Here is a 144,179-nt window from a genome sequence, read left to right on the forward strand (position 1 = left end):
ACCTATAAAATTTATAGCAATGTAAGATTTTCCTACTTTCCTACCCATCCTTTTGGTAACCGCCTAGATCATACCTTATTCATAGGACTTAATTCAAATTCAAAAGGAAACTAGCTACTCAAATTGAGAAGAAAACTAACTCAAATTTAGAAGAAAACTAACTCTTCTTATCCAAGTATGGGATTGTAACAGGGCCACACTGCAAGAAATAGTGGGGATGGAATACCCACCATCATAACCTTTTATAGTGAGGATGAAATGCACACCTTCAAAACCTGTTAGATGGACACACAATTTTTGGATGGGGCTAATATTTTGTGTTTTCAGTTCATCCCAATAAAAATAACGTCATGAATGGTTTGGGTGGCATATAAACATCATAATGGGCATTTCCATCCCCATTGTTTCCTGTAAGAGTGTAGTCCACTTAGGAGCCGTCTGATTTTTCTAATTTCCATGAGAAATATAAGGAAATAGGTAATAATTACCTTTTTCACTCTGTTTGCTTGAGATGGAAACTGACGATGATTTTTACCTTGAAATTTGGTTCGGAAATAAGCTTGCTGGTACTGTTTTAAATCTATGGGCCCCACCATAATGTATGTGACTTATCCTTCCCTCCATCTATTTTAGCAGCGCATTTTTAGAGCTATATATGAGTTGAGCTGAACCGAGTTTGACTTAAGTTTGGTTTGGTTTGTTTATGTGACACCTCATGTTTGAGTTTTACATGAGTATATGAGTTGAGCTGAACCAAGTTTGACTCAAGTTTGGTTTGGTTTGTTTATGTGACACCTCATGTTTGAGTTTTACATGAGTATATGAGTTGAGCTGAACCGAGTTTGACTCAAGTTTGGTTTGGTTTGTTTATGTGACACCTCATGTTTGAGTTTTACATGAGCCAAGCTTCGAGCTTGTCCCTACTGTTTGAGCTTGGTTTCATTCAGATTATACGAGCTTGGTTTGGTTTGGTCCAAATATCCGAGCGAAGCCAAGTTTGAACTGTGTGCATTCATGTATATGTATTATGTATTATCCATCTTGTCATGTATATGTATTATCCATGTCATCCATCCATTTTTCCATATCATTTTAGGACATAATTCCAAAATTGAATCATATCCAAAACTCGAGTGGATCACACCACAAAAAACAGTGTGCATACAATCTACAAGCCGAATCAAGTTGAATCAAACCGAGTTGAATTAAGCTAAGCTTCGAGCCGAGCCAATACTGCCCTGGTTTTAGTTTGGTTTGTTTTTTTTAAACGAGCTTAACTCTGAGGCTTGGTTTGGTTTGAAAATTTCAAACCAATTTGAGCCAAGCTTTCAAGGTAGCTTGGTTTGTGTCAAGCTCTACACATTTTAGGGCATGATCTAAAAAATGAGGCAAATCTAAAGCTCAAAAGACCACACCTTAAGAAATGGTGGTCTTCAAGGCATCCACAATTGAAAATTGTTTTCTCCCCAGGGTCCATGGTGATGTTTATTTGTCATCTAACCCGTTCATAAGGTCACACAACCATGGATAAAAGAAACCCAAAAATCAGCCTGATCTAAAACTTTTGGAGCCCCATAGAAGCTTTCAAAGGTACGCATTCAATTCTGACTTTTTCCTATGGTGTGGTCCACTTGAGCTTTGGATCTACCATATTTTTTAGATCATGCCCTAAAATGATCTGACCAAAGGGATGAACGGTGTAGATTGGACACAAATATCAAGGTGGGTCACACAATTCTAAACTTCTCTCATAGGGCCACATGACAAAAAGTTCTAAAAAAGGGTGGCTGTCAAGGTTCACTTTGGGAAGCAAGCTGGAATTACAATGGGAAATAACTATTTCCTATTTTCTCTAATTTAGAGTAGAATTAGAAAATCAAATAGCCCCTTGAGGCTTGTTTGGAATGTGGGTTTAGGTGATATGGAATTGCATTTGGTCCAATGTAAATTTTCCTAATGTTTGAAATTGATGGGAATGATTAGATTAATTTAGGTATCATATCATTCATTCTCAAACAAACACTACGGGATTTTTGGTGGAATCAAAATCCTACATCTATGGGCCCCATGTTGATGCATGGGTTTTATGCATGTTGTCCATCCATACGGGCCCTTTTATGCATGACGCTAGAGTTGCATATGCATATAAGTGATCAACATTAGTTGTGAAATCTAGCCTGTTGATTATAATTCTACAGTCCACTAAATGCTGGTTTCACTTAACACTATTTTTTCTAGGGAGAAGAATTTAGTGATCAAAATTCCATAATGTTTGTAATGTTATTCACTGTGCAATAATGATTTAAGGTGTAATTTTTTATGGACATTTTAGTGGCCTCACATGGTGCTCGACCAAGCCAAGAGTGCAGCCAACCAACTCGCCTTTATACAACTATAGAAGCTAATGGATGAATGATGTGATCAGGGAAGATGGGTAGGAAGCAATTCGAGTACAATTGGATTGTGTACATAGTAAACTCTATGGGGGCATACCATGATCAAGGCATGCATCTTATCCACGCCGTACATTTTCTTTTCCATATCATTTTAGGGCTTGAGCCCAAAATTGAAGCATATCCAAAGCACAAATGAACCATATCACTGGAAACAACAGGAATAATGATGTCAACTGTTGAAACCTTCCTAAGGCCTACAATTGTCATCGACTTTATTCATGAGATCATGTTAACGTAAACTTAAATGAAAAAAAAAAAAAAAAAAACAAATATCAACTTAAACCAATGGTATGGTCTGCTTGAGTTCTAAATATCCTTGGTCCCAGGGCCTGTTTGATTTTATGGCTCAACCGTAATTACCTTATAAATGAGTAATCATTATTTACCATGGTAGTTAGTGCATCTTTCCAAATACTGACTTGACCGGTTACTTTTTAAATACTTAAATTGAGAAATTTATAAAATAAACATGGGCCCACCATAATATGTGTGGTTTATCCACACCATCCATTAATTATGCCAACTGAATGTAAGGCATGAGCCCAAAAATTAGGCAGATCCAAAGCTCAAGTGGACCACACCACACGATATTGTGAGAATCGAGTGCCTACCATTAAAAACTTCTCGGAGCACTTAGAAGTTTTAGATCAAGCTTATATTTATGTGTTTCACTTATCCATATCTACATGACCCTATGAATGGGTTAGACGGTGAATAAACCGCAATGTAAGCCTAATAAAAGAATCAACTTTCAATGGTGGACAAATTAAGTCCACTATTTCCTTTCATGTGGGCCAATTAAGTAGGAGATCTTCTTCATTCTTGGGCTCATCCTTTTTGGACCAGTTTTCTACGTGGAATTACTCACTCATTTTTGAACAAGTGAAAAAGTAATAATTACTTCAAACAAGTTAAACAGTCAGTTTTCTTGGTGGAATTACTCACTCATATTCAAACAAGTGAAAAAGTAATTATAACTTCAAACAAGCCAAACTGGCCATTGAACTCATGCAAAGAAACTATCCAGGAAAATACACTCGCAGAGTGAATAAAGGCAAAAATAACAGTCTACCCCTATAGAGTTTACTCAGCCAGGCTAGCCTAATGAAATAGGCGTACTACTTATAACAAGTTGAGACTTGCTTGTACTTTACCCCTAAACCCTAATCCGTTTCCCGGTTTGGCTAGTGCCGCTGCCACTAGCCAGGTGGGTAGTGGTCGATGCTCTGTGAGCCCTACCATGATATATATGATTTATCCACGACGTCCATTCAATTTTAAATATCATTTTAAGGCTTGATACCAAAAACGAGGTAAATCTAAAACTCATATCGACCACACCATTGGAAAATAGTAGTGATTGAAAGTCCACCATTAAAAATCTTCTAGGGCCACTGTAATTTTTATTTGACATCCAACCTGTTGATTAGGTCGTATAGACCTGGATGAAGGGAAAAAAGAAACATCAGTTTGATCCAAAACTTTTGTGGCCCGCAAGAAGTTTCTAATGGTGAGCGTTTAATCAACACTGTGTGGTCCACTTGAGATTTGGATCTACCTCATTGTTGGGCTCATATCATAAAATGATCTTGTAAAATGAGCGGATGGCATGGATGAAACACATACATATGATGGGCCCACAGAGCACCGATCACTAGCCATTCGCCAGTGGCAAGGTCACTAGCTGAAACGGATTGGCTACTCCCCCTTCCACCAGCCAATGGCTGGTGGTCGGTGCTTTGTGAGACCCGCCATTATGTATGTGTTTCATCCATTCAATCCATCTAATTTTCTAGATCATTTTATGGTATGAGACCAAAAATGAGGTATATCCCAATCTCAAGTGGACTATATTACATGAAACAATGTTGAATGAACGTCAACCATTAAAAACTTTTTGGGGCTATAAAAGTTTTGGATCAAGCTGATCTTTGGTTTTTCCCTTCACCTGGGTCTTTATGACCTAATCAACAATTTGGATGTCAAATAAACAATACAGTGGGCCTTAGGAGGATTTTAATGGTGGATATCCAATCATTATTGCTTTCTTGTGGTGTGGTCCACCTGAGATTTATATCCCTCTCATTTTTAGGATCAAGCCCTAAAATGATATATAAAAATGGATGCATATAATGGATGAAACACATACATCATGGTGGGGCCCATAGAGCACTGACAACCAGCCACCAGACGAGCCACCGGCCTCCATCTTTGTCATTAAGAACAACTTAAGACTCTAACACTGTATCAAAGTCACCACTTTTATGAATTGCATGATTAAGAAACTTTTTATACTCATTTTGAAACATTTAAAATACTTCTGGAGTGTATGCTTTTGCTGTTTCCATCAACATCTCCACATCAACATACAATATTGGGGTACTTTGCCTCATTTTGAAATCAGCTTTCAATTCTCGATATCGTCGATCAAACTCGTTCATAATATGTGAAAAAACACAAAAGATTGTATTTGGAACTTAAACATTTCTTCAAAACATTATTCATGCTTTCACTCTGTTATATGCTCTTCATATCAGTGCGGAATGTATTTTTGTCATACACCAAAACTCATTTATTTCTTTCTTTAAACAACGCTTGTAACCATTTATTTTGCATCAAATCATATTTCTCAAGCATATTATTCCATACAATTAAAAACTTTTCCTCTTCTTCATAATCATACACGCACCTATTGGAGTCATATTCAAAACTTTTTGAACCATGAAATATATTACTAAGGTGCTTTGCAGCATTTTGGTATATACGCCAGATACATAAACGATGATATGTTTCCGGCATCACATCGACTATTGCACTACGCATTGCAGCACATTGATCTGTTAAGATTGTCCTTGGTTGCTTTCCAAACATTGCATTTAAGAAAGTTTCAAACAACCATTTAAAAGATTCAGTTGTTTCATCATATAACAAGGTTGCACCAAATATGACCGTTTGTTTATGATGATTTACCCCAATAAATGGGGCAAATGGACAACCATAACTGTTTATTTTGTATGTAGTATCAAAGCAAATCACGTCCCCAAAATAACTATAATCCATTATCGACTTCGCATTTGCCCAAAAAATATTGGCGATTTGATCATCTTCATTTACATGCATTGCATAAAAAAAAAAAAAAAAAAAGATGGATCTACTTGCATTTTTGTATAATATTCTAAAACAACTCCTGTATGTCCCATTTCCATCGCTTTCATTCACTTTTTTCGCAAGTAATTTTTGTAATCAAAGAATTGGTATTCCAAATTCTCTCGACCTCCGACTTGTCTGCTCACAAATGTCATAGTTGTTAATGGTGTTATGCCTGAATTGTTTGCCATATTTGCTACAACTAATTGAGCATAAGTTAAACCTCGTTGTGACCTTGACATGTATACTTTTGATGGTGTAATGACCTCATGGTTATACTCCGCAACAAATTTAGTGACACTGAATTTACCATTCATTTCAAGCCTAATGGTCATTTTTGCTTGACATCCTGTTCTTATATTCGGACGTTGATACTTGATCAATTCGTTTATCTTCCTATCTTCAACCTTCTTTATATATAAAAAAAAAATTTAAAAATGTTTTTTGAATCATGATACCATTATCTAATTTGTTACATGATGATCTTCGAACACTGAACCCTATCTTTCTAGGATATTTATTATAAAACTCATATGTACTCTCTTTAGAATTGAACTCCATTCCAAGGTTTGGTTCGTCTAATTCCCCACCCGTCCCAACCAATACTCCATGTACTGCTTCCTAAACATGATGTCCCTCTTCAACATTGAAGTCCAACCTTCAACATGATTGGGGAAAAACTTGGCTATCCAAGGCACCTATGTTATCCATTTACCTTTAGTACCAATATAAAATTGTCCAAACATACATGTAGATACACATACGCAATAGTGAAAAATCTAGAAAAAAAATTAGGCAATCAATTCTTACAATAGAAAAAGTAACAGTGTGCCATTAAAAAAAACCAAAATTGCCAGTGTGTTGAAAGTACATGACCAATAATAAAAATCATAAAATAATTCATTGAAGTAAAAAGTAAGCACACATTCTACATTTTTCTAAGGCAAATGCATATATACAAAATCCTTAGAGGGTTCACTTGCTTAGGGGTGGCAATGGGTCGGGTTCTGGTTAGATTAGGATCAACCCAAGCCTAACTCATTTATTAAACAAGCCACAAATTATTATCCAAACCTTGTTCCACAACGCATTACCCTATGGCTTGACCCCACTTGTACGTGTTGGATAGGGCCATCAATGGACTAAGCTTGAGCCAAGCAAAATGAGTATCTTGAATAAAGTCATTCTAAGAGGCTTGCCAGAGTGCCAAAATCTTGGCCCAAAAATCAAACCTGGCCCATTGATAGCCCTGATACTAATTTCACCCGAAGTTGGCACACACAGAATCCATAATATAAATCTAAAATATGGACTGGTCATAAACAACTAAAAAGAGGGTTGTTGTCTTCTTGGAAGGACCTACAGGTGGGGATGGCTTTGAACTAACCCATCTGAGGTGGAAGATAATCCATGGTACCACACAACATCCACCTGTCGTGTGGTAAATGTATGCACAGACTTTTCTACTTTAATGTCTCCGTATAGAATGAAAAAACAAAATCAAAATAAGGAAATCACATGCCCTAGATGTCCATTAGCAAATGATATTGAAAACTTATATTCCCTTAAACTACACAAAGCGAAAATAAAAATAAATTTTTTTACATTTTCAAATTCCAACATAAATTTTTTTTTTAAAAAAAAACCCTTTCAGGGGAGAAAACTCTAAATGGTTACACATTTAAATGGGAGAATGTGTGCAGGTCCTGCATCATCTCCTTGCCAAAGTGTCGTGTAACAAAATAAAAGCTTGGTGAGTGTTTTTGTTTTAGCTTCAGGTTTATAGAGGAATAAAGGGAGGGGGAGGAATAAGAATAAAAAGAAAAAGTAAAAAAGAAAATGAAGAGGTGCACGTGTACATGCTCGAGTCTCATGGGGTAAAGAGACTCGAGTTGGTGGCCTTTAAATCCTGCCGCGTCACCTACTTATAAAGGGTTTGTGTGCAAGGGTGCTGGGTGGGGGCACCAAGATGTTTGTGAAGAATTCATCCCGTTCTTTTGCTTTGAGAGCTCATTTTAAGACATTCAACTAAAAACAATGTGTATCCAAAACTTTAATGGGTTACACAAGAGGAAACAATGAGGATTTAATGTGAATTGTTGAAACATTTTTGGGGCCACATTATGCTTTTTCAGGCATTTATTTTGGTATTTTCACTTAATCTCAATGGTAATAACTTTATAAATGGTTTTGATGGCATATAAACATCAACATAGAGCTCGGGAAAGTTTAAGGGTAGAAATCTCTTTACTTACCTTATCCTCTCATGTGACTCATTTAAGTTTTAGATCCCCTTCATTTTATTTTTTTTAAATGAGCGTTAAATGAACAAGGTGTATTTCTCACGAACTTTTATTAGGCCCCACCTAAACATACTTGCGCAGGAAGTGCTTTCGCATGAAATCCGCGTCCCGTTTTTTCATTGCAACGCGTCATCTTCAGCAGGAACTTCCCGCGCGTTCCTTAGCAGGAAATCCGCGCCCAACGATTTGATCATACTTGACGCCGTTAATAGCCTGGTGAGGTTTGCTTGTACTGCATGCCGTTAATAACCTTTGGTAGACACTTGTCTGACGGTTTCCACTGCCCACACTCCCTCCCCCCACACGCAAAGGTTGCATGCGTCATGACGTGCCAGTATAAAAGCCTTACGGCAAAATATGACCATTTAAAAGGTGGATATACTGGCAAAGATGAAGTAAAAAATCAGCCTCGTCAAATGAAGCTATGTAGATCAAGCTTTTACAAAATTGTGGATGGTTTAAAAAGCTCAGTAACCGTTCACATTCGAAAAATGCATGTAGCATGAGTGTAATTACCCAAAAATTTCACCAGATCTTCTTCAAGATAGGGTCCACCTAATTCAACAGCTAGATCTGATAAGTGTACTGCGTGTAAGATGTGCATGTTGGGAGAGTGCATATGGGGCGTAGAAAGCTTCACATATTGGCTGTCCTTTGCACTTCGGACTGTTGAGAAATGAGAAAACGGTCTAGGTGACCGTGACCGCTCATCACCATTATGAATGTGGTGGCGACTCATCCTCCAACATGCCGGAACTCATATCCGGATATCAAGACCATTCAAGTTGCTGGGCAAATTGTTGATAGAGCATACAGCTAAATTCACACCGATAAAGTAATAATAACCGTCAATTGAAGGCTATGAAATAGATGGCTATTAGTTGGATTATATCAGATGGTTATATCATTATAATTATTGCGTCATGTTCCATCAACAGTCGGATTGATTTGGACGGTCTGGATTGCTGTGCAGCCGTGTCATGACTACCGCTGAAGAGCCTCCATCATTTATAAAATGTGACAAACTATTACGAGAGTCACCGCTTGCGAAGTACGGACACAGACTGCGTCTGCCCCTGCGAGGACGGACTCGGTCCTGGCTGGGGCTCCTTTGGGCCCACCTTGATGTACATGTTTTATCCATGCCGTCCATCAATTTTGAAAGATCATTTTAGTATATGAGACTAAAAAAGAGACAGACTCAAGGCTCAAGTGGACCACACCACAGGAAGCAGTGTTGATAGTAACAGACACCGTTGAAGCCTTCCTAAGCCCACCGTTATGTTTATTTGCCATTCAACCAGTTACTAAGGTAAGGTAGACCTGGTAAAAAGACAAATATTAGCTTGATCAAAACTTTTGCCACTCACAAGAATTTTTAACGGTGGTGTTTAAACTCCGTTGTCTGATCCACTTGAGCCTTAAATTTAACTTATTTTTCTGATCATAATCTAAAATGTTTTGAAAAATGGATGGACGGCATGGATAAAATAAATACATCACGGTGGACCCCACAGAGCCAAGCCTCTGTCATGGCAATGCCAAGTGCATTCTAAGTCTTCGAAATACCAAAGATAGGTTGTCACGCACACATGTATGAGATCTTCTGCCGTATTGAAAAGGCCAAGCTATATGTCCTAGAGGGGGGTGAATAGGACTATACCAAATTAGACTTTTAACAGTGGAAATTAAAGAATATGATAGCCAACAAAAGAAATGAAACAAATTACAATACAGAAATGTAAAGCAACCTCAAATTCAAGTCTTGAGATGCTGATGCAAATGTTGTGTTAAGAACAAACTTGCACCATAAAAATCAAAGGTTTATGGCAGAACAACCTTACTAGAACAATAAGTATCAATATCCCAAACTGAAGAGAAATAATAAAGAGAAATAGCAGAAAGTAAAGTCTAAACTATTAAAACATTCCCACAATGCTTGAAATGTAAATATTACAACATTCACATCCACACATACATCCCACAATTCTGAATGATAAAAGATAGGAAATATTAGACGAACATTCAAACCACAAGACACAAAAAATTATAGTGGTTCGCCTGTGTGTACACCAACTGTTAAACAATAGTCACACAGCTACTCCACTCCTAATATCCTCACACAAGGGATATCAACGTTCACTATCAAAATAGGTTTCACAGGTTTACCTAAAACCTTCACAATTGTGTCTTTTATATAGGCTTACACAATTCAAAAACCCCACTTTCTGAGTTTTCTAGCTTTCCTCAGATAACCAACATAATGAGATTTTTCTAGCTTAGCCTCAAACAAAACCAAAATAATTGAATTTACAATAAATGTAAAATACATGGATTTCTCCTTTTGTTATAGCCTGGAAGAACCAATCGGAGTAGAAGTTCAAATGTGAAGTTCAATGTCCAATACTCACTTTGATATAGTTCTAAGTTCTAATTAATTTTAAATTAAACCAGTTGGGCTAGCTATATTTGATTTTTATTCCAAGAAGAATGAATACAACAATTCATCTTTTCAATTTAGATTGGAATATAGAAACAAAATCAAATTAAATAAGCTAACAAAAGAAAATATTAAATAAGCACAATGTAGCTTAAAAATAAACACAAACTTATCTCAGAGTGATGCCTTGATTTTACTTGAATTGAGTTATCAACCTCTGAAATTCATCGTCTATTTATAGATGCAAAAATCACGCCTACGACTGGTCCTGAGTACTCCACGACTGGTCGTAGATGAAACGAATTTTTGAATTTTCAAGGGGGATTGAAACAGACGGTTACACGACCGGTCGTAGGGTGTCTATGACTAGTCGTAGGACCTCTACGACTGGTCATAGAAAACCCACGACTGGTCGTAAGACTCAAGGATTTGTTACTGTAATTTGAGTCTAAGAACTAGGACTGGTCGAATGACTAGTCGACACTGTTCACACGACCTGTCGAACAGAGTCCAGGACTAGTCGTAGATGAACAGAAAATTCCGAACAATTGCAACAAACTTAGGACTGGTCCTGGATTTTCTAGGACTTGTCGAACCAGTGTTAGGACTAGTCGAATAAGGTCCAGGACTAGACTTACAAACCAAATACTTATAAAGTTATTCAATATGAATTATATATTCAAAATGACCTACCCTAAGGTCAACTAAGGTTTATCATACCTGAGACATGAAGTATGAACATTGAAACTTCATTCAATCAGATGAAAGTTGACCTTTGAACCTTATGAAGCTTGAGATCTGTACTTGATGTAGCTTGATCTTGAGATCTTCTACAGCTTGGATTTGTCTTCTTAGAATGTACTTCATTTTTTAACATCATCTTTAGACTTGAACAAGCGCTCTTCTGATTGATGTAGTTCTGAACATTGAAGCTTACAGAAGAGGATCAAGTACGTGACCTTGCATTTCTTGAAGTAGGTCACCGTACTTGACTTGAAGCATTGATGCAGTGTCTTGAACATCCATACAACAACAAACTACACAAGACACATAGAGAGGTTCTGGCACCATAAAATTTGACAACTAAAGGAGCATGAGACCATAGCACTTACACATATACCAGCTGGGGATTAAAGTGACGTGTCCTGTCCAAGAGCTAGGCTGCTCCACTAATAAGATGGGCCTCACATAGAAGTTGAATACAGGCCCTCAGTGATTTTCTTTCTAACCATCAATTTTATTTCTAACCGTCCATTTCTTAGAGCGTGGCACACCTGAAGAGTCCAGGAGCTTCGTATGGGTGCGGCCTTATACATGGTGGGCCACCTTATGATTGGCCTAAAGCTCATATAAGAGTGTCATTTCGCTACGTGTTCTGCGATTCACCTCTCCAACCTATGCTCGCGCGACTCGCAACTCGCAGTCGTTTGCTGTAACTTCCGCAGTTGTTTTTGGATTCGTTAAAAAAATCTCAATTTCCAGAGTTAGAGTGCAGTTTGTCGCGATCCCCGCCCACAGTTCCTTCCTTTGGTTGGAACCTAATTACATGCCAAAAGGTGGCCCCACCTGATCATGGGATACACCCAAAAATGGCCACGGGTTATTTCTGCACATCTCTTCCAAGCACCCATGTTTGGGCCTTCACAAATACTTGTGCATGCATAATTAATGAGAATTGAATTTTAATTTTTAATGCATATACATAGAACTATCATATGGACATTTTTCTCCTTCGAAAGTGGGCCCCCAAAAGGAAACAGCCCGACAACAAGAGAGAGGGCACTAACACGCTAATCAACGGACCTTAACCATAGGGGCGACATTAAAAATCGACGAACCACTTCTAGGTTCGGACTATTACCTTTAGGTTGCCAATTATCGAACTTATGTCACAAATAATGATTGTGTAGTGAAAATTGTAAATTGTATGCTAACTAGTGACTAATCCTTATGCCTATTATCCTCCGTGAAGTAAAATTTTCGTTTATAGTTGCCGATTATCGATTACATGCTAGAATAAACCGGATACACTGAAATTTCATGTCCACATGTTCCATATTTTTCCCTGATACATGTGCCTAGCTGATTGTGGTAAATTGTGTAATAATTGAACAATGCACTTGCATGCCAATTTGTTTACCCATATTAGATAGAATATCCTGAAATACTTTTTAGTTGGTTACCTATTCCTGAATAGAATTGATTGAGGCATGTTGTAAAATATTAGTCTATTGGTAATTGGGTTGGCCAGCAAACCAAAAAAAATCACAAGGGCAATCCTACTAGATCGGCTGCCCTGAGCTAATCCGACCGATTCAAGCCGAAAACGGACAACCGACAGTAGTTGGACTACACGAGATGCTTGCACCCAGTGTCAGTTGTGTCGTAATTTGCTTAAGTCATCCAAATTAGTCCACTAGTTGGCCAACCATGTATGTTCATCATGTATGGTCATGCATGCTTAAATCTGAAGCACCTCATACCTTTGAGAGGCCTACTGATAACCGTTAGTGATACGATCCCACTAAAACTCATGAGTCAGGCATGATGAAATGAGACACCGTGTCCGAGCTGTCGACCTACGCTGGGGTGATGAGCCTCCTCGTAGTAACTAGTGAACAACCAAGTCTCAGGAGCGGGGCATGGTGAAATGAGACACCGTGTTCGTGCTATCAGCCTACGCTGGGGTGACGAGCCTCCTCTTAGTGAATAACGAGCATAGGAGGTGACAGGTTTTTGTTCGAACAGCCCCCATCAAATTACTCGGTCGATGGTTTCGTGCCAGAGAACTATTCGAACAACATGGACATGAATGAAATTGGGTGACGAGCCCCTACCTATAGTTATTTGGTTATGTGATAAGCCTGCACCTCGGAACTCAGTGATCATACTCAGTGTTTAGGTGACGACCTATACCGAGTTGATTCTCATACCTTTGGATATCATACCTTATCTTTGGAATTATTAATTTGTGAGACCGATGGATGATACCTAAATTTGGATCATGGATTGCGAGCTTAGAGCCGTTATGGCCGCCTTAGGCTAAGTGATTTGGATAAGGCCATTGATTAAATAGAGGTGTTTCAGCTTCTCCAATCTTACTGGATGAACAGACTTAATTAAATACTCGGCTAACATGAATATTCATGGCATTGCATTAGCATAGGTTGGCGACTCAGTAGTCGACGTCGTATTGAGAGAGTGTTGGTCATATGCGAATGTATAGATGGTGTCACTCGAGGGAGTGTTGGATGGTGATAGCATGCATCATATCATAATACCATGAATGTGCATTAACAAGAGTATTTAGGAACTGTATGCTTACTTTGCTTTTCATTAATTGTGCTTATGGATTTAATAGCTTGTGTAACTTAATGTTAATAGAACCACTGAGTTGATCACTCACTCTCACTCTAGGACGGTGTTTTAAAACACTAACCAGACGACATTATCGATGCAGATACTATCGAGATTTCAGACGGATAGGCTTAGATTGGCTTGCATTACCGATGTTGTGTTTTAGAGGATTGAACCAAACCGAAAACTTATACTTTAATCATTTTTTGGTATGTATATTATGTCTTATATAATCTTCATTTAGGCGGACATCATATTTTAATTGTATTGTTACTGTTAGCCCCATATTTATTTATTTTTGTTATCTCTACCTCGCTTTGGATCCACTAATTTGAATTGCGCTACTCCTATTGCTCACGTGAAAAGTGAGTGTGAATATGAACGAGGTCACATGTGCATTTTATTTGATTAACACCTGGAAACTCGGGATCGGGGTCTTTGTACTCGGGTGCCGATTTTCGGCATGTTATAACCCCACTTGCACGTGCTGGATAGGGCCATCAATGGACTAGGCTCGGGCTAAGCAAAATGAGTATCTTGAATAAAGCCATTCTAATAGGCTTGCCAGAGTGCCAAAATCTGTTAGGGATTAGACAGGGAATTGCACAGAGATGAATGTAGAATAGCAATCCAAGAGCACCAAGTAAACACAAGAGAACACAAAGATTTAATATGGAAAACTCTTTCGGGAAAAAACCACGGCACAAAGCCACAAATCTTCACTATTAAAGCAGAAATTACAAAGAGAAAGGACTTACCGGACTTGAGCAATCCTCAAATCTCACCTTGCACCACCCTTTTGATAACCCGAAAATCCTTATAGAAACCCTAGGAATAGTTTTTAAAGCCTTAGAATACCTCCCAGTCTCGTATACATCCCTTTATACAGGTTTAGAAAGAAACCTAAACAAAATCGGAAAGAAAAATCGCAGAATTTGCATTTCTACAAAAATCTACATAAACCTTTGATGACATTGAGCAACATTCGATGTCATCGAAGAATGACAAAATCTGTCCAATGACCAGAGGTGGAAATCCGAAAAATACTCGATGGCATCGAGTGGCTTCGATGACATCGAACAGTGAAAGATCAGATTTAAAACATTTGACGACAACAAAATCTTGGCCCAAAAGCAAAACCTGGCCCATTGATAGCCCTGATACTAATTTAGCCCGAAGTTTGCACACACGGAATCTATAATATCAATCTAAAATCTGGATTGGTCATAAACAACTAAAAAGAGGGTTGTTATCTTCTTGTAAGGACCTACAGGTGGGGACGGCTTTAAACTAACCTATCTTAGGTTGAAGACAATTTACGGCACCACACATCATCCACCCATGGTGTGGTAAATGTATGCACAGACTTTTCTACTTTAATGTGTTTGTGTAGAATGAAAAAAAATAAATCAAAATGAGGAAATCACATGCCCTAGATGTCAATCAGTGAATGAAATTGAAAACTTATATTCCCCTAAACTACACAAAGCGAAAAAAATAATAATAAATTCTTACATTTTCAGATTTCAACAGAAATTTTTTTTAAAAAAAAAACCCTAGATTTCAGGGAGAAAACTCTAAATAGTTACATATTCAAATGGGAGAATATGTGCAGGTCCTACATCATCTCCTTGCCAAAGTATCATGAACCAAAATAAAAGCTTGGTGAGTGTTTTTGTTTTAGCTTCCGATTTAAAGAGGAAGAAAGGGAGTGGGAGGAATAAGAAAAAAGGAAAATGAAGAGGTGCTCGCGTACATGCTCGAGTACATGCTCGAGTCTCACGGGGTAACAGAGATTCCATTGGTAGCCTTTAAATCTGGTCACGTCACTTACTTATACAGGGATGCAAAGTTCGTGTGCAAGGATGCTAGGTGGGGGGAACTGACAAAAAATGATGTGTATCCAAAACTTTAGTGGGTCACACGAGAGGAAACGATAGGGATTCAGTGTGAATCGTTGAAACATCCTTGGGGCCACATAATGTTTGTGTCAAGCATTATTATTATTATTATTATTATTGTTATTATTATTATTATTTGGTATTTTCCCATTATCTCAGTGGTAATGACCTTATAAACGGTTTTGATGGCATATAATAGGGAAGGGGAGGGGGAGGGATAAGAAACAAAAAAAGAAAAAAAAGAAAAAAGAAAATGAAGAAGTGCCAGCGTGCATGCTCATGTCTCACGGGGTAACAAAGACTCTGTTGGTAGCCTTTAAATCCTGTCATGTCACTTATACATGGATGCAAAGTTTGTGCGCAAGGATGCTGGGTGGAGGGAACCGACCAAAAATGATGTGTATCCAAAACTTTAGTGGGTCACACGAGAGGAAACAATATGGATTCAATGTGAATCGTTGAAACATTCTTGGAGCCACATAATGTTTGTGTCAGGAATTTTTATTTTTATTTTTGGTTTTTTTTCCCTTAATCTTAGTGGTAATGACCTTATAAACGGTTTTGATGGCATATAATGTTAATTTTTTTTTTGTTATTTTGAAAAAACCCAACATATAAACATCAATGTGGAGTCTTAAAAGGTTTCAATGCTGGAATCTCTTTCCCTAATTTATCCTCTCGCGTGACCCACTTAAGTTTTAGATCCACTGCATCTTTCATAATTTTTTAATGTGGTTCACTTAGCATACTTGCGAAAGAAGTGCTTTTGCGTGAAATCCGCATCGCTTATATAGCATTTTCATTGCAACACGTCATCCTTAGCATGATCTTCTTGGACGCAGATTGCATACTACCCCGCCCGTCCCTAGATCCGAACGGGCAGCTCTGTGGGCGGGCCCATTGTGATGTATCTGTACATCCAAGCCGTCAATCCCTTTTCTTAAATTATTTTAAGGCATGAACACAAAAATGAGACAAATCCAACTCTCAAGTGGACCACACGAAATAATAAGCTTGGTTGCATTAAAATGCACAAAACATTTAATGTTAGCTGCATTAAATGCAAGAGTCATCTGGTCCATTTGATCGTTGGATCTGCCTCATTTTTGTTTTGATGCCTTAAAATAATCTTATAAAAGGGATAGATGTCTTGGATGTAAAATTACATCACGGTGGACCTGTCCACAGAAATGCCCGTTCGGAGCTAGGGACGTGCGGGGGTAGTACGCAATCTGCGTCCGATCTTCCTGCACGTTCCTTATCAGGAAATCAGCGTACAAGGATTTGCTCGTACTTGATGTCGTTAATAGCCTGCCGAGGTTTGCTCGCACGACATGACATTACTAACCTTTGGCAGACACTCGCCCCGGGGTTTTCCACGGAAGCGGACTGCGTACTGAGTAACTCAGTATGGTAAGCGTATTGAGAAAACTCCGTGGGTGCCTGTGTCATTCATTCATTATATCCACTCCCTCCATCTCTTTTAGCACATAATTTTAAGGCTTTATTCCAAAAATGGAGTATATCAAAACCTCAAATGGACCACACCACCAGAAATTGTGTGAATTGAACATCTACCATTGAAAATTTCTTCGGGACAACAAAGGTTTTAGATTAAGCTGATATTTGTGTTTTCCCTTCATCCATGTCCTTCTGATCTTATGAACAGGTTAGATGACAAATAAACATCACTGGGGGCCTTAGAAAATTATCAACAGTTGAAATCAATAGTTCCACTTTTTCCAGTGGTATGGCTCACTTGAGCTTTTATATGTATCAATTTTGGGTTGAACCCATAAAATGATCTAGAAAAACGATTGGACGGCGTGGATAAACCACATGCATTCGAGGTGGGCCCAACTGAGTTTACTCAGTACGATAAGAGCGTACTGAGTAACTCAGTACACAATCCGATTTCGTTTTCCACTGCTTACACTCCCTCCCCCACACGCAAAGGTTACATGCGTCATGATGTGCCAACATAAAAGACTTTGCGGCAAAATATGACCATTTAAAAGGTGGATATACTAGTAAAGATGAAGTGAAGTAAAAATCAGCCTTGTCAAATGAAGATCATGTCGATTAAACTTTTACAAAAAATTGGACGGTTTAACAACCTCTATAACTGTTTACATTCGAAAAATGCGTGTAGCATGAGTGAAATTACCCAAAAATTTCACCAGATCTTCTTCAAGATGGGGTCCACCTAATTCAACAGCTAGATCTGATAAGTGTACTACGTGTAAGATGTGTATGTTGGGAGCGTGCATATGGCGTGTAGAAAGCTTCACATATTGGCTGTCCTTTGCACATCGGGCCAGTTGAGGAATGAGAAAACGGTCTAGGCTACTGTGACCGTTCATCACCATTTTGAATGTGGTGGCGACTCATCCTCTAACATGCTGGAACTCATATACGGATATCCAGACCATTCAAGTTGCTGGGCAAATTGTTGATAGAGCATATAGCTAAATTCACTACCATAAAGTAGTAATAACCGTCAATCGAAGGCTATGAAATAAATGGCTAATAGTTGGATTATATCACATGGTTATATCGTTATAATTATTGCGTCATGTTCCATCAACAATCGGATGGATTTGGACGGTCTGGATTGCTGTGCAGCCGTGTCAGGACTACCGCTGAAGAGCCTCCACCATTTATAGAATGTGACAAACTATTACGGGAGTCACCGCTTGCGATGTACGGACATAGATTGCGTCTGCCCCTGCGAGGATGGACTCGGTCCTGGTCGGGGCTCCTTTGGGCCCACCTTGATGTACGTGTTTTATCCATGCCGTCCATCAATTTTGAAAGATCATTTCAGTGTACGAGACTAAAAAGGAGACAGACTCCAGGCTTAAGTGGACCACACCACAGGAAGCAGTGTTGATAGTAATGGCCATCGTTGAAGCCTTCCTAAGCTCACCGTTATGTTTATTTTCCATTCAACCTGTTAATAAGGTAAGGTAGACCTGGTAAAAAGATAAATATCAGCTTCATCAAAACCTTTGCCACTCACAATAATTTTTAATGGTGGTGTTTAATCTCCGTTGTCTGATCTACTGAGCCTTAAATCTAACTTATTTTTTTTATCATAATTTAAAATGTTTTGAAAAACGGATGGATGGCGTGGATAAAATAAATACATCTCGGTGGACCCCACAGAGCCAAGCCTCCGTCATGGCAATGCTAGATGCATTCTAAGTCTTCGAAATACTAAAGCTAGGTGGTCATGCACACGTGTATGAGATCTTCTGCCATATACCAGCTGGAGATTAAAGTGACATGTCCTGTCCAGGAGCTAGGCTGCTCCACTCATAAGATGGGCCTCGCATAGAAGTTGAATACAGGCCCTCGGTGATTTTCTTCCTAACCATCAATTTTATTTCTAACCATCCATTTCTAGGAGTGTGGCACACCTGAAGAGTCCAGGAGCTTCGTATGGGTGCGGCCTTATACATGGTGGGCCACCTTACGATTGGTCTAAAGCTTGTATAAGAGTGTCATTTTTGTTACGTGTTCTGCGATTCACCTCTCCTACCTATGCTCACGCGACTCGCAACTCGCAGTCGTTTGCAGTGACTTCCGCAGTCATTTTTGGATTCGTCGGAAAAATCTCAATTTCCAGAGTTAAAGTGCAGTTTGCCGCGACCCCCGCCCATAGTTCCTTTCTTCGACTGGAACCTGATTGCATGCCAAAAGGTGGTCCCACCTGATCGTGGGATATGCCCAAAAATGGCCACGGGTTATTTCTGCATAGTTTTTCTGCACATCTCTTCCAAGCACCCATGTTTTGGCCTTCACAAATACTTGTGCATGCATGATTAATGAGAATTGAATTTTAATTTTTAATGCATATACATAGAACTATCATATGAACATTTTTCTTCCTCCGAAGTGGGCCCCTAAAAGGAAACAGCCCGACAACAAGAGAGAGGGCACCGACGCTAATCAACAGACCCTAACCATAGGGGCGACATTAAAAATTGACGAACCACTTCTAGGTGCGGACCATTACCTCTAGGTTGTCAATTATCGAACTTATGTCACAAATAATTATTGTGTAATGAAAATTGTAAATTGCATGGTAACTAGTGACTAATCCTTATGCCTATTATCCTCTGTGAAGTGAAATTTTCGTTTATGGTTGCCGATTATTGATCGCATGCTAGAATAGACCGGATACACTGAATTTCATGCCCACATGTTCCATATTTTCCCTGATACATGTGCCTAATTAGCTGATTGTGGTAAATTGTGCGATGATTGAATAATGCACTTGCATGCCAATTTATTTGCCCATATTAAATAGAATATTTTGAAATACTTTTTAGTTAGTTGCCTATTCTGAATAGAATTAATTGTGGCATGTTGTAAAATATTAGTCTATTGGTAATTGGGTTGGCCAGCAAACCTAAAAAATTCACAAGGGCAACCCTACTGGATTGGCTGCCGTGGGCTAATCCGACCGATTCAGGCTGAAGACGGACAACCGACAGAAGTTGGACTACACATGATGCTTGCACCCAGTGTTGGTTGCACCGTAGTTCGCTTAAGTCAGACGAATTAGTCCACTAGTTGGCCAACCATGTATGTTCACCATGTATGGTCATGCATGCCTGAATCTGAAGCACCTCATACCTTTGAGAGGCCTACTGATAACTGTTAGTGATATGATCCCATTAAGACTCATGAGCAGGGCATGATGGAATGAGACACAGTGTCTGAGCTGTTGGCCTACGCTGGGGTGATGAGCCTCCTCGTAGTGATCATGAGCAACCAAGTATCGAGAGCCGGGCACGGTGGAATGGGACACCGTATTCGTGTTATTGGCCTACGTTGGGGTGACGAGCCTCCTCGTAGTGACTAGCGAGCATAGGAGGTGACAGGTCTTTGTTCGAATGGCCCCCGTCAAATTACTTGGCAGATAGTTTCGTGCCAGAGTACTGTTCGAACAACATGGGCATGAATGGAATTGGGTGACGAGCGCTTACCTATAGTGATTTGGTTATGTGATAAGCCCGCACCTCAGAACTCGGTGATCATACTCGGTGTTTGGGTGACGACTCATACCGAGTTGATCCTCATACCTTTGGATATCATGCCTTATCTTTGAAATTATTAATTTGTGAGACCGATAAATGATACCTAAATTCGAATAATGGATTATAAGCTTAGAGCCACTATGTCCGCCTTGGGCCAAGTGATTTGGATAAGGCCATTGATTAAATGGAGGTGTTTCAGCTTCCCCAATCTTGCTGGATGAACAGACTTAATTAAATACTCGATTAACATGAATATTCATGGCATTGCATTAGCATAGGTTGGCGACTCGGCAGTCAACGTCGCAATGAGGGAGTGTTGGTCATATGCGAACTTATAGATGGTGTCACTCGAGGGAGTGTTGGATCGTGAGGGCATGCATCAATCATAATACCATGCATGTGCATTAACAAGAGTGTCTAGGAACTGTATGCTTACTTTGCTTTCCATTAATTGTGCACGTGGATTTGATAGCTTGTGTAACATAATGTTAATAGAACCACTGAGTTGATCACTCACTCTCACTCTAAAACGGTGTTTTAAAATACCAACCAGACGATATTATCGATGCAGGTACTATCGAGATTTCAGATGGATAGGCTTAGATTAGCTTGCACCACCGACGTTGTGTTTTAGAGGATTGAACCAAACCGAAAACTTTCACTTTAATCATTTTTTGTATGTATATTTTGTCTTATATAATCTTCATTTGGGCGGATATCATATTTTAATTGTATTGTTACTGTTAGCCCCATATTTATTTATTTTTGTTATCTCTACCTCGCTTTAGGTCCGCTAATTTGAATTGCGCTTTTCTTATTGCTCATGTGAAAAGTGAGTGTGAATATGAACGAGGTCACATGTCCATTTTATTTAGTTAACACTTGGAAACTCGGGATCAGGGTCTTTGTACTTGGGTGCCAATTTTCGGCGTGTTACAACCCCACTTGCACATGCTGGATAGGGCCATCAATGAACTAGGCTCGGGCCAAGCACAATGAGTATCTTGAATAAAGCCATTCTAATAGGCTTGCCAGAGTGCCAAAATTTGTTGGGGATTAGACAGAGAATTGCACAGAGATGAATCTAGAATAGCAATCCAAGAGCACCAAGCAAATACAAGAGAATACAAAGATTTAACGTGGAAAACTCTTTCGAGAAAAAACCATGGCACAAAGCGACAAATCTTCACTATGATAGCAGAATTACAAAGAGAATGGACTTATCGGACTTGAGCAATCCTCAAATCTCACCTTGCATTACCTTTTTGATAACCCCAGAACCCCTTTAGAAACCTTAGGAATAGTTTCTAAAGCCTTAGAATACCTCCCAGTCCCGTATACATCCCTTTATACAGGTTTAGAAAGAAACCTAAACAAAATCAGAAAGAAAAATCGCAGAATTCGCATTTCTACAAAAAATCTGCATAAACCTTTGATGGCATTGAGCAACCTTCGATGTCATCGAAGAATGACAAAATATGTCCAGTGACCAGAGGTGGAAATCCGAAAAATACTCGATGGCATCGAGTGGCTTCGATGACATCGAACAGTGAAAGATCAGATTTAAAACATTTGACGACAACAAAATCTTGGCCCAAAAGCACAACCTGGCCCATTGATAGCCTTGATACTAATTTAACCCGAAGTTTGCACACACGGAATCTATAATATCAATCTAAAATCTGGATTGGTCATAAACAACTAAAATGAGGGTTGTTATCTTCTTGCAAGGACCTACAGGCGGGGATGACTTTAAACTAACCCATCTTAGGCTGAAGACAATCTACGGTACCACACATCATCCACCCATGGTGTGGTAAATGTATGCACAAACTTTTCTACTTTAATGTCTTTGTGTAGAATATTAAAAAAAAAAAATCAAAATCAAAACGAGGAAATCACATGCCCCAGATGTCAATCAACGAATGAAATTGAAAACTTATATTCCCCTAAACTACACAAAGCGAAAAAAATAATAATAAATTCTTACATTTTCAGATTCCAACAAAAATACTTAAAAAAAAAAAAAAACCCTAGATTTTAGGGGAGAAAACTCTAAATAGTTACATATTCAAATGAAAGAATGTGTGCAGATCCTACATCATCTCCTTGCCAAAGTATCATGAACCAAAATAAAAGCTTGGTGAGGGTTTTTGTTTTAGCTTCCGATTTAGAGAGGAAGAAAGGGAGGGCGAGGAATAAGAAAAACAGAAAATGAAGAGGTGCCAGCGTACATGCTCGAGTCTTACGGGGTAACAAAGACTCCATTGGTAGCCTTTAAATCCGGTCACGTCACTTACTTCTACAGGGATGCAAAGTTCGTGTGCAAGGATGTTGGGTGGGGGGAACTGACAAAAAATGATGTGTATCCAAAACTTTAGTGGGTCACACGAGAGGAAACAACAGGGATTCAGTGTGAATCGTTGAAACATCCTTGGGGCCACATAATGTTTGTGTCAAGCATTATTATTATTATTATTTGGTATTTTCCATTTATCTCAGTGGTAATGACCTTACAAAGGGTTTTGATGGCATATAATAAGGAAGGGGAGGGGGAGGGATAAGAAACAAAAAAGAAAAAGAAAATGAAGAGGTGCTCGCGTACATGCACGAGTCTCACGGGGTAACAAAGACTCCGTTGGTAGCCTTTAAATCCTGTCATGTCACTTATACATGGATGCAAAGTTTGTGCGCAAGGATGTCGGGTGGGGAGAACCGACCAAAAATGATGTGTATCCAAAACTTTAGTGGGTCACACGAGAGGAAATAATATGGATTCAATGTGAATCGTTGAAACATTCTTGGGGCCACATAATGTTTGTGTTAGGCATTTTTTTTTCCCTTAATCTTAGTGGTAATGACCTTATAAATGGTTTTGATGGCATATAATGTTAATTTTTCTTTCTTATTTTGAAAAAACCCAACATATAAACATCAATGTGGAGTCTTTAAAGGTTTCAATGCTAGAATCTCTTTCCTTAATTTATCCTCTCGTGTGACCTACTTAAGTTTTGGATCCATTTCATTTTTTACAATTTTTTATATGGCTCACCTAGCATATTTGCGAAAGAAGTGCTTTTGCGTGAAATCTGCGTCCCTTACATAGCGTGATGATCTCCTTGGACGCAGATTGCATACTACACTCGCCCGTCCCTAGCTCCGAATAGGCAGTTCCGTGGGCAGGCCCACTGTGATGTATCTATACATCCAAGCCGTCAATCTCCTTTCTTAGATTATTTTAAGACATCAACACAAAAATGAGGCAAATCCAACGCTCAAGTGGACCCCACCAAATAATAAGCTTGGTTGCATTAAAATGCACAAAGCATTAAATGTTAGTTGCATTAAATGCAAAAGTCATCTGTGGTGTGGTCCATTTGACCGTTGGATCTATCTCAAATTTGTTTTAATGCCTTACAATAATATGAGAAAAGGGATAGACGTCTTCGATGTACAGATACATCATGGTGGACCCGCCCACAGAACTGTACGTTTGGAGCTAGGGACGGGCGGAGGTAGCACGCAATCCGCGTCCGATCTTCCTGCGCGTTACTTATCAGGAAATCAGCGTCCAGGGATTTGCTTGTACTTGATGCCGTTAATAGCCTGTAGAGGTTTGCTCGCACAACGTGCCGTTAATAACCTTTGGTAGGCACTTGCCCGGGGTTTTCCACCGCCTACACTCCCTCCCCCACACGCAAAGGTTACACGCGTCATAACTTGCCAGCATAAAAGACTTTGTGGCAAAATATGACCATTTAAAAGGTGGATATACTGATAAAGATGAAGTGAAGTAAAAATCAGCCTTGTCAAATGAAGTTCATGCCGATCAAACTTTTACAAAAATTTGGACGGTTTAAAAAGCTCTATAACTATTTACATTAAAAAAATGCGTGTAGCATGAGTGAAATTACCCAAAACTTTCACCAGATCTTCTTCAAGATGGGGTCCACCTAATTCAATAGCTAGATCTAATAAGTGTACTACGTGTAAGATGTGCATGTTGGGAGCGTGCACATGGGGTGTAGAAAGCTTCACAAATTGGCTGTCCTTTGCACTTCGGCCGGTTGAGAAATGAGAAAACGGTCTAGGCTACTGTGACCGTTCATCACCATTTTAAATGTGGTGGCGACTCATCCTCTAACATGCTGGAACTCATATCCAGATATCCAGACCATTCAAGTTGCTGGGCAAATTGTTGATAGAGCATATAGCTAAATTCACTACCATAAAGTAATAATAGCCGTCAATCGAAGGCTATGAAATAAATGGCTAATAGTTGGATTATATCACATGGTTATATCGTTATAATTATTGCGTCATGTTCCATCAACAGCCGGATGGATTTGGACGGTCTGGATTACTATGCAGCCGTGTCAGGACTACCGCTGAAGAGCCTCCACCATTTATAGAATGTGACAAACTATTACGGGAGCCCCGCTTGCGATGTACGGACACAGATCGTGTCTGCCCCTGCGAGGACGGACTCGGTCCTGGCCGGGGCTCCTTTGGGCCCACCTTGATGTACGTATTTTATCCATGCCGTCCATCAATTTTGAAAGATCATTTTAGTGTAGGAGGCCAAAAAGGAGTCAGACTCAAGGCTCAAGTGGACCACACCACAGGAAGCAGTGTTGATAGTAATGGCCACCGTTGAAGCCTTCCTAAGCTCACCGTTATGCTTATTTGCCATTCAACCTGTTAATAAGGTAAGGTAGACCTAATAAAAAGACAAATATCAGCTTAATCAAAACCTCTGCCACTCTCAAAATTTTTTAACTGTAGTGTTTAATCTCTGTTGTCTGATCCACTTGAGCCTTAAATCTAACTTATTTTTCTGATCATAATCTAAAATGTTTTGAAAAACGGATGGACGGCATGGATAAAATAAATACATCACAGTGGACCCCACAGAGCCAGCCTCCGTCATGGCAACGCCAGGTGCATTCTTAGTCTTCGAAATACTAGGTGGTCACGCACACGTGTATAAGATCTTCTGCCATATATCAGCTGGAGATTAAAGCGACGTGTCCTGTCCAAGAGCTAGGCTGCTCCACTCATAAGATGGGCCTCGCATAGAAGTTGAATACAGGCCCTCAGTGATTTTCTTTCTAACCATCAATTTTATTTCTAACCGTCCATTTCCAGGAGCGTGGCACACCTGAAGAGTCCAGGAGCTTCGTAGGGTGCGGCCTTGTACATGGTGGGCCACCTTATGATTGGTCTAAAGCTCGTATAAGACAGTCATTTCGTTACGTGTCCTGCGATTCACCTCTCCAACCTATGCTCGCGCGACTCGCAGCTCAAAGTCGTTTGCAGTGACTTCCGCAGTCCTTTTCGGATTCGCCGGAAAAATCTCAATTTCGAGTAAGAACGCAGTTTGCCGGGACCCCCGCCCACAGTTCCTTCCTTTGGAAGCTACTTGGGGCCCACCGAGATGTCCATGAAAAATCCACCCCGTCCATCATTTTCGTCAGAACATATTTATACACGATTCCAAAACTGATCTAGATCCAAGACTCAAGTGAAACACACTACAGGAAACAGTAGAGATGCAACACCCACCGTCAAATCGTTTATAGGGTACAGAAGTTTTGATCCGGCTAATATTTGTACTTTCAGTTCATCCCAGTTAGAATGACCTTATGAACGGTTTGATGGCATATAAACATCGTGGTTGGCCCCCTGACAGTTTCAACGGCCGGCATCTTCATCTCCACTTCCTCTGGTGTGGTCCACTTCAGTTTTGGATCCGGCTCATTTTTGGGATCCTGTCTTAACATGAGCTGGATAAACTGATGATGGACGGCGCGGAATTCTCACAGACATCTCAGTGGGCCCCACGTACCTTCCGTGCATTTGAAAACCTGAAAGTGGTTTCTATTTTTCATTTGTTTCTTTTTTCTCAGTAGAAATTCTCTTCCAGCTGTGAGCTGTTTATAAGCATCCAAACGACCCGTCTGCTCCCTCTGTGCTAATTTTTCGTCCTGACATCAATTTCTCGCTTTTTATTTTTTAAAAGTTGGAAAATCTCAGGAAGTTCTTCCATGGCGGCAGCAGCAGGAGGACATGGCGGTTGGAAGCTGGAGCAGAAGCATGGGAAGTCGAGAGTTAGGGTTTCCAGGGTTTGGAGAAGAAGAGAAGGCGGGCGAGACTTCATTGTCGAATGGAATGTCTCTGTAAGCCTTCTCTCCGATTGTATCCCCTCCTATGTGGACAGCGATAATTCCAGCATTGTTGCCACCGACACCATGAAAAACACGGTAAGCCGCGACCGTCCGTTCGCCCTCTCATCATCTCCCTTTTCATTTGTTTGATCGATCTCTCTCTGTTCGTGCGCTTTCCATTGCCTTTTGTGTTGTGTGGCTGAGAATAGACACTTTGGGTTTGGTGTTTTTAGTTCCTTGTGCGGTCCATGGTTTGATGACATCTAACGGATGGGGGATGCCTCGTGATTCTCATTGACTGGATGATCATAATAGCTCGGCCTTTGGCATGTGTTCTGTTGAATCTGGACCGTTGCTGTGTTCTACTCAACTGCCTTTTGGTTGATTTTTGGGGCATGATCCATTCATTGAGGGGCCAATCAGATCAATGGTTTGGATCATCCTGTCGTTGATGTCTTAAATCTGTCAATAACATAGCATCAACAGACCACTCGATTCCATTGACAGATGCTCGATCCCATTGGAAAAATCCAGAAAATCTACGTTGTTTGCGGGAACGTTTTAGGTGTTGCTACTCAATGACATCGAAGGAGTTTGATGCCATTGACAGATCCTCGATGGGGGTGTTGATGGCATCGAAGGTCCCATCGAGCGGGCGCGCAGAGTTGCGTAAATGCGGTTAATATATATTGGGTGTAATTGGGATTTGGAAAAGAAGAGGGTGTATTAGGGCTTTCTAAATTGTTCCTAAGGGTTTAAGGGCATAGCTAGGGCTTGTGTAATAGATTTGAGGCTTGTTTGAATCGGTAAGACTCTATCTCTTGTAATTTCTGCTTTCATTGTGGATTACTCGTCACTTTGTGCTGTTGTTTTTTCTCGTAATTTTTTTTTCCACGTAAAATTCAGATTGTTCTTGTTTGGACTTGGTTGTGCGAGTGTGTATACTTTGCTTGATTCGTCTCTGTGTGCTTCTGTGGTTCCCCAACAAATGGTATCAGAGCTAACGTCGGGAAGCATATCGAATCTGAAAGCAAGGTATCAATGACGTCTAATATAAAGTTTGATGTAGAAAAATATTTTGGTAAAAACAATTTTGAACTATGGAAAGTTATTATGAACGGTATCCTAGTTCAACAAGGATTGGATGAAGCTTTCCTTGGAAAGCGACCAGAATCTATAACAAAAGAAGAATGGAACAAGTTAGATAAGAAACCTAATATATCTATCCAGTCGTGTCTAACGGATGAGGTTCTCTATAATGTTATGAGAGAGAAGATTGCAACGGATACATGGGTGAAGTTAGAGAACATCTATGAGAAGAAGTCTCTTAAAAATCGTTTGTATTTGAAGCTACAGTTGTTCAATATGAAGATGGTGGAAGGGGTTGATGTTGAGGCCCGCATCAGTAACTTCAATAGGCTTGTTTGTAGGCTATTAGATGTGGAGGAAATAATGAAAGATGCAGATCAGACATTTATACTACTGAACTCTCTTCCAGCATCGTATGAGTCGTTTAAAGACTCTTTGTGCACCGGTAGAATGACCATTAGCGTTGAGACAATTATCTCAGATATTCAGTTAAAGGCGATGAGAAAGAAAAATGGTGACGTATGTGCTTCAACAAATACATTGGTTATGAGGGGGAGCAATTTTGAGCGAGGTAGTGGATCTTCATGATCGAGGTCCAAATCCAAGGGCAAGGGCAAAGGAAAGTTGATGTGCTGGAATTGTGGCATGACCGGACACATGAAGAAGATAGTCATAATCCTAAGTCGAGAAAGGAGAATTCAGAGAGTTCTTCTAGGGAGGTCAACACTGTGGAATCCACTGAGGAGGCGAGTGGTAGTGATGTGTTGATCGCTTCAAAATCCTGGTACTTCTACGGAGAATGAATTTTGGATACTGGGGCTTCGTATCACATGACCCCTCATAGGAGTTGGTTCACCAGTTATAGTGAGTGCGATGGTGGCCAAGTGTTTATCGGCAATGGCATTTGCCTGTAATGTGATTGGTGTTGGATCGATGCATATCGAGATGTTTGATGGCATTGAGCATATATTGACTGAAGTGAGATACGTTCTTGAGTTGAGGAAGAGCTTGATATCTATGGGTGCACTCGAGGCACTGGGGTACAAATTCACCGGGTTTGATCGTGTCTGTAAAGTTTCAAAGGAGGCACTCATAGTCATGAAGGCGTAGAGGAATGGAAACTTTTACAGGTTGATCGTGAGTATTCATCTGGTGGAGCTGTAGTTCATGTAGCGGATTCCATGTTTGCACAGATGTGGCATGCACACTTAGGTCACATGATTGAGCGGGGCATGAAGGTACTTTCTGATCGTTGTTTAATTCTAGCTTTTAAATATATTGATTTTAGTATATGGGAGCATTGCATATATGGTGAACAGTTGAGGTTGTCTTTTAAATCCGAGACACATGTTTGTAAGGGGGTTTTAGATTATATGCATTATGATATATGGGGGCCGTCGCCCGTGGTTTCTAGTGGAAGGTCGTTATGGTTTGTCACGTTCATTGACGACTATTTTAGAAAAGTGTTGGTGTATTTTATGAAAAATAAATCCGAGGTTTTCACTAATTTCAAACAGTGGAAGGCAATGATGGGAAAACAATTAGGGTGAAAGGTAAGAGTGTTGAGGACAGATAATAGTGGATAATTCACTTATGGGGAATTCAATTGGTATTGTGAGGATGAAGGGATCATACGGCACAATATAGTGTGCTACGCATCTGAGTAAAATGGTGTGGCCGAGCGAATGAATCAGACTCTCTTAGAGAGGGCCCGATGCATGATCAGTAATGTTGGGTTGGGCAAGGAGTTGTGGACCGAGGGCGTTAACATGCCTTGTTATTTAGTGAATTGATCCCATTCTTCGACCATTGAATGTAAAATTCAAGAGGAAGTGTGAAGTGGTTAGCATGTAGATTACTCAGAACTGCGAGTATTTGGTTACGATGCTTACTCTCATGTATCATTAGTTGATAGAGATAAGTTAGACCAAAGGGTTAAAAAGTACATCTTTGTCGGCAATGGTAATGGTGTAAAGTGGTGTAGGCTATATGATTGAGTCACACGGAAAATTATCTTTAGTTGCGATGTCAAATTTGATAAAGGATCCTTATTCTATAAGGATGAGCACAAGGAAGTGGAAAAGTCAGTTGTGGACGTTCAGATAGATAAAGATGAAACACAGGCTGATATAAAGACGCAGATAGGCATAGGAGCAGGTGGAGCAGCTACCTGTGAGAAGGAATCCACCAAGGGATCATAGGTTACCGGCGAGATACAGAAATGACTCGAATGTCGCATTTGCCCTCATTACAGATCAGGGAAATCCGTCTACTTTTCAAGAGGCTCTTGATGATGTAGACGCCGAAAAGTGGAAAACAACAATGCATGATGAGATAGACTTCCTGTACAGGAATGAGACGCGAGAGCTGGTGGATTTTCCCGTCGGTCAGAAAGCGATCGGGTGCAAGTGGATCTTCAAGAAGAAACATGATAGGTATAAGGCAAGGTTGATAGCGAAGGGATATGCTCAGAGAGAAGGTGTTGACTTCACAGAGATATTTACGCCTGTGGTGAAGCAAGTATCTATCGGATTCATACTGGCGCTGGTTAGCCAATATGATCTCAAGCTGGAACAAATAGATGTGAAGACTGCTTTCTTGCATGGGGAATTAGAAGATCGGATTTACATGAAGTAACCAGAAGGCTTCGAAACATAAAGGGCAAAGAACAATGTTTGCAAGTTAAAGAGGTCGTTGTATGGCCTGAAACAATCGTTTAGGCAGTGATACAAGAAATTTGATTCTCTCATGGTGAGTAAGAAGTTTATGAGGAGTGAGTATGATCACTGTGTCTATTACAAGACACTGAGTGATGGGAAGTTCGTTATTTTGGTATTGTATGTTGATGACATGCTTATCGCTAGTTATAACATGTCTGAGATCGACATACTGAAGACTCAACTATCAGGGATATTCGAAATGAAATATCTGGGGGCGGCTAAGGGGGTTCTCGACATTGACATACACATGGACAGGAAGAGGAGCAGGATATGGTTATCTCAGGCGGAATACCTTGAGAAGGTATTGATGAAGTATCAGATGGACAACAAATATGGTCAACGTTTCCCACGCGGTTCATTTTAAGCTTTCTTCTGAATAGTATCCTAAAACAGATGAAGAAAAGCAAGTTATGTCTCGTGTGCATTATTCAAGCGTAATTGGTAGCTTAATGTATGCCATGGTCTATACAAGACTGGATATTTCACATGCGGTGGGTGTTGTTAGTAGATATATGTCTAACCCCGGCAAGCAATAATGGAAGGCAGTGAAATGACTACTTCGATATATTCAAGGTACACTAGACTGTCTTATCATTTGAAAAATCATGAGCCAATCTAGTAGGCTATCTGGATTCAGATTACGCGGGCAGTGTGGATAATAGAAGTTCGACTTCTAGTTACTCATTTGTGCTAGTGAGTGGAGTGATTAGTTGAATGTCAAAGATTCAGTCTATGGCTACTCTTTCCATGACCGAAGCTAAGTATATGGCAGTGACAGAAGCATTCAAGAAAGGTGTTTGGTTGAGAGGAATGATAAATCAGTTGGGGCTTCAGCAGGAGGCCATACAGTCAATCGTGACAGCGAAAGCCGTGATCACTTTGGTTAAGAATTCTATTTATCACTCACTAAACATATTGATGTGCGTCACCATTTTATCATATAGATGCTTGAGGAAGGAGGCATGATTCTAGAGAAGATTCACACAAATGTGAATTTGGCTTACATGCTTACGACGGTGATTCCCACAGAGAAGTTTAAGTTTTGTGCAACTTCTCTGGGCTTGACGAAGGTGTAAATGGAAGACGGAGTGTGCACGAGAAGTGATAGTGGAGTTATGATGGAAGGCAAAATTAGAGATGATGATTGATAAGAAGCTATACAGAATGAAGATTGAAAACATGGTGGAGATTGTTGTTGATGTCTTAAATCTGTCAGTAATAGGGGTCTGTCGCGATGTCATCGAGTATATGTCGATACCATCGACAGATGATCGATCTCATTGGAAAAATCAGGAAAATCGATGTTGGTTGATGGAACGTTTTAGGTGTTGCTACTCGATGACATTGAAGGAGTTTAATGCCATCGATAGATCCTCGATGGGGTGTCGATGCCATCAAAGGTCCCACCGAGCATATATTCAGAGTTGCGTAAGTGCGGGATTTGTTTCCTATTCCGGTATATATATATATATATATATATATATATATATATATATATATATGTATATATATATATATATATATATATCGATGTACGGCTATTAGCGGTGTGAATCCTGTACTGCTATTAGCGCATATATATATATATATATATATATATATATGTATATATATATCAGATGTAATCGGGATTTGGAAAAGGAGGGTGTATTAGGGCTTTGTAAATCGTTCTTAAGGGTTCAAGGGCATAGTTAGGGCTTGTGAAATAGATTCGAGGCTTGTTCGAATCAGTAAGACTCTTATCTCTTATAATTTCTGCTTTCATAGTGCATTACTCGTCACTTTGTGCCATGGTTTTTTCTCGTAAGGGTTTTTCAACGTAAAATTCGGATTGTTCTTGTTTGGACCTGGTTGTGTGATTGCGTGTACTTTGCTTGATTCATCTCTGTGTGCTTTCGCGGTTCCCCAACACATCCAACTACGAGCTATGGATGTGTAGAATTGCATGCTCATCAACCTATTACATTTAGTAAGGTCAGAACTAGCAATGCCTCATTTGCAGTCATGCACCTCATTTTGGATGGTGTGTAAGTCACATTGATGGATCAATCTTAACCATCTGATTTCGCTCATTGAGTTTAAGCCATTGACCATTTTCTATTGTGCCTGTCCATTTAGTAGCCTATCGTTAACAACAATGGTATGGGAAATATTCAAACTAGAATAAATCAGTGAAATATATAATGACACACCTATTTAGACGATTGCGGTAGCAGTAATCCTAGTCGATGAAGAAGTTGTCTTCTTGTTGGATGAGGTGCGGAGTCAGTCATTCTCTTTGAGATAATTCGTGCCCCTCAGTAGAATTTGTTTGGTGCAATAGGTTTGTAGCATGCTATCCCCATGGTACAATCGCTCAACATACGGTTTCGATAGTGTGCACATGTTGTGGACTTGAAAAGATGTCTATCAGTAGAGTTTTTATCCATTTTGCCTTCTCACTAGCTGCTCGCAAAGCAACCAATTCTAATTCTATAGTGGAATGAGCTACATAAGTTTCTTCTTTGATTTCCATGAGATAGCTGCACCTACCATGGTGAGAATATAACTGCTAGTATATTTGAACTTGTTAGTACCTGAATTCTAGTAAGTATCACTGTAACCTTCAATTATAGTAGGGGACCTATGGTAATGAAGATCAAAATCCCAAGTCCCTTTTAGATACCTTAGGGCGTGTTTGGGCGGTGGGATTGGAAGGGATTAGGTGGGATGGGATTCAAAAAACATAATTATTACCCATGGCAGGGATTGTCCCCTGTTGCCATGGGATAAGATTAATTCCATGCTTTGTTGGTAATATGGTGGTGTACATTGAATGGATATACCCACCATCATTTGAAATTACTGAGAATAACGCACGTATTATATCTAAACCGTTCATTTGTTTTGTAACTCATTTTATGGCCTAAAAATGAGGTAGATCCAAAACTTATGTGGCCCCAAAGAAGTTTTTAACGGTAAGTATTCAATCCCCGTTGCTTGCTATGGTGGGGTCCACTTGAGCTTTAGATTTACCTGATTTTTTGGCCCATGCTCTAAAATAATCTCGAAAAATGGGTGGACGGTGTGGATATAGCCCACACATCATGGTGGGACCTACATAACTTGCTAACATTGAGTGAAATTGGCATGGGACCCAGTGCAATTCCATCTAATCTAATTCCAAGCTTTTCCATTCTTCCCAAACATGGAGTGGAATTGGCACAGGACCAGATGAATCCCATCCCACCTAATCCCTTCTAATCCCACTGCCCAAACACGCCCTTAAGACCCTATGAATAGCATTCCAGTGTTCATTACTCAAGTTGTTAGAATATCTACTCAGTTTGCCCACAACAAATGATATTAGGCCTAGTGCAATTCATAGCATAAATCAGACTGTTAATAATACTCGCATATTCTAACTGAGATACACTCACCAAAATTTCGTTCCAGCTTGTTACTGGGGTTATAAGTTGTACATGCAAGTTTACATTCAAAGTAATTGTATTTTCTCAATATCTTCTCCATGTAATGGGATTAAATTTGCAGAAATAGTCATAGTCCCTAGAGGTGTATTCTCCAGCTCTACCACTTCTAAGGGCTTTGATTTTTTTGTTTAATTGATTTTCAACTTCAATCTTGAAAATTATGACCTTAGAAAATGCTTTATTTTCAAGTTTCAATAGATAAATATATACGTATATGGAATAATCGTCAATGGAGGTAATAAAGTATTTAATACCTCTTGTATGAGTCTCTTTAATATACCATGTCTGAGTGGATTAGTCCAAGTAATTCGGATTTCCTTTCCACATCAGGAAAGGGCTTTTTGGTTACTTTGGATTGCGAACAGGATTCACTTTTTTTGATTCATTATTTTTCTGAACTAGAAATCATATCACATGCGGTCATATGTTTGATCAATTTAATGTTCACATGTCCAAGTCTACCATCCCATAAGGAAACAGTGCGCGCTATTAAGTAAAAGAAGAAACTTTATTTGACTCGATATTGAGTTTAAGCATCCCTTTGATTATGATCAACATAATCTTTGCCAACAAAAGAATCATTTTTAGCTATCACAATTTGGTTAGACTCAACAACATCTCTTCAACCCGCCTTGTTCAAAAGATAGCACAAAACTGGATTTTTCCGCATGTCTGGAAGGTGAAGAACATTGACAAGAACGATGATGCCCTTCTCAAAGCTGAACATGATGTCAACTTTCCCTTGTCCAATCATGCCTGCAATGACAACATTGCCCATTTGAACCTTCTTACCGGTTGCAACCTCTTCGTAGCTCTTAAACCAATGACGATCATAACACCCGTGTGCGTTAGCACCCATGTTGACCCACCATGTATTACATACTTCCACACGGACCATGTTGGTATTTGTAATCACGACCATAATTTGAGGCTTTTCAGTTAGGTTTGCTTGAGGTGTTGGAGTCTTTTCTTGCGATGATGACACTATCTCGCAAAGTGACCAACCTTTCCACCGACCAAGCAACTTGCTGATTTGTCTTGTTGCCAGATTCTGGTTCTTAGGCTTGGATTTGGACTTCTTTTGAACTGGGCTTTCTAGTTTGGTTTCAGGTTATAGGCCTTCTAGATGATTGATAAGGGTTGATTTTTGTTGTTCACCATATGCACTTTAGAGATTTCTTCCCTCTTATCTTTATTCTGATCCTGTAGCCTAGCCTCTTCTTTGATCCTTGGGCGTATAGTAAGTTGTTCCATCGATAACTTTATAGTTTTATATCAAAGGGTTGAAGGGCATTTTTAAAGTCTTTCCCAGATGGCGGTAATTTTTCAATTACTACTGCCACTTGGAAAAGCTTGTCCATCTTGATTCTCTTGGATATAATTTCATAAGCAGTTAGATTAAACTCGTTTACCTGTTGCATAACTGATTTATTATCTATCATCTGGAATTTGAAATATCTGTTGACTACATACTTTTTTACGCTTGCCTTTTCGGTTTTGTATTTTCTCTCCAAGGCATTCCAGTTTTCACTGATGTGACAAAGTCAAAGAAAACATCATATAATTGATTTGACATTGCACTGAGAATGTAGTTTTTGCAGAGGTAATCATCCTCATCCTTCTTTCAACAGACAATTGACAATGGCAATTTTGAAGATTAGTGGGTTTTGGCAGATTTAAGATGTAGGGCACTTAAAGAGTTGTCAGGTAGACGTGCATCTTCTGCTTCTATCGCCTTAAGTGTTGGCTGTTGAAATTCTCAGGGCAAACTGATTTATTCTCTTTCGATGGGTTTTCCGAAGCCATGGGGCAATATCTCAAAAATTGTTGAAAACAATGGTATGGGAAATATTCAAACTATATTAAATTCGTGAAATATATAATGGCACAAATGTTTAAATGATTGCGAAAGCAGTAATCCCAATCGATGAAGAAGTTTTCTTGTTGAATGAGGCATAGAACTGTCCCTCTCGTTGAGATAGTAACAAGTTGAGCATGACCAACATCTATGCTCTAGCTTATGGGGGAATGTTAAACACTAAGTTTTGTGATAAGTTGAATAGGTCTTGTAACAGAGTTGAATACATTTATAGGAGTTGAATAAGATGGACAATTGATTGGGCTTGAGCCCTACCTAAAGGCCCTATAATGTCCACATGTTTTTTACACGGTTAGAGGTAATATAAAAGGTGCATAGGGTTTTCAAACCCCAAGCCTTATGTTCTCTACAACTCTCTCTCTCTCTCACCTTCTCTCATATCTTCTTCTTCGTCTCATATCTTCCTCATCTTCTTCAATATCTTCCCCTTCTTTTCAATATGATTGCTCATCATCTCTAGTTGTTTTTGTTTTTTTTTGTTTTTTTTTGTTTTGCTTCTTTGAGCTCTCATTTAATAAATTTTGTTGCTGCAATATATGTGTGTGCGCGCACGCGCGTGCATGTGCGTGTGCGTGTGTGCGCACATTTGCGTGTGCGTGTGTGTGTTAGTTATAAAATAACATAATGTAATATAAATATTGCTTCTTTGATGTTATTTATCTTGCATTGGTAAATTGACTATGAGGGCTTTTTAGATTAGGTTCATAATGCTTAAAAGCAAAGAGGTCGAGTGGTACCTATGGAAGACTAATGATACTATGCAAACATGTGTGGAATCGAAGAGAACCTATAATTTTGAATTGGTACTAATGTCACCTATAGTTAATTGATGGTGTCCAACACCACAGCTATTGATCTATTTAGAGAAGAAAACTCATCGACTATAATTTTGATGACTGGTTTAGTAAAGTGAGATACATGCTTGATTAGTTGGATGTCACATGCCCTTCATACTATTTAAAGGCCACAACATAGATATTGGTACCATCGTTGTGATGGAAACCTATGGAAAATGGAGGAAGGCTAACCATATTACTCAGAATATGACGTTGAGCTACATGCATTGAAGAGAATGTGTGTGCCAACGCCTCATTTTTGCTCGCCTCCCACTGCCTCTGCTGATCCATGTTCCACTGATCCCGTATGGACTCCTTAATTGCACATCTGTAATTAGGATCACCCTCATCCAGATCCACTATATCCTCACCCACATATGGTGTCCGCCCTAACTCCTCCCTAATCTCTCTCTCCTGTACATTTTAGTCACTCTTATCTTCACATTTTTTTTAACAAAGACTTCATTTCTGCTTTCACATCCTGTGGGCACTTAGGGTAGTCCACAACATTGTGATATTTTCCGGCTAAATGTTCCTTCAAGCAAGTTACCTCTCCACTCTTTGATGCGTGGCCACACAAATTACAACTACTCCCGAATCGATTATCAGAAATAGGCTGGCTATATCTCCATCCAATATATCAGGTTGTCTTCTACCTCTTCCTCTTGACATGTTTTACTTGCAAAAGAATATTGTGTTAGCTAATGCAAGTCACTACATCCATAAATTTTAACATGTATTAATTATTTTTAAAATAAATTTATAATTATATTATCTGGTGTTTTAAATATCGACGATATCGGCCGATATATCCCACAATATATCTTGTATCGCACCCGTGCGATACAAAATGTACAAGTAGTGCGATATATCCGACATGTTTGATTCGGTGAGCATTTTCAATTTTCAATCATTTTTTTTCTATAAATCATGTTAAATTAGTGTTAAATTGTTATAAATCCATGATTTTTTTTTTAAATTTTTGTTTTTTTTTTTTTTTTTAATATTTTGTATGAAAAATCATAGATTCGGAGCTTTGATTTAGAGATTTGGAGGAGATGGGCCGAGTTGCGGAAAACTGAAAAAAACAAAACAAAATCTCTCAATTTCTCACAAATCGGTTGCAATCTTTGTGTCCAAACATAAATTCAAACATGTATGTAACCTATTCTAGTGATTTATCTTTCGTTTTTGAATGTATTGCTTGTGTTTCCACACATTTTCTTATATTTATAAATTAAATGAATATACTTTGAATATACTTGCATCAATTCAGTTAGACAGCGCATAAATTAGGACTCCGTATAAAGAAAACCTATTGTGTGCCCTTGTTTTTTTTTTTTTTTTTTAAATTTTAAATTATTATTATTATTATTTATAAGTGTATTGATGTCTTTTTTTAACAATCACTGAAGTTTCATCAAAAAATTCAACCAATTTCCCAATGTTTCCAACAACATTGATACATTACGCTTTACAACCGATATATCCCATGAGATAATCGATACATATCCGTATCCCAAGAATGCGATACGTATCGTGATGCTGATATTTCAAACACTGATATTATCCAAAAAATCATCAACTACCTTTACATGCTAAAAAAATGCAGCCAATTGACCGCTGATTTAAAAGAAATTTAGGCCAAAAAAAAAGTGTTTTCACTTAAGCAACAAGTTCTTCTCATTTCATTGTACACTAGACAAGTTGGATGTAGGATATTTATGCTCCATCTTAAGGGGGAGTGTAGGCAAAACATGTGTGTGTGTGTGTGCGCGGGCGCTTCCTCAGAGTGCTATACTTATTTTGGGTTAATATAAATAGTAAGTTTAGAGGGGAGAGAACAACATTCTCTCACTTGCCTTTCTCTTCTTCTCTTTTCTTCCCTTTCAAATGCCATTGATTTAAACATGCATTACATGCATAACGATATAGTTCATATGTTGGAGATTCATGTGACAATGAAGGCAATGTGGAAGTAATGTTTTAGGCTTACACTGGGACTCCGCGTATAGGAGGGAGCCTTGTCATTGATTATTGGAAGTAAGGTCTGTATCCGTTATGATGTGTCCGTAAAGGTTGATACATATAGGTAACGGCCATGACTGTTACACGATACAGGGGTGAAACGGGGCAGTTGGTTTTTTGGGATCGTATCAGCTGTTACAGTGGTCGTAAAGGCCGTTATGGGGCATAACAATTGTTACCCCCGTAACGGTCGAAAAACGGCCACTTCTTTTTCTATTTAAATCAATTTTCTTCTCATTTTTTCACTTTTCTCATTCTAAAAACTCTCCTAGAACATTTTACAACAGATTTCGTCCACTCTTACTATAGTTTTTAAGATTAAAATCATATAAGATTGAAGTAATTTGAGTGAATAGAAGCTCCGAGGGCATTTTTTTTTTTTCAAAAAATTGAAAAGTAGTATTTATGTTTTTTTTTTTTTCCTATTTTCTAGTTCTAATGCTTGATTGTGATGTGTAAACATTAAATGCATATAATCATGTTCACAAATTCACTAAACAACCCAATACAACACTCTCACCAAAGAGTGGACCGTTACACTACCATAAACATGTTCAAAACAAAAAATGAATACATATTTGGAATATTTACATTATTTTGAATTTTCTAGATAGTTTTTCAGATTTTTTCAGGCAAAAGAAAATTTTCAACCGTTATGGGAGTCGTAACAATCATTACGCCTTGTATCGGCTGTTACAACCAATATCCATATCGGTAATAGTGGTGATTGTTACAGCCACCATTACTGATATGGAATACCTTGGTTGGAAGGTAGTTGCAGTCTCTCAATACTTAGCTTCCTTAAAGAGGGAAGGAGGCAAGGTGCCTTGTCGTTGAGTATTGGAAGATGGTTGTAGTCTCTCACTCAATCCTTCTTAGCTTCCTAAAAAACCATTAAGCATATTCAGACCACAATTGATAAGATCCTTTGAGATAGGGCTGTGGCATATGCAATGCTACTAGAGGTTCAAGGACCCAATGACTCAACATGATAAACAGGAAGCAATTAGTGAAAATAAACTCCTCTTCCTTTAAATCTAGTGATTTAGAACTAGAAGAGAAAGGATTGAACTCCATTTGACAAGCTAAAGCTATTTTGCTTCCAATATGCGAATGGTTGCCTGCTTTATCCCTGTTTGTTGTTTAGGAGCACTTGTTGAGATTATTTTTTCGCTTGATTGGATTGTTGACCTTCTGGGAGCTTTGTATGATAGGGTGCTCACAACATGTTCATGGGGAAAAGTGCTTCCATCTGATTGCAATATCGGTATTATCGTATTTGGTTCGTTACCTAGGACTACTAATGCAATTTTACATTTAATGTTGTCTTTTTCTTTAAATCTTGGTCTAAAACCAATACAAAAGAGGGATGCATGGCCAAATAGATTATTCTTTTGGACTAAAATTTCCATTGAGACTTTGGTTGTGTTTGGGGCATTTGTTCTCTCTTTCATGCTAAATTTGGACACGGGCTCATGGCCAATTCGGATCTAATAATTCAATCAGCGGGGTTTTCCCCTTTTGAAGGGTATTATATTGGTGTTACATCTTTGATTTTCTAATCTTGGACTGTGGATTGTGATACCATATTATTCGTCTTTCTCTTTGATCACATAAATATTGTGTTTAATTGTGTTCTTCTAGTCATGAATTTAATCATGTCAACAGGTATATGCGAAAGCAAAAGAGTGCTCAGAAGTTATTTCTGTGGAGAACTTCGCAATTTTACTTGGGAGGCACTTCACATCATTGTATCCACAGGTATAGACCAGTCTGAAATGAGTTCCTATTACTAGTTGATTTCTTAACTGTCTTTTAGTAATTTTACAAAGTGGAAGATTTCAATGGGTCTCTTTTTAGGTTTTCTTTACACCATTTTACTTTGTGTCCATCTACAACTTTAATTTCTATACCTATAAATCATTGATACTTCTATTGGCCTTGATTCATTTGGATGTTTATGGGGTAAACAATTTTAACCTTGCTACACTCTCAACTGCAGATTGAGACAAATCTTAGTGGATCCCAATGCATTGTGGATTGTTTACTATTTGGTTGCCTTGTGGCCCAAGATGGTTGTTGTATCAACAGTAGTGCATCTCTTTTTAGGAACACAACGAGTGTGGACCATGTGGTCCTCCATTTCCCTTTTTTATAGAGGTTTGCTGGTGGCGGCTTAGCCAATTCACAACGGTGGGGGCCATGCTAGGGTTGATTGTGGGCCTAGTAGAGGCATAGGGTTTTGATTAAAGGTAACATGGAAGGATCTTATGGAGATTGTGCTTCCTATATGCAATTTGGTAAAACATGAAGATTGTAGCCATCCATTATTTCGTTATTTGGGACACGGTCAATCTATGATGAGATCCACCAAAATAACCGTCTATATTGCTCTTATAATGTGGAGTTGTTATAATCTTTTAAAATGACATCAACTACCCCTTAAAAAAAGCTCTTATTTAAATGTTTTACTAAACGTGCTTATTTCAAATCAATGCTTTTTTGTTTGTTTGTTTTGAAAACGTGATTTTACCAAACGAGCTTATTTAAAACAAGAGCTAGAACAAAAAGAGCTTATTATAGTAGCGCTTATTTGAAAAGCTCTTATTAGATTAGAGTAGAGATGCCAAGCGAGCCCTAATTCTTTTTCCTCTCCTCCCAACTTTCTATTCTCTTCTCTTCTCCTCCTCTCTTCAACCTATAATTCTGCATGGTATCAAAGCATCCTTGTTCCTAATCTAATTGATCTTTCTCCATTCTGCCTTATAATTCTTTTTCCTTCATTTATTTTTTTTTTCTTTTTCATCCCTCTTGTGTTGAAATTCTTTTAAGAAACACAGGGTTTCTTTTCTTTTTGTTGTGTTGGGCCTTTGTAATGGTTAAAGGGGGTGAAGTGTTCGTGATCATCGCATCTCGTGTATGGGACGTGTGGGCTAATTGCCATCGTTGGATACCATGTTTGTGGTTGTCGACCCTTGTGATTGGTTGGAACACGTGGATATGGGCTGGTTATTCTCTTCAAGTGTGGTGTGCATGCCATGTGAAGCGTGTACAAATTGGGTGTTCGGTGGTCGCAAAAGGTCAGCCCATGTTCATATAAGCTTGCGATATATATTCTAGCCTCTTGTCCCAAATGGAAGAGAGTGATTCGAGAATTGGATTCATAAATCCATTTGATTTTTTTTTTTGGGTCCAAATCACCTATTAAATTAAATAGAATGAACTATCTTCAATGTTCCAAATCCATCATAGTGTTTTTAACTGCTAAAAGAAAATTAAAATACTTGGCCACTAAAAAGCCTGATGAGAATGCTAGTAGGCATGATCAATGGATCAAAGAGAATGTTGAGATTATGACGTGGTTGTGGAATAATATGGAACCTTCCATTAGTGTGAATGTAATGTGTTTGGATACTGCAAAAGAAGCATCAATTGCATTATGAGAGATGTATTCATCCGAAAAAATCTTTCGGATGTATCAATTTTTTGGGGAAATATTTGAGCTTCAACAAGGAGAAATCACCAGCTGAATATTAATCAAAAAAATAAAATAAAATGCATGAGGAGTCGAATGCTCCTTACCACTGTTTTGGAGAAGAAACGTCGGTAATAAGAGGATTTTCACGTGGTCATGTTTTTCTCTGGCTTAAAACGTGAATATGAATCAATTTGTTCACAAATTTTGGGTGGCAAGGAAGTACTATCTTTAAATGAAGTGTATGCTCGCCTCCAACATGTTCTTGGCTCTACAGGTAGAGCCAATGACAACTCTCTTTTGACATATTTTTACCGATCAAGGTCAAAGTGGTGGTCATTATGCTGGAGGCAATCAAGGTGGTCGTGGACCTAAGAAGTGTACCCATTGTGAGCTTACAAATCATTCCATTGAAAAATGCTGGGATTTTCATAAAAAGTCAGCATGGGCTAAAGGGCGAGCTCCAAGTCCTTAAAGCAACCTCAAATGCACAAGTATTGAGAGGTTGATACAAAAGTTGTTCTAAGGACAACCTTACACTAAAAACCAATGGCTTATGGTAGGATAAACTAATTTCTAGAACGTTGGTAAGTATCAAAAACTCAAACCAATACAGAGGTAAAAGAAATAAACCTAGCTATTACAACATTCACCACAAAAGCATAAAATAGATTATAACATTCACACACATAATCAAATACAATCATCCACCACAACTCCAAGAATTATAGTGGTTCGTGTGTGTACACCAATTGTTCGCAAACAGCCACACAACTACTCCACTGCTAATACCCACACCCATGGGATATTGGCTTTCACTAAGAAAGAAGGTTTTCCAAGGTTCACCTTAAAACCTTTACGGATGTGTTTTTCAATGGGCTTACACAATAAAAAACCCCACGCTGAGATTTTCCTGGCTGATCTCAGTCAAAACCACAAATAGAGATTTTCCTGGCTGAATCTCACAAACCAAAAATATAGAAAATTGAAATACAATACTTATCTGAAGAATGTTCTTCAATGTAGCCGGTAGCATTGTTTCTTTGTAGATGAAGATGTTCAAAGTTCAATCTCATAAATGAAGGGGTTCTAGGTCTAGATGAATTTTAAATTAAATCCAACCTTACGCTACTTGGATTTAATTTCTTGGATCTCAAAAAGGGTTAAAGCAAAATCCCCTTTTATATCAAATAGAATGGAATCAAGAGATCAAGAAATTAAGAAACCAAAAAGCTATTTAAAATAAATCTTAAATACCTCACAATAGCTTCACAGTAGTGGGACTTATCTCTAAGAGTGGTGGCTTGAATTGGCTTGGAATGAATGAAAAAATCTGAGAAATGTCCTCTATTTAGAGTTTGCAATTTAGTTCTCTCGACTGGTCTAAGGTTCAGCTCGACTAGTCCTGGCAGTAACCATTTTTCAAATTTTCTGGCGTGATCGGATAAAACAGACCCTTGACTGGTTGAGTGAATAAAATGCGCGTTGCTGGAGTTTGAGTCGAGTCCTGCTCGACTGGTCAAGCCAGACTCCACGACCGGTCGAGCAGGGTACTCGACTGGTCGAAGACCAAACAACCTTATCCGATTTTTTGAGTAAAATCCTGGACTGGTTGAGAAAGACCCTGGACTAGTCGAACCAAGACTAGGACTAGTCGAAGCAAAGTCTAAAATAAGTACTATGACTCAAATTAAACATGCAATGTTAATGACCTAATCTTAAGGTCTTTATAGGGTCATGAATACCTTAAATGTGAGTATTGAAATTGAAACATCAGTCGCTTCGGTAGATATAACACTTTGAAGCACATGAAGCTTGACCTCGTATACTTGAGCTTGTGTCTCGAACTTGTGACTTGAGACTTAAGCTTGATCAAATGTATTTGAGCTTGAACTTGAGCTTGAACATGTGATACACTCGAACTTGAGCTTGAGATAGTGCACTTGGACTTGAGTACTTGGACTTGGTGAGCTTCAACTTGTTCTCGTAGTTGAACATGCATAATTGTAGCACACTAATTGTCGATGTAGATAACATGAAGCTCATCTTCGAATGAAGGTGAACTTTCCATCTATTTGAACTTAAAGGTGAACATTCCATCTATCAAAACAAGTCAAACATTCCGAAGTGTTTTGGCACAACAAAATTTGACAATACAGGGTGCTAGATTTTCAACATAGCACTTACAGTTCTACATTTACAACTCAACAACCACATATGTCTGGAGAGATGCTTACGCTTACTCAAAAAGAGTATTCCAAGATGCTGAAAAATCTATAGAATCATTACGTTCCTGCTACTTTTGTAGCTACTTCAACTCCTGCGAATACAATTGTGACCTTAGGTATGGCGCATTTAAGATCTAAGTTCCTTGCTCCATGGATCATTGATTACAGAGCATTTGACCATATGACAGGTGGGTCTAGTGCGTAGTTTAGTTCCTTTTTCTTTAGTCCATTCAGACGTGGGGACTAGTTAAAATTTCTATAATGTTAGGGTATAAGTAGTTGTTACATTTATTGATGATTTTTCGCGATTGATTAGAATTTATGTAATGAAAGACGATTCCGAATTATTCTCTATTTTAAAGATCTTTCAAATGTAAGTACAAAATAAATTTAACTCAAAAGTGTTTGTGTTTTGTTCCGATAATGCCAAGGAACATTTCCCAACCCGTATCCTATGTTAATGATCATGTGTCAACACCCCACAGTAAAACAATGTTGCAAAATGAAAAAAAAATGTTACTTGTTTGAGGTGTTTCATGCCTATATTAACCCATGAATATTCTCAAAAGTTTTTTGAGTGATGTAGTACTCATCGTGTGTTTTTTGATAAATCGAATGCCCTCGACTGTTTTAATGGGTCAACACCTCGTGAAGTTTTACTTCTAGATACTTCGATGTTTTCTTTGCTTCTCAAAGTTTTCGGATATGTATTTGTTGTTCATGAATTGGAGTCGAGCTACAATCAGTTAGATCCGAGAGTCTTTAAATGTATTTTCTTGGTACTCCTGGGCACAAAGAGGTTATCGTTGTTACAAGCTTTACATACGAAATAATATGTGTGTAGATGTTACATTTTTCAAGTCAACTCCGCTCTTCTCAAAAGATGGTAAATATCTTGATGTGGAAGCTGTGCTTGTTCTTATTGTTGTTAAAGATGACGTCATCCAAGCTCCTCTCCTCCATTCTCATTGTGCCTCGGTTGAAAGTCTACTTGTGATGAAAACGGAAAGATAGATCACAATGTGAAGCACTTGTGAGTTGTGGCCTTTCTTCATGGTGATCTCACCAAGGAGGTTTATCTGGAGCAATCACCTATATTTGTTGCTCAAGGGGAGTTAGACAAGGTGTGTAAATTGCTCAAGGCGTTTTATGAGTTGAAGCAATCACCACATATATGGTTTGACAAATTTAGTGGAGTCATATTGAACTATGGCTTTGTTCGAAGTTATGTTGATCATTCCATCTTTATACGTAGAGGTACTTAGGTTTTATTGTGTTAGTAGTATATGTTGATGATGGTGTGCCGTAAAGGTTGTTACGTAAAGGTAACGGTGGCAACCGTTACATGTTACGGGGTTGTAACGGCCGTAACAACCGTTATGGAAAAAAATGACCCGTAATTGCCGTTAACGGCACATTACATCCCCTATAAAGGCCATAATAGCCCCGTAATGGTCTATTACTGGACATATATAGGTTTTTCATACTTTTTAATCAACATTACGAGGCAAATATATGTTTTTCGGGAGTTTTTTCAATAAATAAAAAATAAAAAAGAGAGACCGTAACGGCCGTAATAGCCGTTATGCCCTGTATCGTAAAGGTAATAGTGGTGGCCGTTACAGCCACCGTTACCGTTACGGAACACCTTGATGTTGATGATATTATTGTTATAGAAAGTAACAATAGGGGAATTGAGGATCTTAAGAACTATCTTTATTGACTTTTTCTCACAAAATATATTGGACGTCTTCGATACTTGGTATACAAGTTACCTGATCCAATGAAGGAATTAATTTGTGTCAACAAAAATACATTTTGGATTTGCTCACATAGACATGTCTGCTTGGTACTAAGGCAGTTGATACGCCAATGGATCCGAATCGCAAACTTGTTGGTGATTAAGGAGATATAGTTGAAGATCCATGGGGATGTGGGTTGTATAGTTGTACGACCCACCTAATGGATTTGGATGTAGGCCGTACAGCTGTATGACCCACCTAATGAATGTGGACGTGGGGTGTCCCACCGTATGACCCATCTAGCTTCTCTCTTTTATATTTTGTGTTTATATAGGATTAGGGCGTTTTTTTTTTTTTTTGGAGTATGAACATTATTAGTGAGGGTATTTTTGTACTTTTTAGTTTTATTATTGATATAAAGTGGAAGAGTGGGGACGTCCTCTCTTTTCCCAACTTTATCTTCTCTCTTTTCTTTTCTTCTGTTCTTCTCTCTTTAATATATGATTCTACAGTATCGTATCGTGAATTGTATCGTAGATTGTAATTTTTTTTTTTCAATTTTCTTTAAAATATTATAAAAATTTTAGAAAATGTAAATAAATCAGAAAAGACCGCATCAATCATCCATTTTCTCATGAATATGCATAAAAAAGTCAATGCTAATCATGATATTATCATGTGATCAATTGTATACGGTGTATCTATAAATGGATAAATGTGTCATTGTGTGATAATGAAGTTCAGTACATTAACCCTTTGCCCTTGTACATGTATTCATCTGTATAATTCAAAAAGAAAAAACTGTTTGCTCATTTGCACGTATTCATTTTTATAATTTAGAAAGAAAACAAAATTTCCAAAAAATGTCAAATACATCTATTTTTGGCCCTTGCTTTTGCTATCCTTGTTAGTGTCATCATCCTCATTGTCACTAATATTAATATCAATGTTAGCAATAACGTCATCTTCTTCGTCAGAATTTGATGTCGAAATAAATTCATGCTCCCCATCTTCTCTGATTTTTGCTTCTCCTTTCGCTTTATTTGTGATTGAAAGTTTTCTAGGATTTACAAAATAGTTTAGGTTTATTAGTGGGGCATAACTAAATGACACTATCAAGTGTAAGTTTATAAGAGTACAAGACTATATTACAACATGGAATCATATCACGTTGCTTGTTTGGTCGTGAGATATAGCGTATTCCATCCTTTAACGCCTTGACAAAATGTTCACCATATTAATCTAGTTGTTATCTGAAGTAAGGTTAGGATTCTCCTTCTTGGTGATCCACTCATCATCGGATTCCATATCTGATAAGCAAATTGGATTGAGCCATTGATCTTTCTTTCTTTTTGCATGACCCACTTCAAGTTGAAGATTGTATTTTACAAACACGAGGGCATTTAATCTTTATTGCTCGAGTTTATTTTTTTTTAATTTTTTTTAAGGATGAGTTTATTTTCTTTTTAGACCCTGCAGTCTACAGTAACCCAAAACTTGTTTATGGGAACTTTCTTAACGTATGGTTAATATAGTGGTTCACCATATTATAATTATGAATCAAATAGAAAAGATGTCAAGAACTACAAATAGTTGGAATGCAATACGATATAGAATATTAGTCACTTCGCCATTTATGTTTTAGTCATTTTTTTTTTACAAATATAACATATAATATATCATATTTATTAAATAGTGTCAATATTTGTAGTGGGTGGAAACTGTATCGTGTACTTGTTTTTGAATTGTGCCACTTGACTATAGATGCCGGAGGCCTGTATAGGTATGTGGGTTGCATAGCCTACATGGCTACGTGCCATGATGTAACCAAATATAATCATCCTTGGTTCATGCCTGAATATATATTGACTATAAATGATAGTAATGATATCATGTCTTGTAAATTATATTTGATTTAATTATTGCATTTGATATTCATGTATTGAAGTTCAGAGATCCAAAGGGATTTGTTATGTTCTTTTGGGATACCATTTATTTGATTTACATAGACTTCAGGCATGTGATGTCCATTGACATGCACATTTACGTCTTCATAAGATTCTTTTAGTTTGGCTTTTTGGTAGATGAAGGGTAGTAAAAGGCATGCTATTCAAGAAACATTACATTGTCATTTTTATTTTGGTGAAGCACTTGTGAGTTGTGGCCTCTCATATTTGTCTAATACCCTTTTTTGCTTCATTTGTATTCCTTTGTTGAAATTTAATCCTTATTCTTGTCGTGTAGGTCACAACTGCAATAATAAAAGTAGTGGAGAAGCCATGGGAACGTGTTGTTATAGATGGTCAACCTCATGATCATGGTTAGCATGTTCAACTATTTTCAGAGAAACATATTTATATTTGTTGTATGATGTAGGTAGGGATAATAGGAATTTGATCACTAGACACCTAAAATCTTTTCACAACATTTTTTTGAAGGGTAATGATTATTTTTATTAAAAGAAGAAAAAGGAAGAAATAATACAACAAAAATCCTTATCTTTGAGTCAATTTTGCTAGGATATCAGCTCTACTATTAGGTGCTCTGTTAATCCTTGAGAAGGCCACAAAATCAAATAATATTGCTATTTGATGCAAACAATGAAATAAACAACTCAATGATAGACAAATAAAAAAATATTCGTAGATCAAGTTGTCAAGAATAAAGCATGGAAAGAAAGAAAAAAAAAAAAGTAAACTCGTGAAACAAAATCTAAGGGGTTGTTTGGCATGACGGATGTTTGGGCACCATAAAGTAACTGGGGGTTTCAAATCCCCTTGAAGAGGGGGTTTTGAAATCCAAGGTGAAAGCTTGGATTAGATCTAAAATCCTTCCAAGAGTTACATGTGTGTCACTTGGCTATTAGTCTATTGGGCACATGGCCCACTGATGATATCCTAAAACAATCAGATTATCAATTGCATCACTATAATTACTTTAATATGATGATCTGCGCTGTCCAAACATTGTCCATGTAAATCAATGGTTAAAAATCATTGGTTAGCCACTCGAATGTGATCTTGTGCTTGCGGCCCATCCAAGACTTGGAGTTTCATCATTTTTAGGCAAAATATATATTTCAACGGGCTTATTACAACCATTGTGCCAAACATTACATATGTACACTAATTAGAGATATTAAAGTTGATTTAGTAATTAAATTCAAATCCCTGTAAATATACTATACATAGCTACTTTTGGATTAGAGGGGATTTTGAACCCAGGGTGCCAAACATAATAAACCCAAAGTGCTGCATATCCATAATATCCAGTGCAAGAGGGAAATACTAGGTCAACGAAACTAGAGGAAGATTGATCTTGACCAGGCAATGACTTCGATCTTGAGTAAGGGTATCCTCCAATGCCAGTCGAATAGCTATACTGTTGGTCGTACTTGTACTGCTGAGAGTGAGATTGTGTCTGTGATGAATAACTTGGATTTGGATCTAGATATCTGTATCTATATGGAACATGTGAATTAGGACTACTCCAACATGAATGTGACGGAAAATGCTCCATATATTGCGATTGGCCGTAAGAATATCCATAATGTCTGTGACTGTAAGACTGTCGATGTCCCAGTGCTCCACTGGTGCCAGCCACCCCATGATGCTCCTCTTTCCCCCTACTAGCTGTTTTGTGACTCGGTAGACTCATAAGTCCGGTCTTGTGTACCCCGTTGAAGCTCATCAACCTCGCGATCTGTAGAGGGCTGTATGGTGTGTCAAGCAAAACTGGAAGTGGGACCAACACTAGGTGCACCATCATCCCCATCGCCATGATCAGCTGTCTCGATCTCGCTGTTGTTAGTGCTTGTACTCTTTTGCCGAGCTAGGCTTTGGATGAAATTTGTCCCTATTTGTGGGTCCAAGACAACTGCACGACTCTCTTGTTGTGCTGGGCATACCACTTGGTCATCCACTTCTTATTCCTCACTGTTATCTTTCATATGTTTCTGATGCAGGACATGACAATTAAATATGATATACAAGATTTCAGGCTTTAGATCATACTAATTTAGAACAATCACAAAAATTACACATCCTGCATAAAAATAAGCATTCAACAAGGGGAATCTACAAGGGTCCAAGCCTACACATGTTAGGGTTGGATCAATTAAAAATTATATACCAAACAATGCTCAAAGGAGAGTAGATTCATCCACACATGCAAAGGATTATTCCCCAATCCAAGGGATTCATATATTTCAATTCGGGAAAACCTAGGGTTGTAAAAGTGGAATAGAACTTGGGATTTAGGATTATCTAGGATTAGGGTTTAGGAAATAAGGCGAGAGGGGTGAAATAGAGGAGAGACGAACCTGAGATGTTCCACACATGTGGACAGCTGCTGGGTCCAGACGCACGTGCGTGGAATCCTGCCCGCACGTTTGTGGGGTCCATGAACCCAAAAAAGGAAAGCTTGGGTCTAGTCGGCCAGGGGTGGGCCACCCACGCACCAAATCTCAGGCTGATCGGACGTCCAGTCTGTGCACGGTGTTCCGCCGAAGTTTTAGCCCTCCTGCAGGGCCTGATTCTGCAAATCTACTGTAGAGGAAGGATTTGCTGCAAAAGGGGGTGGATTTGGAGAGTGGATGGCTGTGGGAGATGATGAATATAGAAGGTAGGAGGTGGGGGCGATTTGGGATGGGTGTGGCTTCGCACCACGGTAGTTAGCCCTTCGAAGAAGGGAGGGTTTTGCACCTAATTAGATTTCCACAACTCAGAGAATTAGAGAAGCACGAAAATGCAGAATTTTATTCATAATATTCAATGAGAAAAAACCTACAAAGGGTTGCCTATTTATAAGAAAACCCTATACCCCAAAAGCCATGCCATGTGTGCAAACTATTACTTAGAGACGAAGTAACAAAAATAACAACTAATCAAAGCAATCTAAACCGTTCATGATGTTCCTAATAACAATAATAAGGAAAACTCAAAGTCCTAGATCATCTAGGGTAGTGGGATACAATCATGAGATCCAATGGTGGGATCCACACAGTGTTCTTAATATCGATACTATCAGCCGATATTATCGTTATCGCTACCCATCGAGATGAAACCCATCCGATACCCTCGGAAATTAAAGAAAAAACCTAAATTCTTTTTATCGTGTGATATGTCACATAATATCGCACGATTTTTTTTGCGAAATCGCCGATATTAGCGATACTATCGTGTTGCATCCGCAGATTTATCGGAAAATCAGGAAAAAAATAGGGAAAATCTTTTATAAGAGGGGATTTCGGTACCTAAGTGATTGGAACCATGGGGCCACTCGATCAAGAGCTAGTAGTCTGCTAAAACTCCGGGGATTTGGGAGATTTTTTTAGAAAAGTTTCAGTATTTCAGGGTTCTGGGATGATCGGAACCCTATCTCTGTTGAGGACGCCATCTTCAGAAGCTGGGAACGACCTGCAGCTTTGAGGAAGCGGATTGGCTGGTGTACCACACACCAGCTATATAGCTGGCGTATTGACGTCAACAAGTTCTGCGGGTCCAATCAGGAGGTGTTGTTATATCCTAACCGTCCATCCATTTGGCGAGCTCGTCTTAAGGCTTGAGCCGAAAAATAAGATAGATCTAAAGATCAGTTGGACCACACTGCAAAAAGAAGGGGGTGATTGAATGTCTACCATTGAAACCCTTTTGGGGGTCACAGAAGTTTCGTATCAATATGAAATTTGTTTTTCCTCTTCATCCATGTATTTGTGACCTTATTAACAGATTGGATGGAAAATAAACGTTATGGTGGGCCCTACGAATTTTTTAACGGTGAAAATCATTATCCTCGCTGCTATTTTTGGTGTGATCCATTTGAGCTTTGGATATGATTCATTTTTTGTGTAATGCTCTAAAATGATCTCTAAAAATGGATGAACTGTGAATATAATAAATACATCATTGTGGGGCCATGTAACTTTGATCTCCTTTGAACCGTTCGTACAACTCGGAGCGTTGGCGCTCGTCTTCGCATGACACTTATCTACACCAGCTATATAGTCGATGTGTGGTACAGCCAGCCAATCACTTCCCAGCTTTGAGTGGCCACGTGATGTATGGGTCTTATCCACACTGTCCTTCCATTTTTTCATATCATTTTAGGATATAAACCCAAAAATAGGCAGATCCAAGATCAAGTGGACTACACAATGGGGATTAAACTCTTACCGTTGAAAACTTCTTGGGGCCATAGAAGTTTTGGATGGAGCTGATATTTGTGTTTTATATTCATCTAGATCTACGTAACTTCATGAATAGGTTGGATGGAAAATAAACATCACGGTGGGCCCTAGAAAAGTTTCAACGGTGAGAATCATTATCACCGCTGCTTCCTGTGGTGTGGTCCACTTGGGCCTTGGATCTTCCTCATTTTTGGGCTTATACCCTAAAATGATGCCAAAAAATGGATGGATTGTGTGGATAAGACCCATACATCACGGTGGCCAATCAAAGCTGCTGCCCATTCGAAGCTGGAGACGGGCTGTGTAGGACGCAATTTGGATACTTTTTTAATGCATGCGCAGATATGGACAAACGTCTGTCATGGGCTCTGTGGGGTCCACATTGATGTATATGTTTTATCAGGCCGTCCATCCGTCTTTTCATATAATTTAAGGACGTTGCACGAAAAACTAAGCAAATCAAGATCTCAGGTGGACCACACCAGAAAAATTGGTGAATGACCATTAAAAGTAGGCACAAGTTTTGGTTTACACTAATCTTTATATATTTCCTTCATTCAGCTTTGATTGACCTTATCAACCATTTGGATGACAAATAATCATTAAGGATCTACTTAAAATAGGCCTTGATATATTTTTAACGGTGAACTTTCAATAATCACTGTTTCATGTGATGGCTTACTAACGCTCTGTACCAGTAGCCAATAATGTATGTGTTTTATCTGCGCCATCAATCCATTTTTTCAAATCATTTAGGACATTAGCCCAAAAATGAGGTTGATCGAAATCCCATGTGGACCACACTAAAAGAAACAGTGGTGATTGAAGGTTTCATGGTGGGTCCTAGGAAGGTTTCAATGGTGGGTGTCATTGTCCTCACCATTTTTTGTGGTGGGGTCCACTTAGTTGTGTTTTCATACATGTTTTGATACGTTTATAAATGTTATACATTATATTTGAATATAGTTGACTTAGTTCAATCAGACAGTGCATGGCTCATGACCCTATATAAAGGAAACCTATTGTTTGCACTTTTTTTAAAAAGATGTTATGATTTAAAAGTGTGTATTAAAGTCATTTTTAACCATCTTTGAAGTTTCATTGAAAAATTCAACCATTTTCCCAATGTTTCCCCATGTTTCCCAAAAAGTGCGATACAAACGATATTTCCCGTGCGATAACCGATATGTATCTGTATCCCAAGGGTGCGATACATTGTGCGATACCGATATTTTGAACACTGGATCCACATGATGATCAGGTCCACTCCAAGGAACCATAGCACAACCCTCTAACTAGGAGGCCCTCCATAGATGTCATCATCGATCCAGGTTGATGGTGGGGCCTTCCTCCTTGCGCATGTGCGTATGGGGGGCATGCGTATGCACGTGATGTCACCATTAGTTTCTTCCCTTCAACGAAGGTAGAAGCGGGTCGTCCTCATCATAAATATTGTCAAAGTCTATTGGACAGTCGTCAGTGTCACTGTCGGCTACTGTAATGCCCTTATGATGTCACCACATTCTTAGCCTCATGTTGTTGTGCATGAAGATAAGTCGTCTAACGTCCTAGTCTGCAATATATTCTTATTCTTTGAATGGATAAATGCAAAACAACTTCAATTCCTCTCGCAGCAAGAGGAAGTTGTTTGGCTCAAAACTTTCACTGCTAGTTTTTGGAGAGCTTTCGCACACTCTCTAAAATTCATCCACCATTCAGCCAGTTGCAACCTAGATACTGTATGTTGTGCAAGAGCATTTCCATAGCTGCCCTGGCAATTTCGAAATGTATTCAATTCATTCAATGCCCTTATTTGCACATATGAGTCAAGCTCTAATCTCTTTATCACATTCTTTAGCCCGACACGAACCTTATTATACACAACAAATGATTGGGCATGTCTATACCTAGGATTTAGATAGTAACCCGTTGCATGAAGATCGTGATGTAGTTGTTGAGTTCATCTCTTATCGATCATCTTCCAGTAGATAATGTGATTTTGATAATCAAAATGAATTGTTGTCTTGGCCTTATATCCATGACATTGTAGAGGAAGCCCATGGTAGGTGCTTCGTCGATTTCAACAAGACGGAGTACCCTTATTAGTGACTCCATCACTTGATGATATTTGCAACCTTCTTGCAATATTTCTTGTCCCTTATGGTCTTGATAACCTTAACCGGTGTCCTTGATGTCTTCTTCTCATGTTTTGTGTTGAGCCAATTCTAAGAAGCAAACATCTCACTTAACACTTCCCTACGCTGGTATAAATTCTCCAGGGCTATAAAGTAAGTTGCAAATCTAGTCGCTGCAGGCCTAAATAGCTCTTTCCCCTTCATGAACCTCCTCATTATGGCTACTCCTTTATTATGGTTGTAAATGAATGTCATCACTTCTCTGGCTCTTTTGACCAATTGCGCAACACTTTTCTTCCTCCTAATATCTTTCAATATAAGATTTATGTAGTGTGTAATACATGGTGACCAGATGTGTGGTCTTGTCAACATCAACATCTTTCCTGTAACATTATATGTTGCTTCATTATTGATCACAACATACACCACATACTCCTTTCCAATCTCATCCACCACTTTATCCATTAGAGAATATAATCAGCATTTTTTGTTTCATCTGATGCATCGATGAACTTATGGCACACTGTTCCTAAGTGGTAGTACGCCATGAAGTTGATCATGTTGCGTTTGGTTAGGCCAGTTTAGCCATCGCACATGATCATATACCCTCTGGCCTGCCATACGGGTTTAAAGGTAGCCATGTGTGCCTTCACACATCCGCATACTCTGCATCTTTTCATTTCCTCCTAATCTCATTAGTTGTGGGTGCCTTAATTCCTCCGCCTGCTTGTGCCACTACACCGATTACCACTTGCTAGTACAAAGAATTAGCTGCATTTGGGGGTATGTTGGCATGTTCTTGGCTGCCGCCCTACCCAACTTCTCAACGGAAGTTTTAATCCACATTTGTTTGATCTTTTTTTATTTAGTTAACTCATTCCTAAATAGGATCGAATTAATGGAGGGTCTCCTGGGCTCCCATCCACATCCATTGGGCATCACAGGAAGATGTCTCCCTTTGGTTGCCAAACATAGGTCATAATCACTAAACCTACCCCACTTGCAGTTATCCCCCCCCCCTCCCTCAAATCACTTACGGACCCCCTCCAGTGAAACATGTGTCGACGTTCTCATCTTCAAGAGCAGTGTTTACACTCTCCTCGCCATAGTCACGTCCCGATCTGAATCTCCCACCCTCAAATCACTTACGGACCCCCTCCAGTGAAACATGTGTCGACGTTGTTCATCTTCAAGAGCAGTGTTTACACTCTCCTAGCCATAGTCACCTCCCGATCTGAATCTTTATCAGATTCAACAGTCTCATCATCATGAATGCCCATATAATCAGGACCAAACACCTCCTATCGGGCTGCTTCCACAACCTCACTTTTCTTCTTTTACATGAAAACTCGTTTCCACTTCGACTCATCCAAACTAACTTGCGTCAAGATTATTATCTCTCTTGGCCCTTTCAATGTGCCAAATGTTGTTTAAGTCGTATGATTCCACCTGTTATTAGTCTTTCACAATAATTGCACTTCATTTGGTGCCTACTGCCACCTACCCTTTGACAATATCGCCATCCAATATCCTCCCTTGTTGGCCAACCATTTTCTTAACTAGTAACACAGGGATGAACGTGATGAGATCGATCACTGTCTTCCTCAAGGATAACTACTCTGAATCCACAGAGCTTCTCTGGACTCGGAGATTTCTCGAATCCACGAGGAAAAAAGCAAGAAAAATAGAAATAAATTTTATAAATTCATAATTTGATTGATGAATGAAATAAACGAGTTCACAACCCTTTAAATAGGGATACTAAGCAATGAGAGAAATTTCAGAATCAAACTACAACTAAAACTCCTAGAATTCGCAACTTACTATAAATAGTAAATGTACTATTTATAGTGAGTGTCCTATGTGGCTTAACCACGTTATTATCCTAATTTTTCTAAACACTTTTCATGTTGGACACAACTCCTAAAGCTCAACGGATGAAGAGTTATATTCAAACTAAAACTTACTAAAAATGATAAAAATGGAAATAAACATGGAATTCGACCGTCGATATGATGGAATCTTGCAAATTCGGCGTGGGCAACCCGGCTATGCCGGTTTGGTGGGCAAAAGTAGCTCGTCCTACCCCAAAATCATATATGGTACATCGAGTAACTTATTCCGGTTTGCGAGATATGCCTATTTTAAGGTTCTGACAGTCTTGATGACTTCCGCCTCCGATCGGGTCTTCTCTGCTTCATCTTGGACATGAACTGGACAGGGCTTGCCCCCCTACAGTCGCTTGTCACTGATATCATCCCTAGTAATATGCTTTCTCTGAAGGTTCAACAATTCTTAGGCCCGAATGGCCCCCTTCCTCCCTCTACGGTCTTCGACTTCCTCCCTCAGGAGGTAGTTGATCACATATTTCAGGCTGGTTTTTGTTTATCCGATGGTCCAGATTCCCCTATCTGGCCTTATACCCCCTCGGGTTTATTTTCTATGAAATCAGCTTGGGCCAGAAGTAGGTCTACCTCCCTTAGGAAGAGTTGGGCGAGATGGGTGTGGCACAGTAAGCTGCCCCCAAAGGTTTCTCTGTTGGTCTGGAAGATCCTTCTCAAAGCGATGCCGGTTGATGATGCTATCCAAGCTAGAGGAATCCAAATTGTGTCAAAATGCGTTTGCTGCAGTGATAATTCTATCCAGGGCCCTGCTGGAGAATCAATTGCTCATTTATTTCTTGAAAGTGAACTAGCCATGGCAACCTGGAACAAATTCGGTATGGTTTTTGGGATCAACGTGAAGCGGGCTACATCGGTGGAATCCAGACTATCCCAATGGTGGAGGTCCTCTTCGGCCGGGACCAGGCATCCCATCACCCAATATCTGGCACCAAGCTCAATCTGTTGGGAGTTGTGGAAGTCGAGAAACAAAGCTATTTTCGAGGGGAAGTCCCCATCTACTTCTTTCGTAATTGCTCGTGTCTCCTGGTGGTTATCTACCATCAGAAGCTCGGTGGGTGCGGCGTCCTCACCTTCAGTTTTTGGGGTGTCTGGAGTTTTGAACAGGGTAAGGCCTAGCCTGCACCGTGTGGTTAAATGGCTGCACCCACCTACAAACTGGGTGAAAGTTAATGTCGATGGGTCCTCAAGAGGCAATCCAGGTATGGCAGGGGGCAGAGGAGTTTGTAGGGGAGATAAGGGTGAGTTTATTTTCGATTTTTCAGCTGGTTATGGGGTAATCTCTAACTTTGGTGCTGAAGTTCGTGCGGTATATAATGGCCTCTCCCACTCTCTCCAATGGCTATTCTAGAGTGGTGGTAGAATCCGACTCTCATTTGCTAGTTAAGATCTTAAACGAGGGCACCAACCTGGGCTGGAAATGAAAATATTGGCTCTCCAGAATTGTGATGCTTCACCTTCAAGGGCAAGTGGCGTTCATGCATATCTTTAGGGAAGGAAACGCTGCAGTCGATGCTTTACCCCGCATGGGGAGTAACTCCCAATCAGCCTTTTTTGGCTCTCGTTTGGTGGATCTCCCTCGGCGGGTAAGAGGGTTTCTTTTCCTTGATCAGGTGGGGTTGGGTGCTATTAGGGAGATGTAAATTTGTTTGTCTTGGTTTGTAGGGCTGGGTTATGATAGGCGCTCCTAGGCCCTTTTTTCCTAGTAGGCCTGAAATGTAAATTTTGTCCAGTTTTTTCAATCGAAAAAAGCTTTTCAAAAAAAAGTGTTCATGACCCGCTCTACATCAACTAGTTATGGCCTATGGGATTGTCTAAACCGAGTATTTATGGGAGAATGAATTAATTAAGTAAATTCCTAAACTTTTGATCAAATCCAAATAGATTTATTAATTAAAGTTCTAATCAATAAAGAATGAAATAAAGTATTAAACTCTACTAAGCTCCAAAACCTGCCCAAAATAACAAAATATGAAACATAAAGTCACTAATCCAAATAGAAAAAATTACAAAAAAAACTATAAAATTGCATCAATTATCTCAAAGAAGCACATGAATATGATCTTATATGAATGACACATTAGATCGGACCATAAAAAAACAATTATTTTTCATATTTTAAAAAATGGCATATATTTACAAAAAATATATAAAATTGCATCAATAATCACAAAGAAGCACATGTTTATGATCTGATATGAATGACACATAAGATTGAAGCTTCAAACCAAAAAAGAAAAAGAAAAAATAATTATTTTTCGTATTTTAAAAATGGCACATATATTTTTTTCAAACACATACTCACAGCGACACACCACAATGGGTACTTGAACCCATGACCTTGTTGAAACTCTTGTGAGTCTACCACTGAACCATGAGTGAGGACAGAGAAAAATGGCATATATTTATTCGAAAGTAAAACATTACAAAAAATAGAAAATTGTCTCAATAATCACAAAGAAGCACATGGATATGATCTTATATGAATGACACATCAGATTGAAGCACAAACTAGAAAAAAAAAAAAAAAAAATTTATTTTTCATATTTTCAACCTATATTTATCCGAGAATTAAATTACAAAAAAAAATACAAATTACATCAATAATCACAAAGAAGCACATGAATATTATCTTATATGAATGACACATCGGATTGAAGCATTAAATTAGGAAAAAGAAAAGAGAGAATAATAATTTTTCATATTTAAAAAAAAATGGTATATATTTGTTAGAAAATAACAAATTAAAAAAAAAAATACAAAATTGCATGAATAATCACAAAGAAGCACATGAATATGATCTTATATGAATAATAGATCGGACTAAAGCATCTAACCAGAAAAAACAATTATTTTCATATTTTTAATAAATGTGCATATATTTATCCAAAAATAAAAAATTTCAAAATTGCATCAATAATCACAAAGAAGCATATGAATATGATCTTATATTAATGACACATCAGATTAAAGCATCAAACCAGAAAAAAAAAAAAAACCATTTATTTTTCCTATTAAGAAAACAGAAAATACTCTGTAAATACAAAAATTTTAAAAAATAAAAATAGAAAATCGCATAAAAAATCTCAATGAAGCACATGGCTATGATCTTATATAAATGGCACATTAGATTGAAGCATTAAATCAGAAAAAAACAGAGAAAAAAATGCTTTTTCCTATTTAGAAAAAACAGAAAAAACTGTGTAAATACAAAAAAGAAAATCACATCAATAATTTCAACAAAGCACATGGCTATGATCTTCTATGAATGGCACAACAGATTGAACCATCAAAACAGTGAATCACGAAGAAAAATGGGTTTAAATATCTATTTTTGATTTATTTTTATTTTTTTCTGAAAAATGGCCCACAGAGCGTCAATTGGCCTAAATTGCTTTTATGTAATGTTTTGATCCAAAAAAAAAAACAAAAACTAGTAGTTATCAAAACCAGTAGTAGAATGGTGTATGAGCGACTTGGCTAGCTGAAAAATGGAAAAAATGCAACATAAATAGGCAGAAAACAAGCCGTTTTCTGACTGTCACATCTAAGAACGTTATGCTTTTCAAGGACCCCTGTTTCAGTTCCGTACGATGTAACAGTAACTATCATTACCGTTATGTATTGGTTGATATGTAACCAATTTTGTACACATTGGCTGTAATGTCCCTGTAACGGTCTGTTACTAGGGCAGATATTGTTTTTTTTTTCTCAGAGAGAGATTTTATACAATATTGGACAAATCTCAAAGTGCAAGTCCAGAAATCTATTTTTACAAGAAAAAAAAAAAACATTGGGTCTAGTTTCAGAAGTAACCCAAACAACACTCTGGTGGGAAAGACATAGCCAATGCAGCAAAATCATCAACTATCCTGTCCAAAACGGATAATAATTATCTACTAGCCGATGCATAACGTTAATTGTCTAATTGAATCTTCTAGGAATGGATCCCTACATTATGCCTAAGAGGAAGACAACTCCTTTAAATGTTTGGAGGTGCTCCAGTGGTACCAAGGCCAAGCAGAGTGGGAGCCAAGGCGGGTTGGACGCGTTAGCTCCAAAAGCCCCTAGCATACAAAACTCAGCCTGATCCAAAGTTAAGGCGGACCATAACAAAGGGAAAGAGCTAGGAGGGAATGTCTACCCTTGAATTTCACATGGGCCCACTTGAGTTGTAAAATAGCCTGATCCTTCATCTGGATTGGATGAAGGGTCTGAATGGCCTTCATTATACACAAACAACACAGTGAATCCCCCACGCGAATCGACAGTGGGCATTCCCTCTCAATGGGTTCCCTGTTCCGTGGCCCATCTGAGTTTTGGACCAGGATGGTTTTTGGGTTCTGGTGGTTTTTTGAGGTGATGCATTTTAAAGATAGGTTGGATTCCGAGAACACATCACAGGGTCCCACATCTACTCGGTACCACCATAACTTAACATGGTACGGGCAATGTTTTAAATATCGACGATATCAGCCGATATATCCCATGATATATCTTTTATCCCACCTGTGCGATACAAAACACACAAGTAGTGCTGATATATCCTACATGTTCGATCCGGTGAGCATTTTCAATTTCCGATCCTTTTTTTGTTTTTTTGAAATTATGTTAAATCGGTGTCAAATGGTTATAAATCCATTGGTTCTTCATGTTTTGCATGAAAAATCATGGAGTTGGAGCTTCGATTTTGATATCCATTGGTTCTTCATGTTCTTCATGTTTCTTTTTTTCGAATTTTTCCTTCAACCAACTATCAATTAAGACCAATTTCGAAGCATTTAGAAGTATTTGATGAAATGATCATCACATACACTATAATTTCGACATTTGAGTGTAGGTGGTTTGATTTGGGGAAAATTCAAATTTTCCCCAATTTCTCCCAAATTGCTTGCAATGTTGCACTCCAAACATGAAATCAAGCATGTATGAGGGCTGATCTACTGATTTGTCAAGTCCTTGTCAATTTTCAGAAAATAAAATTCATTTTTTAAAGTAAAAAGTAATAAAATTTTATGTTTTTTCAAAATTTCCCTTGACCCAACTGTCAATTGAGACTAATTTCGAAGTATTTAGGAGCGTTTGATGAAATGATCATCACATACACTCTAAATGTTATGTATTCAATATGGATATAGTTGCATTAGTTAAGTCAGAAAGCACATAGCTTAGGACACTATACGAAGGAAACTTATTATGTGCACTTCTTTTTTTTTAGATGTTATGATTTAGAAGTGTGTATTAAGGTCTTTTTTAACCATCCCTGAAGTTTCATTGAAAAATTGAACAATTTTCTCAATGTTTCCCAAAAAGTGCGATAAATTACCTGATAGAAACGATATATCCTATACGATAACCAATACGTATCTGTATCCCAAGGATGCAATACGTAACGCGATACCGATATTTCAAACACTGGGTACGGGTACCACTGGAGCTCACCCCATACATGTTAGCTCATAGAACCATTTGGATTAAATATAGTTGTGAAGTGAGAAAAGGAACTGCTCTTTCGAATGATTTCTGATTGATATAACATTTGGAGATTTCCCTTAGTGTTCAAAGCTTCTCAAGAAAATCCATTATTTTTTGCAATTACTCTAGTTTGAGAAGTTATCCTTTTGCTATTTAATGTTTTTTATGTTGCAATATCTTAGGCTTTAAACTTGGATCTGAGAGACACACTACTGAAGTAACCGTGATGAAGGGGGGTGATTTGCTGGTAACTTCTGGTATTGAAGGGTTGGCTTTGCTAAAAACAACCAAGGTTAGTTTCTATTGCTTTATTGAATCTGTTGTCTTAGAGATATGTGCATTCTACACCATTCATATAGGTTAGCATTTTACAAGGCTTATTTACTGGATAAATGGGCTCCCTGTAGATGCATGGCAGAATTCCTGGACTTCTCTCCTTGCTCTATAAATTTGTTCTCAATTAGCAGAGATCCATTTACCCCTTCCCCCTGCAATGCTGATCATTGATTACGTGCCTTAGAAGAATGTTTTCAAATGCTGTTTATGAACAAAAGAAAAAATAATTGATTACTGATATGGCCATTTAGGATACTAGGTTGAAGGTGTGGACTTCAGTACATGATATACTCTACATGACTTTCTCCCTACAGATGGGTCACATTGTTTGATAGACAGGCGAAATTTTTTCCTTGATGGTCAGAAGTTTTCAAAAGAAAAATAAAAAAAACCCTTCTTTCCTAATGATTAAATTCACCCACGAGCTTAGAAATGAAGAAGGTATCTTCAAGCACAATTTGAACAAAACGTCATCATCAAAATTTTAGAAAACATGTGCTGAAATTGTTTTCCATTCCTCTTGCATATAGGTTGCAAGAATTACAAAAGGGGAGAGACTTGAAATAAGGAAAACTTAAGGTGGAAAGCTTCCGTCTTCAATGGAACTCAACCTTGCTATCATTCTCTTGATTAAAAAATGATTTCCAATCCTTGGATTCCCGAATGACATGATGAGGAACAAAAAACTAAATAAGATTCAAATAAAAAGAAATGAATATGAGCTTCCTAAAATGCATTGACACATGAAACATGGATACGTTGCAGTGCATATCCAATGCACACCTCTTTCTAATCAAGAATTACAATAGGAGAGAGAATTAAATGAAATAAGGAAAACTTAAGGTGGAAAGCTTCCATCTTGAATGGAACTCAACCTTGCTATCATTCTCTTGATTAAAAAATGATTTCCAATCCTTGGATTCCCTAATGACATGATGAGGAACAAAAAACTAAATGACATTCAAATCAAAATAAATGAATATGAGCTTCCTAAAATGCATTGACACATGAAACATGGATATGTTGCAATGCATATCCAATGCACACCTCTTTCTAATGGGAGGCAATCTTCTGAATATCGGTATTGGAGGGTGTATTATACACGCCTCAAAACAATATGTTACAGGGCGTATCAGACCTGTATTGGACACTACAGGTCCACATCGGCCAGGTTTTTTTTTTTCCTGTTACCCAAAAAATGTTGAAATTTTATCAGAAAAAATAGGAAAGTATAAGACTCTAGAGTCCATGTTCTTTCTTCCTTTCTTGTTTCTTCTCTTTCTTGTTCTCTTTTGCTCCTAATCTCAAGCCATCACTTGTTTCTACTCACCTGACCCTCAAACTGTTGGATGCTTACTTAGTCGAGCCATATGTGCTTGGGATTGCGAACGACATTGCTAATTTCTTGTGGCAACAGTTATCCTGGTTATTTTGACTGGATTTCTTGGAAACTTAGTCAAATTGGAGAGTTTTGTATCCTTAGTGAAACCTTGACCTGGAGCATCATAGTTGTCGTAGTTCTTCAAAGTTCCTTCCAAAGTCCTTCCTTCATCTCTTCAAATGATGGGTGTTTCAAAGAGAAATAGGAAACTCATAAAAAACACAATCAGTTCCTAAAAATTTTTCTTCAAGCTATTGGTTCTTTTGAAACCCTATTCTAAGTGTGATTTAATATGATATACCTCAGTTTTTTCTTCCAGAAAAAAACCATCCCCGTATACCTAAAAGTCATATAGTAAGCATGAAATTTTCTCTAATAATACCGGGAAAGTCATCCATGGATCTATAACTTCATGTCACTTTGCTTGCAAACGACTGCTTGGGGTGCTCCAAAATAGGTGCCATACTCATGTCTAACACTTAAATACTGGGTATGAAAGCTGGCTCGGACCACATTAGGCCTTAACGATGTTGTACGTTGGCAAAATTGCATACATGTGCCTTTTTTTCTTTGTCGTGTATGCTGAAATAGGAAAAATATAGTTAGAAGGAAATTTCTCAAGATGAACGTCATGGAGGCCAAGTATAGAAATTGTTGCCCAAAAAAAAAGGCATTTTATTCCAAAATGAAACTCTTGTGAAATTGTTGCCCCCAAAAAAAAGCGTTTTATTCCAAAATGAAACTCTTGTATACTCCTACAATAAGAAGATGTTTTTTCTCTTCAAATTACTCCCTAATTAAGTTCTTTTGTTAAATTTCAAATTCAAAATGTCGAGCACTAATGATGCAGGGACATGTGATAACATAACCCTAGATGCATGTATAATCAGGTTAAAGAATATTCAAATAAATACACCAATTAACTAACTGTTTCCAAACAAAGGGATTAGGTAAATCTCAACACAAAGATGAGGTTATTCCGTCAGGATCATGCACCTTAGCATAAGATCACGTAAACAGTAAAAATGGATGACCTTGGGATATGAGGATATCTCAGATCTAGCATAAGTCAGTCCACGAGTAAGCTTTGATCTGATTCTACTGACTAATCATCCCTCTTTTCCGTTCAAACTAGAAAGGGGTATCCAGAGAGAAACGAAAGGGGTGAAGGATGAGGGGTTCAAGATGAAGAAGGTATAGGTCCTTTGTTGTCAAAAGAAAAGGAGGAGGATGATTCTTACCTTTTCCTACACCTCGAAGATCTTAGAAAGAGGAAAACCTGAAATCGGGGTGGAATCCTCAACACCCAAGGGCCAATCCTGAAATCCTAATCTCTTGAATAAAGAGGAAGAAAATAGACGAATTTTTATTCATTCAATAATAATGAAAATATGGTTCCTCACAACGTATATATAAGCTATGGAAAAAGTAAAAGTGCACTAAAGCCCCTTGAAACAAGAAAAATAACAAAAAGACGAAAAATAAAGAAAGTTGCAATAAAGCCCTTGAAACAAGAAAAATAATAATAATAAAAAAGAGTCCAAAACTAAAACACTCATGTGGTAGGGTGTGAAATTTGGCCCATAAATCTATGGTCGGAGTGAACACCTGTGTGGTAGGGTGTGAAATCCGACCTATGGATCTATGGTAGGGGTGCGGTCATGCCACTCTTGCACTCGTAGCTCATCAGAAAGTGGGTCCGATGGACCTGTCATCCATCCACATCAACTCCTCCGCTCTGGTACTCCGTCGGCGACGCCTCCTCTGGTACACTCTAAAGGGCGTACCACTGATGTCCGCATCAACTAACTTCTCTACAAAAGAACAAAAAGAAGCATTATTGGAATCAATGTTTGAAATATCAGTATTGTGTTATATATCAGTTATTGCATGGGATATATCGTTTGTATTGGGTAATTTATTGCACTTTTTGAGAAACATGGGGAAACATTGGGAAATTGGTTGAATTTTTCAATGAAACTTCAGGGATTGTTATAAAAAAACCTTAATACACACTTTTAAATCATAACATCGTAAAAAAAGAAGTGTACATAATAGGTTTCCTTTGTATAGGGTCTTAAGCTATGTGTTGGTCTGACTAAACTAATGCAACTATATTCAAATTGAATGCATAACATTTAGAGTATATGTGATAATCATTTCATCAAACACTCTTAAATACTTTGAAATTACTCTCAATTAACAGTTGGTTAAAGGGAAATTTCGGAAAAAATAATATTTTAATATTTTTAAACTTTAATTTTAATTTAAAAAATTATTTTTATTTTCTGAAAATTGACAAGGACTTAACAAATCAGTAGACTAACTCTCATACATGCTTGATTTCATGTTTGGAGTGCAACATTGCAAGCAATTTGGGAGAAATTGGAAAAAATTTGAATTTTCTCCAATTTTCCCCAAATTGGACCACCTACACCCAAATTTCGAAATAGGAGTGTATGTTATGATTGTTTCATGAAATACTCCTAAATATTTAGAAATTAGTCTCAACTGATAGCTGGTTGAAGGAAATTTTCAAAAAAGAAAAACATGGAGAACATGAAGAACCAATGGATATCGAAATCAAAACTCTAACTCCATGATTTTTCATGCAAAATATGAGGAACAAATGGATTTATAACCATTTGACATTGATTTAACATAATTTCAACAAAAAAAGGGGGATTGAAATTGAAAATGCTCACCGGATCGAACATGTGGGATATATTGGCACTACCTATGCTTTTTATATTGCGCAGTTGGGATACATGATATATCGTGGGATATATCCGGCCGATATCGTTGATATTTAAAACATTGACTGGAATCACTTGAAAACAGATATATCATTGAGGTTCTATTTTCCTCTCTTAAAGCTCTTATTCCATGGAAACGTTGTTGGAGGTTGCTTCAGAAGATCAATACCTCTGTATTCTATCATGTCATTTGCTAGAAGAAAATGGAATTGCTCAACATTCTCAGTTCCCTATAGAACTGTGGAAGATCATTTCTCCTACAAAATATCCCTCAAATGTTAGCAAATACTGAAGAAGCCTTCCTGCTAATGATATCAATCTTTAGATTTAAAACATAAATTATAAATTTCTCTTTCCATACAAGTTTGTATTGAGGTGCTTAATGTTTCGCATTTATGTTGACATGTCTTTTGCTTAGGCATGCAAGTCACTAAACCACATTTTCTTGTTGATGGGTTATTGTTTCATTTCTTTTCCAAATAGTCGGGCTTTGAAGGATATATCAAGGACCAATTCACGCTTCTCCCAGAAACAAGGGAGAGGATATTAGCTACAGAGGTCTCTGCTTCATGGAGGTAGAACTGCATTTCTGTTCAGTAATTAATTTCCATCTCGAACATATCACAGTTAAATTTGTTCTCTCTCTACTTGTAGATTTTTCACTCAAAATGTTCATGAATATGAGAAATGCAATCAATGTTCAAAATGGCACACATTTGTGACTCAACCTTGGTAGCTTAATTTCTTGTATAAAATTTGATTGTAGAACTTTTGAAATGAAATCTATCATATCTGTTAGCTTGAGAGGCTGATGTGACATATTCAATGTTTTGAAAGTTGAATAGGATTGTAAATCGGAAGAGGATTGAAATCGTAGATCTTTAATTGCAAATTGTAAAATCTTAGGTTTTATAACCTTTTACCCAGAATATATAATAAGATCTAAAAAATTTCATAAAGTCTTAAAAAGATGGATGTAATAAAATATTCATTATTCTATCATTTCAGTTTCCCCATCATAATTTGTACATATGTTACTACTACACATTGTTTGGCATTATTTTAATAAAAGGCTAGCTAAATGTGGTCATTTAATTACATCAAAGGTTTTGATAGTCATCATGTAAACTTTAAGTTGAAAAACTTCAAATTAAATAGTAACATTATTAGGAGATTTATGTGTTAGAAGTCTAAAAAGATTTTCCAAAAAGTCTATATACTCGGAGGACTAAAAAATTGCTTTACAAAGTTGTGCCAATTCATCATTTTCATGTCTCATATGGATATATTATATAATTGACATATCAAATTAAAATGAAAAAAGAAAAACATTGCCACCAAATTGACTTTTTAAAGTTGAAGTCATAAAGCATAAGTTTGTAATAAGGCCTTCAGAAACAAATCTTTTAACAAGTTTTCGTTATCATATAGAGAATCAAGTAAATCTTTAAATTTAAAATCACATAATGAAACGCTAGAAAAATACAACTTGAATTCTAGATACGTGATAAACAAAGAAGGGTTTTTGTCATATAAGGGCATGTCTTTTGGTTAAATTCCATAAAAACCCTCCCCTTTCTAGTATTCTCAACTAAGGGCCTAATTTTTCCACCATGGTCAAATTGTCAAAAAATGCTATTTTAAGTCGGCATACGATCCATTACTGTACTCTTGTAATTCCAAAAATGCCCTCACCCTGTACTCCCCCTTTTAATGCCTTTACCCAGCCAAGCTCCAACCCGAACGTAACCTTAAATTGCCAAAAATACCAAAAGAAAAAAGAAAAAAAAGAAAAGGAGCTAAAAAACATTGATTTAGTGCATGCTTGTGTAAATCTAAATTCCATACATGTAGTTCAACAATCTAAACACCAAACATTTTACATAAATTAGTTTTTGAAAATTGCGGAAAATATATAAAAGCCAACAAAAATAAAAATAGAAAATAGAAAAACATGGACAAATCGAACAAACAACTAGCAAGATTTGGTTGATTTGGTAATATCATGTTGACTCAATACTTCTACAGGAGAGAGAGAGAGAGAGAGAGAGAGAGAGAGAGAGAGAGAGAGAGAGAGAGAGAGAGAGAGAGAGAGAGAGAGAGATTAGTCCCATTTTCCCCAAATCCAGCTTTGGATCTTCAATTCATCAAACATTGCTTAAATATTGTGTTTTGATCTTTAAAAATTGCACGAATCTGGTCGAATTGGCTTGAAAACAATGATAAGAAGGGAAAATGTGGAAAAGAGGGGGAAATGAGGGAAAAGTAAAAAAAACCTCCATTTGGAGGTTTATACATGCATAACGGCCCTCTGCCATTTTGATGTTACCATAATGTTCCATTAAGGGCCCGTAAGGGCTGGTACTGTCCCATTATGGATTTAAAAAATAAAAAATAAAAAAAAATTCAAAATGGACCGTTACGACGCCGTTACATTACTGTTTTTTAATACCTTGTTCCCATTTCAACTAACAATGCAAATAAATAAACACCAAAAATGTCTAGTGCACTACCACAATCACTCAAAAATCTCATGGGACAAAACTCGCAAGATGTGGAATGACAAGACCAGAAAAGCACCCACATGACTACTCGGATGATGCAAGAGGATACCCAAGGGAGCAAGACTGTGATAAGCAAAGCACAACCAGGGGATGTGAAAACATGAGCACTTGGAATTTCTATTTAAGTCAACCCTATTCTCTTGTTCCTACCTGTTCATCTTTTCATATATGAAGACACGGGGTCAAGTAAAAGGCAAACTTACTATCTATTTCAACTCGAAGTAGAAAATCGTATAGGTAAAGCCAGCTATGCATATAACTTGACTAATTCTAAACAAACTCTAACTAATAACCAACTCTTACAACAGCGCAACTCATTAACCAAGGTCAAATATGCCAAAAGAAAACTGAACCAGCTATCTTACTAATTTTAAAAGTCCAAAATGACCATCTGCTGTGAAGCATGGAGGAGAGTCACATGGGAAAAGATAAGAAAAGAGAAGGAGAGATGGAAGAAAGTGAGAGAGACGATAAAGTTAGGGTCAGACACCCAGATCTCTCTCTTCTTTTATTAAGACTAAAGCAAATAAATACATATGGTGCTCCACTATACTACTGAACTAATTTCTCTACAAGCTGACATCCTCTGATGCATTTGTGTCACCAATATACCTGGATTCTCACAATATAGCATTACACGTGCAGGTACTCTTTTGAATGCCTTTCTAGGATTCCTGTTAAGCCACTTTATTTCACAGAAAGACACCTGGATGTGAAGAAAGTTTTAATGGAAACGTTTTTCGGCCCACCAAAAGAGGGTGTCTACAGTCCATCCGTGCAAAACACTCTCTATCTTATGGCGAATGCTGTTCTCCACAGGTTCTCTTTTTCTCAGAAACCACATCAATCTTCAGTTATAATGGTTTGGTTGGCAGCTTATGGTGTTTGATCTTTTCAGGTTCCCAGATATAGAGTGTATCCAACTTAAAATGCCAAACCTCCATTTCTTACCAGTCAATATGTCAAGCAAGGATAATCCAACCATGGTTAAGGTAGGAGCCATCATCTCTTACTGGCTTTAAGTTTGATGTTGTGAAGTTTGCCCTGGAAATTCAAGGAAGAAAATAGTCGTAACGTGTGAAGAGGAGGAAGTCATAGAAATTCTGATTTCAGTGTTTGGTAATCTCCTGATTGAAATAAGCAAAATGTCCATTTATTTTTTTTTGGAAGGTAACACTACCAGGGAGGGAGGGAGGGCCCCACCTTTCCCACCCTGTTACTGTAGTCATTTATTGTCATCATCATTTGAGGTCAGCTTTTCTAATCATGTTTCGCCAAATTCATATCTAATGCCATATCTTCGGTAAGTAGGCAAGCCTTCATATCCCCTCTCACTATGTTGATCCTAGTCCTTTTAGGTCTTCCTCTCATCCTTTTATCATATCCTGCAACGTTAGTTAATGTTCCCAAACTTAATGGAGCCATATACTGTCTTAATTGAACATGAGCAAACCATCTCAATCTGCTGCCCATTATATTGGCTCTTGTTAGGACTGCTCCCAGATTGCTATTAACAACATCATTCTTAAGTCTGTCCTTTTCTTCCCAAACTCTGCAACATCCTCATCTCTGCAATGCCCACCCTCTGTTCACGTTGCTTCTTAATCACCTAACACTCTGCCCTATATACTGTAGTCAATCTAATGGCTGCCTGACAAAACTTTTCTTCTCATTCCTTTGGCATGCCATAATCAAATAACACTTTAGAGCCACATTTCCACTTCATCCATCCGGACTAATTCTATTGGAAACATTCTCCTTGGTCTCTCTATTGTTTTGAATCATTGAACCAAGATAAAAAGGAATGGATCACTTTGAGGATCTCGTGGACATCAGTTAACTAAAGTCTCGCATCTATGACTGTCCCTAGTAAAATTGCACTCCATAGTTGATGCCTTAAAGATGCTTCATCATTCCTGATCTACAAGGCCCACTAGGAAGACAAGAAAATAACCAACATCATCCCAATGGACCCAACCATCTTTTTTCTTTGGATGGGTTTAACTGCATGGCGCCAATCATTGCACATACACGTCCAATACATGCTATATATACCACAATTTTGGGGCATGAATAGTACCGGGTCATTCCTCCTGTACTGGGCTTAAATTCGGGAACTTTAAATATGTGAATGAGATTTTTGGGAGTGCATGGAATGAAATTTCTAAATTACTTTCAAGTGCTCTGAGGGTGTGCAACTGAGTATATGATGTTTGCACACCCTACTAGAAGCATTTAGATGAACACTTCTATTACCTGCTTACAAGGATCATATTTTTTGAAATTTGCAGTTTGATCATGATGTCTATACACCAACGGACGAGCCACATGGAACAATCGAAGCAACCTTGAGCCGTGCACAATGCAAATTGTAGAGTCTCTTGCCATATATTTCTGGATACACAAATAAAGTTCTGGTCATAAGCAGGCCTCGTCAATGAATAACTGCTATGCTCTGGAGTTTGTCCATACAGCAGCCCATCAATGCCGCGAGGAAATTGCTTCGGTCTGTTTGTTTATCTTTCTTTTCAAATATGATCCAAATAACATTTCAAGTGACCAAGTGAGTAAAAGGAAACATGGTATTTCAGTATAAGGTATCTAATAATATCAAATAAAGCATTTTTCTTCTTTGGTTATCTACTAAGGGCTACAGTCATTGAAAATCCTCTGTTTTTTCTCTTGTTTTCAAGGGGGTTTGAGTGAGTGTTGATGATCCTCCATGTTCAATTACTTAAAACCATTTCCAAACATCTCATCATTCTTAGGCATATGATGATTTGTTCTTATGGAGGTGTTTCCTCATCAACTACCCCTTGTGATGAGCTTTGAAGGTACAAATCAGTACTTTCTATGTCCAATCCCACCGCAACAAGAACTTGTGTGTATATTACCAACCCCACAGCTTCATCATCCCAAGAGTACATGCCGTGGTACCCGTTCTTCTGAAGAATGAAGACCCTCCCAGCAGGCATATCAGGCTGTTGGTGATATTTCTAATGGATTTTGATTGTGGTCATGAACTCAAACAGGGGACATTTGACTCCAATTCATGGCTCTGGCTCACAGCATAAAATTGTGCTGTTTTTTAAGACACGGTGGTTGGTATGAAATTTATGTTCACAGCTATGTCGTCTGCATTTTCTGCTTTGGGCTTGTTTGGTAATCTCCGGTTTGTTGATTCTAGCATTTTCTAATCACATGACTGGAGCTGATACTATTCTTCTTCCAAACTGTAATAAACAGGTTCTGATAGATCATAAACGAAATTGGTATTTCATGATGGGGTAATGTAATACTAAATCTCTTACTATTGATTTTTAATGCGACTTGCTAATATATTTCGTACCAGCTATTTGATGTGGATATGCCCATGGATTAAGAAACAATCATAGAGATGTTTAACAAGTAATGGGAGTTTTACTGTAAAATTCCTGAGGAATCTATGTAATGCCTCCACAATTAGAAATTACGTGGAGGTGCTTTTTGAGGGATGAAATTACCAATTTGAAAAAAAAAAGAAAAAAAGAAGGCCTTGTTATTATCTTAAAAAAGTGGTGAAACTCAAGACTTGGGTGGCCCATGTGGTATGTGTATAATAATATCTAACCCGTTAAACACGTATGGACATGCACTACATGATGGTGATAGTATCATAGAACAAAAGATCAGGTCAATCAAATCATCAGATGGGCTACACTTGAATTGAAATATTTTGAATGGTGTACATTATTTTTATGGTTTGGATTTGCTGTATTTTTGGTTCTCATCAAAAGAATGTTGGTTGCATCACTTGGACGGTTTGATGTGACATACGTGCCATGTGGGCTCCACTACTTTTGATTTTCTACTTTCTTGTAAAGAATAAGCACATGGCAGTAATGTAATTTCCCCTTTTTATAAACTCTGATCCAATTAGTTGTGGAATTTTGAGGGAAAAAATAAAATAAAATCCCTAATAATAATAATACATGGGTGTTTTATTATTGGAGATTTTACCCAAAAATTCCCGCAAGTATAAGATATTCCAAAAAACAGCTTTTGACCCTGTGTATTTACCAAAACGTTCCTCTGATGATAATTAGTGAAAAGTATATTTTATCTTTCACAAGACCCAATAAACCGGAAGCTGGTAACGCCTGTGAAAAAGGAAAGCTATGTGGAACTCATTAGTGTTGTTTTCCGAAATCTAATTTCATCGCTAGTTGCGTGATCTAATTTTAAGTGCTGGTATGAAAAAACTAGCTCTATCAATAATTTAGGTGGACCATACCATTAGAAACAGTGTACAAGGTGATGCCCACCCTCCAAACTGCTTCCTTGGTGTGGTCTACTTTAATCACGAATTGTCTTGATTTTCGGGCCATAGCTTAAATGATTGTTTTTTTTTTTGGTATCTAATGGTTCGAGTGGATTTCACATAATTGTTACAGTGGGCCTTATAAAAAATCAATGTTATACATCTCTCTCAACTTTTTCCTTTATTGTAACTTATTTGAATCATTAGTTAGCCTGGTTTCTTCTCTTTTTTTTTTGCCTTGTACCTAACACGGGATTACACATCATATGGCTGGAGTGGATTTCGTATAGACATTAGTGTGCTACAGCCAAAAATTGGCAGCAGCTAACTGTTTGAAAGCTTTAGTATATTAAAAAACAGATTATGCTAATGCACACCAAAATTCATGATGTGTATGTGAAATCCACTTCGATCATTAAATGTGTAATCCAACCTTAGATATAAGATTAAAAATTTAGGCTAACCCGTAATTTAAATGGACCATACTAAAGAAAAAATTTTGAGAGAGAGTGGTTCACCGTTGACTTTTTACACAGCCCACCATAATGATTGTGTGAAATCCACTAAGCCCAGGGTTTAAAAATCAGGACAATCTATGATTCAGGTGAGCCACATGGAGGGAAATACTTTGGATAGTGGGTATCATCCTATATACTATTTTCAATCGTATGGTCCACCTGAATCACGAATAGGACTGGTTTTATATGTTAATGCCTAAAAATTAGTCACACACCACCTGATGATCGGAGTGGATTTAAGAAACATATCAGGGTGATTCCCACCCCATATGGCCGACTAGCTGGCATGGGAAATTATTTTCAGGTTCTCTGGCTGGAGATGAGAGCTGATTGGGCCGGGTTCGCTTGGGATAACATCGAGTTCGGTTAGGCTGCGACCGTAGGCCCACCTTAGCGTATATGTTGTATACACACTCCGTCCATCCATTTTGCTGGCTCATGTTAGGGCATGGACCCAAGAATGCAGCAGATCTATTTCAGGTGGACCACACTACACGAAACAGTGGTGAATGAATGCCCACCCTAATGTTTATTTACCATCCAACCTTTGGACAAGGCCCCACAGATATGATGAAGTGAAAACACACATATCACATTGATCCAAAACTTGTGACCCATAAGAAGTTTTTAATGGTGGGCATTTCTTCACCATTGCATCATGTGGTGTAGTCTGCCTGAGATTTAGGGCCTGTTTGTTTTAATAATTACTGCAGCAATGTGCTATATGTTATGTAAATGGGTAATGATTATCACTACTACAGTCATCCGAAGTAAAGCCGTATGTAATACCAATATCACTCCAGCAGTATTTAATGGCAGGCGTTTAACCTCGACTCCTTCCCACTGTGGGGTCAATTTCTGCTTTGGATGTACCTCATTTTTTGTCTCTTTTTTATAAAATGAACTTGCAAGATGGATGGATAGTGTAGATATAACACATACATCATGGGCCTAAGAAACTATGAAATGTCAACGCACCTCTATCAGTCAGAATCCTTACTCATGCCTCAGTGGTATACCAACAAAGAAAATTAATTAATAAACAGAAAGAGATCATTTTGTGCCATGTAGGGGTCAGTATTTGATGTTAGTACATTACAAGGGTCGTTGTTCTTTTTTGGTACATTATGGGGATTTAGGCTCCTTGTCAGTGCACTGCGAGGGTCTTCGTTTGTTGCTGGTACAATACAGGAGTCATTGTTATCTGTTGGTACACTGTGGAGGTCACTGTTCTCTGTTGGTACATTGCGCGGTTGTTCAATGTTGGTACACTACAAAAGTCATTGTTCTGTATTTGTACACTGAGTCCTTGTACAATGTTGGTACACTGCGGGGGGCCATAGTTCTCTGTTGGTACATTGCGGAGGTTGTTCTCTATTGGTATATTATGGGTCGTTGTTCTTTATTGACATATTGCGAGGTTGTTGTTCTTCGTCAATACATTAAGGACTTGTTCTTCGTCAATGGATTAAGAATATTTTTCTACTTATTAGTTAAAATTTTAATTTATTTGTCAATTTTTTTATATAAAAATGAGGAAGACCATAAAAAGGAAGAAGACATTAAAAGTATATTTTTCTCATTTATTTGTCTTTTTTAATTTCTTTTGGAAAATAAAAGGGAAGAGAGAAAAAGAATAATCATAAAGGCAATTTTTGTCTAAAGCTTTTTTCAAAAGTAGTAAAGAGATCTTTTTTTCAAAAGTAGTTAAGAGTTCTTTTTTAAAAAATCAAAAATTGTTTAAAGTCTCTCTCTCTGTCTCTCTCTCTCTCTCTCTCTCTCTTATTTGGTAATAAACCTCTCTCTCTGTCTCTCTCTCTCTTTCTTTCATTTCATGAACAACAACAACAACAAAGCACAAGATATGCCAACCATCTTGTGAAGAAGAACAGCAATCCACCATCAAATTCTCCTAACCTACGCTTTCGATTTCTCCTGATCTGCTTCTTTCCCGTCCACCCATAAAAACAACAACAACAACAAGAAGACGGCCAAAGCACAAAATATGCCCACCGTCACAGCAACAACAACAACAACAAACCACTATCAATTTCTCCTGATCTGCTTCTCTCTCCTCAACCCACAACAGTAACAATAACCGTTATGCCGTCTTATTCACAGCAACAACAAGACTCAAATCCCAAGAGAAGCACACCATCACAACAGCGACAACGACAACGACAACGACAACGACAACAGACTCAAAAGTACCCATCCTTTGCATTATGGGTATCAGCTCTTCTCATTCTATTTCTAGCCCTTTTCTTCTCTTTCAAATTCCCCAACATGACAACTACAATCACAACATCCTATCACAGGTTTCTCAAACCAAGCTTTCCATCATCAAAACCAGCAAGAATCCTACGTATGCTCATTCAAACCTTCACAAAAACAAAAACAACAACCATTCAACTACAAGAAAAAAAAATTGAAAAACCCAATTCCATGCCTTCTCCCATCTGCCTTCTTTGGATGGCCCCTTTCCTCTCTGGAGGCGGCTACTCTTCCGAAGCCTGGTCTTATATCACCGCTTTATCGGATTTAGCAAGAAAGAAAGAATCATCATACCCAAGAATTAGATTGAGGATTGAGCATCATGGGGATCAGGAATCCTTGGATTTCTGGATTGGGTTGCCTCAAAAACTCAGGGGTCTGGCCCAGAAGCTTTACGCAGCTGAATGCGATTTGGATGAAACAGTTGTCATCTGCCACAGTGAGCCTGGAGCCTGGTACCCACCTCTCTTTGAAACTTTTCCATGCCCACCACCTACCTACGGTGAGGAGATGCCATTGTTTGTTGTTGGTCGGACCATGTTCGAGACTGACCGGGTTAGCCCTGAACATGTGAAACGTTGTAACCGGATGGATTCCGTGTGGGTCCCTACTGATTTTCATGTGTCCAGTTTTGTACGGAGCGGGGTTGATCCATCCAAGGTTGTGAAGATGGTCCAACCAGTTGATGTGGGGTTCTTCAATCCATCGAAACACAAGGCGTTGGATCTTCCCTCTGGGGGGCTGATCTTAGGCTCTCATGTGCAGAATTCAGAGAAGAAAGAGTTTGTGTTTCTTAGTATTTTTAAGTGGGAGTATAGGAAGGGATGGGATGTGTTATTGAGATCTTACTTGACAGAATTCTGCAAACATGATGGGGTTGTTTTGTATTTGTTGACAAATCCTTATCACTCCGATAAGGAATTTGGAAGCAAGATTTTGAAGTTTGTTGAGGATTCTAATGTAGTGGAGCCTCTTGATGGGTGGGCCCCGGTTTATGTGGTTGACACCCATGTACCTCAGATTGATCTGCCTAAACTCTACAAGGCTGCCAATGCGTTTGTTCTTCCATCGAGGGGAGAAGGTTGGGGTCGGCCTCTTGTGGAGGCCATGTCAATGGCTCTTCCAGTGATTGCGACCAACTGGTCGGGGCCAACTGAATTTTTGACAGAGGAGAATGCGTATCCGCTACCTTTCGACCATATGAGTGAAGTGACGGAAGGACCGTTCCAGGGTCATCTTTGGGCTGAGCCATCTGTTGATAAGCTGAGAGTTCTGATGAGGCATGTGATTAGCAATCCTGAGGAAGCTAGAAGGAAAGGAATTCAGGCTCGGGAGGACATGATCAGGAGATTCTCACCTGAGGTTGTCGCAGGCCTTGTTGTCGATCAGATATTGAAGATTTCTAAGAAGAATGTTTAGACAGTAAGCTGTGATTTGAGTCTTCTCCATACAATTTTGTAATGCTTTTAGAATGAAAATAGATGCTGATCCTTCTCATTGTTGTTTGCTTCTTTTTTTTTCTTTTTTTTCCATAGGTGTGGTAACCCATAGAATTCCAAAATGTTATAAGCAACTAAAAGCATTTTGTGTCTAAAGATTTCTAAAACTAAGGCTGTGTTTTGGATGCTAAATGAATTGAATATCAATAATCCCAATATTGAGGAAATGACCAAACTGGGGTGAGCTCCAATTCGAGCCCATTTCAATGCACACTCCAAAGCAGTGTCTGAGGAGTAAACCCCCTTTTGAGCCAATCCAGGCTTTTTTTATTTGCGTTTGGATGCACTTTGCAAACCCCTGTTTCACCATCCCTCGCAACAAAATAGGCACTAAAATACCAACCCAATGAAAACCAATCTGATTGGTTTGTGTCAAGTCAACTGAATTGAAACCCCCATTTGTGGAAACCACCTTCTGCACAAGTGTCCAAATGGGCCCTTGAATTGTAACAGTGATCGCCCTGATTGCAGTTTCATTTGTCAGTTTGAACTTTTGTTGCAGTATGCTTCTTAGTAGGTGCCACTCCCACTTTCAATCGCACTTCATCCTGCTCCCACTACCGATTCATATTTCATACCTATTTATACTTGTTTACATTTTCATACAGGCACTTCCCTGCTCCCACACCCAAATCTATTGCTGCTTCGCTTCACGCTTTGTGCAACTATAGGTTGGACCTGAACTGTAGTTTTTATTTTGGGGCGTCTTCTTCTTCTTTTTTGGGTAGGTAAGCTGGCATCAAACCTGAGACCTCAGTATTGGAATGCAGGTTGTCTACCATTGAGCTATCGGCTCAAACCCAAATGCGGTGAAGTCCAAGGTTTTGGGGCTAGCCCCTTATTATGAATGGAATTTTGCTGGCCATGCTTTGTTCATTTCCACTCTATCAAACTGAAATGTTGCAATTGCTTCAATTAAGCATCCATACGCAGCCTAAAGGTTGTCAGTACAAGGTTAGATTTATCTTGGTCGTTTTAGGAAAATTATCATCGCTTTATGATTGTATAACTACCTTTCATGGACAGATGTGTGCTCCTTACGCTTTTTGATTTTTTTAGTTATTTCCACAGCGAACCATGGGACCTGTCAAGCATACTCGACCGCCAATGTTGACATATGCTTCAATTCCACTACAACAAGGATTACCTATGTTTTAAATAGCTTATGCCATGTAGCGTGTAGCTTACGCTACATAGCGTAGCTTACTCTTATGTGGCTCATGAAAATATTTTTAAGTTGCACATAGCCTATGCCACATGATAATTTGCATATGCTACACGATACATAGGCTACCACTACACGCTTCATAGTTCACATTACAAGTTAGTTTTCACTACAACATTAAAAAAAAAATTCTATTTTCAATTTTTTAAAAAATAGTTAATCTTTTTCAACGCTTTTAGTAAAATAACATAAGTAACGGTATTAAATCAGTTCCATTGCTCTTTCTTTACCTTTAAACTTAATCATTGCCCTTTCCTATTATTTTAAGTTGTGTTGGTTGCACCAAATAATATGAAATTTCATTATTAATCTGTCTAGTTTGGTGCAAAATATTATGCAATTGGTGCAACCATGCGCAATATTGATTATAATCGAAGTAGCGTATAGCTTACGCTAACCACTATGTAGCTTACGCCTCATGCTTCAGAGAAGTGAACTCTACGCTATACACTATTCGCTATTTAAAACAATGGACGACCAATGCATCCTGCATGGACTTTCTAAACTCTTGGTTTGGGGGTAATAGAAGCTCCAAAGGGCATGTTTGGGTGCCACTTGAAAATTAGTCGCTTCATTTTATTTACTCGAAATTATGAATTAGAGATCTTTTTATTTATTTATTTTAAAAAGGGAATAGTAGTATCACTAATGTTTTTTATAAACTACAATCTCTAACACGTAATTAATATTAACTAAAGTGAGATGGATTCAATTTTAAGTGGCACCCAAACATTCCCAGGGGGTGCATTTGGATGTCCATAGATAGGCAGGCAGGTAGGATATTTTCTGCCCAAAATAATATCCAATGCGTTTAGCAGCATATGTACATATGTTGGAAAGATGCATTCCTTTTAGTGCAGTTCCAGTTGTCCACGCCACCTCAGAGCTTGGCACAATGGATAGGATGGTTTCCATTCTCCATATCACATGAATATGCACGCTGATCTTTCCTCCTGGTTTTCTTTTTGATTCCTGTATTTTTTCCTGCTTTCACGGTCTTCAATAAATATTTTTTGTTCTCTAAAAAAGAAAACACATGAATAGACCTTCAAGCACTTTATTATATCTGGAAGATGGCTGCCCATTTGGCACTGTGGAACACATACAATGTAAGATAACCCAATGTGAAGGAGAAGGATCTAGTTGTGCAGTTCACTCCAAAGAAATATCATGAAAGCTTTCCATCTTAATGTTTGTTCATGTCAAGGTATTCAATAATGATAATGGTGGCTGTAACAGCCACCACTCTAACCGTTACGATAAGGGCTGTAATGGCCTTTTCTTGTCTTTTTTCTTTTTTGAAAAAAAAAAAACACTGTATCAGCCCCATAACTGGCTGTTACAGGTTATTTTGCCATAATGGCTGTTACATAACTGTTTTTGAAAACCTTGGTTCATGCAGCATAATTGTAATAGACTATTTGAAGATATGCTTAAGCTTCATTTGTAAATTGGACACTGTTCCATGTTACTTAAACCAGTTTACGGTCCTTCCAACAGTAGACACTGAGCTGACTGCAGTAAACGGTTGTCTATTAAACTTATAGTACTATGTTGTCCATTAAACTTATAGTAATTAATAGTTTAAAATGCATTCATTTTCTTGTGAGATTTGATTCAAAGCTGACATTCTTCAGTAAAGAGAAAGGAGACCAACCCATCTGACGTTTGTGATTTTATGTTGGTAAATCTCCTTGAAAGTATAAAAGATGATAACTTGACTCATTTTCTACCATGAAACAAGCACTCTATGCCTCCTCAACCCCAATACCATCCTTTGCATGTGGACAGGGCATGATCTGGATAATTGATTCATTGAGCGATGTTATGGATGGTCCATAGTCAGAAAATCACACTATCAGTGTTCCAACATCCAATGAGTGTGACTTTTGTCCAATGAATTTGACCATGACATTTTTTGCTACTCTTTTAACGATCCATTTGTCTAACATAATCCATCAGGCTATGGGTCATCCAGGTGGATGTTTATCTAACCAGGGGTCCAAATCATCATACCCAAGTTCGACATTTAAAGGAGAGGAGATTGTATTTCACCAAACTCCATTTAAATAATAATAATAAATAAATAAAAATAGTAGCACTCGCGATTTTATGTTGATGATTAAGAGAAGTTTACTTAAACCATTTTTTAATCATGAGACGGCATGCAATCACATGTGCATCAAGTTTTTTTGGTAAGTGCTCTTTTTTCTTTTTTCCTTTTTTTTTTTCCATTTACATAAGAGTTCATCTATGAAGTACCAAGATCAGGGTTGAAGTCTTACTCAGCTGAAAACCCTGAACGAACTGATCTCTGATCATATTGAACCAATGTTGCTTATGGAGGAGCAGGAGTTTCTATTGACATGCAAGAGTCGGCCTCTTAGGACCAACCTCAAGAGGTATTGACTTTCATGATCTATTCTTGTCTTCTTCTTCTTTTGTCCTTCCAATTGCAACTCATGTTAGGATAGCATGGAAGTAGTTTTATTTGACAAGTTAAAGGGTTTTTTTTTTCCCTTTTCCATATTCTCCCTGATAGATTCTTTTGCGCCCAATTTCAGAGGTTCTCAAGTTGCATGAAGTTTGAGTTTATTGCAAGAACTAGAGTCCCCCCCCCCCCCTCCCAACTCTTTATCATGGTTAATGCTGGATTTTATAGAAAGCAAAATAAAAGAACGCTAAGACAATAATCCCAAACAGCAACAGCAAAACTAACACGAAAATCACCCAAAGAAAGAAGAAAAGGAACAATTCTAATCTCATAAAAGCAATGCGGATTGATTATTTTGCCAATAAATCCACCAAAAAGTTGCTTCCCTTAGAATGTGAAAGAAAGAAACCTTGATACTCTTGCAGAGATCTCTAGCCTCAACAAAATTTGCAATCTTCCATAGGCATCTACCAGATTTGATCCAGCCAATGGCATTGCTGGAATCATCTTCAATAATGGTTGCGCTGTGATTATGACTGACTGCTAATTTAATTATTTGCAATAACACCCTTTGCAGCTTCCGCTGGATTAGAACTGCCAACACCCAACAGACCACTGAACTCCATTGTCGATTCATCCCCACAAAGACATGGATGAAGGAAAAACACAAATAATAGATTGATCCAGATTTTCTTAGGCCTCATGGAATTTTAGATGTTATAATTTCAATTCACACTGTTTCTGTGGTGAGGTCCACTTGAGATTTGGATATAATTGGTTTTTGAGCTAAAGCCTTCAAATTATTTGTTAAAATGGATGGACGGAGTGGATAAAATATGTAAATCATGGTGGACCCCACTGAGTTACTCAGTACGCAGACCCGTTCCGGCACACAAATCAGATTGCGTACTGAGTTAAAACTCTTTATCATGGTTAATGCTGGATTTTATAGAAAGCAAAATAAAAGAACGCTAAGACAATAATCCCAAACAGCAACAGCAAAACTAACACGAAAATCACCCAAAGAAAGAAGAAAAGGAACAATTCTGATCTCATAAAAGCAATGTGGATTGATTATTTTGCCAATAAATCCACCAAAAAGTACAACTCGGAGCTCGAGGAGCGTTAGTGCTCGTCTGCGCACGCCACGTACCTATAGCAGCTATACAGCTACTGTGTGTACACCACCCATTCCACTTCCCTTTTTTTGATGAACCGACCCCGACGATGGCGATTTCGATGGGTTTTTGTTAAAGCTCCCAAAAATCTCTCCCCAAATTCTGATATTTTTTCAAATCCCAAATCAAATCCCCGTAAGCCTAGGTAGAATCCAGTTTCCTTTCAAAGCTATTCCATTCGAAGGAAAAAGGGGATTTTAGGTTTTTCGTTCTTCTGAAAGATCCGGCGCTGTTGAGGGTCGTCGCCTAATGTCGCCGAAAACACGGCATTTGTTTTGCCTATTTGGCCAGTGATCCGAAAATATCGCCGATAATATCGAACATATCGGCGACATCTAGAAGAGAAACGAAATATTGGGGTTTCGGTATCGCAGGTCTGGCGACACCGATAATATCGGCGATATTATCGATTTCTCGCCGATAACTCAAACACTGCATCTACCAGATTTGATCCAGCCAATGGCATTGCTGGAATCATCTTCAATAATGGTTGCGCTGTGATTATGACTGACTGCTAATTTAATTATTTGCAATAACACCCTTCGCAGCTTCCGCTGGATTAGAACTACCAACACCCAACAGACCACTGAACTCCATTGTCGATTCATCCCCACAATTCCTGACAACTCCACCTACACCAGCTAGCCCTGAGGGCATCACCGCCGATCTTTGGACTTGGACGTATACCTTTCACAACTTGTCAACTCTGCTCCAATCCATAACCAGCCCACTGATTTTCCTCATAATAGAAGCAATTGAAACATTTTTTTTTTTTCTGTGGGAAATTCTTTTTCTCCAGCCACTAGCTCCAAAGAGTAACCTTGACCAATTACCGCCGTTGCAACCAACCTATTGGACCAACAGCAGGATTATGCCACCTGGAAATCAGGCCTTTCACTGGCTTCGCCATCACCACTCAACTCCGAAACAGTCAATAAGCAATCCAGGCTTTCCTGGCAAAGACTCAGTGAGTGAAAAGATGAGACACTGATTCATCTGAAACATAATACATCGAGCACCTGTTTGGAATAGTGTGACCTCTGCTCCATAAATGATCTATTGTGACTGTTCTGTCTAACAATGCTGACAGGCATTCCATAACCTAACTACTCCCACCAAATACTACCTTGAAGAATGAGCAAATAGAAAAAATAACCATTGGGTACCATAGCCTACAATTTTCTATCCTCACCAGAGTGAGGGATATAAACTTTCTCTGACTGATAAAGCATATCGGTCAACAGCATGATCTCTTCTTCACTCAGGCTTCAACGGAATTACAGAAGCCAAACCAGTTTCCAACAACTCTTTGAAAGAAAACCTGAACAGTTAACCTTTATTTGAAGCTATCGTATACAGATCTTCATATTTCATGCAAAGAGGCGTGTTGCTGCACCACCAGTCGTCCCAAACGGATATGTTCCCAGAACCCACTTTATATCTGATATGTGTGATGAAGCTGTAATAGACTGATGATATGTCTCTCCAAATATCAGAAAATTTCTGCGATTCACTACCTTGATGTCTTGGCCGTTCTCTGAAAAACCATGTTCAGCAATGAGGACCCTTTTCGGAAGGGTTTCCTCTATTAATCTAATTTTCCAGCACTAATTACCAAGTTACATGTCTCGAAAACCCGATCCCTAATCCTTCTAGCTCTTTTTGCTTACATACATTTCCTGTACAACCAAGCGGTATCTTCATTTGTCCCCATTATCATTTCAAATAAACTTCTTCTTTCTTTCTTTCTTTTTCTTTTTCCTTTTGGATAAATTCCACCTTATTAACAATCATGCACGGATATTTAAAAATGTATAGGACATACACCAGTATGTTAATAGAACTGCCTGAATCTCAATTGGCGTCCCTCCTAATGATAATAGCTTTCTTTTCCACCACTAGCTTCTGCCGAACTCTTTCGACAATGTCAACCCAGACCTGATTTGAGGGTCTGCTCAGACAGCAAGAAATACCCAGGTGATTCATTGGAGACTTAGAAACTGTACAACTGATAACCTGAGCCAGCCCAAGAACTTAATAATCTTCGATATTCACACGAACAATGTTACATTTTGCCATGTTCTTCTTTTGCCCTGGGACAATTTCATGGCATTGGAGAATTTCTTTGAAAGCCTGAACTTCTCTGAGAGTCTCCCCAAAAAGTAGAATGTTAGTCAGCATATTTAAACATGGGCAACCTTCACCTCTTCGTTATCCATCCCCATTCCCTGAATGAGACCTTCCTGCAATTCCTGATTCGTCAGTTTGCTCAAGGAATCAGCTATGATAGATAAAAGAGAAGGGGACAAAGGATCTCCCTGCCAAATTCCACAGCTAGATTTGAAAAGTCCCACTGGGTTTCAAAAACGAGGATTAAGATCCAAAATGAAGAAATGCAAGCATTCATCCATCTTTGCCATATGTGTCGAACCCCACATTCAACTGAAGATATAATTTAGGAACTTCCAATTAACATAATTGATACCCTTTTCCATATTGTCTTTGAGGATGAATCCTCTACCGCCTTTCTCTTTATTTCATGCACTGTGAAAGGTCCTTCCTCAATATTTCTACCTGCCACACACACTTGAGAAGGAAAAATGATGCTTCTGAGCAACTTTTGAAGTCTTGTGGCAAGAATTGCAATAATTTTGTAAAGGGTTCCCACTAAGCTGATAGGTAATAATCATGGACTTCCTTGGCACCTTGGGAATAAGAGCAGCAAAGATGTGTTCATCTCCTAATTTATGATGTCTCTTTCTTAAAATTCCTTAAATACAACTACTATATCATCTTGAATAAATCCCAACATGCTTAACAGAAAGTCAAAGAAAAGCCGTCTAGCCAGGTACCCAGTCCCCTCTAGCATCAAAGGCCTCTTGTTTCATTTCTTTGGACATGCCCGCATCCATATTGGTTATGTGCCTTTGAAATCCAACTTTGTTTTAGTGATGAATGGAACTTTGTAATTAATAACCTTTTTCTGCTTACCTTCTTCTTTTATGTGATGATACAATTGTGCATGGAAGCATTCTTCTTATGGGTTGCAGTTGATCCTTTTGAAGGTTGGCTTCATGGTGAAAGAGTAGGGGACACATCGGCCGGGTCTTGTTCATAGGAGACTCATGTCCTGCGGTTCTCAAGTATCCTAAAGTCCATAACCACTCTAGGATATTGGACCATCTAGATCTTGTTTCTGGTTATCCCGTGTGTTTCAGCAAACCGATGACAGACCAGGATGGTTTAATTTCCACCATCGGGTCATTTGTTGTCTCTTTATTTCAGGCCCTTCATCACACATTAGTACGGATATTCGTTTGTTTTGCGGGTCTAGTATCAGGCCCGATTGGGTATTCATATTGGAGGATCATATCAAGTCTCCTAACCAAGAGGCCGATCATGCTCAAATTAGATTGACTTGATCGTGTTCTTGCTTGGACTTATCCTTTGACTTGAGGATGCTAGAGGTGATCTTTGTCTTGATTTGATGACTTTGTTGAGACTTCTAATGATGCAACACTACATGGTTGACATACATATGTTATTGGGTACATGCATAGAGGTTACAAAACCCCCATGAGTAACATCCTTCTCAATCACTCCGATCTCTTGAATTATTGATCCAAGATATCGAAAATAGTCAGTTTCGAGCAATGTTTTAAATATCGACGATATCGGCTGATATATCCCATGGTATATCTTGTATCTCACCTGTGCGATACGAAATGCACAAGTAGTGCCAATATATCCCAACTATTTGATCTAGAGAGCATTTTCAATTTTTGACCCATTTTTTATTTTTTTTTTTGCTATAAATCACGTTAAATCAGTGTCAAATGGTTACAAATTTATGATGATTCATGTTTTCAATGAAAAATCACGGATTTGGAGCTTCAATTTTGAGATTTGGGGGAGATGGGGCAAGTTGCGGAAAATTGGAAAATTTTGAAATTTCTCAATTTCTTGCAAATCAATTGCAAATCTTTGTATCCAAACACAAAATCAAACATATATGTAAACTGATCTAGTGATTCTTCTTTTGCTTTTGAATGTATTGCTTGTGTTTCCATACATGTATTTTTACATTTGTAAATTATACCAATAGACTTTAAATATACTTGCATCAGTTCAGTTGGATAGTGCATGTATTAGGAGCCCATACAAAGAAAACCTCTATTATGTGCACTTTTTTTTTTGTTGTAATATTTTGATTTATATGTATTGATGTCTTTTTCAATAATCCTTGAAGTTTCCATGAAAAATTCGACTAATTTCTCAATGTTCCCATGTTTCCCAACAACAACGATACATTACGCGATACAACCGATATATCCCATGTGATAACCGATATGTATTCGTATCCCAAGGGTGTGATACATTACGCGATAATGATATTTAAAACATTGGTTTGGTGTACTCCTTAGTCCCTATCAGTCCCCTTTTCCTTCATTAAAATCGTGGTTCCAAGGATATCCCTGGACGGTTCCCTTGTGTCATACCTTTATAGGGAAGATGCATTTGCATTCTTGGAGGACAAATCCACCGAGAAAGTGCCATCCATCTGCAAGGCGGAACACAATAGGTTCCATCAGAGGCTTTCACCAAGTGATTTTGATTTGGATTTTTGGGTGTTCAGGCCACATGGCTAGTCAGAATTGGTTCTAGTTGATATCAGAGCGTGCTTTGGCAAGGTGCTGGACATTGACGGTCCGACATTAGACAAGTTCCTGGGTTAGGGTCCTTCTAGATGCAACAACAAATTTTGGGCCAGGTGCTTGTTTTGAAGTTGGGGGATTGTTCTTCTCCATCTTTGTCGTTCTTGAAGTTCTAGGTATGCCTCAACTAAAGATTGCCAGTTGTTTGGTGTGTGAACATTAGGCGATTATTGCCAGAATCGGTGGGATCCCTCGTGTTTTCAACCAGACCTCATGTTTGGTGGCAGGAGACGGGGGCTTGCGTGCAATGGGGATACTTCCTTGGTACCAACCAAAAATTATATGGCATACATTTAGACCCTTCTTCACTGCTGGCCCCTGAGTCAATCAGCAACAATCAGGATTTGCAAATTTGTAATGTTTCAAATCAGATGCCTTGAACAGGTCATAAATGGAATATGCCGTGGTGTCTAATCAGCAGTTTTGACATTATTAACTGTGCACATGAGAAGAATGGAGCTTATAGATAACATCAAGCATTAGGGAATCCACATACCTTGTTGTTAGTTGGGAGTTAATTGACCTCCCCCTTTGAAGGTACCGAATAGACCCGGTTAAATAGCTAGGATAATCTTGCAATGAACCAGCTAGACAGATTTCTAGTCAATGCAAATTGGGAGGATACATTCCTGGAAGTTGATCACAAAGTGTTGCTGAGGCCCGCATCTCATCAGAAACCAATTTTCCTAAATGTGTCCCTAAAATCTTGGGGTCCAAAACCATTTGGATTCGGAATATGTTGTTGGAGAATCCCAATTTTCTCAAATCAGCTTGGGAATGATGGTCTTCATATTAAATGGACGGCAGAGTTGACTAAAGATTTACAGCAAAACCTAAATTTCTGAAAGGTGAAGTACAAAGTTTGTCATGTCCCTAAATCTAGTGTCAATAATCCGTGATTACTATACATCAAATTTTGGTTGACAGCCTCCCTAGAACTCCGATTTTGGGGCTTCCAACTATCGCGTACTAAGTCCCATAAGTAGAACTCCACAAGGAGGATTTCTGAAAGTAAAGACGACAAACACGTATTATTTCTCAAAATTTCATCATATTCAACATGTACTACTCTGTACAACTGATCACATTAAGGCAAAACCAAAACATAAACCATGTCATATTTACTATACCTGATGTACATATATAGGGTACTATAAAAAAATATATACACTGATATGTACAAAACAAAAAGGACAACTGGAATCTGTTACCTCTACTCTTGCAGCTCCCTACTCGCATCTGAAAAAAAAGAAAAAGAAAAAAAAAAAGGAAACCTTGAGCTACTAAGCCCAGTGAGTGCGTGTGTAGTGAAAATGCATGTTTCATATCATGCTCATATCATGCACAGGTCTATTGGGCCGATAACAATAACATAAAGATACAATGCATTATGCCACTTTTCATATTCTAAATCATTTTTTTCACATTTCCCAATTGGATTACCAAGGTTTGAAACAGAGGTGGGACTTGCATATGATTGCTACCCACTTGCACAGGTTTTTCCACCGTGGTCCACTACAGATGTGGGACTACATAATTCTTGGGCCGAACTAGTCTAACCCAATTGTGTTGAACCTCACTATCTACCTAACAGCGAGAAGTTATAAGTCGCCTGACAAAACGATAGCGGACAATTTATGAGCTCGTCACCACAACCTATCTTTGCTTACCCATAAGCAAGTCAGGTCAAACATTTCAACCAATCGACACGCGTTGATGGGAGTCGCCGCTTACTTTGGTATTTCAACATTCCAGCGCTCCGTTCTTCCACCCGGTCTAGGTATTGGTTACTCCCAATGGTACCAATCGGGGTTTAAGGACTTTCACCCACGGACCCTCTAATCATGTCATGTTGAATTACACATGTTCAACGTGATGTCCAACTCAAGTCATAACAAAGTATGTTTCATCGTATTTACAATCACCGTATGCATGAGTCCACACACAATCACAATATATCCTGTTTTTCAGGACAAGCATAGGATAACTTTCATCAAGTGGTCTCCTCATGAATTTTAAGTTTCTCATAGGGGTCTTCATGAATTTTAAGTTTCTCATAGGGGTCTCATGTAATGCATCATGTATTTAGACGGTTTACATATTAATCATAGACACATCGTCTGTCGCAACACAACCCACTATGATCACCATACCATGATATGAATTATTCACTCTCAATCATACAATGATACAGCAACTATGAACCATGCATATGATATGCACATGACATAGCCAATCTAAATCCAATCCGGGATTCATTCCGCTATAAGACTGCATGCTACAAGTATGCTTTTTCTTAAGAACTACTACATCAAAAGGCGGAAGGATAACTCTTTCAAACGTTTTGTCAAACAGGTAGCGGGCGGACTTTATAAAGGACAAAGAGAGAAACCGATGGAAATACGTATGAATTTAAACAAAACTAAATCATCTCTATCATCTAATCTTCCATAAAAAACCTAACCAACTACGTCAGAAAATCCAGAAATAACCTAACCCTAAATAATAAAAAATCTATTCTTCTATAGGGCTTTCAAGTAATCTAACGCACATATATACGTGCTCCTAATATATGCAGTCACCTGTAATAATCAGAGGATTGGATTTCAAACTCGACTTCTGCTTCCTTTTCTTCTTCTTCTTCTTCTCAACTTCAAACTCAATGAGGGAGTGTTGAAAATGGGTTGTTAAAAGAGGGTTTTTAAGTTTTTGGATTTGAAAATAGTTTTAAAATTGGCTTTTGTCTAAAAAGAAGGGTTTTGAGAAGTTTAAGCTTATAGTCACAATAGAAAAAATGTTATTTAAGTAATTTAAAATGAAGCATTCCAAGGATTTTAAAAAAAGTTGAGGTCATTTGAGTTATTATATCTAAATATATGTGTGCATATCTATTCATAACTTACAATCCAGGTGTCATATTGACATGCCGTTTTTGCCAGTAATTTCGTAACTCGACTATGGTCACAATGGTTAGGCTCTCGGACCTAATGGATTTTGAAAACTCGATGATGGGGCACCTCCAGATAAAATAAGGACATGGTTGTTATTTCCGAGGTTGTTTAATTTTAAGTCCGTATATTAAAATTCGGACATCGAGTTGAAATGCGGCTTGCGGCTTGATAACAGAACAATAATATGATCAAATCAAAATATTCTCGGGGCCAATGGACCTACAGTCAACGGCCATCCAGTGTACAAACCAGATTTCAGGGCCTCGGGTCTTACAACTCTCTCCTTAAAAAAATTTCATCCTCGAAATTTCAAAACATATTCGATTATAACAGTACAATATAACAATAACCATATCATACTTATATGTACATATGAATCAAATAGATGAGGGTAACGACCGCGTATCTCTGCTTCTCGTTCCCAGGTTGCTTCTTCTATAGAATGATAACCCCATTGGACTTTAACTAAGGGGATGACTTTAGTACGAAGAACTTGTTCTTTTCTATCCACGATATAGATTGGCTGCTCGATATAGGATGCATCTTCCCGAACTGCTAAGGATTGTAAGTCAATAACATGTGTTATTATCTTAGGATCACATTTACGAAGCATCGAGACATGAAAAACATTATGAACTCCAGACAATTGGGGTGGCAAATTGAGACAATAAGCTACAGTGTCAACTCGTTCAACAATATCAAAGGCCCCTATAAACCTCAGGGCTAACTTTCCCTTAACACCAAATCGTACTACACCTTTGACTGGTGAAACTCAGAGATATACACGGTCTCCCTTGACAAACTCTAAGAGTCTGCGCCGGCGATCTACAAAACTCTTCTGCCAACTCTTAGCTATAAGCATACGTTGTCGAATTAGATCAATCTTTTCAGACGTTTTCCATATAACATCAGGACCTAAAAGACATCGCTCACCAATCTCAGTCTAACAACTTGGGGACCTACAAGGTCTACCATATAATGCCTCATAGGGAGCCATGCTAATAGTAGCCTGAAAACTATTATTATAGGCAAATTCTGCTAACGGCAAGTGGTCATCCCAACTACCAGAGAAATCTATCGCACATGATCTGAGCATGTCCTCGAGAATCTGGTTAACTTTTTCGGACTGCCCATCTGTTTGTAGATGATATGTTGTGCTAAATCTTAAAGTCGTCTCCATTTCTTTTTTAAAACTCTTCCAAAACTTTGATGTAAATCTCGGATCTCGGTCAGATACAATCGAAACAGATACACCATGTAATCTAACAATTTCGTTTATAAACAAACTTGCGAGCCAATCTTTAGACCAAGAAATACAAATAGGAAGAAAGTGGGCTATCTTTGTCTACGGTGTACAATAACCCATATAGCATCATGTCGATGTAAGGTTCTCGGTAAATCCACAATGAAATCCATAGTCACATGTTCCCACTTTCATATTGGTATATCTAAAGGTTGCAATTCCCCTGCAGGCTTTTGGTGCTATGCCTTTACTCGTTTGCAAACGTCACACTCTGACACATGCCTAACAACTTCACGTTTCATTCTAGTCCACCAAAATTGCCTTTTCATGTTCTTATACATCTTCGTAGATCCTGGGTGGATAGTAAATTTAATGCGATGTGCCTCATCCATAAGGGTCTTCTTCAATTCTGAGATATCTGGAACATATAATCTGCCCTGAAACCGAAATCCACCATCCAAACCTATCTGTCACTCCGGTTGACTTTTCCCTATTATCACATCTTTACAAAACAACGCCCATTGATCAAACCGTTGGACTTCTATTACTTAGGATATCAAAGAGGGCCGAATCGTCAAGTTTGCTAATTGAACAACTAAGGACTGTAGAGTCATCTCAAAATCAAATTTAATTATATCTTCTACCATTTTCCACTCTCGCATCATCCATTGTGCCACTTGGGCCTTTGGCTGACGACTTAAAGCATCCGCCACTACATTAGCTTTTCCTGGGTGGTACTGAAGATCACAATTATAGTCTTTCATCAATTTCATCTAACGTATCTGCCTTATATTCAACTCAGCTTGTGAAAAAAGGTATTTCAGACTCTAATGATCCGAAAAGAGTTCGAATCTAACCCCTTACAAGTAATGCCTTTATACTTTTATGGCAAAAACTACCGCTGCTAACTCTAGGTCGTGTGTAGGATTATTCTGCTCATGAGGCCTAAGTTGGCGAGATGCATATGCTATTACCTTACCCTGATGCATTAAGACACACCCCAAACCTCTAAGCGAGGCATTTGTATAAACAATGAATCCCTCACTCCCAGATGGAAGAGTGAGAATCGGTGCCGTCGTAAGACGAGTTTTTAATTCCACGAATGCCTGCTCATAGGCTTCACTCCAAATAAACATTGCATCCTTTCGAGTCAATCAAGTCAGTGGGGCAGCTATACAAGAAAATCCTTTAACAAAACGTCGGTATTACCCTGCTAGACCTAAGAAACTCCGAATCTCAGATGCATTCTTCGACTGTTTCCATTGCAAAACTGCTTCAACCTTAGCTGGATCAACTGAAACTCCATTCTTCGAAACTGTGTGCCCCAAAAATTTTACTTCTTACTGCCAAAACTCACATTTTTCCAACTTAGCATATAACTGATGGGCATGAAGGGTTTGCAACATCATCTTTAAATGACACTCATGATCTTCCCTTGTCTTTGAATACATTAAAATATCATCAATAAAAACAACAAGAAACTGGTCCAAATAAGGATGGAATACCTCATTCATCAACTGCATAAATATTGCAGCTATATTAGTCAGACCAAATGACATAACCTGAAATTCAAACTGTTCATAACGAGTCACAAAAGTTGTCTTCGGAATATCCTCATCCCGAACCTGAATCTAATGATACCCAGACCGTAAATCTATCTTCGAGAAATACTGCGTATCACTCAACTAATCGAATAAATCATCTATTCTTGGGAGCAGATACTTGTTTCTAATTGTAACCTTATTAAGCCCTCTATAATTGACACACAACCGTAAAGAACCATCCTTCTTTTTTCCTCAAGCGAATAAACTCCAAACGACGTAATTCATCTATCTGTCTTTACAACTCATGCAACTCTAACGGTGCCTTATGATAAGGGGTTCTAAATATAGGGGCAGTGCCGAGGATAAGATCTATTTAAAACTCTGTATGTCTAATAGGTGGCAAACCTGGAATTTCCTGAAAAACATCTGAAAAAGCACATACTACCAGTAACTGTTCAATACATACACCTTTGGACTCTTTAGGAATATAAGACATCAAAGTCTCTATAAATTTATCTTTTGGATCAGCCACAAACTGAAATCGGGGCTGGTTAGGTATAGAAAAGGTGACTGTCTTAGTTGTACAGTCCAACACTGTATGGTACTTGGATAACCAATCCATTCCTAAAATCGCATCATACTCTAACAACACCAAAACATAAAAATTGATTGGAAGGGCATATTCTTCTATGTAAACAAGACAGTCCTAACATATAGCTCAACACCATTCTTTTCCCTAAAGGAGTCGAGAGCTCTAATCCCTTGGTCATCGATGTTCTCGGTAAATCCAATGACTGAAAAAAATTATCTGCTATAAATGAATGTGATGCACCATAATAAAAAATGATGGGTGCTAAAAGGGATGATACTACAAGTATACCTTCTATGACTCCTCCCTTAGTCTGAGAATTTCTTTGCTGGATTGCATAAACACTAGGTTGCGTCTGAAAGGGTAAGGGTTGTCTACCTTGCTGCCGCTGTGACTACTGCTGAGACTTTTGTTGTTGGGACCTATACTATGACCTATATGGTGGTCTTTGCTGCTGGGGCTGCTGATGTCTAGGTGGTTGATATGGTTGTTGTTTCTGCGAATTGGGACAATCCTTTTTATGGTGCCCTACACCACCACAATTATAACAGGCTCTGAAAAACTGTTGTTGAGAAACAGACAGTGATACTGGGGATCTGACATCAAGTCTGGCTAAAAATTATCGTTGAGGAATAGACGGTGATACTGGGGATCTGACATCAGGTCTCATTGCATTATCATATCTAATTGCAAGCCTCTTTAGGGATGAAAAGGGCTGAAAACTACTATCACTCTTTGAAATAAATCTCCTCTTCTTTTGTTGATTAGAAGTAGATGGATGAGTACTTTGTTGTTGGTTCCAATCAGACTCAAAAATCTGTGCCTTTGCTACTACTCCCTCAAGGGTTGGCAACTCAAACCCTAACTCGAGATCGCAAACTAGGACATAAACCATCCTCAAATTTCCTCGCCTTCAAATCATCATTGGCTATTAAATGTGGAGTAAAACGAGATAATTCTATAAAACGATCCTCATAGTTAGCAACAGACATCTCACCCTGAACTAAAGAATCAAATTCAATGACGAACAGCTACGGGAAAAAACTTACGATCGAATTGGTCTTTAAATACTTCCCATGTCCACACAAATTTTGGATCTATTGAATGAACCACTGACTTCCACCATTGTTCTAACTCTCCTTGCAACTGATACATTGCTAAGGTAACACATTGTTTGGAAGTACAACGCATAACTTGAAAAAGTTTCTCTAATTTTGACTTCCATAACTCGGCTGCCATAGGGTCTGGCTTGTCAGAAAAACAAGGTGGATTTAGACATTTAAAATCCATAAAAAGATCACTGGCCCGCTCCTGCGCTGACGTCTTAGGAGTATAACTAGATCACTTCTTTTGATTAGTCGTTATAGTTGACATAGTCTGCAGCATTGTTGAAGTTGTGCTGAAGGAACAGGTATAACTGGGTCTGGAACAGATTTTGACGTAGATTTTGACTTAGACTTGGGTTGCACTGGAGGAGTTTGAATAGAATTCTTTTTAGGCGGCATCCTATAGACAAAACACCGAATTAGCCTAAAAAGAACAAATAAACCTATACAATATACACAATACTAAATAACTTTACAACTCCTCTACTTCGCAAAGCATGAACCTAACAACTCTAACGTAACAACGTATAGTAAATACAATATATGATTTATGCAGATATTTCTCAGATTATGCTCTGATACCATCTTCTGTCACGTCCCTAAATCTAGTGTCGGTAATCCGTGATTACTATACACCAAATTTTGGTTGAAAGCCTCCGTAGAACTCTAATTTTGGTGCTTCCAACTATCACATACTAAGTCCCATAAGCGGAGCTCCACAAGGAGGATTTTTGAAAGTAAAGACGACAAAAACGTATGATTTCTCAAAATTTTATCATATTCAACATGTACTACTGTGTACAACTGATCACATCAAGGCAAAACCAAAACATAAACCATGTCATATTTACTATACCTGATATACATATACATCATACTATAAAAAATATATATACACTGATATGTACAAAATAAAAAGGACAACTGGAGTCTGTAACCTCTACTCCTGCAGCTCCCTACTCAACACTTATAAAAAAAAATAGAAAGGAAACCTTGAGCTACTAAGCCCAGTGAGTGCGTGTGTGCAGTGAAAATGCATGTTTCATATCATGCTCATATCATGCACAGACTTACTGGGCCGATAAGAATAAAATAAAGATACAATGCATTATGCCACTTTTCATATTCCAAATCATTTTTTCAACATTTCCCAATTGGATTATCAATGTCTGAAACAGAGGTGGGACTTGCATATGATTGCTACCCACTTGCACAGGCTTTTCCACCGTGGTCCACTACAGAGGTGGGACTATATAATTCTTAAACCGAACTAGTCTAACCCACTTGTGTTGAACCTCACTCTTTGCCTAACAGCGAGAAGTCATAAGTCGCTTGACAAAACGATAGTGGACAATTTATGAGCTCGTCACACACAACTTATCTTTGCTTGCCTATAAGCAGGTCAGGTCAAACCTCTCAACCAATCGACATGCGTTGGTGGGAGTCGCCGCTTACTTTGGTGTTTCGGCATTCCAACGCTCTGTTCTTCCACCCAGTCTAGGCATTGGTTGTTCCCAATGGTACCAATCGGGGTTTAAGGACTTTCACCCACGGACCCTCTAATCATGTCATGTTGAATTACACATGTTCGGTGTGGTGTCCAACTCAAGTCATAACAAAGTATGTTTCATCGCATTTACAATTACCGTATGCATGAGTCCACACACAATCACAACATATCATGTTTTTTAAGACCAGTATTGGATGACCTTCCTCATGTGGTCTCCTCATGAATTTTAAGTTTCTCATAGGAGTCTCATGTAATGCATCCTGTATTTAGACGGTTCACATACTAATCATAGACACATCGTCTGTCGCAACACAACCCACTATGATCACCATATCATGATATGAATTATTTACTCTCAATCGTACAATGATACAACAACTATGAACCATGCATATGATATGCATATGACATAGCCAATCTAAATCCAATCCGGGATTCATTCCGCTATAAGACTTCATGTCACAAGCATGCTTTTTCTCAAGAACTAACTACATCAAAAGGAGGAAGGATAACTCTTTCAAACATTTTATCAAACAGGTAGCAGGCGGACTTTTTAAGGGACAAAGAGAGAAACCGATGGAAATACGTATGAATTCAAACAAAACTAAATCATTTCTATCATCCAATCTTTCATAAAAAAACCTAACCAACTACATCAAAAAATCCAACAATAACTTAACCCTAAAATAAAAAGAAAAATCTATTCTTCTATAGGGCTTTCAAGTAATCTAACGCACATATATGCATGCTCCTAATATATGCATTCACCTGTAACAATCAGAGGATTGGATTTCAAACTCGGCTTCTGCTTCCTTTTCTTCTTCTTCATCTCAACTTCAAACTCAAGGAGAGAGTGCTGAAAATGGGTTGTTAAAAGAGGGTTTTTATGTTTATGGACTTGAAAATGGTTTTAAAATTGGCTTTTGTCTAAAAAGAAGGGTTTTGAGAAGTTTAAGCTTATGGTAATAATAGAAAAAAATGTTATTTAAGTAATTTAAAATAAAGCATTCTAAGGATTTTTAAAAAAAAATTGAGGTCATTTGAGTTATTATATCAAAATATACATGTACATATCTATTCATGACTTACAATTCGGGTGTCATATTGACATGCCATTTTCGCTAGCAATTTCGTTACTCAACTACGGTCACAACGGTTATGCTCTCGGACCTAACATATTTTGAAAACTCAAAAATAGGGCACCTCCAAATAAAATAAGGACATAGTTATCATTTCTAAGGTTGTTTAATTTTAAGTTCATATATTAAAATTCGGACATCAGGATGAAATGCGGCCTGTGGCTTGATAACAGAACAACATTATGATCAAGTCAAAATATTCTCAGGGCTAATGGACCTACAGTCAACGGCCATCCAGTAAACGAACCAGATTTCGGGGCCTCGGGTCTTACGAAGTTGGGCTTTTCAGGATATTAATACTGCTAAATAAATACTAGCTGAAGGAAGAAATTTCTACCCTTGACAAATTAGAGGATGAATCAGTGCTTTTTTCCTGAAATAAATCCAAAGAGGAGAGTTGTCAGGTGCACTGAAGGAGTTCCCGATGGGAGAAGAAATTTGTTGGAGTTGAAAATCCCATGCAAAATGGATCATAGAAGGCGATAAGAATACAATTTACTTTCATAGGATGTCAGGTGATAGAAGACAAAAATATATATCAACTAATCAGGATGGTTACAACTAAAAAGATCTATTCCATAAAAAAAAGGTCTGTCATTGCATTACCAACCATTTCAAAAGGTTTTTTCTAAAGATTTTATCAGTAGAACAACCATTGTGGATTGCATTTCAACTCATTGTCGCCTGAGGAATAATAGAGTTTTGGAAAGACAAACCGAAGCAAAGATGGATCCTTTGTTAGATCACTAAAATCAAAGCTGGGTGGATGAAGTTGAGGCTTTGGAGTTTTATGCGATCGCTGCATTAGCAATGAAACTGAAGGGGAAAGTTGATAGGATAGCTACATGAACAACCATGCTTTATGGGACAGAATGTCAGGAGTGAGAGGAAAAAAGAAGAAGAAGAAGAAGAAGAAGAGGATGTTGAGATGGATGAGTAGCAAGACGAGGAAGGATAGAATTAGAAATAAATACCACTTGAGAGAACTTAGAAGCAACACCAGTAGGTAATAAGATGACATGTGGTTTAGCTATGTGCGATGGAGACCAAGAACTACATCGGTTGGGAGTGATTTGGTTTAAGTTGTAGGCTCTAAAAGGTCAAGGGAAAGGCCCATAAGGTTGTGGGTGGAGTTAGTAAGAAGACTTGATGACTAATGATGGTACGAGGATATGGTCCTCAATAGAGTGGAATGGCAGAACTGGATTCTTGTAGCTAACCCAGATTACTTAGCATAATGCAATGATGATGATGATGAAAATGGGCATTGAAAAAGACCCTTGTCCAACGAGCGCAGATGTGAGCTCTCTACATCTTCAAACGATAGTATCATGAACTCTAATCACCGTATCACCACTTGAACATCTGTGAAGGATCCCGAATATTTTGGCTTGCAGCGTAGCTCTTGGAATGCATCTTCCTTAGCTTTGGACAAATTAGGTAGCCTGACTGCTGGGATCTAACAGAACACATTGGGGCCTTTCTTAGGGACAGGATTATTGCTCCTTTCCAGCAATCATCTTCATCCTTCTACTCACAGACATGGATTACTTTGCCATCCATGTTCCTCCCGTCATGTCTGGATAGCTTCATCGCATTCGCATTGTCTTGGTAGCAAAACCTGACAAATGCTAAGACCCTTCCCCTAACTGTCTTCCTATCCATAAGAATAAATACATTGGTGATATTCCTAAGTGCTCGAAAGAAAGTAAATAAATAAATAAACCTTTAGCAACATCTCAGGGGTTGAGTAGAAAGAAATGTTGTGGACAAATTAATGCAAAGGTATTTTCACACAGGGCTCGAGTGGGGTTGCCTGTGGGATGCAAGGGCACACTCAGGGTGGGCGGCCCATGTGAAGCGGGTGGCTCATGTGAGGCGGGCGTCATCCGTGTGAAGCAGAACTCATGTGAAGTTGGGCCCATGAGGAGGTTCAGCCAAGGTCATAACCCATGCGATGTAAGGTTTGGGCTATGAGATAAATGGATTGATTCGCCATATTCTATTAGTTCAAGCTTTTAGAGCAAACGGTTAATTGTCCTACATCAACACCGGGCTCGCCTCGTGTGAGGCGGGCCCCATCCGTGTGAAGTGGAACCCATGGGAAGTGGGGCCCATGAGGGGAGTTCGGCTAAGGTCCTAACCCATGTGATGCAAGGCTTGGACAATGAGATAAATGGATTGATTCGTCATGCTCGATTAGTTTGAGCTTTGAGAGCAAGTGGTTAATTATCTTGTATTACAAATACGCTGAATTTTATGGATATATTGAAGAAGGCATTCATATTCTAAATCTTCTTAGGAAATTTTTCGTTCATTTGAGTTGTAATCCATTCTCTGTTTCGAAAGCATATCTCAACTTTTATCATATGCATACCTCCTTATGTTGCATGAAATCAGTCCTATTTTTGAAACCAGAGACTAACTTGCAGAACCAGACAAGCTCTTTTCCTTTTTTGAATTTGATTCATCATGAACATACAATATAAAATAAAATAAAAACCCTTGACTGCAGATGGGAAAACACATACAAGTTCTGATTTGAATGATCATTTTGCCAATCTCTCCCGGATAATCCTGAACAAGAAGGGTAGCTATATATAATAAATTATCATCTGGTCTCAGGGCAATATGATTTACCCTTATAGCTTAAGGTATGACAGCTATGACAGGTGATTGGTTTTGATGGCTTGATTTTCCCCATATGAATGTGCATCTCTTCATTACACATTTGTGTATTAATTTCTAGTTGGAGGATCGTCAACGGTTGTCTGGTTGCTTAACCGATAAATTGAATCTAGTTCAGCATAGAAAGCTCTCCATCACAGCCGTTCATCTTATAGGCCCATCATGGGATGGCTAACTTGCAAGATCCAATTAGATGATCGTTGCAGTTTCATTAGTAGTTTCCAAAATACCTCATCATCGGTTGGTTTTCTGATCTCAGATGCAACAGATATCAATTGCTGAATGTATAGAAAATTAAATTTTATCGGGTAGTCACGATCATCTGCTCAATGAGATTTATGAGGAATGGCCAATCGAAGAAGAAATAGCCATTTAGGGCTTGTTTGTATGCTATTACTTTTTAACTTGGGTTAAGTCAGTTTACTTTTTTCACTTAAGCTAGTTTGGTCAACAGGATTGCAAAAATAACTTATGTGCTTAAACCTACGTATTATTGTCATTTTTTTTTAATAGCTTTTTTATTTTTCACTTTTCCACCTCTCTCTATCACACTGTCCGTATCAAAGGAGGCCTCATATGATATACTGTCCACATCGAAGGTGGGGCCCACATGATGGACAATCAACATCAAAGGTGGGCCCTACATGATGGATCACCCATAGCTGGATGGTCCCCATCAAAGGTCGGCCCTAATGATAATAACTCACATTAAAAATGGGTGGGTATGATCGACGACTCACTTCAAAAGTGGGGCCCACGTGATGGACAATCCATGTCAAAGGTGAGCTCCACATGGTGGGCAATGGACATTGAAGCTAGACCTCACATGATGGATGGCCTACATCCAAGGTGAGCCCCACATGATGGGCAATTAATAATGGTGGGCCCAACATGATGGATGGTCCACATCAAAGGTCGGCCCTAACGATGAGTGGTCATCTAAGGTAGGCCTTGCATGATGAATAGCCCACATCAGAGGTGGGGCCCACATGATAGATGGTCTAATCAAAGGTCAGCTCCACATGATGGGCAGTGCATATTGAAGGTAGGCTCCACATGATGGATGACCAACATCAATGGTGAGCCCTACATAATGGATGGTACACATTAAAGGCCGGCTCCTAATGATGAATGGTCCACATCCAAGGTGCTCCTGCATGATGGACGGCCCACATCTAAGGTGGGCCCACACAATGAAGGTCCAGATTAATGGTTGGCCCATATGATGGATGGTGGATGTAAGGGTAACCAAACAGACTTAAGAGATAAATATTTATGATAGTTGGAAATCAAATGTGATTTTCTACTGAAAAAGTATAAATCAAAATAAGTTACTTGTGAGCAGGTAGCACAAGTAACTTATCTTAGTTAACTTACGATCCAAGCACAGCGCCCCTTTATTAACCGGTCTAGATAAGTAAGCACATGCACCTTTTACTGAACGGTCTAGATGAGTAAGCACATGCACCATTTACTGAACGGTGGTGGATCTTCGAACATTCCCGGCTGATTTTTATCTGCTTATATCACCCTGTATGAAGGGAGGCTGGGGAGCCAGTTTGGTGTGGCACTGCCTCACCAAACATTGTTGGCCCAGACTGTGGGACCCACCTTGATGCACGTACTGTATATTCCATCCGTTTAGCCAGCTCATTTTAGGGATGAACCTAATCCAAATCACAGGACCATGCCATCGGAAACAGGGGTGATTGAAGGGCCCAATGTAATGTTTATTTGCCGTCCAACCATGTTGAACAAATATCAGCATGATCCAAAACTTGTGGCCTACAGGAAGATTTTAATGGTCAATCACCATTGTTTCCTATGGTGTGGTCCACCTCTTATTTTTGGTCTTTTATATACATTGATACAAGCTATTAGTCGTACACTGGAAACAGACGTAGGTACTGTTCGGTAATATGTGAGCCCCATCATGAATCCATTCGTTTTTATAACCCATGTTGGGCATGAGCCGAAAAATGAAATAGATCCACTCATTTTTATAGCTTATGATTGGGCATGAGCCCAAAAATGAAATAAATCCAAATTTCAGGTGGACCACATCAAAAAAAAGAAAAAGCCATCCAACCTACTGATTAGATAAGACAGACCTGAATGAAAGGAAAACACAAATATCGGCTTCATCTAAAACTTCTGTGGCCTCTGAGAAGTTTTTAATGGTGGGTGTTTAATCACCACTATTTCTTGTGGTTAAGTCCCCCTTAGATATGGATGTGCCTCATTTTTTTTCCTATCTTATGCTATAAAATGAGATGGAAAATTAGATGGACGGTGTGGATGAAACACATGAATCATGAAGGGGCCACGGAGGACTAACCAGCACCAACTGGTACCGATGCCCGAAAACACAGTGCTGTAAAACAGTAACTTTATGAGGTCTCTGGGGTCTCAAGTACAGGAGACTGGACTAGAAGCTAAGGTCCAACTGGTCACAATGCCCAAATTTTCATATGTATATGAAATCCGACCCGTCTAATAGATTTTCCAGATCATCACCTATTTTAAATGATGTGGACCACTTGATGTGTAGATATTACTGAGCATTTAAATAGACGATCCACATAGTAAGGAAACCAGTTGAAAGGGCATGCACTTCATACCTTGTAAGTTATCATACGATGGACTATAACTTTTAATCCAACCAGTTGAACTTAAAAGTTTCCTGTTGAGGAATGTGATCTCAATGGAACACCGTCAGGAACGAGAAGCAACGGTGGTGATGCGGTACACAATCCTAGTGGGGAAATGATTAGCGTGTAACCCGTGTAACACCGAACTTGATATTCACTGACCGTGGGGTCCACCATACTTTCATGTATGTGTTGATATTTGAGTTTTCCTTCATTCAGCTCTGTTTTCCCGTATAAACGTAACAGTGGGTCGTAGGAACTTTTTAACGGTGGGCATTTAATGTCCGTTGTTTCCTATGATGTGGTCCACCTGAGATTTGGATATTATTCACTTTTTAAATCACACGGTAAAATGATCCGTAAAAAACTGATGGACGGCATGGATATACAACATATACATTAAGGTGGGCCCATGGTCAGGGAAGTGCCCCTTACCCTATTACACTCAAATCTCAATCCACTCTCCACCGTTCTCTGTATGGTTACACTTTTCTTGGAGCCACACAGGAAAGACGGACGCTCACCTTCATTTTTTGATGGGCCCATCCTAACGTGCACGTGAGATCTATTCTAGTCATTTGATGTGTAATCTCATGATAGGTACATAGCAAAAAAAAATCAAGCTCATATGTGATTCACGTGGTGGAAGTCCACCCTTAATTTTTTATAGGGCCCCACCGTGATAAGATGCCACGCCAAAATAGTATTATGAGACCCAAAAATCAGCCCCATGTGTGATTTAAGTGGGCCATACCAAAGGAAATAGTTTAGAAGGTGACCTTTCTATGTTCACCATTTCCAATCGTGTGGTCCACTTGAACCACATATGGGGCTGATTTTTGGGCCGTGTCTATCATGGGGTGACTTACTTGATAATTGGATGGCCACCTGTCCACTGGTTTCTTTGTATGATCTCATGTGTGTTGGAATGACTTTATGATTGGTTTGGATGGCATATAATCAGAATAGTGAGCCAGGAAAGCTTTCAATGGTGGTCGATCAATCTTCATTATTTCCTTCAATGTAGCCCACTTAAGCTTTAGATTTGCCTCATTTTCAGGTCCACATCTTAATATGATACCGTAAAATGGATGGATGGGGAGGATTTTTTGGAAACATTGCGGTGGGCCTAGGCATGTAGAGCCAACTTTATGTATGTATTGTGTATCCATGCCTTCCATCCATTTTGCTAGCTCATTTTAGGGCATTAGCCCAAAAATAAAGCAGATATAAATCTCAAATGGACCATATCATAAGAAGAAAATGATGAATGAACGCCCACCACTAAAAACTTCCTGGGACCCACAGCTTTTGGATCAAGCTGGTATTTGTGTTTCTCTTCATCTCAAATGGACCTTATTAACAGGTTGGATGGAAAATAAATATTACTGTGGGCCTTTGGAGGTTTTAAAGGGCCAGCGTTCAATCATTTCCGTGCTGTGGTCCTCATTTGGATATGATTCATTTTTTGGCCAAACTGGGAAGAAGGATAGGCAGAGTGGATATCTAACAAATACGTCAAAGTTGGGCCCACATTCAACATGGCAATGTGAGACTTTTAGGCTTTTAAGAACATACTTATCAGACATGTTTATGTTTATGTACTGTTTAAGTAGAAACCTAGCATAAGTAGCTTATTTAAAGTAACTTACCATCCAAATGCTCATAAGTTGCTTAAGATAAGCTACTTATTCCACAAGTAGTTTATGTTGGGTTTTAAACTGCGGAATCACATAAAGATGGATGTAGGTAGAGTTGTACACGAGCAGAGTATACTCGTTAACTTGGTCGACTCGACTTGGAAATACTCGAGTCGAGCACGAGCTGATTTTTGGTGCTCGAATTTAGTTCGAGCCGAGCACGAGCTTGACCTTGCTCAACTCGGCTCGACTCGAATAGTACTCAAAATCGGCTTGACTCGGACTCGACTCGGTACTCGACCAGGGGTATATATACCCCAAAACAAAAAACCCTAAGGAGAGAACTTAACATGCATGAAAAGCCAGCAGTATCTACAGAACCAAGGATAGAAGACAAGAGACAACCATTTCCCAGTCAACACCCTTCGAAGGCCATCCGTCCTTCCTTCCACGAAATTCCCTTATCCCATCCATCCCAAAACCCTTCTAAAACCCCTATTTCTTTCCAGAAGAAAAATCAAATCTATTAGATTCCACAAACGATCCAGGAGCTTTAGAAAGACAACCTCTGATATATATTTCTTTTTTCCAGCTTCCTCTTTTAAGGCCTTCCCTTTACAGCCGCTTTCCATATATCATTGAAGTCTTGAATTTCAGTTTCATTTAGATTTCATCCCTCCATCAGAAATAACCGCCTCGGATCGCGTTAAAGAAGAATCCAGAGATCCGGAGATGGTTTGGCTTTTCTGGTTCTTGGGCTTCCAACGCTGAGATTTTCAGAGCTTTGCGTTTTTTTCTTCTATTTTGGGATAGATGGATTGCAGGGTTCGAAAACTCATACTCGAAACATGCTCGAAGACTCGAACTCGAACTCAACTCGAAAACCCTACTCGAACTCGGCTCGATATCTACTCGAACTCGACTCGAACTCGGACGAGCTGAGCACGAGCTGGGCATCCGAGCTCGAAGGCTGAGCCAAGCCGAGTACAAGTACTAACTAGGTGTCTGGCAGTGCGAGCTGAGCACGAGCCGGGCAATACTCGGCTCGGCTCGACTCGTGTACAGCTCTAGATGTAGGATAACAATCCAAGAGCACCAAGCAAACACAAGAGAACATAACGATTTAACGTGGAAAACCCTTTCGAGAAAAAACCACGGCACAAAGCGATAGATCTTCACTATGAAAGCAGAAATTACAAAGAGGAAGGACTTACCAACTTGAGCAATCCTCAAATCTCTCCCTTACTCCACCCTTTTAGAAACTCTAGAACCTTTTTAGAAAGCCTTAGAATCCCTTAAAATACCCCCCAATCCTGTTTACACCCATATATATAGTTTTAGAAAGAATCATAAACGAAATCGGAAATAAATCCCGCACTTTTACAGTTTTACGAAAAAATCTGTGCAAAATCTGATTAGATTTAAGACATCAAATACAACAATCTCCACCATGTCTTCAATCTTCAAACGTGTAGCTCCTTGTCTTCTTCTCTTATCTCTGTCTCGCATCATAGCTTCATCAATGTTTCTCGTGCACACTTCGCCTTCCTTTTACGCCATCGTTGAGCCCAGAGAAGTTGCAAAAAACTTGAACTTCTCTTTAGGAACAACCTTCATGAACATGTCCACCGGATTCATGCTGGTGTGAATCTTCTCCAGAGTCACGCCTCCTTCTTCAAGTACCTATCAGATAAAGTGGTGACAAACATCAATGTGTTTAGTACGAGAGTGATAAACAGAATTTTTAACCAAATTAATAGTGCTCTCGCTATCACAATTAACTGGCACGACCCCGCTGAAGCCCCAACTGATTTATCATGCCTCTTAACCAGACATATTTCTTAAATGTTTTTGTCACTGCCATATATTCTGCTTCGGTTGTGGAAAGAGCTACCACGAACTGAAGCTTCGACATCCAACTAGTTGCTCCACCCGTTAGTACAAACGAGTAACTTGAAGTCGACTTTCTGGAATCCACATTGCCTGTATAGTCTGAATCCACATACCCTACCAACTTTGCTCATGTCTTCTCAAAAGTTAAGACGTAGTCTTTTATACCTCGAATATATCGAAGTAGTCATTTCACCGCTTCCCAATGTTGCTCGCCGGGGTTTAACATATATCTACTCACAACACCGACTGCTTGTGAAATATCTAGTCTCGTACAGACCATGACATACATTAAACTGCCAACCGCATTCGAATAAGGCACATGAGACATAACCTATTACTCCTCATTTGATTTAGGACATTGTTCTAAGAAAAGCTTGAAGTGAGCCGCATAGGGAATGCTCACTAGGTTTGCCTGGTCCATCTTATACTTCAACAGCACATTTTCAAGGTATTCTGTCTGTGATAACCAAAGTCTGCTCCTCTTCCTGTCTCTATGAATATCTATGCTGAGAACCCTCTTTGCAGCCTCCAAATCTTTCATCTTAAATGTCCCTGATAACTGAGTCTTCAGTATGTTGATTTCATATATATCATGACAGGCGATCAACATATCATCAACATATTATACTAGGATGATGAATTTTCCATCACTCAGTGTCTTATAATAGACACAGTGATCGTATTCACTCCGAGTAAATTTTTGACTCAACATGAAATAATTAAATTTTTTATACTAATGCCTAGGCGACTGTTTCGGGATGTACAACGACCTCATTAACATGCAAACCTTTTTCTCTACCCATTTAACTTCGTAACCCTTTGGTTGCTTCATGTAGATCTGCTCTTCTAACTCCCCGTGTAGGAATGCAATCTTGATATCCATCTGTTCCAGCTCAAGATCGTATTGTGCAATCAGCGCCAACACAAATCTGTTGGATACTTGCTTAACCACTGGCGCGAATATCTCTGTGAAGTCGATTCCTTCTCTCTGAACATACCCCTTCGCTACCAGCCTCGCTTTGTATTTATCTTATTTTCTTTTAAATAACCACTTGCATCCGATCGCTTTTCGGCCCACTGGAAGCTCCACCAACTCCTATGTGTGGTTTTTGTGTAACGAATCCATCTCATCGTCCATAACTGCCTTCCAATTTTCTGCATCAGGATCATTAAGAGCCTCCTGAATAGTAGATGGGTCCCCCTCATCTGTAATGAGGGCATATGCGATATTAGAGTCGTCCTTGTATTTTATCGGTAACATGTGATCACACGGTGGATTTTTTCTCATGAGTGGCTGCTCCACCTGATCTTGTACCTCTGTCTACGCATCTATCTCTGCCTGAGTATCATCTGTGTCGATTTGGACGTCTACGATCAACCTTTCTGGTTCCACTTGCTCCTCCTGATCATTCATGTGGAATAGGGAGCTTTCATCGAACCTAACATCACGGCTAGTGATGACCTTGTGTGTGACCTTGTCGAATAACTTATAACCTTTCATACCAATACCATATCCAACAAAGATGTACTTTTTGGATCTAAGGTCTATCTTATCTCTCTCAACTGACGGTACATGAGAGTAAGCCTCACAACCAAATATGCGCAAATCTGAGTAGTCCATCATATGGCCACTCCATACTTCCTCTGAAATTTTACATTCAGTTGTTGTAGACGGGGATCGGTTCACCAAGTAGGAAGTTGTGTTAACGGCTTCAGTCCATAAGTCATTGCCTAACACAACATTACTTAACATGCATCAGGCCCTCTCCAAGAGAATCCTATTCATCTCCTCAGCCACACCATTTTGTTTGAGCGTATAGCGCACTGTGTTGTGCCTAATGATCCTTTCATCTTTGCAATATTCATTAAAATCAATAAAAGTAAATTCTCCACCATTGTTAGTCCTTCAGACCTTTATTTTTTATCATTACTGTTTTTCCACCATTGTTTTCATTGTTTAAATATGGTGAAAACGTCAGATTTACACTTCATGAAGTAAACCCATAATTTCCTAGAGTAGTCGTCAATGAATGAAACAAACTATGACGACCCCCAATGGAAACCTCTGGCGATGGCCCCCATACGTCAGAGTGCACATAATCAAGCACTCCCTTAAATACATGTTTTCCAAATTTAAAAGATAATCTAGATTGTTTACTATATATACAATGTTCGCATATATCTAAATCAGAATTCTTAAAAGCTGAAATCAAACAACGACCAGATAGTACCTTCATTGTCACGCCCCAAACTCGAAAATCAGACTCACAGGAATCCCGATCGCCGAATCCGGTGCGACAGCCTCCGAAGTACCCCATTCTCGGCTCCCAGCGCCCATACACTAGGTTCCAATCCTGGAGTCCTACAAGAAGGATTTTCCAACGTACGTTTATCTCGTAAGAAGCATAACCATAAGTATACCCAAATCACAAAGGCAACATCATTATCACATATCCACTAATATAAGCTTTTGAATACAGTACTGAAATGGAAATACATGTATCAATAATCAAAACTCCAGAAGACGACTACACGCTCCAAGCTCAGCGCTGCAGCGACCTAATGCCACCTACACGCATCTATCGTGCATAGGTGGTGAAAGTGTGTGCGCAAGATAAGTGTCGAGTATGCAATACAATGCCATAAATCATACAATATCGAAATTGGCGAAAATACTGACAAGATTCTGAATCAAACGATATCAGAGTAAGTGAAAATATACTGATAAGTCCATGAGTGTCATCAGCCGTACCAAGGCTATGCGATGCAAGGCATGAATGCAACGGCCATATCAATGCATAAACATGGCAACCCAAAATGCTAAATGCTGCGGTTGCAATGCAATATGCGGTGTGAATGAAATGAACAAGCTGGAGTGAATTCGGGATGATAATACGTAGTATCACAGGCTATGGGGTCCATCATAAAGGACTTCTATCCAAACCAGTCCCATACCTAAATTTGGATAATCAGACTTAATGTGGTAAACTCCTGATCTTAGGTTAGTCACACGCCTCAACTGAAATTTTGGCCATTGCGAAGGTACACGTAATAAATAATTACTCACCACCAGCCCGAGTGAATAGTAAATGAATGAATGAGTATACAACTCCTGCTCAATAAGTCCACATATCAGCACTGTACATCTCTGGGATACACTCTAAGCTGGCTACCGCCTCAGCCGGCTGGATAGCCCAGCGAGTGGAAAAGACCTCACTACCTACCTGCCAGTAGTATACCAATGCCTACCTGGCTCGTCGATAGCAGACCCATTTGGGAGCTGGTAAAACTCAGTCTAGCTTAGAGCCCCCTCACTCTAGCGGATAAGGCCACACCCCCTCCCAACCAACCACAACACAGTAGGAGACACGACTTACTGGTATTCGGCACTCGGGCGCTCATGTATCCACTCAGTCTAAACGTTGGAGTGTCTCCTGGCCATGGAGGTTTAGGGACTTTCACCCATGGACATCCAAAGTGCCCAGATGCTCGAACTAAACATTTTCAGTATCCATCTAGTCATCCACGACATGCCTGTGGAGGTCACAGCCCTGATGTCGTTAGGGCATATAGTAATCACAATCACACGATGCAAGATGCATGAGTCATGTAGTCCAATCATGCATCAATCCTGCGCATACCGTGCGCTCATGTGCGATAACTCCACCTATCAGGGAGTCTCATAAACCATCTGTACTACGACATGTGCAATGGTTAATCATATCTTATAATAAACATGTAGATGATGCGTATGGGCATGTATCATGATGCTATGCTGTCACATACTCATAATCGGTATCAATAACTGGCATCAATAATCGGCCTTGACAATGTGGACATTTAACCAACATTGCCCTCAAGGAATGGCCCACATAGAGCCTAATATATAGTGGACCCATGGCCTCACACAAGGGCTTAATATATAATACCATGGGCCTTACTCAAGAGCTTAATACATATCATGATGGGCCTTTCACATGGGCTTAATATACATCACAATGGGCTCAATCACCTAGCCCTCAAATGCATTACAATGGGCATCATCACATAAGCCTCATATACATCACATTGGGCCTTAAATACGGGCTAAATACACATCACAATGGGCCTTAAATACGGGCCGCATATACATCACATTAGGCCTTGACACTCGGCCTCGACAATCGGAATTGGCCTTGATAATTAGAATCGACCTCGACAATCGGAATCGGCAATCAGAATCGGCCTCGATAATCAGAATCGGCCTTGACAATCGAAATTAGCATCGACAATCAGATCGGCCTCAATAATTGGCCTCAGCAATCAGAATCGGCCTCAGCAATTGGCCTTGATAATCGGCCTCGGCAATCAGAATCGGCCTCAGCAATCGAAATTGGCAATTAGAATCGGCTTCAGCAATCGGCCTCGATAATCTGAATCGGCCTCGACAATCAAAATCGACAATCAACAATCAAAATCGACCTCGACAATCAGAATCGGCTTCAACAATCGGAATTGGCCTCGACAATCGAAATCGACCTTGACAATTAGAATCGGCCTCAGCAATTGGCCTCGATAATCAGAATCGGCAACCAGAATCGGCCTCAGCAATCGGCCTCGACAATCAAAATCAGCCTCAGCAATCGGCCTTGATAATCGGAATCGATAATTAGAATCGGCTTCAGCAATCGGCCTTGATAATCGAAACCGGCCTTGACAATCAGCCTCAATAATCGAAATCGACCTCGACAATCGAAATCGGCCTTGACATTCGGCCTCAACAATTAAAATCGGCCTTAACAATCCACCTCGATAATCAGAATCGACCTCGACAATCGGCCTCAACAATCGGAATCGACCTCGATAATTGGAATTGGCTTCAATAATCGACCGAACAAGGCCTAAGGGAAGGTCACAATGTGGACATTAAACCATCATTGCCCATTAATGTGGTCATTTAACCAACGTTGCTCCCAAGGAGTGGCCCACATAGAGCCAAACATATGTGGGCCCATGGCCTCATACACAATAGGTGGGCCCTACTCATGGGCCTCAAATACATAACATGTGGGCCCTACACATGGGCCTTATATAGCACATCGGGCCTCATCACATGGGTCTCATATACAACACATCGGGCCTCATACACGTCACAATAGACCGCATCACGGTGGGCCTCATACATCACAATGGGCCACATCACATGAGCCGCACTAATGGGCCTCATACACATCAAGTGAGTTACATCAATGGGCCGCACTAATGGGCCTCATACACATCAAGTGGGCTACATCAATGGGCCACACTAATGGGCCTCATACACAACAAGTGGGCTACATCAATGGGCCGCACTAATGGGCCTCATACACATCAAGTGGGCTACATCAATGGGCCGCACTAATGGGCCTCATACACATTAGGTGGCCTCAAATACATCTAATCGGGCCCACCATTCTAGGTGAGCTATCTACACCATACATCTATTTTTAAAAATCATTCTAGAGTGTTATCCAAATGAATCATAACGGGAGATCATCTAGGCCATACCACAAATAACCATGGAGATAATGATTTTCACTGTTAAACTAATCACAGGGCCCACCATAAAGTTTATTCCCCATCCAATTTGATCATAAGGTCACAAAGACCTGGATTAAGGGGGAAAACAAATATAATATTGATCCAAAAACCTCTATGACCCAAAAAGGGTTTTAATGGTGGACGTTCAATCTCCACTGTTTTCTGTAATGTGGTCCACCTGATCATCAAATCTGCTTCATTTATCTGTCCCAAGCCTTAAGATGAACTTGCCAAATGGATAGACGGTTTGGATGGAACACATCCATCATGGGTGGGTCCACCAGCAGAAACAGATGGATGACGGAATACAAAACATACAACATGGTGCGTCCCACGCACACCGTCTAAGGACAAACGATGTGGATATAAAACATATACATTACAGTGGGGACCACACCATCTGGACAAATGGCAGAGTGGATATACAATTCATACACCAAGGTGGGTCCCATCCCACACATACAACACGTGTGGGATGGCCCCACGTGAGCTGAAAATAGATGGACGGTGTGTGTGAAACACATACATCAGGTGGTTGTAGGGCTGCTGGTCGTCAATCGAGCACGTCCATTGGTGGACAGCTAGGGAAAACACATACATCACGTGGTAGGCCCCACACGTGTGGTCCTCACACGTGTGGATGGATGGATACAACACATAGCTTGTGCAGGGACCCACAGAGCTTGCTGCATCAAAGCAGCAGCTGGAACTGTTACTGTGGGGCCCACCGTTTGGACGGTATCGATGAAATACGTATAGCATGGTGGAGTCCACACGTGTGTGGGTCCCACGACTGCAATGCAACATGGATAAAATATATATATCATATGGGTCCCGTCCCTAGTGGACGAACGGTGTAGACGAGCACCACACCATGAGGGTCCCACGTGTTGGATGCAGCATGTGCATCAGGGTGGGCCCTACGTCCCATACATGGACGGACGACGTGGGTTCACATGTACATCAAGGTGGTCTCCACCGTCCTGATAATGGACGGTGTGGATAACACATATCACGGCTGGCCCCACACGTGGCAGGTGGGGACATGGATAAAACTCTTACGTTATGGTGGGGCCACGTGCTGCCAGCACGTACCACATCAAGTGGATCCCCACCGTTAGTCCAGCAGCTATCTGCTGCTGGATGGACGGTCTTGATAAAACACATATATCATGGCTAGCCCATGATCTGGACGGCCAGGATGGGACGGGCCTGGATGAACAACACATCATCTGGTGGGTCCACACGTGTGAACGGTGGGTACAACACCTATGTCAGGTGGTCCCACGTGGTGGACGATGCACTCCACCTGAGACTTGATGGGCCAGGGAGCAGGATGGACGATGGAGATACATAATACATACGTCCAAGGTGGGCCATCAAAAGAAGGAGAGGGAGAGAGAGAGAGAGAGAGAGAGAGAGAGAGAGAGAGAGAGAGAGAAAACGGTGGAGATGGGAGGGACCCCGCTACTATGGGCCCCTCTTTGATACAAGGCATACATCAAGATGGGTCCCACCACAAGTGGGCCCTATCATATCAAAATCACACAAATCAAACTCAAAAAAAAACACCCTCCTCAAGATCTTTTCTTCCTTCTTCCACCAACAGGTTCTAGAGCTCCAAGGAAACAAGATTCAACGATTAAGATTGATTTTGGAGGGTGGGATTGGGTGGTAGGGAGTGGGTCACACAAAGCTTTTCTCCTCTCATGGAGTTATGGACGGTTGCTTGGGAGGAATGAGAGAAATGAAAGAGAGAGAGGTTGTAAGGAGTGAGAGGGATGGGTGATGGAGTGATGGGTGATGTGTACTTTGACATGTAAGGGATGGGTTGCTTTGACTTTGGGGTTGCTTTGGTAAGGGAGTGATGGGATATGTACTTAACCTTTGATGTATACTTGATTGATTGATTTGACATGTTCTCTAGGGTTTTACAAAGAGCGACGTTTTTCCTCGAACTAAACGCAGGTCTACATCTTCTGGCCCGGATATCGCCTCGGCGCGCAAGATGCAGCGTCGGAACCGCGGTGACGGCGCTGTCGTAAGAGTACAAGTTTTGAGTCGAGCCATCTCTGATATATGTGACACGACTCAAGATCACACGTAAATGTCGATAACAGATCGTGGGTCATCGAAATTCGACCGGAAGGACCACGGAAGCCTACGGAACGGTACGGGCTAGGATACGGGTCTCACATTCATGCCCCACTCGCTCATGTGGCCTAGACGAGCATGCCACATACGTACAGATATGAAATCTGCAACAGCTGTTGCCACTCCATATGCTGAAGTGTTCCCGATCAACCTGTAAAGGTTTTCGTGCCTTCTCGCTCTCATAACCACGAGTGCCCCTGGAACGCTGGGAAGTCGTCGCACATGCTTGGCATTAGATGTTATTGTTCTTGGTGTTTGTGGGGGTGACCTGATTGATGTAGGTTTGGAGTCACCATTAGCCACTTAATCTCTAAATCCCACAGTCGGCTAGAACCTGCAGAATATGTAATGTGAGAGAATCTGAGGACTCTCTTGCTTTAAGTTGACTCCTGGTCTGTGATCCAGGATTTCAAGCAAGAGACCTCAGTTACAAAGAGGGAAGGTGTTAGGCACCCTCTCTGCTCGTACAAATGTACGGTCTCTACTCTGTGTGGTAAATAATCTCAAGGGGTGAATGAGGTAATCGGAGTAGGACTAGGCACACTCGGATTTCTGATGTAGCAAGATCCAGAATTTTGGCAAGCTACAGAGCATACGTTCGAAGAGTGTCTAAAAATGCAGATGTGGTGATATTAATGTAATAGTAAAGAAAAGGTGGACTAGATCACCATCAGTTTCTGATGTGACAGGATCCGATATACGACAAGTCACAGAGCATACATTCGATAGTGTTCTAGAGTAGCAAGGGGGTTGAGAAGAGAGAAGATGATATGATGAATGCTTGAATGAAAAATGAGTTGATCTTTGGCTTGCTCTTAAGATGGCTAGAACATGGAATACACCATGATTAATCCGAGCTAGACTGTGGGATCGAGATGGCTTCGAGGATACATAAGGGATAGCTAAAATATCAAATCTTGGAGGCTCGGAGCTCCTTCTCACCCTCACTCTCTTCCTCTCTCTCTCCCTCTCTCGCTTGAAAATTTTGGAATGAGATAGTTGTTGTGTAGTATTTGTTTTTAAACAAGGAGAGGTGAAGCCTATTTATAGCCTTTTGTGATGGTATTTTGGTAATTATTGGGTTTGTGAAGGGTAAAACCTGACATGGCAGCTTGGGTTGGTTGAGGAGAGAGGAATGTCATGTGGCATGCTCTTATTTGCTCTTCGGGTTAGGTAAAAGGGTAAATAGGGTGAACTTCAGGGGTAATTTCATATGAAAGTTAACTTTGGGATGGGGGACAGCTGGGTGCTCAGAGGGGACACCTGTCAAATAAGGAGCGGCAATCAGATTACCACTGGCGATAGTCCGACTACCGCCCGCGGTAATCCGATTACCACCCGGGCTGGGTTCTCTCTGGTCTTTGGCCAGTGGGCTCGCCTAGGTGTTTTGGCTCGGTCCAAAGTCTATTTTCAGAGTTTTGGCGCAGAATGATTGTGTGCATTTTAGGAAATTGTACTGATTTGCATGTAGGCACAGGCTTGGGTGGTGGTTAGGGTTTAGATTTAGGGTTTAGGCTAGGGTTAGGGTTCAGGCTTAGGATATGATCAGGGTTTCCAGATTGTCTTTGTCTTCTCAAGATGTTAGCCTGGGTGGGGTGTCTACAGACGCCCATCTTTGGCCGAGGTTGCAAGCAATTGAGTGTCAAAGCGAGTGGACACCCTACCCTTCTGGTTAGAAAAGGTAGTGTTTCGAAACTATTGCCTGCCATTATATCGTTGTCAGTCGACTGTTTGGAAAAGAGATGACTCGCACATATTATGAGGGTTGAGAAAAACACTGTGATTGTCCCTGCGCATTATGCGGCATTATGGGCCTCGAATCACAACCTTTTCACATCAGATTGTTGATAGCATTGGAGGGTAAGTCTGAAAAGTAGGGCCCCTGCGCGTTGATGCGGCTTTACGAGGATTCCCGTATTGTTTGGATTTGTTATTTCCTTTGCTATGTAATCACCATAGAAGTATTTGTTCCATTTGATCGTTAAAGTGGTTAGCTGCCCTGCGCGTTAATGCGACCTTACGGGGAACTCACTACACCAACTTGGACTCGATCAAACTTTTTGAATATCCCAGACTAGGTATGTGCGGGTAATCTTTTGCCATGCAGTCTGCTGATTATGATACATTGGTTACAACGAATCTTCTTCACTTTGAGTTTGATTATTCTTACTAGAGACTAATCAAATCATTATCACTTACATTTGATTCGTACGACTGTCCAGATATTGAGATCGGGCCAATCGTACTTGTATCATATACGGATTTAATTGTCCTCCGGGGAGACCGAAAGGGATCGAATCTTATTTTGCTGTTTGCACTAGTCGCAACTGGAGAATATGGAAGATTCCTCAGTATATTGCGTGCCAGATGCATTTTTTGAAAATTTTGTTTGAAAGCTATCCTCTTCGGAACTACATTCCTTAGGGATTTTATTATAAATATTTTTTAGATTTTCCTGAAAATATCCGTTCAATCTCGCGGGTGGGCGTCGTCGTTCGGTTTTTATTTACGTAATGTAAATAGACATTAAATAGTCGTGTTGCCTCCACTAATGGATTTGATGGAGCTTTAACCATGATTTAATGTATTTAATTTTTGCATTTTCTTTTTTTTTTTTGTATTTTTCTGTGATTTATCACTTCATTTTATCAAGATTCCCAATTTCTCACAAGACTTTGCAATTTCTCGTGAGATATGGGTCATCTCATGAGAAGATTCCTTTTGCTCACTTTTCCATCCATTATCCACCGGTCCATGGCTTTTCCCGGTCATCCCATCAACTCAAGAGGGACAGGCATACTGATCCACACACGTCGGGCGGCGGGCGGCAGTCCGACTACCGCCTGGCACCGGTTTGCCCACTGGTCAGGCGCTGGTGTTGGCCCGGGCGTGTTCTCCTCCCTATTTCTTCTCTTGATCTATTCTGTCCAGGGACACCATTTTTACTCCCTTGAAGCTTTGGTTGCTGGTTCTTCATTCTTTGCAGCTCCTTCTAACTTCTTCTCTCCATTTTCCTTTCAGGTGGTTGTTTGTTCCCTGGACTAATTGTCTCTTTTGTGTGTTTGCTAGATTTTGGCATCTATGCTTGTGAAGTGTTTAAAACACTCACCTGTGGCCGTGGATCTTTTTCTTGGACATGGGAGATTTGTTTATTTGGATTTTGGAGGACATTACCCAGAACTCCAACCGTTGGATCTTGCCGGAAAATTTTATTTTGCCATGCCAGATGTATTTTTGTAATTTTGATTGCATGGGGTATGATAAGAAAGGGTCCCCACTCTTATTTTTATGTATGGCCATTTTTTTTTTTTTGCTTTTTTTTTTTTTAAAAGAAGATGATCCTGATGATAAAATAGTGAGTCAGGATGGATGATTCGAGGTCCATTCGGATCTTCCAATAGGATCCACTCTTTGGCTTGATTTTTGACTTCATATGCGGATTGGATTTTTCAAGTGGACCTTGGATCATGGACTTAGAAACCTAGGCCTTTGTCTTAGATATGTGGGCCTTGGATCGTGGACTTAGAAATATGGGGCTTGGGATGGGTTTTGGACTTGGAGATATGGGCTTTGAGCAATGGGCCTTGAAGTGGGCTTTGGAGTGGGCCTTGACATGTGAGCCTTGGAATGGGCTTTGGGCTCGGAGACATGGGCTTTGAACCTTTTGAATTGTGGGCCTTGAAGTGGGCTTTGACATGGGCTTTTAGGCTCAAAGACATGGGCCTTGAAGTGGGCTTTTCGATGGGCCTTTAGTAGCCCACTCATAATGCGTATCCTTCTTATAGAATGTTTATTTTACAGAAGTGAGAGGGATACTTACCTGTGAATGTTTGATCATTCAGCATGCCTCGTCGTGGCAGGAATGAGGCTGGTCCTTCTCATCAATCAGTTGATCCTTGTTACGTGCCTCGAGAGGGTCGGCACCTTTCTGATGTGGCACAGGAGGGAGGAGCTCCTACGGTCTCAAGGGGTCGTGAGGTCTACACCCATTGGCCAGAGTGGTTCAAGGATCCCCAGCCTCTGTTCTTTCAGGTGTTAGAGCGCACTCCTCTGTCCAGCTTGTTTAGAGTCCGTATGACTAAGACAAACATGGCTCGATTGTCCGCGTTGACTGAGAGGTGGCGCGCTGAGGCCCATATTGGGGAGTGGGGGATCACCCCCTATGATATTTACATGCAGCTGGGCCTCTGGTACGAGGGAGGATCCATCCCATTTGAGGAGGATCTCCCTATCCCTTCTGCTGATGATTGGATGAATTTGTTAGGGATGATGTTGGATTCTTCGGATTTTTCGGGACCGCGGTTTAAATTGCTTTGCTTGTCCGCGAACTTCTCTTGACACATTCCTGAGACTGAGGCCAAGGCCATTGTGAAGGCCTGTGCCTCGATCTTGTATACCATGGGGGCCATGATTTTCTATCATGGGAACGAGCTGGTGAGCTCCCGTCTATTGTCACTCGTGGCAGACATCACTTTTCTCATGCCGTACAACTGGAATGTGGCACTCCTGGCCCATTTGTACAATAGGTTGGACAAGGCCAGCTGCTGCAGCAGCAAATCTTTGATTGGCTTTTACCCAGTCATTGAGGTGCATGTCGAATCCTTTTTCTTGTACCATACCCTTGGATGATCGATGCATCTTCTGATTGTGGCTCTTGCGCAGGTTTGCTCTTTTTTTTTTATCATTTTCCTCATCTGGGACCCACTCTGATCGATCGCACGCCTCCTTTTCCGCGCATGATGTTGTGGTATAAGGATAACCGCAGCCGCATTCTCTTATTTTCTGATCTTGTTTGGAGGTCGAATGTGGATGCCCTTGTCCCTGGTGACATGAGTGACTGCCCTTTGTTATCTTTTTTGCTCGCCCTTTGTCTCTGACTCTTTTGTATTTTTCAGTTCCACACCAGACCCTACTTTCGGTCGGCCGCTGCTCTTACTCCCACGGCTCAGGAGGCTTTCCAAACCTCACGTCGGCGCCGCATTCTAGAGGATCCCCTGGTGACGAAATGATACCTGGGTGAGAGGCTTTTCTGGCAATTGACTGGGAGTCTTTTGGTTCCGTTCAGCCCACCATCCGGTCTGACAGACTGGAGGACGATGCCTGAATGGGAGTTGACTGCTACTTTGGAGGGCTACGAGGCCAGCGCTTAAGTTGATCCATAGAGGGACTACATCTCCTGTGTGAGCAGTACGACATCGGCCCGATCCTTTAGAATGCTTATGCTCTAGGTGGTGTGCGCGCTTTGCCGGGGGAGGCCTTTTAGGGCCTGAAGTTCATTCGAAAGATACGGACGATTATGTACCTGATGGGTAGTATTCTTATATCATTCTTTTCTGTGTATCATCCATTGTACAATCTTCTGTATATATCAGATTTCATTTACCCAATGTTATCTTTCTAATCTTTTTGAGCCCTTCTGTTGGTCTGATCGCGTTGATGGTTGAAGAGTTTGACCCCTCTAGCCCCCTAGGTGGGCCACACTTTCGATTCGCGTGAGATCTGCGCCCAGGCAGTAGTTGGCCCTCGCTTCTGGCTTTGTCAAGCTGCGCAGAAAGAGCACGCGGGTGGTACTCGGAGTACCGCCTGCTCATCTTTTGTTCTAGCAAAGTTCGCTCTTCTCTGTTCGTCCACAGTTGCTCCCTCTGTTATTCCCTTTCTGCTTTGATCACCCGGATCATCTCTTTTGTCCACTTCTTTTGCTTTTTGTGCCCTCTTTGTCCTCTTTTTCTCTTTCTCCTCTTCTGCTTTGTCTTTTACTTCATGGCTGGCCTTGGGGATTATGTTGGTGGTGAAAGTGCCCTGGTTTGTCAATTAGCGTGAGTGTTGAGTTGATGAGTCAAGTAGGCCCCATATGAAGATTGTTCAAGACATTGCCTCAACTGGATATGTGTTCAGAGCTCATCACAGGTAAACTTAGCATCACATCCCATGTCCCAAAACACCCAAGTAAACAAAAGCCTTAAGAAAAAACTTAGAACAACATAGGTGTTAAAAGTCTAAAGACTTGGTTTCAAAATGGTAAATTCTCTAAGTTTTCAGCTAAGTTTGATACCATCGATTCTTGGTCGATACAATCGAACTCAGTCTCGATGATATCGAACTTGTCTCGATAACATCGAATTGGGTCCTCTTTATGTCCAGTAACTACAAAGTATTTTGGACAAAATATTCGATAAATCGAAAGTACCTTTGATAAAATCAAACTTCAAATATCAATGGTATCGAGACCAGTCGATGATATCGAAAATCTCAGAGCTCTATTCAGCAAAGGCTTGGAAAATATTCTTGATATTGCTCAAGGAATCAAAGGATAATCGATATCATCGAAATTCAAATCTCGATAATATCAACACAGTATCGATGACATCGAAATGGGACAAGCTGTGTCCAGTGAGTTTTTGAAAGAAAAACATCTAAATGTTCAAGAAATCAAAACCCACGTCGATATCATCGAAATTCAAATCACGATGATATAGACTTAACACGATTGAATCAGGACAAAACTGTTCCAGCAAATTTGAAAAGAAAAATCTTATGTGAATGATTGAGGAATCGATATTGTCTCGATATGATCGCAATTCAATATCGATGAAATCGATTTGGGATCGATATCATCGAATTGGGTCAAAAAATGTCCAGCAAGCTTACTTAAAATATTCATTGAAAAGATCAATGAATCAAAACCACTGTCGATGATATCGAAATTAAAAATTCGATAACATCGACGCATGTTTGATGTCATCGATCTTCAGTCAAAAAGTTTCGGGTATGTGCTTTAGCTGAGTTCGCATCATTGAACCCTGACTCGATGGAATCGAAAGTATACATTCGATGACATCGAGTCAGGACCGATAAGATCGAACTCAGTCAGACTTGACATATTTATTACCGTTGGGACTTTTTGCCTATATATAGGAAGCTTGCTCTTGGTTGTAAAAGAGAGAAAAACAGAGAGAGCTTTGAGAGAGTTTTGCATACCACCTACCCTAACCTCATTTTCTCATGGAAGTTCATCATTCAATCCACCCTCATCATTAATATTCAATAGAGTGGATTGAAGAATGAACTTCCCTATTCGAGGATCCTCCAGCTATTATCTTAATGAAAAATCATTGAGCTGGGATACCTTGAATGCTTGAATGCTTGGAATCCCTCCTTCTCTAAAATAGGAAAACATTTAATAGAATAGGATTCCAACATAACCTTGACCCAACCCATCGCCTTTATTAGAACATCATCAAGTGTTGCTCATCAAGGGAGCTGAAGAATCTTCATCATCAAGGAGGAAATCTTCATCAATGTGCTTAATGGGGCTCACCTACTTATCTGTAAGTCATTAGAGTCCAGAGACCCTATTGATCATTCCTTATGTAGGTTTGGGTTACAGGTGCTTCTCACCCCTTTCAAGTACTCATAGGAGGCCTTCGACGGGAGAGTACGTGTGGGTGCTGTGTGTTAACCATTGCTCTTGTGTAGGGCATAAACTCTAGGTTCCTTGTGTGGATCCTTGGCCTGTCTAGCCTAAAATAGAGGTTTCTTGTGTGGATCATTTGCTCTTGTGTAGGGCATAAAACTTAGGTACTTCGTGTTGACCTTTGCTCTTGTGTAGGGCATAAACTTATGTTTTGTGTAGTCACGTTAAAGTACCTTATGTAGGTCCTAGAGTCAACCTTGTGTAGGTTGTAACAGTTTGAGATGAACCTGATTTGAAAACTCTGTTAGTGAAATCTGGTACACTCATGGGTTGAGTGCATCTGCCGAGAGTGGAGTAGGCACGTAGCCGAACCACTATAAATGACTGTTTAGGATTGTTGTTTGCAAATTGCTCTATTATGCTTTCTTTAAATGTTCTCATGAAGCATATTAACATGATTATTTAGAACTGATAAGAATCACATCCTACACACGGTCACACTGTTCATCCATCATAGACTAAGTATATATAGTGGTTGAATATTGAATAGTCTTGTGATTGGATCCTCTATTTGGCTTGGAAACCATTAGAGTTAAGTTGAAAATATTTTGATAAGTTTCATATTATATCAAGATTAGGTTAATAGGATTTTAAATCGGCATAAAATTTTATAAAGTCTTATTCACCCCCCTCTAGGACACTTTGACCTATTCCTACTTCTACTAGAGCAATCATTACCGCAATTTCAAGTGGATCCCACAATGATGAGATGGTGGGTCCTTTTGAAGTGAGTGGTGTGTCTCCTTTAATGGCTCATGATGGCATGGCGGGTGGGAGCCCATTTATAGGTTTTGATGGTGGATTGGTGGGTAGTGATGGTGGGTTGGTAGGGCCACTTGGGGAAGTGAATGTCATTTATGGTGTGGCTCCTACCACCATCATTGGTGGGATAGGTGGAGATGTGATGTTGGAGGAAGGTCTTAATGGTTTGGGATTTGATGGTTTGGATGGTCCCATGCTTGGTGAGCCATTTGATGGGCTATCTTTTGGAGGCATGGGGATGGATGTGCCATTGGGGGGTGTAGATGGTGCTATGATAATGATGGATGGACCAGATCTTGCCATGGTTGATGGCATGGGTTTGGATGGTGGGGATTTTAATCTGATCATTTTGGATGTTTTGGATGGGGTGGATGGGGCCATGATGGGTGGTGTGCCCCACCTTGATGTTCTGGGCTTGACGGGCAGGTGATGGTCCCTCTGTTGGTGACTTGGGCCGGATATTTGGCACAAACTACGAGGCAGTGATGGGAGGTGCAGCAATTGTCGGGGATCGAGGTGACAGTCCTATTGGTTACTGGAGTGGTCCGAATATCGTGGCGTCTGGGGCATGTACTTTTCAGACATCTCCTGATGTGACGATAGTCGGTGGTTCTAGTTCGCCTATCGCCGCCTTTCAGGACATGCTCCGCGAGGCCATGGGAGAGTCAGGCTTCTTTCAGCATCATGAGATTGATCTTCTAGACGAGGGTATGCCCATTTTTTACGACTCGCCAGCTAATTTAGGCCTCCAGGTTGTCGAGGGTGTGCCAGTTCATACTTGTTGCCTACAGCCATGCAGTACCTGTTTTAAGAGATTACACGCCTGGATAGAGAGTCTGAAGCTTTTGACATTTTCGAGTTGGATCGGGCTTCAGGGAGGTCCTCCACTTTCAACAGGTTCACCCGGATTAGCGGTTGTTGAGCTCTGCGTCCTATGACTGGATCCCAGCGTTGAACTTGTTCTCCTTCAATGACCTGGAGTTGGGTCCATCTTTGGAAGAGTTTGCCCACTTATCTGGACTCCCTCTCTCAAGAGCCGTATATCCCTACATCTCTACCAGTTCGTCCTTCGGACTTGGAGCCGTGGTTCGGGTTCTCGGCTGCTCTTCCCACAGTCGATGACAGAGCTGATGAGTTCTCCCTCGGGCTTTTATATGATCGATGTTCAACTGCTCGAGGGAGCGAGGGATTTGACCGCCAACTCCAGTGCTTGAATGCACTGATATTCTGCGTTCTGGTTGAGCTACTTTTTTCAGGATAGCAGCGGGCATCTTTTGCAATTCTATTTGACACCTTTCGTTGTGTCCTAGCTTGTCGGAGCATCGTCTCAGTGGTGCTGGCAGAGCTCTTCTTGGGTTTGTCCGAGTGTTCGCTCGGGCAAACTCGCATTCTCAGGGGCTGTTGTTCGTTCCTTCAGGTACCTTCATCCCTTTTCCTTTTTTGCTCTTTCTTATGTGCATCTCTCATGTACGGTCCTTCATCTCTTAGGTATGGTTGTGGGAGCATTTGTACATGACCCCTCTCCTCTCATGGCCGGATTCCCATCGTGTCGACGTGCTGTCTTTGCTGCTAGATGGACTCCCTCTAGGTGCTGAGGCTATGAAGTCCCTTTATCGTTGCATGTTCTCTCAGTTCCGTGGATGGGAAGTCAGTTGGGAGGCTCCGTGGCTCTATCGTGTGTCGTTGATCTGCAGTGTGGCTCGTACTCCTCTGCTGCTGCTAGACTTCCGAGGGTACTGCTCTTATCATCCAGTGTGGTTCCTTTGGCAATTTGGCTTTTGGTAGGACATCCCTAATTTCACTTTTTCGGGATTCGGGCACACTCCCCTTCCTTTACGCATGCTGGCTCTTTGTTAGCGAGTTTGTTCTTCATGGCAGGGGTGCTTGGATGCGGTGGCTTTGGAGTTCGAGTCATGGGCTCCTCTTCTGGCCACGGTGCCATATTAGCAATGGGTGGAGGAGCAGTCCCTTTATTGCCAGGTTCCCGGCTGGCACTTGGCTAATGATGTGAATGACTAAGACATTGTCGAGGACTCTGCTTCATCTTCCTCGGGGGTTGATGACTCCTTTAAGGCTTTTAAGGAGAGATCCTTCATTGACCCATCGTTTCTGCTAGCCACGCATGGCCACCTTATATTCGAGCTTTCGGTGCTCCGTCATGCTTGCGAGGATATGGCCCATCGTCTGGAAGTGGGGCGACGATAATGATGAGAGTATGATCGCGTCGTGCCATCTAGAGAGGGATGAGGTCTTCTACCTGCGCATGGAGGTAAACAGACTCAGGTAGCGGTTATCGATGTATGAGGGAGGGGATGGAGGCTTACCTGGCAATTTCTGACTCTGTTAGCTACCACCTTGTATATGTATTTTTTTTGTTTGGTTTGGTTTTGTAGAAAAACAATGTACTTATATAGAAAAGCTTTTGAAAGGCATGAAAATTTTTATTTGTGTCACAGCTTTGTCAATATTCGTTTGTGTTTGGATTTTTGCTTTAGATGATTAGGATCAGAATATTGCGCTCGGCCCACGTTGAGTTCAGTAGTCTGAATTGTGTACTGGGGATCTCGGTTCCCTAAGAGTAGTGCATATTAGACTATGCCCCTTGGACTTAGGCAGAGTCTGACAGAATATTGATCTAGAGTTTATCTTTCCTTGCATCTATTCACTTTGCTCGTTGCCTTGGCTTCCTCTGTATCTGCACTTTTAGTTTTTTTTTTGTTTCTTGCCATTTTTTTCCATAGCGCCTTTTCATGTTTTCACTATGACTGACTTTCATGTCATTTTTGCCCGTAGCGTCCTTTCGATATTTCACTACGTCCCAGGTTTTTGCTCTTGCCTGCCCCTTGGCAGCTTGTGCTCTTCTTTTTTTTCTTTTTTAATCCTTGGTGCCTTTTTAGGTTTTCACCAAATCCGCTACATGCCTGCTATTTTTCCTCGAGCCACCCTTTCGGGTTTTCAGCTCGCCCTTCTTGCTTAAGCACGTTTTCTTTTTTACTCTTTTTTTTTGGAGTGCCAGGAGAGATGAAGAGATTTCCTTCATAGTCGGCCGACTGGTTACCTTCCTACCATTGTCTCTTATCATAATCGTAAGCTGTCTTATTTTGGTCGGATTATTTCGGGAACGTCGAATGACCTTATTTTCTTCTCCCTTTTTGCTTTCTTTTGAATTTCTGTCCTTTTTTCTCTCTTTTCCTTTTGGGGAGGGATGATGGATGCTCTCTTTTTTCTTTTTTCTTTTTTTTCGATTGACCTCAGCTTTGTGATTGTAATCATTGACGAAGTTAGGTGTGGTTACCCATAATAGATTTTCACGTTGTCGGTGTTGATGGGCTAAGGAAGATCCTCTCCTCTTAGATTGGTGAGTCGAAGGGCGCCTCCTGTGAGTACTTCCAGAATGATCAGCGGTCCATCCCATGAAGGCTTAAACTTTCCTTTGGGGTCTGGCAAGTGCGGCGGTAAGATGCGTTTCATGAACATGTCGCTGACTTTGAAGATCCACTTCCGAACCCTCTTGTTGTAGGCCCCTGCAATGCTCCTTTGATAACATTGTGAGTGGCTAAGCGCACACATGCGCTTTTCATCTGCCAGGTGCAGATGATCATATCTTGCTTGTTGTCACTCGTCTTCCTCAACTTCGCTTTTTTGTAATATTCGGAGAGATGGGATTTCGATTTCAACTGGTAATACTGCTTCCATTCCGTACACAAGTTCATAAGGAATTGCGCCTGTAACAGACCGTACAGACGTCCAATAAGTCCAAAGTGCGTATGGGAGCATTTTCGACCAATCGCGATACGTCTTGACCATTCTCCAGTATTCGAATGATAGTTTTGTTTGCGTCTTCGACCCCACCATTCATTTGAGGCTGGTAAGGGCTTGACCGATGGCGTTGGATCGTGAACTTGTCGAGAAAATCACCCATCCTTTTATTGACAAATGAAGTTCCATTGTCTGTGATAATGGCCTGAGGAATCCCGTATCAGCTGATGATATTGTTCTTCATGAACTTTACCACGTGAGATGTTACGATGATGATGTAGGACGATGCCTCTATCCATTTGGTGAAGTAATCTACTACCACCAGGATATATTCATGCCCGTTTGAAGCTTTGGAGTTGACTTTTCCGATGATGTCGAGTCCCCATATAGAGAAGGGTCATGGTGTCGTCAAATTGTATAGTTCAGAAGCAGGCATGGATTTGGTTTGCGTGCTCTTAACATTTGAAGCACTTCCTGAAGTGTTTGCAGCAGTCTATCTCCATCGTTAGCCAATAATAACTAAGCCGTAAGATCTTCTTTATCATCATATGTCTATTCATGTGTGGGACGCACAGTCCTTCGTAGATTTTCATCATGATTTGAGCTGCTTTTGTTTCCTCCATGCAGCGGAGAAGGACTTGATTGAAGGATCGCTTATAGAGGATACCCCCGGTGATCGTAAATTGGGCCGCCAACCGTTGGATAGTGCGATGATTGGTTGACGCTGCTCCTTCCGGGTACTTTTAATACTCAAGATATTCTGTAATGCCCTGAAAATCGGGGCTCGAGTAGAAGTCCAACTCCCGAGTTCCAACGCATCACTTATGCAACATATTTAATGATGACTTAATGTTGTTTGTATTAGTGCATAAAACATGAATAAGATTAAGCCAAATCAGCAATACATAATCCAAGGACAGTTGTAATACGCAAGCGGAAGACCGAAACGAATATGTATAACATTATAACTTAGTATAGGTCCCCAAAGTATGTATGCATTGCCACGTCAATAATTACATGTACTGTTTCAAATTGCAAAATGTCAAAATGTAATAGTCCACTACAAGTATAACCCTGAAGCCCCGCCGATCAGAACGGTCTATGCAAACCCGCCTGAATACTACATATAAGAGAAGGCATCCTCATCGTCTACGAAGTCCGCCTCCGCCTCATCAGTCGGGTCTCCATCTACATCTAAGACAGAGTCTGGTTGGTGTGTACAACATCGTCCCGTAACGTGGGAGTGAGTGATCAACTCAGTGGAACAATAAAGCAAAGGTTAACATGTTATCAATTCAGTCAAGCAGTAATGATAAGGCAATACAATTAAACATTTCTAAGTACTCTGGTTAATACAAAAATGGTATGTATAATGATGCATGCCCTCGCTTGCACTCCCTCTGCGATCTTCATCTAACGGTCGTGCATGTCAATCACTTCCTCAGTGCTCTGCCCAACGCCAAACGGCACATGCAGTGCAGTGCACTAACATGATTACCGAGTTCTTATTAGTCCTATTCATACAGTAGGATTGGGAAGCTAAGGTACCTCCCTTATATCAATTCCTAAACAATGATCCATTCTAGGGTCGTCAATCCTAGTAAATCTCATATGATGATATGGTTCTAGGTTGCTGCAAAGGGTTCGTCACCTTATCAGTGCAGGCCTAGTGTACTCCTGTTGCTACGTAAGGGCTCATCACCTCTACGCAGTCTTAGCGTACGCTCGAGGTCACTACAAAGGGCTCGTCACCTTATCAGTGTAGGCCGACAGCTCGAATACAGTGTCCCATACCACCGTGTTTGGCTCACAAGTCTAGGTTGCTCAATGGTCACTACGGGGAGGCTCGTCACTCCAGCGTAGGCCGACAGCTCGACCACGGTATCCCATACCACCATGTCTGGCTCATGAGTCTTAGCAGATCGAGTTACTAAGGTTTAAAAGGATTTTCACTGGTGAGTTTGGTACCTTAGATTCAAGCAGAAGCGTCCATACATGGTGAACATACATTGGGTCAATCGGGTTACTTGGCGAGCTCGACTAGCACGAGCGCACATCGAATTGATCGATATGAAGTGCACGAGTACTCCGTGTGGCCTAACCACTGTCGACAACTGAAGTACGGCTCGGACTCATCGAACACGTCCTGTGGGCGAAAACAACCTCAGCCGCCAAATCAGAACCTATTACCGATTGCCTGGACTATACCGTAGTCCCAAACACATTCAATTTTAACAGATAATCATGTAGGATAATCAAAACAGTAACGGATCAACAATTCCAATCATACAAGCATGTGAGCATTTGATGGATTTCAACTAAAACATAAATTCACACATATGCAGTGTCTAAGTAAAATAGACAATGAATATAAGTTACATGGAGGAAATCATATACATCGTTAAGGTAGTTGAGAATCTCTTCTCAATACCCATATAAAGTACAATTTATTACACACTTGTTCATTCAAACATTTCTACAAACACTTAGACTACATATTCCAACATACATGTCGTATGTTGGTGATAACACGTATTAGGGAAAATCCTTTCACTAAGGAGTTATTACACATATAACTAGCACTAACACACGACAATTAATCATGGCAAACACACGTTCAAATTTCATACGTATACGATGCTTTCTACATATACATGGAATACACTAAACTCAATATAGTTCATATATATCAGAAACGTGAAACAAACATCGCATTCGGCATGTGAAATAGCACCTACATCAGTAATAAACCATTAACCGACATTGAAAGCCTTGAAAACCATAACCTAAACATTTAGAGTCCGCAACTTTCACCGGTAGACTCGTAGCAAACTCAGTTTTAAAGCTAAGTCTTTGTCTACGGCAGATTGGCAACCTATAGCATAGATTAAGTTAGCTATTCCATAACTTACACTATCTGAAACCCTAAAACAGATTAGGGTTAGGTTTTCTTACCTAAGAACGGGATTGGTATCGCCCGTATAGCGACACAAGAGTGGTGGCTAAGCACGTGGAGCGTCAGGGAAAGATCCCAACATCTATCTCTCACTCTCTCTCTCTATTCCTCACTTTCTTCTTCTCTTTTCTCTCTTCTTTCCCTTAAGGTTTGAAAAATTCGTATGGCATATGAGAGAGAGTGTTTAAGGTCCTTATATAGGCCCAGGTTTGATGAAATGGCCCAGGGCCAAGGTATACTTAGGTTATATCCAAATACAGATTGTTCCGGTCCAACGGAGCACTTCTAGTGGCCACTTTTCCACGTGCGATCGGACTTAAGCTCCCTGACCATGGATCTAGGTCAGGCTGAGTTTTCGTTCCGATCAAGTTTACAGATCAACCGTGGTGGACCAGTTTCAGTTCAACGGTCACGGTCACTCGACAAGTACACCGACATGTGTGGAACATTTCTCCTGATCCGAGGGTGTATTTGGGTCAGATTCTGATGGTCTGAATCCTTATATTTAACCCGTAAGTGACACGACTCAGATTACTTAAATTCAAATTTTTATTTCTAAATATTTTCACGTTTCTCACACTCTTCGCTCCGGGCTCAAGTTGTGCATTTCTAGACACAATTAATACTTGATTTTCGAGTGAGTTGTCAAGTCCAGTAATGCAGTCATAACAGTATAGTTTTGCGGTTATCAGACTTTCGACGTACAGTCCAGGTCCGATACGGAGTTTCAGTGTGCTCCCGAGAGCAACCGGGTTTAAGGATGGATTCTAGATTTCAGGGTAATGTAGCGTCAATGATTCTACACATTTTGGGTCTTGCAGATCATATTTAAAGTGATTAGTGCTAATTTCACAAGCACTTTAGTTTAGCGCTTGCTAACATTAACCTAATTTTCTAAAGGTTTTGATCCTAGGTAATTTCTGCCTGAGGTGGTACTCGGGTCCTTGTACGAATTTTTCCGAGACGTTACATATTCTCTAATGTCTGCGTACCATGGTTGATTGCTCGGAGAGGTCTCGTCTTTATCGATCTGTAGGCAGAATGCGGGCTCTTCTTGGAGCTCCGCAGTAAGTTCCCATTCAGTAATTCTAGGGATCTCCAGCATAGAGGTGAGGTTAGCCAGCGCGTCTGCGAACTGATTCTTGGTGCGGGGCATGTATAAGAACAAGATTTTTTCAAATACCTCGATCAGATTCTTCAAATAGACATGACAAGGGATCAGCTTTTCAACTTTAGTCTTCCAATCGTCATTTGTCTTATTGATGATGAGTTGCAAATCTCCGAATGTCACACCCCGAACTCGGGAACCGGGCTCACAAAATTCCCGATCACCGAATCCGGCGCCGACAGCCTCCGTAGAACCCCATTCTCGAATCCCGGTACCCATTCACCAAGTTCCGATCCTGGGATACTACAAGGAGGATTTATAATCATCAGTCTGATTCATAACGAGCATAACCAAAAGCATAACCCACGAACAATAACCACAAGAACACCAAAACAAAATCCACTATGATCAAAAACTTTTGAGTACAATGCGTCTGAAAGGGAAAATACACCGCAACGAAAGAAACAAAACTCCAGAAGCTCGGCTGCACGCTCCAACTACGGCGAGACTATGGCTGCGACTGCATCCTGGCGTCACCTGCACGCATCAATCGTGCATAAGCATATAGAAAGCTTAGAGGGTGGTGTAAGTATGTGCGCAATATAAGCGTGCTCAAAATGCAAGGTCAGAGTAATACGAAATCATTGTGATGAGCACATGAATGCAATCAGCCGTACTAAGGCTATGTGGTGCAAGATATGAATGCTATCAGCCATAACATGGCCATGCGATGCGAGATGCAGCTCAAGCATGCCAATCCTCATCATGTATCAGTACAGTTCTCATTCTGGATAATCACCGGGGTTCAATACACTCTAAATGGCACTGTCGCTCTCCTAGCCGCACAGTCCAAGTGAGCGTAAGAAACCTCACTATCCGCCTGGCCAATAGTCTGCCAATACCTATCCGGCACGTCGATAACGGACCCATTTGCGAGCTGGTCAAACTCAGCCTAGTATTGCCCCCTACCCTCGGGCGAGTAAGGCCACACTCCTTTCCAACCAACCGCGACACAGTGAGAGACACGGCCTCCTAGTATTCGGCCCTCATGTGCTCATATATCCACTCGGTCTCGACGTTGGAGTCATCCTCTGGTACCATCGGGTTTAGGGATTTTCACCCAGGGACATCTATGGCGCCCGTATGCTAAAACCAAATATTTTCGGTATCCAATCCTGCCATCCACGATGTGTTTGTGGAGGCTATGGCCCTGATGTCGCTAGGGCATACAGTAACTACAATTACACAAATGCAAGTGCATGAGTCACACTATCAGTCATGCAACAATCCTGCGTGTACCATGCACTTATATGGGGCAACTCTGCCTATCAGGGAGCCCATAAACAGTCCGCCCGAAGGCATATGCTATGATCGGTCACTCTTCACATCAGGCATACATATGATGTGGATGATCATGAATCGTGGATCTATAGTAATCATGTATAAAGAGATGAGCTCTGTGTATACCGGAGATGGGCCTAGACAGCCTACTTACCACAAGTATGGGCCTATCGATGGGCCTTAGGGAGAGTTATAATGCGGACATTTAACCAACATTTTCCATTCAATGTGGACGTCAAACCATCATTGCTCCCAAGGCGTAGCCCACTACAAAATCAATACATATACCATGGTGGAACTACACTACATTGGGCCTTATGTACGTCCTATTAGGCCTTGACCCATGGGCCACCAGTACATCAAATGAGCCTCATACATGGGTCTCGTATATACATATCAAGGTGGGCCTCAATGACGGCCACAAATGCATCAACATGGGCCTAGTCATATAGGCTTTACATACATCACAATGGGCCTCATAATATGGGCCTTATACAATCAAGGTGGGCCTTGTATGTATCAAGGTGGGCCTCAACGGATGGCCCACAAATATACCAAGATGGGCCTTATCACATGGCATTAAAATATTTTTCAAATGATTGGACGGTTTGGATGAAACACATGCATCATGGTGGGGCCCACACTAATGGAGGGTGTGGATTACATACTTAAGTGGGTCCCAAGTGGGCCTACCATAATGTTTATTTTCCATCCATCCCATTAACAAGGTCACTCAGACCTGGGGCCCAACCTGGGCCCATTGAAATGTTTATTTTCCACTCAACTTGAGCCCACTGTGATGTTTACTTTCCATACAACCTGTTGATAGGGTCGTGTGGACCATAGGAGGGTAGGGCCCACAGTGATGTTTGTTGCCACCCAAACGGACAGGGGTCACGTGGACCATGGGCCCACCATGATATTCATCTGTCATCCAATCTATTTATAAGGTAACGTGGACCAGGGCCCACGGCAATGTTTATTTGTCATTCAAACGGTTGATGAGGCCACCCAATCTGGGGCCCACCGTTAAGTGGTCCACAGATCCAGCCCACCCATTATGTGTGTCCCACTGGACTAACGGTCCAGACCGAATTTCAGCAACATCCAAAACTCAGGTAGGCCCCACCAACTAGTTTTATATGTTTCAGCATGCCTTCACATGATTTTAAATGGTGTGGACCACCGGAGTTCCGTATACGGCTGATCTTTGGGGTGGTCACCTGTTCCGAAGGGACCCATCAAATGCATGGTGTTGATCGTCGAAAAGCATCAAGGTGGGGCCCACAGCTGGGGCCGTGAGCCCCAACCCGTCTGTCCATCAGCGGCCAGCGCAGGCGCTGCTAGTGCCTGCTGTCAGTAGTAGCAGCAGCAGCGCTGCTGTGAGTTTGTTGTTTTTTTTTTTTGAAAAACATCATTTTTCTGCGGTTTTTCCCAGACGGGGCCTGCATCAGCAAGATCCACACCAGCCATCGGATTCCTTGGTCCAAGACCGACCAAAAGAGTCCAATATGCGCCCCATTTTGGGCGAATAGAAGCTTCAAGGTGTGTTTTAATAGTATACACTACTATTCCCTATGGTATGGCCCGTATGATTATCAAATTGATCTCAACTTTTGGCTCAACGCCTAAAATGATCTGAGGAAGAGGATGGACGGCTTGGATTTGACTTATACATCAAAGTGGGGCTTGCATGAGAGGTCCACCACTTCTTTCTTTTCTTTTTTTTTAAGTACACACCCATGCGAGTTAACACTTCACTGTTTGCCAACGTCCAGCGTCCACGGACGCTGGACGGCATACATAAACATATTATTGTGGTGGGTCCCACGTAGATGTGGCCCACCAACATATATACATATAATATATATATATATATATATATTATATTATATATATAATACATATTATATTATATATATTATATATATATTATATAAAATATAACATATATATATAATGCATTGGGCCCATCCAAACAGTGGATGGTGTGGATCATCACCTGCAATAGGGTGGGCCACACCGTCTGATGTAGATGGACGGGTAGATATAACACATATTGGTGGGATCCACACCATCACAAAGAAAGAGAGAAAGAGATAGAGAGAGAGATATACGGTGAGATAGAGGAACCCCGCCACTATGAGCCCTCTTGATTAAATCACATACATCCAAATGGGTCCCACCAACAAGTGGGCCCTAAAATTTAAAATAAAGGTAAATCACCCACCTTATCTTCCTTCTTCTTGGTCCCTTGGCTTCAAATGCTCCTTGCCTTTGCCTTGGACGGTGGATGATGGGGTTTGGATGGTGTGGATGAGAGATGAGAAGGTGGGCCACACTTGTAGTTTGGGAGGGAGGAAGCTTGGACGTGGGATGCTTGAGTTGCTTGGGAGATTTTGAGAAATGAGAGAGAAAATGAGAGGATGGGAGTGATATGAGGTGATGGAGTGATGGGTGTAATTAATGAAGCATGGGTTGGTTTGAAAAAATGGGTAAAAGAGGGATGGGTGAAGAGAGAGAGAGTTGACTTTGTGGAGAAAGAGGGATGGGTTGTTGTACTTGGGTAAGGTGTGACTTGACTTGTACTTGACATTGATTGATTGATTGATTGATGGGACATCGTAGAGATTCCCTCGAGATTCGCAACGCGCGGCGTTTCTTTGAAACAAACGCTGGCTTACATCTCCTAACCTGGGTATCGATTCGGTGCGCAAGTCACGGCGTTGGAACCGCGGCGACGACGCGGTCGCTATGATACAAGTTTCGAATCGAGCTGATGTCGGTGTGCGGGACCTGGCTTAAGATCGCGCACAAACGTCGGATATGGTGCGAAGGTTGCCGAAATTCGATCGGAAGGACCGCGGAAGCCAACGGAACGGTACGGACTAGGACAAGGGTCTTACACCGAAGACCTGTAACCTTTTCGCGTTGAGGATGATGACTTCTCTTACACCAGCGATACAAGCTTCATATTCAGTTATATTGTTGGTGCAGTGGAATGCCAATCGCCTAGAGATGGGGATTGGGACGTCGTCGGGAGAGTAAAGTGTCACGCCCCAAACCTGAAAATCGGATTCACAGGAATCACGATCGCCGAGTCCGGTGCCGACAGCCTCCGTAGTACCCCATTCTCGGCTCCTAACGTCCATACGCCAGATTCCGATCCTGGGATCCCACAAGGAGGAATTTTTTTTCTTTATATACATTTAACTCGTAATAAGTATAACCACAAGATTACCCAATTCACAAAGGCAACATCATCATCACATATCCATTAATATAATCATTTGAATACAATGCTGAAAAGGAAATACATGAATCAAGAATCAATCTCCAGAAGACCGCTGCATGCTCCAAGCTCAACACTGCTGCAACCTAACATCACCTGCACGCATCTATCGTGCATAAGCTTATAGAAAGCTTAGAGGGTGGTGTAAGTGTGTGCATAAAGTAAGTGTCAAGTATTCAATACAATGCCATCATTATATAATACCGAAATTACTGGTAATCCATAAATCGTACATTATCGGAATAAGCAGAGATACTGACGAGATCATAAATCATACGATGACAGAGTAAGCGGAAGTATGGACAAGTCCATAAGTAAATCAATATCAGAATACGTAATATAGAACAGCTATGCAATAAGGAGTCATAAAGAACCAAATATCAGATGTCGAGGATGCAATGCAATATACAAATCCTGCTAAGTCTGTCTAGGCCATATAAGTGCAGAAACATAGCAACCCAAAATGTCATATGCCTGCGGATGTAATATAATATGCAATGCGAATGAAATGACCATGCTGGAGTGTGAAGTCGGGATGATAGTACGTAGTATCGTAGGCTACGGGGTCCACCACAAGGGACTTCTATCCAAGCCAGTCCCATACCTAAATTTGGATAGTTAGACTCAATGTGGTAAACTCTTGATCTCAGGTTAGTCGCGCGCCCAACCGAAATCCTCGCCATGCAAAGGTACACGTAACAAATAGTTACGCACTACCAGCCCGAGTGGATAATAAATAAATGAATGAATAAATATGCAATTCCTGCTCAATAAGTCCACATATCAGTACGGTTACTCTCTGAAAAATCACCAGGGTCTATTACACTACAAACCATATTGCCACCCCATCGCGCGCAACAAGGTGAGTGAAAGAGACCTCACTATCTGCCTGCCAATATCGGGCCTGGCTCGTCGATAGCAGACCCATTCCTCGAGCTAATCAGACTGAGCCTAGCATTGCCCCCTCCTCACGGGCAGGTAAGGTCGTACCCCCTTCCAACCGACCACGACACAGTGGGAGACGCGGCCTAAGGGTATGCGGCCCTCATGCACTCATGCATCCACTCGGTCTAGACGTTAGAGCAACCTCTAGAACCAAGAGGGTTTAGTGACTTTCACCCAGGGATATCTATAGCACCCCATGTAGAACAGATTTTCGGTGTCCCATCTGGCCATCCACGAAATACCTGTGGAGGCTACGACCCTGATGTCGCTAGGGCATACAGTAATCACAATACATAATGTAAGATGCAATGAGTCATACAATCCAGTCATGCATCAATCCTGCACATACCGTGTACTCACGCAAAATAATCTCCGCCTATTAGGGAGTCTCATAACAACATGCCCAATGACATATGCAATGGTCAATCACATCTCATAACAACATGCAGATGATGCGTATGAGCATGTATCATGATGCTATGCTGCCACATACTCATAATCGGTATCAATAACCTGCATCAACAATCGGCCTCGACAATGTGGACATTTAACCAACATTGCCCTCAAGGAATGGCCCACATAGAGCCTAACATATAGTAGACCCATGGCCTCACAAAGGGCCTGATATACAATACCATGGGCCTCACTCAAGAGCTTAATACACATTACGATGGGCCTTTCACATGGGCCTAACATACATCACACTAGGTTCCATCGCCTGGCCCTCAAATGCATCACAATGGGCTTCATCACATAGGCCTCGATACTCGGCCTCGACAATCGAAATTGATTGATAATCGGAATCAGCAATCGGTCACGTCAATCGGCAATCGGTCACGACAATCGAAATCGATTGATAATCAGAATCGGCAAATCGGTCATGTTAATCGACAATCGGTCACGACAATCGAAATCAATCGATAATCAGAATCGACAAACCAGTTACGACAATCGGGACCGATAATCAGCATCGATAGTCGGCACCGATAATCCGGGTCGATAATAGGCGTTGGCCTCGATAACTGGCACCAATAATCCGTAGATAAATAAAGCGGGGTCTATAGATGATCAGCCGATTAACCAGAGTATAAAGATCGACACTCAACCATGGTTATATCAAATCTGATAGCACGGAATCATCTGTCTATGGTGAATGGGGCCCACTGATTAGGGTTAACCCACTAAGAGAATGATGAGAATGGGCCTAACAAAGCCTAAGGGAAGGTCACAATGTGGACATCTAACCGACATTGTCCATCAATGTGGACATCTAACCAACATCGCTCCCAACGAGTGGCCCACATAGGGCTAAACATATAGTGGGCCGATGGCCTCACACAATGGTTTCATAAATCAAGTGGGTCGCATTACATGGGCTTAATGCACATCGCTATGGACTGCATCATATGGGCCGAAAATACATCTCAATAGGCCTCATCATATGAGCAGGGATATATCAAATGAGACTCACTAAATGGGTCGGAAATACATCACAATGGGCCATGACGTATGGGCCAAGTATACATCTCAATAGGCCACAACCCATGAGCCCCCGGTACATCATAATAGGCCACAATCCGTGGGCCTCCAATACAACAAGTGTGCCACATCAATGGGCCTTATATACACCTCAGGTGGGCCCTGCTCATGGTCCTCAAATACATAACATGTGGGCCCTACACATGGATCTCATATGCATCAAATGGGCCACATATCTAAGCCTTGAACACATCAAATGGGCTGCGCGTCATAGGCCCAATACATATCACAATGGGCCTTGCATTAATGGGCTGCACTAATGGGCCTCAAACACAATCAAGTGGGTTGCATCAATGGACAGCTCGGATTAAACACGTACATCACGTGGGGGCCACATGAATGGACGGTGTGAATATATATAACATATATATTACGATGGGTCCAACGTCCTGATGGACGGTGGGAGCTTGGATTACATCTAAAATCATTTCAATAGTGGTAGGTACAACATGTGTATCATTGCACACTATCATAGGGGTACATGGCTCACTAATATGATTAGCACTGTCCAAACCTTGTCCAGCACCGTCCAGTTCTATCTAGAGGGTGTGGATGAAAGAAATACATTATGGTGGTCCCATACTGGCAAAACAGATGGACGGCTTGGAGAAATACAAGCATCATGGTGGACCCTTGAGATGGACGGCACAAAATGAAGCACATGCATCAGGGTAGGGTCCACATCCCCTGGACTGGATAGAGTGGGCAAAATATTTACATCAGAGGGCTCCACCGTCCATTGCTGGATGATGGACAGTGCGAATAAAACATATACATCATGTGTGGGCTCCACCCATAAAAATGGATGGACGACATGGCTTACATCACGGTGGGCTCCACCCATAAAATAGATGGACGGCATGGCTGTCATGCTTGTTACACCGTCCGGTAACTGGAAGGTGCAGATATAACCATGTATCATGGTGCGGCCCATGTAGTGGCCCACCAATATAATCTTATATTAATATATATATATATATATATATATATATATATATATATATATATATTATAATTATACAGTGGCAGGAGGCTGCCCATACTCCCGCGTCTCTGGACGGTGCATAAAACATGATAAAGGTGGGTCCCACGTAGCAGTTGCCCACCACAACATCCCTCTTTCATAATATTATAATCATAATCAAATGCCCACCGTCCAGACCTCTAGACGGTGGGACACATAATACTTCGTCAAGGTGGGTCTCACGTGGGGCCCACCATATAGCATTATATGTAAATATAGTAAATATATATAATAGTATATACATTTATATATATAAACACATGCATTAACGCTCCAGCGTCCAGGCGTTATAAAGCTGATTGACGTGAGCTGTGTAGCTGCACGGTACACTAGCCATTCTACGTCCACGGTAAGTGGGTCCCACATGGGGCCTAATATAACGTTTATTTTCCATCTAATTTGTTCACAAGCTTACATGGGCCAGAATCAAGAGGAAAAACAAATTTCATTTCGATCCAAAACTTGTACAGCAACCCAAAAGGGTTATAACGGCTGGCGTTCAATCATCACTGTTCCCTGCTGTGTGGCCCACCTGATTGATGGCTGGATGGCATGGATAGAACACGTACATTACAGTGGGTCTCACCGTCATAAAACACATAAATCACGGTGGAGCTCACCGTCCACTGCACGGCGTGGAGAGAACACATACACAGGGTGGGTTCCACCGTCCCATGCTGGGGACGGTGTGAATAAAATACATACATCACTGTGGGTCCCACGTGGGGCCCACCATAATGCTTATAAGCCATCCAATCCGATGAAGTGTAAAAATAAATTTCATCTTGATACAAAATTTCTGTGCACCAAGAAACGGGTTTCAATGGCAGAGGGTTCAACCCCACTGTTTACTATGATGTGGGCCACCTTAGACTTAGATGGGGCTGATATTTGGGTGGGGCCTACTGAATGAAGGGGCCCACATAATGAATGGGTTGGATGACAAACAAACATCATAGAGGGGCCCACATGTGGGGCCGTGACCCCTGGCCCGTCCGCCCATACACAGCAGCACAGCAGTAGGCACTGCCTGCCCTCTGACACAGCAGCAGCAATGCTGCTGTTGCAATTTTTTTATTTTTTTTTAAATGTGATTTTTCCCGGTTTTCCATACATGGGCCCGCTTAAGCTGAATCCACCCTAGCCACTGGATTCCATGGCCCGATACCATCCAAAGGAGTCCAATATCCAATATGATTTAGCTCAAGGTGGGTCCTACTCGATTTTTAACAATAAAAATTAACATTTTCTATGTTGTGGCCCACCAAAAAAATCGGATTAACATCACTTTTCGGCTCAACGCCTAAAATGAGCCTTGGAAGGGAATGGACGGAGTGGATAAGGTTCATACATCAAGGTAAGGCCTATATGAGTGGCCCACCCAAAAGCCTTAAAAATCAAATTGTGTCTTTTTTTTTTCAGGGAGAACACCTCTCTGTCAGTTCACTCTCCACAACGTCCAGGACGGACGGCGTGGGTATTCATGGCACCAAGGTGGGCCCCACGTGTGGGGACCACAGCTGGTGGGTCCCATGTAGACGTGGCCCACTTGATTGGATCAACGTGATACTTGTATTTTCCCATCACCAAGGGTAGGGTCCATATGGCTTGGACGATTGGATAAGACATACATCATGATGGGCTACATCTGGGTGGGCCACACGGCCATATCATCACACCAAAATAATGAAAGAGGGAGAAAGAAGCACCCACCTCTCATTCTTCTTCCTCCTTAGCCTTCCAATGCTCCAAAAGTGCTCTTTTAATGGTGGAGATGATGATCCAAGGGTGGAGATGAGAGATAAAGTGGTAGGGAGTGGGCCACACAAAGCTTCTCCCATGGAGAGCCATGGACGTGGGTGGCTTGGGAGAAAAAAAATGAGAGAGAGAGAGAGATGAGAGAGAGGTGTGATGGGTGAAAAGGTGAGTGATGGGTGTAATTTGTGTAAGAGGGTATTGACTTTAGGGGTTGCTTGGGGATGGGGTGATGTGTACTTGACATGAGGTGTGATTGATGGGATTGATGAGACATGATTTGAAATCTTTCTTGGGTTTGCAAATACGCGGTGTTTTCTCAAACTGAACGCAAGCCCACATCTCGTGGCCTGGGTATCGCCTCGACGTGCGAGATGCGGCATCGGAACCGCGGCGACGGCGCGGTCGCTAGGGTATAAGTCTCAGGTTGAGCAAACTCCGGTTTGCAGAGCTCGGCTTAGGATCGCCCGCAAACGTCGGATAAGGGTCGAAGGTTGCCGGAATTTGATCGGGAGGATCACGGGAACTTACGGAATGGTACGGAGTAGGATACAGACCTTACATAAAGTATTGCTCCTACCCCGCTTCCTTTTGAATTTGTGACTCCGTCGAAGAAGAGTGTCTACTCTCCTGCCTTCCTTTCTTCTTCTTCCTCGATAAGGAGGATATCCTCGTTGGAAAAGAAGGTCTTCAATGGCTGATAATCAAGCAGAGAGTGTGCTGCTAGGTGGTCGGCCAGTACTTGCCCATTGATTACTTTCTGAGTGACATAGGTGATGTCAAACTCGGAAAGCAGCAGTTGTCATTTCGCGATCCTTCCTGTTAATGCAGTTTTTCGAACAGATATTTCAACGAGTCCATGCGAGCGAGCAGAAGGATTGGATAGGCGATCATGTATTGTCGAAGCCGTTATGTCGTCCAGACCAGGGCGAGGCATGTTTTCTCTAAGCTAGAATATTTGGATTCATAGCTTGTGAACCTTCAGCTTAAATAGTAGATCACTTGCTCCTTTCTTCCTGTGGCGTCGTGTTAGCCGAGGACGCATCCAATTACTTCTGCTGCAACAGAAATGTATAGCAGCAATGGCCTACTTGGTGTAGGAGGCATGAGCACTGGAGGGTTTTGCAGGTACTTCTTGATCTTGTCAAAGGCCGCTTGACAGTCGTTGTTTCATTCCTTTGGCGAGTTCTTCCTTAGGAGCATGAATATAGGCTCACAGATGGGTGTGAGTTGTGCGATGAAATAGCTGATGTATTGGATTTACTCGAGGAAACCTCGAATTTCCTTTTTAGTTCTTGGAGACGGCATCTCGATGATTGCTTTTGTTTTAATCCCGTCCACTCGGATGCCATCTTCGCTGACGATGAAGCCCAACAGTTTTCCCCCGGTTGCTCCGAAGACACATTTTTACGGGTTGAGGCGGAGCTTGAACTTTTCCAGCCTATCGAAGAGCTTTTTGAGATCTTCAAAATGTCCTTTGATCGTATGAGATTTGACGATCATGTCGTCTACATAGACTTCCATTTTCTTATTTATCATGTCGTGGAACAAAGCAGTCATCGCTCACTGATATGTAGCTCTCGCGTTCTTCAGTCCAAAGGGCATAACCCGATAGTAGAAAGTTCTCAATGGTGTGATGAAGGATGTCTTCTCACGGTCTTCCACGACCATCTTGATTTGATTGTAGTCAGAGAAACCATCCATGAAAGGGAAGATCTTGTGTCCAGCAGTATTATCTACCAGTGTGTCGATGTGAGGCAGAGGGAAATCGTCTTTAGGACTTGCTTTGTTGAGGTCCCTAAAGTCGATGCACATCCTGACTTTGTTGTCCTTCTTTGGAACTGGTACGATATTTGCGAGCCATTCCGGGTAGTTGGAGACTACCAAGAATCCCGCGTTGTATTGCTTGATGACTTCATCATGACCTTCAAGGCCCATTCTGGCTTCATTCTTCAGAGCTTTTACTTGACGGACTTCATTGGCAAGTGGTGCACCACCAGTTCTTCATCGAACCCTGACATGTCTTCATAAGAGAAAGCAAAGTTGGATAACCTCGGCTTCAAGAATTCCATCATCTTCTGCTTGTATTCCGGAGGCAAGGATCTACCGATGCGCACTTCTCTAAGGAGTTCTAATGACCCCAGGTTTACAACTTCGAAATCATCTGTCACAATATTGGCCTTTGTTTCGAACATTTTGAGGGAATCCTCTAGTTCGAGAGTCGGATCATCATTTCCCTTATCTTGGATTTCATTCAAACCCATGAGTTCAAAGTTTAGCTCTAGATTGAAATCGTACGAGTTGACCTTGAACTCTGGTGCTGTGAGTGGTGCACTCGGCACATTGATGTTTGTGAAGTTTTCTTTTGTTTTTTTATTTTTGAAGAGTTTCTGGTTTTTTGTGATTTTGAGAAATATCTGATTTTTTTTGTGATTTCGGGAATATCTGTTGTTTTTTTGTTTTGAAGGTTTTTTAATTTTTTTGGTTCCAAGGGACCCCAAACAGGACGTTGTTACAAACCATGATTGATCCTGTCCTGGTTCAGGATGTCAACTGTTATTTACATTGGCATTTTTTTAATAGACCGGTACCCTTGGATGGCTTACCGGCCGATTCGATCGTTAGGGGGATAGCTGACCAATTCGGTCTTCTTCCCCTTCCGATTTTGCTGGCTTGATCTGGTTGTGCTTGTGGGTCATCTGTCCCAATGACCATGATGTCTACTGGACCAGGTTCAGAATCTGTGTCTAACCCGATTTCTTCGTTGAGGAGCTAGAGCTCTTCTGGCTTCTCAGATCTACATTGTTGTGGGATCTTGATGTTCTTCCAGTCAAGGGAAGGCCACTTCCCTTTTTCTATCCAATGGAGGGGTTGCTTTTGCCCCTTGTGAGTTTGAGCAGTTGGTGGGGGTGTCTCCCCCTAGCTGTTGATGGGCATGAGTGACTCCACGTTTTTGTCTGTCTGCCCTATAGTGGGCACCTCTTACCCTGGATCTTTTGTGAGTTGTCCTGCTTATGTGCCCCTGGCATTGGATGTGCTTCTGAGGCTTTGACGATCTTGTCCCATCGTATTGGCGGCCAGATGGACTCCTGGCTGCAGTGTTCTGATAGTTTGAGCCTTTGGAAATGATCCTCGAGGGAGACCACCACGTTTCCATAAACCATCCCGGATTTGACAAATTGGATGGGCGTGCACTTGAATGGTTGTCTCTTTTTAGGCCTTGCGGCCTGATTATCATGCAGCGGTTGATATCACAATCCCTATCTTTGCTCGTTTGCACGAGCTTGCCTCACTACCGTTCTTTTTCCATGGAACTCGATACGGTAGTTTAGGATTTGTCGTTCAGTAGTTGGGATGACATATTCCACAGTGAGCAGGTAGGGGTTGATGATGGAATTCACAATTTCAAACTCGAAACTGTGATATGGTATGTCACCCTCCTCATGCTGAACATCAATCACTAGGATGTCGGGTTCCGGGATATTGACCACTGCTGGCAGGATGATTTCTAGCTCGGCTAGTACAGAGATAATTCGATTTCCTAAAAGGAATTTAACCCTTTGATGGAGAGTGGATGGGATTGCTCCAACAACATGGAGCCAAGGTCGCCCCAACAAAAAGTTAAATAAGGCAGAGATATCAAGGACTTGGAATGTGACCAAGGATACATCGGGTCCGATCTGTATCTCTATGTGTATTTCTGCCGCTACTTGCCTTCGGGAGTTATTGAAGGCTTTGACACTCATAGTACTGGGTCTAAAGGAAGACGGTTCAATCCCTAAGCGCTCGACAGTCCTCATGGGGTAAACATTTAAGGTCGACCCATTATTGATGAGGATGAGGGGGACCTTGAGGTCCCCGTAACAGATGGTTATGTTGAGCGAGCGCCCATGTTTGCGGCCTTCTGGTGGCAGCTCGTCATCAAAGAATGTGATTGCTTTTGGTGCAAGGAGTTGTCCTGTCATGTTTTCCACCAGTTCGGGTGGTACGTCAGGAGAGATGTGTGCATCATTCAAAATCTTCGCAAAGATTTTTTGATGCGACCTTGATGTGCACAAGAGTTCCCAAATGGAGATTTGTACAGGAATGGTCTTGAGCTGAGCTGCTACATCGTAGGCAGCTTCAGCCTTGTTGGTCGTCCCCGACAAAGCTCCCCGGGTTTCTTTCTGGTTCTGGTTGTCTTTCCTGAAGTACCGACTATTTATGTTCATGTTGCCTACATCTGCACATTCCGAGTAGTGTCATGGGACTGCCTTTGTGTTGTAGGAGGGAACTGCTCTTCCTTCTAGATATACCAATTCCTGAGATAGAAAAGATGTTGCCGATCTCGGTACAGTTTGCGGCGTACACAGGGGTTTTCCTTGGAGTACGACTGAGTCCCTGCGGGATTCCG

At 40.2% G+C, this 144,179-nt stretch overlaps 2 protein-coding genes across 3 annotated transcripts; both read left to right on the forward strand.

Moving 5' to 3' along the window:
• The first annotated feature begins 26,209 nt into the window (after positions 1–26,209).
• LOC131252441 (uricase-2 isozyme 2) lies at positions 26,210–71,664 on the forward strand. Its single transcript, XM_058253076.1, has 8 exons — positions 26,210–26,915; positions 40,510–40,602; positions 48,531–48,606; positions 62,167–62,276; positions 66,941–67,032; positions 69,667–69,840; positions 69,920–70,013; positions 71,313–71,664. Exons 1-8 carry the CDS (start codon positions 26,700–26,702, stop codon positions 71,394–71,396), a joined length of 939 nt encoding a protein of 312 aa, XP_058109059.1. The 5' UTR covers positions 26,210–26,699; the 3' UTR covers positions 71,397–71,664.
• Positions 71,665–75,643: 3,979 nt separating this feature from the next.
• On the forward strand, positions 75,644–78,684 carry LOC131252457 (uncharacterized). Of its 2 annotated transcripts, XR_009174491.1 has the most exons (3): positions 75,644–77,535; positions 78,221–78,283; positions 78,383–78,680. XR_009174491.1 is itself a non-coding variant. In XM_058253077.1 (2 exons), exon 1 carries the CDS (start codon positions 75,943–75,945, stop codon positions 77,530–77,532), a length of 1,590 nt encoding a protein of 529 aa, XP_058109060.1. In that variant the 5' UTR covers positions 75,644–75,942; the 3' UTR covers positions 77,533–77,535; positions 78,221–78,684. The 2 variants fall into 2 exon arrangements, 1 of the variants encoding a protein (XP_058109060.1); XM_058253077.1 differs by having other exon boundaries at positions 78,221–78,684.
• The last annotated feature ends 65,495 nt before the right edge of the window (positions 78,685–144,179 follow it).

This window comes from Magnolia sinica, chromosome 1, assembly GCF_029962835.1.
Source record: "Magnolia sinica isolate HGM2019 chromosome 1, MsV1, whole genome shotgun sequence".
In the NCBI taxonomy this organism is placed as follows: Eukaryota; Viridiplantae; Streptophyta; class Magnoliopsida; order Magnoliales; family Magnoliaceae; genus Magnolia; species Magnolia sinica.

What these genes read in the sequence shown, in the direction of transcription:
- LOC131252457 (XM_058253077.1), top strand. Translation starts at nt 75,943, where the DNA reads ATGCCGTCTTATTCACAGCAACAACAAGACTCAAATCCCAAGAGAAGC.
- LOC131252441 (XM_058253076.1), top strand. Translation starts at nt 26,700, where the DNA reads ATGGCGGCAGCAGCAGGAGGACATGGCGGTTGGAAGCTGGAGCAGAAG. An exon ending in TCACATCATTGTATCCACAG is followed by an intron (nt 40,603 to 48,530) that starts GTATAGACCAGT and finishes CTTGTCGTGTAG; the next exon opens with GTCACAACTGCAATAATAAA. An exon ending in GAGGTCTCTGCTTCATGGAG is followed by an intron (nt 67,033 to 69,666) that starts GTAGAACTGCAT and finishes TTACACGTGCAG; the next exon opens with GTACTCTTTTGAATGCCTTT.